The 112,206-nt window shown below is 42.9% G+C and overlaps 9 protein-coding genes and 1 pseudogene across 14 annotated transcripts in view; all 10 read left to right on the top strand.

The window, feature by feature from the left end:
* The first annotated feature begins 31,609 nt into the window (after positions 1–31,609).
* Positions 31,610–32,596, top strand: LOC128405201 (olfactory receptor 10T2-like). The gene has a single exon (XM_053371557.1). It carries the CDS (start codon positions 31,633–31,635, stop codon positions 32,575–32,577), a length of 945 nt encoding a protein of 314 aa, XP_053227532.1. The 5' UTR covers positions 31,610–31,632; the 3' UTR covers positions 32,578–32,596.
* Positions 32,597–36,635: 4,039 nt separating this feature from the next.
* On the top strand, positions 36,636–37,620 carry LOC128405203 (olfactory receptor 10R2-like). Its single transcript, XM_053371558.1, has one exon. The coding sequence runs from the start codon at positions 36,676–36,678 to the stop codon at positions 37,618–37,620; it is 945 nt and encodes a 314-aa protein (XP_053227533.1). The 5' UTR covers positions 36,636–36,675.
* Positions 37,621–41,248: 3,628 nt separating this feature from the next.
* On the top strand, positions 41,249–42,193 carry LOC128405202 (olfactory receptor 10T2-like; annotated as a pseudogene).
* A 10,272-nt stretch (positions 42,194–52,465) lies between these two features.
* Positions 52,466–53,410, top strand: LOC128405204 (olfactory receptor 10T2-like). Its single transcript, XM_053371559.1, has one exon. The coding sequence runs from the start codon at positions 52,466–52,468 to the stop codon at positions 53,408–53,410; it is 945 nt and encodes a 314-aa protein (XP_053227534.1).
* A 9,640-nt stretch (positions 53,411–63,050) lies between these two features.
* On the top strand, positions 63,051–64,044 carry LOC128405199 (olfactory receptor 10T2-like). Its single transcript, XM_053371555.1, has one exon. It carries the CDS (start codon positions 63,100–63,102, stop codon positions 64,042–64,044), a length of 945 nt encoding a protein of 314 aa, XP_053227530.1. The 5' UTR covers positions 63,051–63,099.
* Positions 64,045–68,482: 4,438 nt separating this feature from the next.
* On the top strand, positions 68,483–69,427 carry LOC128405198 (olfactory receptor 10T2-like). Its single transcript, XM_053371554.1, has one exon. The coding sequence runs from the start codon at positions 68,483–68,485 to the stop codon at positions 69,425–69,427; it is 945 nt and encodes a 314-aa protein (XP_053227529.1).
* Positions 69,428–79,642: 10,215 nt separating this feature from the next.
* LOC128405347 (olfactory receptor 10T2-like) lies at positions 79,643–80,587 on the top strand. The gene has a single exon (XM_053371875.1). It carries the CDS (start codon positions 79,643–79,645, stop codon positions 80,585–80,587), a length of 945 nt encoding a protein of 314 aa, XP_053227850.1.
* A 5,199-nt stretch (positions 80,588–85,786) lies between these two features.
* LOC128405200 (olfactory receptor 10T2-like) lies at positions 85,787–86,911 on the top strand. The gene has a single exon (XM_053371556.1). The coding sequence runs from the start codon at positions 85,787–85,789 to the stop codon at positions 86,729–86,731; it is 945 nt and encodes a 314-aa protein (XP_053227531.1). The 3' UTR covers positions 86,732–86,911.
* A 7,735-nt stretch (positions 86,912–94,646) lies between these two features.
* On the top strand, positions 94,647–96,054 carry LOC128405197 (olfactory receptor 10T2-like). Its single transcript, XM_053371552.1, has one exon. It carries the CDS (start codon positions 95,088–95,090, stop codon positions 96,030–96,032), a length of 945 nt encoding a protein of 314 aa, XP_053227527.1. The 5' UTR covers positions 94,647–95,087; the 3' UTR covers positions 96,033–96,054.
* Positions 96,055–103,985: 7,931 nt separating this feature from the next.
* TMEM52B (transmembrane protein 52B) overlaps positions 103,986–112,206 on the top strand; it is a 9,653-nt gene continuing 1,432 nt past the window's right edge. Inside the window, exons 1-5 of one of the 6 annotated variants that reach the window (XM_053371565.1) lie at positions 103,987–104,507; positions 104,859–104,990; positions 105,368–105,411; positions 107,149–107,200; positions 110,386–110,554. In XM_053371565.1, the coding sequence (XP_053227540.1) occupies positions 104,937–104,990; positions 105,368–105,411; positions 107,149–107,200; positions 110,386–110,554 (319 nt within the window). In that variant the 5' untranslated portion in view covers positions 103,987–104,507; positions 104,859–104,936. Of the gene's footprint in view, positions 104,991–105,367; positions 105,412–107,148; positions 107,201–110,385; positions 110,555–112,206 lie in introns of all 6 variants that reach the window. The other 5 variants (XM_053371562.1, XM_053371563.1, XM_053371564.1 and 2 more) reach the window with 5 other exon arrangements.

The following is a 112,206-nucleotide window of genomic DNA, read 5'->3' as shown; positions in this document are numbered from 1 at the left end:
ACCTCGGGTTACATACGCTTCAGGTTACAGACACTGCTAACCCATAAATAGTGCCTCAGGTTAAGAACTTTGCTTCAGGATGAGAACAGAAATGGTGGTCCGGCAGCGCAGCGGCAGCAGGAGGCCCCATTAGCTAAAGTGGTGCTTCAGGTTAAGAACAGTTTCAGGTTAAGTACGGACCTCCGGAACGTATTAAGTACTTAACCGAGGTACCACTGTAAAAGAATAAAAAGAAAAGAAAAAAGATACATTATACCACTATATATGCAAACAACTACAATTTCCTATATGCTTGTCGAGTATATAGGTATATAAATGTTAAAAATAAAGGTAAAGGGACCCTTGACAATTAGGTCCAGTCGCGGACGACTCTGGGGTTGTGGCACTCATCTCACTTTAGTGGCCGAGGGAGCCGGCATACAGCTTCCGGGTCATGTGGCCAGCATGACTAAGCCGCTTCTGGCAAACCAGAGCAGTGCACGGAAACACTGTTTACCTTCCCGCCGGAGCGGTACCTATTAATCTACTTGCACTTTGATGTGCTTTCGAACTGCTAGGTGGGAAGGAGCTGGGACCAAGCAACGGGAGCTCACCCCGTCGCAGAGATTTGAAGTGCTGACCTTCTGATCGGCAAGCCCTAGGCTCTGTAGTTTAGACCACAGCAGAAGCTGTGTCAGACATTTGGCTTCCAGAAAACATTCAAAAACCAGAGCATTTACTTCCAGGTTTTTGGCATTCGGGAGCTGAAACATTCCAAAACGGAGGTGTTCAGGAGCCAAGGTTTGGCTGTAATAAATGCATCTCTGTTCCTAAGTTTTGACTTGGAAGAGATTAAGAAGGCTAAAACTGATGGGAAGGATTATTTCTAAAACCAGACTCCTTTCTAAGCAGATTATTTTCTGCACTGGAGAATGGCTCCTCTGAGTCTGCATCCATGGTGTTTCCTTCCCACCTCTGTAGAGTTTATGAATCACCTGAGTAATTTGCTACAGAAAGCTCCGAGAGCAGTTCTAAATATCACCATCACCAAACCTTTTATTGGCATCACATACAAACATCCTGTCTCCTTTACCGAAGTTATAAGTTTAATTGACCAAATGAAACCAGGAAAGGCTGCCGGCCCTGATGCCGTTCCATCTGAATTGATCAAAGCTAAGTCAGAGTGGCGCTGTGGGTTAAACCACAGAGCCAAGGACTTGCCAATCAGAAGGTCGGCGGTTCGAATCCCCGCGACGGGGTGAGCTCCCGCTGTTCAGTCCCTGCTCCTGCCAACCTAGCAGTTCGAAAGCACATCAAAGTGCAAGTAGATAAATAGGTACCACTCCGACGGGAAGGTAAACGGCGTTTCCGTGTGCTGCTCTGTTTTGCCAGAAGCAGCTTAGTCATGCTGGCCACGTCATGTGGAAGCTGTACGCCGGCTCCCTCGGCCAATAAAGTGAGATGAGCGCCGCAACCCCAGAGTCTGTCACGACTGGACCTAATGTTCAGGGGTCCCTTTACCTTTAAGTCAGAGTGGTGGGCTCCAATACTAGCGGAATTGTTCACTATGATAGATAGATTTGGTATTATGCCTAACTCATGGCAGCAATCTATAATTATTCCAATCTTTAAAAAGGGTGATAAAAAGCTGCCGTCCAACTATCGGCCAATAAGTCTACTGCGTGGCGAGTTCCCGCCTCCCACCAGTAGAAATAAAGACACAGGACACCGATGTTTAGGTTCATGGGCTTAAATTGGCCACAACTTTATTGGTTACAGGTGATGAGCGGTATTGGCTTAGGCACTGGTCCTAATCAACTATCCGGCTCCAGTCTGTCTGCCTGAAGGCCGGGAAGGGTTAACACCAGCAGGGGGAGCCTTCATGTACATAACAATACCCCTACCAATGCCTAACCGCCAAACCGAGGAAGTTGTGACGATTTGCTACGAGGTAGGTGAAAGAACCAAGTGGCTGGTGCCAATTTGCTAAGTGGAAAAATTCCTACCAGGCCCCTTAACGGCGACCAACCGAGGTCCATAACAAGGTCAAAGGAGAAACCTTGAAGGGCGGGTGGGTGGGAAATTCACCCAGCTGAGCAGCGTCCAAAGAGGAAGCTCCTCTGCCGCGCCTGCCTTAAATGCGGCAAGCCACACACCCCGAGCCAGCCAATTGGCTGGCCAGGGGGATGACGCAGCAGAGGATTCCCCTGATCGCGCGGGGCTGGGAGCCAGCCTCCGCGTGGGTGTTGGAGGCGTGAAGTCCACAACACCACCTCCTCCCGAGGTCGGAAGTGGCTTTATCAAACATTGGGAAATTGTAAACATCTGTTAAATAAACTAACTACTTGGCTTATCTCTGGACATCATAGGCCCAGAGTAGGCAGGGTTTAGGCCAGGGAAATCCACTTTACGCAATCCATGGTTGTCAGGGACTCAGGAGCAGAAGCACAGGGGAGAGAGGAAATGGAGAGCGAAGGAGAGGAATCCGAGGGGAGCGTAGGGGAGTATGACAGTGACCCGAGAGATTCCATGAGCTTCTCCAGCGAATCAGAAGATTCCCAGAAGGGGGCGCCGATGGTGAGGGCAAGGGGGGTCCCAGGGGGGACGCACCAGAAACAAGGGGCCAGCGGGGACTCCCAAAGCAGCAGCGGGGGATCAGGACCAGCTTCCCCACCAGAGCGTAGTGGGGGGGAAGAGTCACATGTGTCAGGACCAGCATCTCCTCCAGCGGGGAGAGAAGATGAGTCAGGGCTGACCACGCCTCCATCGGAGAGTGGGGGAATGGAGGGGAGGTCAGTTACAGCTAGCCCCCCCGAAGGGGAAAGCAGTGACAGCAGCAGTGAAACGGTCAGGAGGAAGGTTGCTGGCTGGGCGCACGCGCCAAGTTCAAATGTACAGGCGCGCGGGACAGCAGGAGACCCGGATTGGGAACCAGGTCCTAAAGGCCGCCGGAGGGAGGGGGAAGACTCAGGGGACTCAGCGTCAGAAGAGTCTAGGAAGGGCGAGACCCCGACGGACAGACGGAACCAAAGGAGGAAAGAGCAAAGGAAGAGGTGGAGCAAGGCTAGAGTCTTAAACTGGTGTCTGGGGGGAGGAGATTCAGATGGAGCTTCAGCGGTCTAGAGTTTGAGACGTAGAGCTGCACGCTGCGGCTGTGAAAGTGAAACTGAACTTCAATAAAGACTTTCGTACTTAACAACGAAACGGCGTTGGTCCTTTGTGAGCTGGGACCTCGGGCAGCTCTGACAATGGTGTTATCCCATTTAGCCGCTAAGTACATGCGGCTCCACAAAGAACGTCTCTGTGTGACCTTCCTAGATATTAAGGCTGCTTTTGACACTGTTGACAGGGGGCTGTCATGGACCAAACTGGAGACAATGGGCCTAGAACCCAGATTACTTTACTTGATCAAAAAGCTTTAGTTCTAAATATTCTAGAGGCAGCCTGCGCTACAGATATGGTGTGGAGAGTTCAGAGAGCAAATGCATCATCATTGAGTCTATATCCTCCTACAAGTGTCATGGAGTGAACTATAGAGGATTGCTTAAATCAGTTGTACATGAATAAAGCAAGAACAGGCATGTGAAGAACCTCTGCAGAAATCTGCCTTTAACAAGAACAAATGGATTCTTGCCCAGTGTTGCATCAGAACTGACCCGTGAGTGAGTCACAGACAGACTTTAATAGCCTTCCAGTAATGGCTTATTGACATCTAGATGCGACCAGAGATAAATGAATAGTTGGAGGTACCTTTTCCTATTGACCATGCAAACACTTTTGTTGCAACCATTTCACTTCTGGCAAAATATGTTCTGTTCCTATTGTTCTTGCTATCTGTTTGTCTCAAGAGACAGTTGACTGTGCCTCTGGGGATGAAGTCAAACTGCTGCATTAACAGCACCAAAAGTGACCTCCTGGACAGTGTATATGGAGTTGCTGGGATGCCCAGATGACAAGACCCCTCTCTCAGCCTCACTGATGTGGTCCAAAGGAAAGGAGAGCAATACATTTGGCACCAGCTTGGAGGCAGGAGTTGCCAGAAGTAGGCATACAAGGCGCCTTCCAGTTGTCTTAGGGACTCCACTCTTGACATAGGAGTCAACTCCTAGGGGCCCAGGTCCCTTCACACACACACACACACACACACACACACACACACACACACACTAAAATATTTGATGGGCCCAGGTCCCTCCAAAGCCATTGCCATTCAAATGGTGTGTGTGCACCACACCTGGTGATCGATTATGTGGGAGACGGCTTACCTGCACCCCCCATATTTTATTCAAATTGGCACCCCAACTTTTGATTTGTGTAGAGTTCAGTCCTTAGCCTTTTCCCAAATATCCTGCAAGGTAGCGGAGGTTTAGGATCAGAGCTTTCCTTCTCCGAGATGGGCTACCTTCCCAGGTTGACAAGCCCCATCTGCTTTTCTGATGGCTGGAATCACTAGTGGTCTCATCTGCTCAATCCACAGAATCCTGTCTTCACATGTAGGGAAAGTCTCTAACTCACCAAGACTTTGAGACCCATTGACTACCCTCACCTGGTTTAGCCAGCCAGTCAAATCCATTCCTGGGATGTGGCCCCTGTTGAATGCTGACAGCTTCTAGGATCCACAGGTGAGAGCTGAGTGCAGGATGGGGACAAACGTGGACAGACTATTTCAGAAGGAGCATGACATGCCCCCCACCAGAGGTACTACCTCTCCCCTAGCGACCCATACATCCATTTGTTCTTACAGGAGTTGACATATTAACAGTAACCTTCAACATCAGTAATGATTACAGCATACATGCTGCTGCTGCTATGTAAATGAGCTGTTTTTAAAAATAGAAATACCTAGATTGTGCGTTCAGCAACAACTAGTGGAAATGGGCAGGCTGCATTTTTTCATCTGGACACAATGGATGGAAACAAAATGGAAGCAGGGTTGTGCTGAAGGATAGCACCAAGAAAAAAGTAGCAACATGCACTTAAAAAAACCCCAACAAGCACACAATTTTTATTTATGTATTCATTAAAATGTATATACCACTTTAGCTCTGATCCTAAACCTCCGCTACCTTGCAGGATATTTGGGAAAAGGCTAAGGACTGAACTCTACACAAATCAAAAGTTGGGGTGCCAATTTGAATAAAATATGGGGGATGCAGGTAAGCCGTCTCCCACATAATCGATCACCAGGTGTGGTGCACACACACCATTTGAATGGCAATGGCTTTGGAGGGACTTGGGCCCATCAAATATTTTATTGTGTGTGTGTGTGTGTGTGTGTGTGTGTGTTGGATTTTCTTCCCGTAATGAATTAGCCACAGATTGATAAAATCTACATTTAGCTGGGGTGTGCGAGAGAGCTGCCACTTGGGTGAAGAGGACATCATAAGGACACCACACACACAAATGAAGACACAAGCTTCTTCAAATCTACATTAAACTCCAGTGTGGATGAGCCCTCTGTCATCCCAGGTTTCCTTTTCAGATGCGAGTTGGAGCAAATTGGCGGTTTGTGTTTCAGAAACAATTATTACAACACTCACGATGACTGTTACATTATTCCTGACCACTGTAATTTACATGCATTTGTTAACATCTATTTTGATGAAATACAAGAGGCAGTTAATAAATGTTTTGAAAGGTCATTCAGAGGACTCGCCAAGCAAGTCTTCCTATAAATACTGAAATTACTTCTGAGTTAACATCCAGCGAAATCGTCAAACAGACAAGAAGGCAGAACTCTCCACTGAAGTCATAGGGAATCTGACCAAACCTGAATCAGCACGTGATTGGATTCAGCACGTGATCGGATACAGGCCTCTCCCCACTTATGTGAGGGATATGTTCTGGGCCCAGGCGCACATAAGTGAAATTGTGTAAACTGGGGAGGGGGGCACCCTCTAAACACCTTTAAACACCCCCCTTGCTGCTTTCTCTCCAATCCAGACCAAAAATATAATATCCAAAAGTATCCACAACTAGAATTGAAGTGCTGGGGCCAGCTGGAGACTGGAGGACATGCAGGAAAGTGGCTGCTGCTGCGCTACCTCACACCTCAGCTGTTAGGTGGGGAGGCTGAGCAGCATCTACAAAGCTCTGCTGCATCTCCAGTCTCTTTGGGGCTTCCTTCACCCTCACTGATGTTCTCTTCAGGCTCCAGGGAGGGTCCTCTCATCAGCCACAAGGACTCTCCAGCTCCCTCCTGCCATTTCCGGGTTTGGATGGATGGTTGGATTTCCCAGTGCCACACATATATGTGGCTGCATGTGAGTCGATCGTCTGTATAGATCACTCAGTATTTATATTGCCCTTTGAGCCTGGACTGGGAGAGGGAAATAGCTACTGCACACTACGTATTGCAGAATTAAAATTAAGCACATTGAACACTCTTTGTCTCATGCCCAAATATTTGCTAATTTATCATCAGTGTTGTTGTTGTTGCTGCTGTTGTTGTTGTTGTTGTTGTTGTTTGTATCCCACCCTTTTCGCAAGGCGGCTTTCACAAATTAAAGTAACACAGATAAAATACTAAAAGCTAAAAACTCATAAAATATAACAGTCAAGGAGTATTTGAAGTCCAGTAGAACTAAAGCAATATATATATATATATATACCAGCCAGTTCCAAAAAGCCTGTTGGAACAAGGAAGCCTTCATCTGCTGGTAGGACAACAAGGAGGGAGACACTGTAGCCTAAAAAATAGGGATTTTCCCAGATGTCCGGGGAATTTCCAAAAGGCGGTGCCTTGTCCTGGATCTTAGGCAAGTCAATTGAAAAATTGTGTTTGTTGGCGTTTCTGTTAAAAAAAAAAAAGCTCAATTTTTTGTGTGGCTTCCTTAAAAGCTCACTTTCAGGGAGTCCTGGTTTCTACTTTTTGAAATATGGCAGCCCCAATTGTGCCTGGAAACAGACTGGTAGCCGGTGGAGTTGTTGTAACAAGGTAGTCATGTGCACTCTATAACCAGCTCTGGTCAACAATCTGCCTGCAGCTTTTTGGGCCAGCTGAAGTTTTCAAACACTTTTCAAAGGCAGCTTTATGATTATCATCTGCAGATTTTGCATGCTGAAAGGTACATTTTGTAGCTTCTGTTATTGTGAGGATACCTGCAGTTATGAGCTATTATCTTACAAACTGCAGTTTTTATTCAGACCAGTTGTGCAGATTAAGACAATGGACAAATATCATATGGAATGACTTTTTTATCTGCAAGGAAACTCATAGTTGTGGGTTACAAACAACAACTTTTATTCTAATACATTTTTGCACTGATTATGTTACTAGGTTAATACTCTAAATTGCACATTCCACAAAAGGTGTGTCTGGGAACTGGGTAATTCTTGAATTTCAAAACAATATATACCTGCACGTCATACTGCTGCTTGTGCCCTTCAAACTTGCTCTGCAGGCTACTGAAGGCAAAGATACCTATTGCCTTGTTCATTCTTTTCTGAAATGTCAGCAGTTGCTTTCCTACTTACTTTAGACAGAGTTAAGTGTTCTCAGCAGATTCATTAGGCCAGCTTAGCATGTAATCATTTCCAGGGATGCATAATGGTTTGCCCTTGTCAAGCATTTGCTACATAGAATTAGAGAGCATCAAGGTCCTGTGATAAACTTATTCTTGGACCACAAATAATAAGATTTTTCTTTCTGCCCACAGAAGTAAGTACGGTCAAACCTCGGCTCCTGAACGCCTCTGTTTTGGAACTGTCAGGGAACTGCCATCAGTACTGGAGGGAGAGCGCGGAGCCCAGAGGGGTTCCAGAGGGCGTCCAGGGATCGGGAGAAGCAGCCCATCTTCTGGGGAGGAGAATCAGTGTAGCACCAGTGGAGAAGGGGGGCTGATGGGGGAAGTGGCGAGGCAATCCCATGACTCCTTGCCTGGGACCAGCGGAGAGACTAGAGGTCCTCCGTTGCCCACGCACTCCCTGCACAGGAGGCTTCCGTGCAGAGAGGGTAGGCGGAGACTAGGCGTCAAAGACGCACGCAGTGTCGGCAGAGGAGACAGCCAGGCTGTTTGTGGACCACATTTTTAGGCTGCATGGCACCCCAGTGAGAGTTATCTCAGATCGCGGGAAACAATTTACTTCCAGGTTCTGGCGGAGGCTCATGAGCTTGCTGCAGGTCGAGGTGAGCTTCTCGACAGCGAGGCATCCAGAAACCAACGGACAGGCCAAAAGAGCGAATGCCATACTCCGGCAGTACCTACGCTGCAATGTCAGCAAGAGGCAGAATGATTGGGTAGAGAAATTGGCATTGGCTGAATTTGCGTACAATAATGCTGAACACGTGTCCACGGGAATGAGCCCTTTCATGGCCAATTACGGGTGTCACCCCAGGGCCTTCCCAGGGAGGGGGGAGGAAGGATGGAGTGTACCTGCGGCTGAGCAATTTGCAGAAGAAATGAAGGCCTTACACCAGCAACTCAGGCTGAACTTGGAAAGGGCCAAGGAAGTTTACAAGAGGCAGGCAGACAGGCACCGTCGGGAGGGGGAGGCCATACGGCTGGGGGACCGGGTGTGATTGTCGTCCCAAGGGTTACCCCTAAAGGGAGGGTGCAAGAAGTTGCAGCCTAGGCGACTGGGGCCCTTTGAGGTAATACAGCAGGTCAACCCAGTGGCATTTAAACTCAAGTTGCCCGACAGCATGAAAATACATCCAGTGTTCCATAGGTCCCTACTTTCACATTACAGGGAGGGGCGGGAATTCCCGCGGGTAGAGGAGAGGGAACTCTGTAACGAAGCTACGGAAATACTCGATTCGAGGTGGCGGGGTCACCAGGTAGAGTACTTGGTGGCCTGGGAGGGGGAACCCAGGTTGGAAAACACTTGGGTCCCTGCTGAATCAATCACTGATGGGTATCCGGTAGAAGAGTTTCATGGTTTGTTCCCGGATAGGCCTAAGCCATTAGCTAGATTCTGGGAGGAAGAATTCGGACCCACAGACGACGAAGGGGACTTTGTGGGGTTTCCTGCCTCCAAAGAGGAGGAAGGGGAGGTGTCCGAGGGTGAAGAATCAGACTGGGGGGTTCGACCAGCTGGAAGAGATCTGAGGGAATGGGAGGCCTTTTTTGAATCCTCAGAAGATGATGACAGTTCTTTCCGGGGGTTCCCCGCATCGTCGGTCGAAGAGAGAGAGGAGGAGGTATCGGAAGATCGTGCATTAGTCTGGTCCACCCTGTGCGGGGCCCGGGGGTAACCCGTAAAATGCAGTCCAGGACTGGTCCAGAATCCGAAGGTTCCACTGGGAGTCAGTCCAACAGGGCCAAAGCAGGACACAAGGCAGGAAACCAGGCAAGGACAGGTACAGGATCTAGCATACAGCAATGTTGCTCCCGCAAACTGGGGTGGGTCCGACAGCCTTTTATCTTTGTCGGGGTAGCGGCCGGTCTCACCTCCCTGTTTCACCCAAAGGCGAGCACTCCTCCTGCGAGTACTCAGGTCTCTCCTTCTCTCAGACCTTAGTCTCTGCAGCTCGGGAGATGTCAGTGGGCTACTAGACCCAGGGGCTGCCTCAGCATCCCTTAATCAAACCAGTAGTGGAGCAGCTGTAAGTGATGGCCCAGCTGAAGGCAACGAGGTAATCCCCGCATCTGGAGCCAGGGCAGGCTCAGGCCCCTGACTCGGCCCAGCTGGTGTTTGTTGCAGGGGAACCTGTGCAGACTGGGGCTTTTCAGGATCAGGCCCCAGACTGGGTTCAGATGATGCCTGAGGCAAAGGATCCAGTGCAGACTGAGTCTTCTCGAGTCCAAGCCTGAGTCCCAGGCCATCACACCCACCCACACCTCTTTCAGACACATCCATGGGGTGTAGAAGCTCTGGGCTGGAAGATGAGAAATGAATCTGGGGGAGGAGAGCATTTCTGCACTTCCTGATCACTAAGTAGCATGGAAGTAAGCCAGAGGAGTTGCTCAGGGAAGACAAGAAGATCCTTTGCCTCCACCAAGAGCAGATAGCAGCCTTTCTTCTGCTGCAACACACACAAGCTATCCAGTTTGCTTTTTCTCCTCCTATGGTGTGCAAAAATAAACACAAATAGCTTAAGAGTTGTAAAATAGATGTTTATTATAGAAAGAAATTCACACTATCCCCTGTTCCACGCTCACTCTCTCACTTGGCAAATACAATCTGCTCAAACTAAGAACCACTCCCTTCTCCTGCCTCCTTGTGAAAGATGTGAAGAGAACAGCTCTGAGCATGCGCCAAACAGCCCCCGGACAAACCCAAAAGCCAGTTACAGTGGTACCTCTGGACGCGAATGGGATCCGTTCCGGAGCCCCATTCGCATCCCGAAGCGAACGCACCCTGTGTCCGTGTGTCTGCGCGTGCACAGGTCGTGATTCACCACTTCCACGCATGCATGTGACGTCATTTTGAGCGTCTGCGCATGCGCGAGCGGCAAAACCCGGAAGTAGCGCGCTCCGTTAATTCTGGTTCACCGTGGAGCACAACCTGAAAATGCTCAACCCGAAGCTACTTCAACCCGAGGTATGACTGTAATGTTAGACATGTTAGCTGGGTTGAGATAATGAAAATGAGAGGGAAGCTGCACATCAAGGTAAAATGAAAATTGGCTTTTTTTCTGTCTGGAGACAGATGGGTGGGACCTCCTGGCCATGGATATACTTTTGGATTGAGATTGGCTGAGCGGTGCAGACAATTGATTGGTCAGAGAATAGAAGATTGGCAGGAAAGTATCCAGAACTCTCTCTACATCAAAATGGGTGATGGAAGGATGTGTGAGAATAGGAAAAAAATGTGGCTTTGAGATTTTGCAGGGTACTTATTTTTTAAAAAATGCAGGCCATTTCACTTGGTAGAGCTGAGCACCACTGGATCAGAACAGAAGCCAAGTCTTATAGTAATGGGTCCATGCCCAAGACGACATTTCACAATATTTAAAAGCCGCAAGGAAGTGGAAGCTGAACTCTGAATCAACTCACAGTACTGCAAAACCACAGAAATTTTGAAAAATCGAAGACATATTGTGAGAGAGCAAATTGTGCAATTGTCTCTAGGCCGCAGGCATGTTTGCAATGAGAGATTTCATATTTATATTTTCTGAGTTTTGGGATTGTTACATCCCTAGTACACCTGTGGAGGTGACCTGCCCTTCACCAGCCTGCTGTGACCAGTTTGCAAAGCATTTTGAAGATAAAATCAGTCGCTTCCGATCCAACTTGCACATGGCTGTTGTAGCAGTTCCTGAAGAGCAGGAGTGGGAAATCTTTGGCCTCCAGAGGTTGATGAACTAAAATTCCAACCAACCCTAGACACCATGCCCAATGACCAGGGATGATGGGAGTTGTAGTTCAGCAAGATTTGGAGGGCAAAAGGTTCCCCAAACCTGCTGAAGATGCCCCTGAATCTTCTGCTCATCTGGTTAGTTTGGATTCTTTCCATTAGTACCTCCCAGGGAGGCACCAAACAGACTGGAAACTCAAATCCGTTTGACCCTTACCAAATATTACAGAGGTTTTGTCTGTTGCTTAGAGTAATGATTAACTCTTCTTTTATAGATGTCTTTGACCTTAATTCCAATACCCAAATCAAACAAAAGCAACCGTATAATTGGCCTGGGCTGATGTGATTAAGCACAGGCCAGGTTTGAATGTTTCATTTTGAAGAATAGTGATCAAGTGGACACAGATATTCTAATTTAGCCTTTAATAAGAAATATTAAACAGAGTCATCCCTCTCAAGTTTCAGACGGGGTTTTGGGTTGGAGAATGTTTTTGTGGTCCTGATCAATTTTCTGTATCTAGAGGTTGACAGAAAGTATGTGACCTGTGTTTTTACACCATGAAAGAGTATTTTATGAAGATGATTTATAGGTGGTACCTAATGCCAAGTAAATTAGCAAAAATGTGCAAATCAGATTCAGGTAAATGTTGGAAGTCTCAAGAAATGGAGGGTATGTTTTATTATATGTGGTGTAAATTAGTGAAGGATTTCTGGAAGATGATATATAATGAAATGAAGAAAATGTTTAAAAATATTTTATAAAAAGACCAGAACCCTTCTTATTAGGAATATTAGGTATAGATGTCCCCACAGATCAAAAAATCTATTTCCCTACACAATCACGGCAGCCTGAGTTTTTTATGCTCAGAAATGGAGGGAGAAAATAACACCAACAAATGAGGAGTGGCAGATGAAATTGATGGAATATATGGAATTAGCAAATCTAAATAATAGAATAAGAGACCAGACTTTAAGGAAGAATGGAAAATGTTTGCAGAATATCTGAAGAATTATGTTAAACAAGTTAAAACGTTAGCAGAGTTGGAGTAAATCTAGCCAGTGTGGCTTGAGAGCCAGTGTGGTGTAGTGGTTAAGAGCGGTAGTCTCGTAATCTGGGGAACCGGGTTCGCGTCTCCGCTCCTCCACATGCAGCTGCTGGGTGACCTTGGACCAATCACACTTCTCTGAAGTCTCTCAGCCCCACTCACCTCAGAGTGTTTGTTGTGGGGGAGGAAGGGAAAGGAGAATGTTAGCCGCTTTGAGACTCCTGAAGGGGAGTGAAAGGCGGGATATCAAATCCAAACTCCTCCTCCTCCTCCTCCTCCTCCTCCTCCTCCTCCTCCTCTTCTTCTTCTTCTTCTTCTTCTTCTTCTTCTTCTTCTTCTAGCAGTTTCATGTGCTGAAGAAAATAAAACATATGGAGTACAGTAAATAGAATATGCAGTTGAAATGGAGAAATAAATGGAACCATGGGGGGGGGAGGGAAGTCGATCATTATGAATGTATTGATTGAATATTGATTGAAATGTGAAAATTTGTAATGGAAAAGTATAGTTTTGTTTTATTTTTTAAGAAAGTGTGTGACCTGCTCATGATTCCTTGAACCTCTCAGCAGCTCTTCTTTGCAGCTATTCCATCCCTTGGTAGTATTGAGTAAGTTCTGCTTACTCTGTAGAACCTGACCTGGACGGAGTGCAAGATTTAGTTTTGTTACCCCAAAGCTTAAAATGCAGCCCATTAAGGAAGATCATCTGACATTTGGGTGTGCAGTGTCATCAATATACTGCATCTTTTTCATCTGTTCCAAGTGCTGCAATCGGTTTCTTGTGCCAGTGTTTGGACTCAGCTGTGGGCTAAGTGAGGGAAAATCCAGACAATAGTGAAGTGCACATGAACTCAAGGTGGTGTGTTTGCCTCTTCTAGACGGAGTCATAGTTCTCCTAAAAGAGCTGACTCACAGTTTGGGTGTGTTCCTAGATTGCCTTTTGGCTGAGTCACCGGTAGCAGGAGATTTTGTCATTTGTTACGGGCCATTTGCAACCTATCTTTTCAGAGACGGATGCCGTCTTGTACCTAGTGACTTGCTCATTTTTAATTTCTCAGTAGCAACTTGAATTTGTCTCTTGTCTAGGGTTGGAGGAGAAATTTGATCTTCTTTGCATTTTAACAAGAAGCCACCTAATTCACACTTCTCAGAGGTATCCTTTGAATTTTGCACTTCTCTGAATTTTGTGGTGCAGTTCTCCAGCCAAACAATATGAACAAATACTGCATATGTTCTGGGGACGTGTGATTAAAAATGTATACACTGGTGAAAATAATATACAAAAATGTCTACTAGGGGAAACTGCTTGCAAAAATATGTTAATAGGTACAAAAATGTGTTGACTAGGAGGAATTTGCATTAGAAATCCTGATGAATATTTTATGAGAACAAATTGAAGATTATTTCAGAAGTCCAGAGAACTGAATTTAAGACTTCAGTATTCTAACCTTATTGAACTCAACAGCATTTGCTTCTGAGTAGGCATGTACAGGGGACACGAGTGGCGCTGTGGGTTAAACCACAGAGCCTAGGATTTGCCGATCAGAAGGTCGGCGGTTCGAATCCCCGCAACGGGATGATCTCCCGTTGCTCGGTCCCAGTTCCTGCCTACCTAGCAGTTCGAAAGCACGTCAAAGTGCAAGTAGATAAATAGGTACTGCTCCGGCGGGAAGGTAAACGGCATTTCCGTGTGCTGCTCTGGTTCACCAGAAGTGGCTTAGTCATGCTGGCCACATGACCCGGAAGCTGTATGCTGGCTCCCTCAGCCAATAAAACGAGATGAGCACCGCAACCCCAGAGTTGGTTACGACTAGACGTAATGATCAGGGGCCCCTTTACCTTTACCTAGGCATGTACAGGATTGCATTATTAATTTGCCTACATCTATCTCAATGCAAGGGAGCAATGAGATAATTCCCCCCCCCCAATGGAATGAAGACAATTAAGAGGGAGAGACCTGAAATGCAAAATTTCCACATTTCATTTTCTTCTGACTTAAATGTTTACAATATGCACCTAGTAATAATTCTGGGATAACAATATTTTTAGAGGAAGAAGATGGCGACGTGAACGGCAGCCTTGTTCTATGCTCGGTAAAGCTTTGTTTTTACTATCTGCTTTGGCGGGTTCTAAGGGCCCTAAGATGCCTTAAGGCGTTTATTTTAGAAGTTTTATGGTTTATGGTTCAGATTATTTCTACTTCTCCCATAAATCTGCAAGAAATCGTGGCAGATAAAGATAAACGCGGCAGATAAAGACTGTTAAAGGGAGTAGGGCTCATTAACATCACAACCTGCCCTGACCCTGCAATTTTGAGAAATCCTCTCCCTATTTTTCTTGCCGACATGAGAGGGAAGAAACGCTGCAGGCAGCATTCCAATGAAGCTACGAGCACGGCCAAAAAACAGACAAATATCAGGGATTTCCTGCCTGACAATGACCTAAATGAGATCTGTAGAAACTTCCCTACAGCAAACAGTTATGAGGCCCTAGCTCCCAGTACTGCTCATGAGGAGCCTGCCGGCATTGTGGACGGCCCACAACTAGCCTCGAACCTGCGTATGAAGGAACAGACGGAACAGACTCTTGAGTCCCTGCAAAAAACTTCACCTGAATTATCCCAGCCACCAGTCCAGTTAAACAAGGACCGAGAGGCACTGGAACTGCTAATCTGCCAGACAGAGTTGATAACACATACCATCACCAACTTATATAAAAGGCTGGATGGGATTGAAAAGAAGCTTGAAAAAGTCTTTGGCTTGTTCAGTTGCCCCCCCTCACTTCCTCAGCTTAACAATATTGCAAACCCCGCTCACCTCTGCCCAACTGTGCAGGCTAACCTTGCACAAAAACAAGTGAGATGCCTGCCCAACCAAGTACAAAACTCAAGTTTGCAACTCCAGAACAGCAAACTTGCAGTACTGGTGGGAAACCACCCCTTGAATCACAACAAATGGGCGGATAAACATTCGATTGCAAATTCCCTGACCCAACTGCTGGGGCAGACACTACGCCCCGTAGATATAGTGGACATCTCATGGCTGCCTTCTGGACCTTATATGAGACGTATGGTTATTAACTTTAGATCTGCCCACTGTGCTGCAAAGATTCTAGGACTAAGAAACCGTACAAGAAAATGGCACATCTATTTCACAAGAGTATTCACCAACCTGACCCGCACACCGCTATGCACCAGGATAGGTGCTGTCTGTGCTGATGCTGGGCCTGTGCGCCATAAAGAACAAATAGTCGGGGGAATGGAGCCGGGACACATTACCCCTCAGGGAGTGGCAAGCCTGCCTGCAAATGACCTAATTGATTTTCTACACCCCCCGCTTGGTACCCTGGTCTCTACGTGCAACGAGCCTGGTATTGGACTACCCAAGCCAGACCAGTTTGAAATGCTCTCGTCCTCATATGCCTCGATGCCGGAATTGGAGGCTTCCATTATTTTAAGTCCAATACGTAATCAAGATCCACAGCATTTGTCAAATTTTGACCCGCTAGCAGTACCGACACAAGATTCAGCTGTTGACCTGCTACCTGTACAGCCTATATGGGTCGGCAAAGCCCTCGCTCTGCATAAACCAGCTGAACATCATGATACATCAGCTGATCATCATGATATTTGTAATGGTGTCATCGAAGATCCTCTGGGCCAAATCAACCTATTGGCCCCTCAGTTAAAGCCATCACACCTACCTTGGGACCAGCGACCTCAAACCTGGAACCACCAAGCAGGGCAGAAGGAGGAGGAGCCTAACTCAGGAGCCTCAAACCACCGGAAAAGAGATTGACTGCCACTATTTCCACCATCACCCTATTTCCACATCCTATCTTGGAATGTGGCAGGATGGCTATCTAAGCAGGGTGACGTCGACCTTCTGGATTTCCTCACAAAATTTCAGATTATATGCCTACAGGAGACATGGTGTCTAGATCTCCATGTCCCTTCTCTACAGGGATACGAAGCTTTTGCTACCCCTGCGATAAAACCAAATTTTCGAGGCCGACCTAGTGGTGGCTTAGTCACTTTTGTTTCCACCAAGCTAAAGTGCAAGGTCCGGCAACAGCAGTGGGCGAAGAGTAACAATCTACAAATCCTACTTATTTCTAGCAGTGAAGGAGGAGATTTCCTTTGCTTTAATATATATATCCCTCCTATAGGCACCCCTTCCCAGTCGTCACAAACCTGGGAAGATTTAGAGCTATGTTTGGAAAAGGCTGAACTAGAATTCCCTGGCATGGATATCCTGCTGGCAGGTGATTTCAACGCCAGGATAGGAAACGACATTAATACGTACTGCTCTAAATCTCAGTTACTGCCAGAGGCAGATTGGTTTATTCCCTGGTCCTCTGATGATAAGGTCTTGAATAAGGCAGGCATTACATTAATGGAGACTGCCTTCAAACATAATCTGTATAATTTGCATGGTACCCATATGGACAGGTCAGGGGGTTTCTTTTCTTTCCTTGGGCCTAGAGGTGCGAGCGTTATTGATTATATCCTGGTCTCCCCAAAACTCTTGGAGAGGTCACAGGGCTTTAGGACTTTCAACAGAACTGAGAGTGATCACCTCCCTATATCAATTTCACTAATTCCCCGTGGTTTGGAGGATCCGCAATATCGCAATCACTGTGCAGACCCACCTCCAACTCTGGCCCTTCGCAGGCGTAAATGGAACAGTGACCTGGAATTCAAAATCAAACTACACCTGCATTCATCAGACTTACTGGCCTTGAGAGACCAGTGTATTTTATCTAATTCTGACCCCTTTCTAACATTTCAGCAGGTCTCAGAGTCGCTCTTCCCACTACTCACGAACCCCAACCCTCCCAAACAACAAAATAATTCGAGGGCCTGGTTCGATAAAGACTGTAGGAATCTAAGATCTTTGCTTAGGAAATTACAAAATAAGGTAAAACAGGAAGGGACCCTGTCCTCAGTGGAAAACCTGCACAGGTGGCGCTCTCATCATAAAAATACTCTAAAATTTAAGAAATCCCTCTATAGAAAGGAACAATGGGAGGCACTCGATAAGGCGATCAAATTGCGGGACGACAAAAAGTTCTGGGAAATAATTGCTCAGGGAGTTTCACCCAAAGGGATAACTGTAACCAACAGCATTTCAGCTAACTTATGGTACCAACATTTTTCCCGGCTATATACAGCTCCAAACATTGCTAAACCGAGCCAGTTTCCTCCTCTTAAAAATGATCTATTAATGGTCTGGGATCCTGTTACCGAATTAGAATGTTTACAGCTAATTAAAACACTCAAGAATGGCAAAGCTCCCGGTGAAGATATGATTCCTCCTGAGGTGCTTAAACTAAATGCCCAGTGGTGGGCTGCTTTTTTGGCCCAACTTTTTACGGGAATAAATGATATGCAAAATCCCAGAAAACTGGAAACTGAGCCTGGTAGCCCCCATCTATAAGAAGGGAGACCCCCAAGACCCCTCAAACTATCGCCCCATAAGTCTCCTGGACATTGTGTATAAACTTTATACTCGTCACCTGCTAAATAAATTGGTTGACTGGGCTGACCACTCTAACTTGCTTAATCCGGAACAGGCAGGGTTTAGAAAGGGCCATAGTACAATAGGCCATTGTTTGGTATTACAGACAATGATAGATAAGTATACAAAGACACATAAGAGCAAACTTTTTGTGGCTTTTGTAGATCTCACATCCGCTTTTGACTCAATCTGTAGGGACAAATTATGGCAAAAACTATATGACACAGATATTGATAGACGACTTTTCAAAATACTTAGAGAGTTACATACAGACACCACAGTTAAAATCAGAACTGGGATGTCAGGCAACTATACTGACCCACTGCCACTGGGGAAAGGGGTTAAACAGGGCTGTTTGTTAGCGCCATTCCTCTTTAATTTCTATATAAACGACATTGTTCAACATATGGCAAAGTATAAGTCATCAGCTCCTGCCCTGGAAGGCAAACACCTGAATATACTGCTATATGCTGATGACATGGCGGTCATGGCACTCACTCGAAGGGGCCTACATAGCATGCTGGAGGGGCTCGCAGCTTATTGTTCCCAAAACTCTCTAAAGATAAATTATGATAAAACAAAAATTGTGGTATTTACTAGAGCTCGCCACACATTTAGATGGTCTTTAGATGAACACAAAATTGAACAATGTCTTCTCTTTAAATATCTTGGTATCACTTTCCAAGCTACATCTAGCTGGCTTGCCCACTTCAAGACTGTAGCCCTTCTAACACGTAGGACAATTGGTGCTCTGCTCAGCTTTTTTTATTCGAGGGGAGGGCAACTGGTGACCCCGGCACTGAAACCTTTGGTGGAAAAGTGATTCCCCAGATGTTATACGGAGTAGAACTCTGGGGGTGGAATCAGAAGCTGTTAGAACGGCTTGAAATCTTCCAAAATTTTTATCTCAGAAGAATTCTAGGCCTCCCTCAGAGCACTCCGGCAGCTTTCCTAAGAGTGGAAGTAGGATTACCTTCTGTGTCTGCCAGGGCCCACTTAAGATTCCTGCGTTTTTTCACCAACCTCATAGATGCCCCGAACACCTTATTGGCTAAACAAGCCTTTGTATCATTACAAAATAATACCACTTGGCATAAAAACCTACTAGACATTCTATCTAGATACAACCTACCTGAGTTTAATACTCTCAAATTGTGGAGCCCTGATAAAGTTCGGGAATGGATCTTTGAAAAAGACGCCTTTTTGGACTCCACTAAGATAAAAAACTCTGGGTTTTCCTACTGGTTCCCTCGAGTAAAAGCAGTCAAAATCTGTGCCAACTACTTGGTGGAGATCACTGATCCCACCCTTCGGAGAGCTTTTACTATGGCACGGTTTCAAACATTGCCAACTGCTTATTTGACTGGTAGATACACAAAAACCCCAGTAGAACATCGTTTATGTCCTTGCCTTATGAAAATTAAAGAGGATCTTACACATTACCTCCTCTATTGCCCCATTTACTCGGGCTTTAGAGACGCATTGCTGCAAATTATACCCAACTCTATAACCAGTCCTGAAGATAGAGTAAAATTTTTGTTAGTTGATGCAAACCCACGCATTACCCATGTGGTAGCGGTTTTTGTGATGAAGGCCATGAAAGCCAAGGAAAGATTTATGGACGACAATGTAAAGACCCCTTCATCGTCTGTTTAACTCGTTGCTCGTTTTCCCTCCTTTTCTATTCTGTGGGAAGAAGGTTTTGTTGGCATAGTATGTAATGAATTTTAATATTTTTAACTATTGTAGTGTTGATGTTTGTGCACAGGCATGGTCCTCACAATAAATGGATTTTGAATTTTGAACAATATTTTTAATGGCCACCCAACATTTATAAACCAGGGCTAAGGTGAAGGTAAAGGGACCCCTGACCATTAGGTCCAGGCGTGACCGACTCTGGGGTTGCGGCGCTCATCTCACTTTATTGGCCGAGGGAGCCGGTGTACAGCTTCCGGGTCATGTGGCCAGCATGACTAAGCCGCTTCTGGCAAACCAGAGCAGAGCATGGAAACGCCGTTTACCTTCCCTCCGGAGCGGTACCTATTTATCTACTTGCACTTTGACGTGCTTTCGAACTGCTAGGTTGGCAGGAGCAGGGACCGAGCAATTGATGCCTAAATCAGAAATAAACCTCACTGAGTTCGAAAGGACTTACCCCCAAGTAAATCTTATTGAGGGTCTTATTTTATAGATCATAAGGTACAGAATCACCTCATGATGAGAATTATGAATGAGGGACTTTAAGAAAGAAAGTGATGCCTCTCAGTGCAATGATGAGGAGGCAGCCAAAGGGGGAAAAGTCAGCCCTGGGTATGGGTGGAACAAATGTTTGTGAAATCTCCCTCTCTTTCTGCCCTCTCTCCCCACTCGTAGAACAGGAAGCAGATTAAGACTCTGTACACACTGCAAGCTTTAAATACACAGAGGTTGTTCTTTTTCTCAATTCAGATCGAAGCCAGTTTGAGGACTAATGGGTCCAAGTACAGTATTCCCTAAAAAAACAGCAGTATAGATTTGTATTCTGGTTAACTTCATTTGCACACTATTTCTCAAACCAGCACTGGGACTGCACATGATGCAAAGTAAGCAGGAGTGTGTACACAGCCAAAAGGGACGTTTTAGTTGGTGGCAATGTGCCACGGCAGATGAGTTTTGGACAGCTGTCTTTAAAGAAACAGAAACAATCTGTCATATGACCATAGCTGTCAATTTACAGATTTGAAAATAAGGGACCAACAGCCTCGAAAATAAGGGATTTTGGCTTAGCTTTTACAGAAATCCGCCACTGATGGAGCCATGCTGCTTTTGCTGCGACTGACTGTGTTTTGCAGGGGGTTGGACTAGCAGATCCTAAGGGTCTACAACTCCAACCAAAGAAGAGTGGCAGACAAAACGGATGAACGACGTCGAGATGGCAAAGCTTACAGGCAGAATTAGAAACCAGGAAGAGGACCTCTTTAATAAAGAATGGGGAAAGTTTATAATTTATTTGAAAAGCTATTGTAAAGAGTTACATACATTGGTAGGATTGACAGAAAACTTGTAGTAAAAATTTGAACTATGGATGGACAAATGATTTATAAAAATAGAGTTATGAAAGGGATGCAGAGGGGGAAATCACTACATTAAGATGCTGCACTGGTTGGAGGGTATGCTAAGCAGCACGTTAGGGCTGCCGTCGTCCTGGCGCGAGGAGTTCCATCGGCCCTTTCCTTCCTGAGAGAGAGGGAGGAAGAGAGACTCTCGCCCACGCTGCCCGCGAGCCCGGCATGAGGTCGTTGCAGCGCTGCACCGCCGCCGAAGCACCGCCCTTCTGCGTCCTTCCCCATCCCCTCCGCTTCCTCCTCCCTCAGACCGCCTCCTCAGCCGCCATTGCCGCTGCTGCCGCTGCTGCTGCCTCTGCCGCTTTCGCCGCCTCTGACTTCCCCTGGCAGTGAGGCAGAAGTCTCACAAGAGAGGGGCTGCCTGCCCACCCACTGCCACCTGTCTCATTACGACGCGCTCCTGAGGGGAAAAAAGGAGAGATGGAGACGCTGCAGCTCGTGTGTGCACTCTCTCTCGTGGCGGAGGACCCCGAGCCGCTGCTTCCCTCCAAAGCCAGGCGAGCATGAAACCTGGGAAATTCAAGGGACATCATCAATAAGGGACAGCAGTGGGACATGGTGCTGGGATAAGGGAGTTTCCCGCCAAATAAGGGACGGTTGACAGCTATGCATATGACAGTTGTACATTCTCCTCTCTCAGCCATGTTTGGGATTACAGATGAGTTGAGTGAACAATTGTGTTATAAAGAACTGCTTGTTTGCAAGTCACTTTGGGTTGCCTTGGGCAAGATAAAGCGACTGAGAACTTTAGTAAATAATAGTCAGAATTAATGTTTCTTCTGGTGGCAGCTCACCTAGAAATGGCCAGACATTGGTACTCCGCTACAGGAGTCCTGGTATGCTAAAGTTTGGTCTGTTGCTGTGGCTGAAAAGTCAAGTACAGTGGTACCTCAGGTTAAGTACTTAATTCGTTCTGGGGGTCCATTCTTAACCTGAAACTGTTCTTAACCTGAAGCACCACTTTAGCTAATGGGGCCTCCCTTTGCTGCCACGCCACCGCCACACAATTTCTGTTCTTATCCTGAAGCAAAGTTCTTAACCCAAGGTACTTTTTCTGGGTTAACGGAGTCTGTAACCTGAAGCATACGTGACCTGAAGTGTATGTAACCTGAAGCGTATGTAACCCGAGGTACCACTGTAGAAGCAAATCACATCAGATCCTTTGACTTTCTATGTTGAATGACCTTTATTTTTTTTCATATATGTACTACAAAGACAAAACAAGGAGGCCCCCTTATGGAAACCTGTGGAGAGATCTACTGGATTATGGACAGGAGTTATTACTGTGCCTCTTATATGCCTATGCAAATACCCGGTTGTCCATTGTAATTCTCTAAACAAAGTGACTAATGAGCTGCTTTTGCATTGGTTCATGGTTATTTGTTGTCACATGTTTGTTACAATTTGTGATTCTTTTTTTTAAGGGCTAGTGTTGTACACGTGGATGGTACATTCTTTCACCTTTTTGACTCTGGGTGTGGCTTATCCCAGAGCCATTTGTACTGTACACTTTTTTGATTTATTTAACAAGTTTAAATGCCACTTAATCAGAAAACCTAATTGCAGTTTACAGAAAAGCAATCTCATCGTGACATAATAAAGCCTTAACATTACATGTCTGACTATAAATCACATGTATTGCTAATTATTACTTGTAGATTTTAATAACTCCCATTGATAATAGGATGGCTGATTTATGCTTTGAAACACCACCACTGGGGGAGGGAGTTATAAATTTGTTTACATTGTTTCCTCCTCAATAAAAAAATCATAAAAAGGACCAGGTGAGTGGATCAGAGGGAAGCCTCCAGCAACGCAGTCTGCCCACTGGCCCCGCCCCCCAGGCTACATGGATTGGCCAAAATTCAAAACTGGGTCTGGCTGGAACCCAGCCACTGGCTGGGAGAAAATGGTGGGGCTCCAGGATGGGGGAGCGCCATGCCAGATCACAACCACTGCCCACCCTTGTACCGGGTAAGTGGCCATTTCCTCTTCAATAAAAACATCATAAAAAGGATATTGTGGCAAGTTGCTGTCATTTTTGGAACAGTTCAGAAACAAACCTGCTTCAACTCAGGAAGCCCATGCAGCTGGACAAGAAGAGAAACTTGAGAGTTTTGAGAGTGTGAAGAAAGAGATATATGTTGTTCCTGAGGAAAAGGAAGGAGGAGATGTAATGTTACAGAAAATAAAGGAGGGCCAGAGGCCTGACATGATGGTTACAAAGGAAAATAAGAACTTGATGGTGAAAATTTGGTCTGAATTGGAGACTGAAGAATGGAGAGATCTCCTTATGTGGAGATCGGAAGACCCAAGGATTACAAATTTGATTAAGGTGGAAGTTGGAGCTTTGGGGACATTTGGACTTGAAAGGAGTAAGAAACAAGATTCAGGCTCCACTTTTAAGTATGGAGGTCTGGCTGGAAGAAACATGGACCCTATTGGACTAGTGCTTCTCTGAGATTTGGTGCTTAATACCAAGGACTTTCAAAAAAACCGGCAGAGAGGAACTGAGAGAGAATTAAGAGCCTCGGACGTGAGATCTCCAGGCTGATAGTAGATTGATTGATGGACGTTTGTTGGGGATTGAAACTGGGAAAGGGGGGGGTGGAGTTTGGGAATCCAAAGGGTGTATAATTATAATCTGTTTTGTTTTTACTTTTGTTATCTGTCCGAGAATTGAGGAAATCGTGGAAGGGAATTTAGGCCGACTTTAGAAAAAGGTTTTAAGAATAAGCACTGATGTATCACTATTGATGTTTATAAGGCAAAATTGGTTTTTTTTTAAATGAACTAAATATAAAAAGGTTAAAAATTAGGGATAAGAACTTGTTGAACCAACAATTTGAATTGGAATACAAGAGGGGGAGGTGTGGGGAAGTCAGGGAAATATGTTATTGAAAATAAGGATTGTGAATTCTATGTGTTTTTAAACTTTTTTGTTTTTTCTTTTTTGATTTTTTAATGTATTACAATGGAAAATTTTAATAAATATCTTTTTTAAAAAACCAGAAACAAACCTGCTTCCACGTTGGAATTGATGTATATTTCTTCTTGGTAGAGAACTGGACAACTTTATTTTGGCTTGAGGTTCTGCAGGTTTTAGATGCTCTTTTCTATGCAACTTTTGAGAGTTTCAAAGTACAGCACCTGACTTCTTTTGTGGCTACACATTTCAGACTCAGTGGTAGACACTGCTTTGAAAGCAGCTACAAGTTTGAATAAACACTAACCTCATGACTTTTTTAAAGGCAGGTTAAGACATGATCCTCAAGAAAAGATTCTGGTGATGTTCTTTGACATGCCCTTTTCAATGTGTTTGTGGGAGGCGGGGGTTATTGCTTTGTTTTGCTTTTGCTCTTTTTATGTATTTTGTGTTTGTATTTTGTATTTTTATGCTGTGAACTGCCCTGAGATCTTTGGATGAAGGTAGATGGATGGATGGTTGGGTGAATGGGCCCCACCTCCTAGACATGCTTTAGGAACCAGAGCTTCCAGTAATTCTGAAGCAGAGCTGCTGTCTATGGCCTGGGCAGGCCTATGGCCTGGGGCCGGGTCGTCCTCTTATATACCTGCTGGGATTGACAAAGCTGCCTCTGATTGGTTATCATTTAACTCTCACGGGAAATAATTAGCATCACACGTCATGTGCATGGAAGTTGCCGAACCAATTAACTAACTAGAAGGATTACTGTTAATAGCACCAGTTTTCCTATACTGTAACTTGATATTGCTGAATATGGGCAGGGTCGTCCTCTTATATACCTGCTGGGATTGACAAGGCATCTGACCCTCACCTTAATCTCATAGCTCTCCTGTAGCTGCCTCTGGTTGGTTATCATTTAACTCTCATGGGAAATAATTAGCATCACACATCATGTGCATGGAAGTTGCCAAACCAATTAACCAACTAGAAGGACTACTGTTAATAGCACCAGTTTTCCTATACTGTAACTTGATATTGCTGAATATGGGCAGGCCTATGGCAGCCCACAAGGCAAACACTTATGAAAACCTTCCAAATTTAATTCCTTTGTATTCTGTAGAGAAACCAGTTTTGACATTTAGATACATTTCCAATTTCTTTTAGGTGTGGAGTGGTGAGACTAAAGGGTGCATCTCAAATGTGTGTTGTGGGGCTGGCGGCCTGCTAAGTACCGTTGGTCTGAACATGATGCTTCAAAACCAATTTGGCTCTTTTTGTGTCTTATCCATACTTGCTTCTTTTTGCCCATGAACCTAAACGAAGAAGTCATGATTTCTGCACATGTTGTAATGGACACCATCTCCCATCCTTCAGCTGGCGTGATGCTGAATCCACGTTGGAATGTATTCCCCTCAAAAAAAATTTGCAACGCAGTCAAGTTGTTCTGTCCCTTGATTATGCAGTCTTGCAAGTTCCATAACAAAGAAAGTAAAGGTGTTCAGAACATGGAGCTTGTGCCATGAGGAATCTAGTGATACCTCACTGTCTTATTCTTCTTTGGTGATCACTTGTAGCTGAGTAAGATTGTCTTAAATGAACACGGTCTTAACATTGAGTCAGTAAGCGACTGTGGAGGCCAATTCTGGATCTACATGTCCTTCCACATTGGGGACAAAGGTTTCTGGGCAGGAGTTCATCATGGTGAGGGTTTGTCAAACATGCCTTCCTCTTAGTACATTTCTGCCTTTGTCCTGAGTTTGAGCGTCTTCAAATTCCATGACACCCTTTGGTAAAGGCTATTCTCCAGCTGGAGCACTCACAGGCCAGTGTTTCCCAGTCGTCAGTGTTTATACCACATTTTTAAAGATTTGCCTTGAGAGAGTCTTCAAACTTCTTTTGTTGACCACCAGCATTACACTTTCCATTTTTAAGTTTGGAATAGAGCATAGCTGTCAACGTTTCCCTGTTTTTAAGGGAAATTCCCTTATTCCGAATAGGATTCCTCACAAGAAAAGGGAAAAGTTGACAGCTATGGAATAGAGTAGTTGCTTTTGAAGACGATAATCGGGCATCCGAACAACATGACCAGTCCAACGAAGTTGATGTTGAAGAATCATTGCTTCGACACTGGTGATCTTTGCTTCTTCCAGTACACTGGCATTAGTTTGCCTGTCTTCCCAAGTGTTGTGTAAAAAAATTCAGAGACATTGTTGATGGAATCTTTTGAGGAGTTGGAGATGGTGTTTATAAGTGGTCCATGTTTCACAAGCATATTGTAAGGTTGGTAATACAACAGCAAGCATTTTGGTTTCCCTGTGAATGTCTACCCTGCTGTCCAAGGCACAAAACCCCTGCAGGAATGACTGGGTCTCAACCACACCCTAGTGCCTTTCCCTTTTCGGATCTTTTCCATCCCAAACGTTGTGCAATGGTTTTGGCACAGTGTTGTTCCTTTGTTGCTAGGGAGGGGCAGGCAGGCAAGCAGGCAGGCATCCTTTTCCCACGCCCTAGAATGATCTGGCTTCAGAAGGCCTCAGGATAGGACTGTGAGGCGAAGCTAGCAGGGAAGTTGATGAGCCAGCAGCCTCTGTCCTCTCTTTCCGCTCAGTAAACAGGAAGGCCTCCATCTCAAGGTGCACAAATATAAAGGATACTGCTGCCAAGAGTGTATGAGGTAGTCAGTTGGGGGTGGGCAAAGAGGGGTAGGACCAAAGAGTGTTGTGGAGGGTGGGAGAGAATTGAGCTGCCAGTTGGAGGAGACTGCCCTAAATTGCTGACCTGCCCATGCAGATGTCATGCTACTGGTACTCTTCCTGACTGGTTCAAATCTTTTCTGGTGTTGGAGGTTGAACTCTGAATTTTGTTAAAGGACCACTGCTATAGCTCAAGGAACTCACGATCCTGTGGTGTCTGCTTGTTGGTTAGAGTAAAGCAAGAAACTGCAACCAGGTGTATAAAAAGCAATGCAGCTCGTAAGCCTGATCTTTAGTTTGTTGCAACAAGGTTTCTATGACTAAAATAACATCAGAAGAAGAAGACCCCAAGAAAGGATGCAACTTCTTTAAAAGCTGTCCCCCACTCCCCGATCCCACCTCTAAGAGTGTAATACGAACATCACAACATGTCACAGAAAGAGGTGGTGTTTAATGGAAATGTGAGTCCTTGACAGGTCACCTGATATGTGTGTGTGTGTGTGTGTGTATCTATATCTATATATTTATCTATATATCAGGTTTATACATTTCAATAATTTTAAAGTCATTTTAACATTTCAAAACCTGACTTCCTTCCCCCTCTTTCTGCGGTTCCTTAAATTTATTTTTAATATTTTCAGCATATCCAAATTAACTCAATTTGTTCATTTATTAATCTAAATATATACTGTTACGAAACTGCAGGTTACAGTGGTACCTCGAGTTACATACGCTTCAGGTTACATACGCTTCAGGTTACAGACTCCGCTAACCCAGAAATAGTACCTCGGGTTAAGAACTTTGCTCCAGGATGAGAACAGAAATCGTGCTCCGGTGGCGCGGCAGCAGCAGGAGGCCTCATTAGCTAAAGTGGTGCTTCAGGTTAAGAACAGTTTCAGGTTAAGAACGGACCTCCGGACCGAATTAAGTACTTAACCCGAGGTACCACTGTATTACAATAATCCTGCCAATGTTCTTATCTGTTTACAATTTGTAAATATTCAAAAAACCATTTCCATTCTTATATTAAAAGTTTGTTATCTTGATTTCTTATTTTCCTGGTAAGTTTCGCCATTGATAGGTCACCTGTCAATCAAGATATCTGAAACTTGACAGGCCAGCTGTCAATCAAGATATTTGAATGGCGAGTCTCCACTCATATTTCACCTTTCAGGCGTACATTAACATTTGCTTTCACATTCAATCACAGTCATTGCCATACGCTATTCACCTTATCTGTGTCAAACATTTCTTTATTTGTGCATTGATAGCTGCCCTTTTCTCCTAACACCAGTTCTGATAGCCTGTTTGTCAATTTCCCAAGACCGGATTCTGCCCACGTTATCCTGCGCCTTGGAGATTGTGGCAGTTCGTGGTTTGGTCTGATCCCTGGAACCCCTTTGGTTTAGGTAGTGATCTTCGGCTTGACTTTTATTTACAATTAAACCCATGTTCATACAGTTTCCAGAGTTCCTTCATGTTTTTCCTGAGCTTTCATTCATAAAATTGGCCAAGATTAATAACTAGTACTAAACTTATTTCACGCACACGGTTTGACAGGCAGGTCTCTGCACTGGCGGAGGAAGAGGGGGCACCACAATCCTGGTGGGATGCCATTGTGGCTGCCCCCCAGCGCTGGGGGCCACTCCCCCGCAGGTAACGCACCACACCCCAGGGACACATGCCATGCCCCCTGGGATGCACGCCAGCCACACCCCCGCCTGCTCTCCACCCCCGGTGCCAGAGCATGAAGCTCCGCCACTGGGTCTCTGTTGATTTCATTGATTTCCATTGATTTCAATAATAATAATAATAATAATAATAATAATAATAATAATAATAATAATAATTTATTTATACCCCACCCTCCCCGGCCAGAGCTGGGCTCAGGAATGGGATAAATATATAATGTACTTGAAAGACCACTGTAAATACTTGAAATCTTTGGCAGGCTTTAAATAACTCTTGCAATGACACATAGACTTTGGATACAATGGAGGATGATAAACGAGACAGATTTATAATACGTACTTTAAAAAGTTAGTTAAAGAATCCACAGAGGGGAGGAGGGGAGTCTTGAGATTCAAAATAATATTGAGTAAAGTTTGATATTTGTGATAATACTATTTGTGTGAAGGAATTTGTAAAAATCAAATGACAATTAAAAAAAAATCATAGACACTACAATAAAACCTACTATTCTTCTGGTGGTAATAATTCTTATGCTTAAATAAGGAGGAAGAACCACCAATAAGAGGAAGGGGAAAAGTTAAAGGGAACAATTTAAAGCAAAGTTCAGTCAGGTCTGGGGGAGAAGGTTCTCCCCCTAGCGGATACTCAAGGGAACAGCAACAAAGCGGTGTAATTCTAAGAGAACACGAAAGGGGTCCAAGCACTGTGCCCCATGCCAGGAGCAGGGCCAAAAGTGCAGACACTGAACTCTGGTTTTGTTAGATACCAAGAGAAACAAAGCTGAATATTGCATCATTTCCCCGTCTCAAATCATCCTTCCAATTCCCCAGCACAGCAGAGAAGAGATAAGTCATCGAGGGCATCATTAGGAAATTGGCACTTTTCAAATAAGTGATTTCTGAGGGACACCTGAACTTATAATTGCATTTATCAGTTTTAATTCCCTTCTGTTGTTCTCTTAGACAAACAAGACACTTGGGGGTTGGTTATTTTCTTCTGCTAAAATATGAACTTCAGGGACCGTTAGAGAGCTTGTTGCTATTTGATTCTTTTAAAAATAAACCAGTTTCATAGCAGAAATAAGAAATAAGAGGAGTGGTCCTTTTGTGGATCAGTAACTGGTTAAGTAAGAGGAAGCAGAGGGTAGGAATAAGTGGACAGTAAGCCCAAGTTTAGATTGATTAAGCATAATTTTGAGGTACCAGAGGAGGTTTCCTGCCTGTTGGTCATCACTAATTAGCCAGAATTTGCCATTATCTTGCACTAGCAATTTGAAGGATCCACTGATAAAGGATCCCCATGGTTTTGAAAGCCAGAGTGTATTGACTAAAAGCTTTGTGGCAGGAAAGGATCCCTGGACAGAGAACCTCGAATATTTCTATTATATCCAACCCACATTTCAGTTCATGGAAATGGAGCAATGCTTTGAAAATAGCTTCTTTAGCTTGATATCTCTAGAATCAGATGACTATGTCCCTAGGGCGGTCTGATGTGTGAGGTCCTCATACTCAACCAACTGCAAATCCACCTGACAGATACCTCATCCACCCATGTTTTACCTGCTTCTCCACAAGAATATAAATGGGGGACAGAAGCCTTACTGAAATCAAGACACACTATATCCATAGCATTCTCCTGATCCACCATGCTTGTAACTCTGTCAAAAAATTAAATGGGATTCGTCTGGCATGACTTGTTTTCCAGAAACCCATGCTGGGTCTTAGTAATCACAGAATCTTTTCTATGTGCTCACAGACAAATGGTTTTATTATCTGTTCTAAGACCTTTCCTGGTATCGATGTCAAGCTCACAGGTCAGTAGCTACCTGGGTCTTCTCCACCACCACTTTTGAAGATCAGGACAACATTTGCACGGGGACCTCATCTGTTCTTCAATAATTCTCAAAGATTATAGATTATAGATATATAGAGGCTCTGAAATAAAATCTTTTAGTACCTTCGGGAGGAGCTCATCAGGCCCTGCAATTTTGAATTAGGTTTTCCACCTTTTCACTGTCACTCAATAGCATTTCTCCATCATCTCCATACAGAGGGCGTACTACTTGCTTGTTCTTCCTCATGCTTTGAACATAGCCAAAGAAACCTTTATGATTTTTATATTTAGCCTCTTGCAATCAGGAGTTCATCCAGAGCTTGGGCTACCTGATCTTCTCCCTGCAACTGTTGGCTGTTCATGTACACTTTTTATTCATGATTTCTCCTTCCTTCCATTTCTTACCTATGCTCTTCTTACACCTGGGCTCATCTGTAAGCACCCTGTGCAACCAAATCCGTTTCTTTAGATGAGTTTGATTCTTTACTAGATTTTCAGTTTTACCATACTTCATGGAAATCATTCTGAAATCTCTCATTAATGAACCAGCCCCAAATCTTCACAATGCTTCTGAGGATATTAGAAAGTGCTAACATTGTACTTATGGAGTGAACTTTCCTCACCTTTTAGACTTTGGGTTTTTTATTTATTAAACAATATTCACACTACCTGTGCATTGTAAGAAATCCTATTGGTAGCATGATGGTTGACTTACTTTAAGTTTTTCTGGTGGGATTTAGAAACTTGTTTACATTATTCCATGCTCAGAAAAAACATTGTAAAAAGTATAGTGTGGCAAACTGCTGTCTTTTGGAATACCAAACCTTCTTCCTTGTAAGAATTATTTGGTATATATATATTTCCTGGTTGATAACTGAAGAGGTTTATTGTGTTTTGAGGTTCTGCAGGTTTTATTTGAACTGCAGAATGGTTTAGTCATTCAAATGACACTTTAAAGGGAGATAAGAACAGTTTCAAAGCACCTGACTCTTTTTATCTTGGGCACAAGCTTCATTCTCAAAGGTAGGGTTACTGCTTTGCATGCAGAAGGCTACAGATCCAATATTTTTCTAAAAGTGTATGAGGTAGCTTAGCAGGACTAGTGAAGACATCAACCTGAGACCCTGGAGAGCTGCTACAATTTGGAATAGACACTGACTGCATGAAAAGGCAGCTTAGGGTAGGCATGATCCTAAGGAAAAGATTCTAGTGGTGTTGAGAGTTATGTTTTGTGATGCTGTTAATTTTGCAATTGACAGGAATATGGTGAAGTCTCAAACTCTTCAGCTCACTTGCCTCTGTGCTCCTTCATCAGTTTATGGGCTGTAGCCAGACATCCATTCACAGTGGAATTACATCAATTAAAAGAATACAGAATTTTAATTTACAGTGATAAACTATGCCAAGATGTTGTCTGATTGCTAAAATTTTATTTCTCAAGGAAATGCAGTTTTGTAAACTGGATCTAATACCTCACAAACTTGGAAGCAGACATTTTATGAGTGCATTTCCCCCAAGTATTTTTTTTATATAAAACATCAGGTATGACCACTGTTGCAATCTGTAACACCTTTAAAGTTTATTTTCAGATGCTGCATCAATGGGAAGAGAAAATCAAACAATAGTGACAGAATTTATCCTTGCTGGATTTTCTAATTTCCCAGACCTGAAGATTCCATTGTTTCTGGTGTTCTCTCTCATGTACCTGATAACTTTGATGGGAAATATAATCATCATCACTGCGATACGGCTTAACCGCAGCCTCCACATCCCCATGTACTTCTTCCTCTCCATCCTCTCCTTCTCAGAAATCTGCTACACACTCGTCATTATCCCCAATATGCTTGCAAATCTTCTAAGAGAAAAGAAGACCATTTCCTTCATTGGCTGTGCTACTCAGATGTGCATTTTCCTGGGCTTTGGGTGCACAGATTGTTTTCTTCTAGCAGTGATGGGGTATGACCGATATGTCTCCATATGCAAACCTTTACGTTATCAGATTCTGATGAATCAAAGACTCTGCACCAAGCTGGTGGCTTGTTCAGTATCACTTGCATTTATTTTTTCTACATCAGAGACTATAATCATATTTACCTTGCCTTTCTGTGGGCCAAATGAACTTAAGCACTACTTGTGTGATTTGGCACCATTGCTTGAATTAGCCTGTGGCCGTAACTACATAGGAGAAATTGTTATTTTCATTATTTCATTTTTGGTTGTAATTTGTTCATTCTTGTTCATCCTTCTCTCGTACATTTTAATTGCAAACACTGTCTTGAAAATCCCCACAATGGCTGGGAAACGAAAAGCCTTTTCCACTTGTGCCTCCCATCTTATCGTGGTCATAGTGCACTTTGGGTGTGCTGGCATTATCTATTTAGGGCCCAAATCCAGTTACACGCTAGATGAGACTACTTTTATTTCTGTCTCTTACACAATGGTGACTCCCTTGTTGAACCCCTTAGTGTACAGCCTGAGAAACAAAGATGTCCAAATAGCGCTTAAGAAATCACTGGGCAAAAGCTCCTGCACCCAAAGAATGTGAAAATTAAGCGTTATCCACTTTGAAGAGGAATTATGAAACCCAACAAATATCTGTTGTTTAATGGACAAAGAACGCCTCAAGTAGTATTGAAGCTTTCCCTCATCTTTTGAAAAATTCATCTGTATATGGAATATTCACTTGGAAAAATGTGGCCTTGCTTTAGCATTTACAAACAACTTTGATTTTCTCTTTAGTGCATCACTGGAAAATAAATTGGGTTGTCAGAATTTTCCCATAAATGAACCTGTAATCATTCTGCCCTGCAACAAAGGAAACTTTTCTAAAGATTACTGTTGTTTTCTCCCAAATCCTAGCCCACATTTTCTCTACCAATCATTCACACAGAAATATTTCAAGCTCATAAAATGGTGAGACTGAAGTGTCAAAAATGTTCTTGTTGGGGTCAGTTTGGTGTCCATTTCTGCTTATCTTTGGTACATAATTATTTCTGCCCTTCCTTGTCCCCAGTAATGGCTATTTTTAAAGAGGGGATCATATATGTTGCATTTTCAAAGGTTGGAATTCATGTAACTGCTGGCTATTTGCAGTTTAGTAGCGCTGCAGAGAGCTTGCTGCGGAGACCATTCATTAAAAAGGGACTCAAAAAATAACTTAAACAAGCTTTTAATAACAAAAACAAAAACTCCTTTTACACTAAAGATAACAACAAACATGACCCAACCACCGACCCATCCCCCAGGGTAATGGGAGAGCTAGGTGCTGCTCCTTATATACTATACCCAATTGCTGACACAGCTTGATTAACACAACTCAGCAGCACCTGCTGTGTTTCACAGCTGCAAGACTGTGTCTCGTTATTTGCCCTAGCCCTGGCCCTTAAAGACATACACAACTTGTGAAGCAATAACGAACCTTCACATTTTAAAGTGACCATTCAACAGTAACCAGACATGAATTAGATTGAGCTAATGAGATCAATAGTGGGTCCAAAAGCGAAGAAGGCTGTTTCTGCCAGAGGAGTCTCTTTATCGCTGGAAGTGTGAGGGCCTGGGCCTGGCTCCCTAGTCCAGCTGGTAAAGGCTTTGTAAGGGAGCAGGCCTTGCACTCCTCACCACAGCCGACGGTGACCATTGGGTCCTTTTCAACTCTAAGATTCTATGGTTCCAACAACAACAATGGGAAAAAAGAACCATTCATGCAATGCTGCTCAAAAGGTAGATGCCCAAGACAGTTGTTTACATATAATATCAACTGTGAGTGACAAAACTTCTCCATATGTTTATTTGCGCTATGGGACGGTTGATGCCTGTTTGACTCAGCATTGCCAAAAGATAGAAAGCTCTACCAAAAGGAATAGAATCGGCCTGTTTTCGTCTCCCTGCAGCTAAGCCCTCTCTGACATGTTAGATGTTCAGAGAGCGCAATGTCCCATAACCTTCCTTAACCAATGATCACGGGATGGGGATCTGGATTTCCAGTGACTAGTAATGGAGATTTTAGCTGCTGCTTAGAACATAAATACAAGAGGTTAGTGGTCAATGGTTGGGTTGTATTGTTTTCTAGAGAAAGTAATGCCAAATCTGGATCCATTGCCAAGGGTTGACCCACAATAATAGGAATTAGATTGAACACTTGGGTCCACAGGTCATTGAGAATGCAGACACTGCCATGCAATCATTTAGTATCCTCTGCAAAGGAAAGGGGGTTTAGCTTGGATTGTGGAGCATCAGTAATATATAATCTGTGAAAATATTCAGTTTATGTTCATCTCCTTGAACCCTGATTGAAGGAATGTGTTTCCCAAACCTAAACTTGATTGTGCAGTCAGTCTGCAACAGGCCCCAAAATCCCCATTTTTCCTTCCCCAAGGGTTCATTAGCTAAAATCCATTAACTTGAGGAGTTGAGCTCATGTGTAACAGGAACCCAGCTGTATAAACAAAGCCCTCTCCTTTATCAGTACGTGACACTTAATGGATGGCCTTGTCAGTTCCAAAGTGGAGACGGGACGGGCAGAGCTGGGGCTTATCTTGTGGGTTGTAAATATCCTGACACACTGACGCACAGACCTTGCAAGACACCCCCGCGCTCTGGGATGGTGCCAGGAGTGTTCTTAGAGTTAGTTGACCTTCTTACCCCAAGATAAGGAATACAGGAACAGGAACATCCTTTTATGGTCAAGAGTACAGGAACAGGAACAACTGTTTATGGTCATGGATGTCAACTTACGTGTATAAGCTGACGTGGCTGGATTTCTGGGATGTCAACTTATGTGTATAAGCTGACATGGCTGGATTCCTGGGGAGGGGTCAAGGGGACCAGAAAGGGTATATAAGCTGTGTGTAACCGTTCCTTAAGTGCTCTTGCTGTGAACTGACCATTCAAGTGCCTTTCTGCTGCTCCGGAGAGCAGAAATAAAGAACTCTTCCTCCGAACCAACCTCAATGTCTTTTGACTCTTTCCTCCCTCTCCGGTAAAGTATCCGGTAAAATAAAGACTTCGGTAAAGTCTAATAAGGCTACATTATGTCTTCAGTGCCTTGTGAGATGTTAGGTGTTGTGCTAGCATTGTACTTGTAGATGGAACTTTCCCTGCCTATGTGACGATGGGTGTGACTTACCCCAGAGCCATTTGTCCTGTACGCTATTTTTATTTATTAAACAATATTCACAAACCACTTAATCATAAAGACCTAACTGCGCTTTACACAGAAACAATCTGTAATATTCATCATGATAAAATAAAAAAATGGAAAACAAGTAGATGTAACAAAATGTATCGATATAGAGATGACGTCAACAGCTTTAGAAAAAAAAATACACCCAATAAAATTATATGTATTATTAATTATTACTTGTAGCTTTTAACAACTCCCTTTGATAATAAGATGGTTGATTTATTTTACGTTTTGAAACACCGTGGAGATAATATCTGGTGGGATTCATAAACTTGTTTACATCATTCCATGCTCAATAAAAACATCATAAAAAGGATATTGTGGCAAATTGGTGTCATTTGGAAGAGCTCAATATCCATCGTGCTTCCTTGTAAGTCTATTGTGGTTTGAGGTTCTGCAGCTTTGATTTGAATTCATTCATTCAGCCCTTCAGATGCTTGTGTTTTTGCCACTTTGAAGGGATATAAGAACAATTTCAAAGCACCTGACTCTTTTTTATCTTGGCCACAAGATTCATACTCAATAGCAGAGTTACTGTTTTTCAAACAGAAGGCTCCAGATCCAATATTTTTCCAAAAGGGTATGAGGTAGCTTAGCAGGACTAGTGAAGACATCAACCTGAGACCCTGGAGAGCTGCTACAATTTGGAATAGACACCAATTGTATGACTCTTTAAAAGGCAGGGTAAGATAGGCATGCTCCTCAATAAAATATTCTAGTGGTGTTCAGAGTTATGCCTTGTGATGCTGCTAATTTTTCAATTGACAGGAATATTGTGAAGCCTCAAACTCTTCAGCTCACTTGCCTCTGTGCTCCTTCATCAGTTTGTGGGCTGTAGCCAGACATTCATTCACAGTGGAATTACATCAATTAAAAGAATACAGAATTTTAATCTACAGTGATGAACTATGCCAAGATGTTGTCTGATTGCTAAAATTTTAGTTCTGTGGAAAATGCAGTTTTGTAAACTGGCTCTAACGCCTCGCTAACTTGGGAGCAGACATTCCCAGGATTCCTTGAAAGGGAGATATCAGACTCTGCAGTCTAGACATGTTTGTCAAGTGAATGTAATAATATGGCTATGGGGTGACACAACTATTTTGCTGGTTGCACAATTGTTGTGCCAGGCTCTATCTACTGAGGCCGGCTCTACCATTGGGCAAATGGAGGCGGCCTTTTCTCAGGCAGCTGTATGGAGTGATGTTTAAAGGTCATAAAATCATTTGTTCTTTAATTTGCTACTGTCAAATTATGCATTTTTATGGTCCTGTTATGCATTTTCTGTTTTTATATTGTAAACTGGCCTGTGATATTCAGTTGAAGGACATAAATTTAATAAATAAGAAAAAATAATAATTTTATGAACAAGTAATTCCCCCCGTATTTTTATATGAAAAGTCAGCTGTTGAGCACTGTTGCAATCTGTAACACCTTTAAAGTTTATTTTCAGGTGCTGCATCAATGGGAAGAGAAAATCATACAATGGTGACAGAATTTATCCTTGCTGGATTTTCCAATTTCCCAGACCTGAAGATTCCCTTGTTTCTCGTGTTCTCTCTAATTTACCTGGTAACTTTGATGGCAAATATAATCATCATCACTACGATATGTCTTAACCGCAGCCTCCACATCCCCATGTACTTCTTCCTCTCCATCCTCTCCTTCTCAGAAATCTGCTACTCACTTGTCATTATCCCCAATATGCTTGCAAATCTTCTAAGAGAAAAGAAGACCATTTCCTTCATTAGCTGTGCTACTCAGATGTACATTTTCCTGGGCTTTGCATTCACAAATTGTTTTCTTCTAGCAGTGATGGGGTATGACCGATATGTCTCCATATGTAAACCTTTACGTTATCAGATTTTGATGAATCAAAGTCTCTGCACCAAACTGGTGGCTTGTTCAGCAACAACTGGATTTCTTTTTTCCACCTCAGAGACTATAATCATATTTACCTTGCCTTTCTGTGGGCCAAATAAAGTTAAGCACTTCTTTTGCGAAATAGAACCTTTGCTTGAATTAGCCTGCGGACGAAACTACATAGGTGAAATCGTCATTTTCATTATTTGTGTTTTGGTTATAATTTGTGCATTCCTGTTCATCCTTCTCTCATACATTTTAATTGCAAACACTGTCTTGAAAATCCCCACAACGGCTGGGAAGCATAAAGCCTTTTCCACTTGTGCCTCCCATCTTATTGTGGTCGTGGTGCACTTTGGGTGTGCTGGCATTATCCATTTTGGGCCCAAAAACAGTTACACGCTAGATGAGACTACTTTTATTTCTGTCTCTTACACAATGGTGACTCCCTTGTTGAACCCCTTAGTGTACAGCCTGAGAAACAAAGATGTCCAAATAGCGCTTAAGAAATCGCTTTTCAAAAGCTCCTGCACCCAAAGAATGTGAAAATTAAACGTTATCCACTTTGAAGAGGAATTATGAAACCCAACAAATACTGTATCTGTAGTTTGACGGACAAAGAACACCTCAAATAGTATTGTAGCTTTTTCTCATCTTTTAAAAAAATCATTTGTATATGCAATGTTCACTTGGAAAAATGTGGCCTTGCTTTAGCATTTACAAACAACTTTGATTTTCTCTTTAGTGCATCACTGGAAAATAAATTGGGTTGTGGGAATTTTCTCATAAATGAACATGTAATCATTCAGCCCCGCAACAAAGGAAACTTTTCTAAAGATTACTGTTGTTTACTCCCAAATCCTAGCCCACATTTTCTCTACCAATCATTCAAGCTCATATAGTGCTGAGACTGAAGTGTCAAAATTGTTCCTGTTGAATGGCTGGTACCTGTACATACCCTGGCCAAGGCTCCTCTTGTCTGCCATTTAACCCTCTCTCTTCGTAACTGCTTCCTTCACTGGGAGCTGGCTCATTCATGACACGTCCCTTCCAACTCTAAGATTCTATGATTCCAACAACAGCAATGGAAAAAAGAACCATTCATACAATGCTGCTAAAAACGTAGATGCCCAAGCCAACTGTTTACTATATAATATCAACTATATAATACCATATAATATCAACTAAACATATGGAGAAGTGACATAACTTCTACATATGTTTATTTGGGCTATGGGACGGTTGATGCTTGTTAGGCTCAGCATTGCCAAAAGATAGAAAGAGCTACCAAATGGAATAGAAACACTCTGTTTTTGTCTCCCTGCGGCTAAATCCTCTCTGGCATGTTAGATATTCAGAGAGAGCAATTTCCCATAACCTTCCAAACCAACAATCCCAGGATTGGGATCTCGATTTTCAGTGACTAGCAATGGAGATTTTAGCTGCTGCTAAGAAATTAAATACAAGAGGTTAGTGGTCAATGGTTGGGTTGTATTGCTTTCTAGAGAAAGTAATGCCAAATCTGGATCCACTGCCAAGGTTTAATCCACAATAATAGAAATTAGATTGAACACTTGGGTCCAGAAGTCATTGAAAATGCAGGTACTGCCATGAAATTATTTAGTATCCTCTGCAAAGGAAAAGTGGCTTAGCTTGGATGGTGGAGCATCAGTAATATATAATCTGTGAAAATATTCAGTTTACGTTCATCTCCTTGAACCCTGATGTCTTCAGTACCCTTGTGAGATGTTAGGTTTCGTGAGATGGAACTTTCCCTGCCTTTTTGACAATGGGTGTGGCTTTTCCCAGAGCCATTTGTCCTGTACGCTATTTTTATCTATTAAACAATATTCACACACCACTTAATCAGAAAGACCTATGTGCACCTTACACAGAAACAATCTGTAATAATCATCATGATAAAATAAAAAGTGGAAAACAAGTAGATGTAACAAAATGTATCGATACAGAGATGAAGTCAACAGTTTTAGGAAAAAATGAACCCATTAAAATTACATGTATTGTTAATTATTACTTGTAGCTTTTAACAACTCCCTTTGATAATAAGATGGTTGATTTATTTTACGTTTTGAAATACCGTGGAGATAATATCTGGTGGGATTTATAAACTTGTTTACATTGTTCCATGCTCAATAAAAACATCATAAAAAGGATATTGTGGCAAATTGGTGTCATTTGGAAGAGCTCAACATCCATCGTGCTTCCTTGTAAGTCTATTGTGGTTTGAGGTTCTGCAGCTTTGATTTGAATTCATTCATTCAGCCCTTCAGATGCTCTTGTCTTTGCCACTAAGAACAATTTCAAAGCACCTGACTCTTTTCTATCTTGGCCTCAAGATTCATACTCAATGGCAGAGTTACTGTTTTCCATACAGAAGGCTCCAGATCCAATATTTTTCCAAAAGGGTATGAGGTAGCTTAGCAGGACTAGTGAAGACATCAACCTGAGACCCTGGAGAGCTGCTACAATTTGGAATAGACACCAATTGTATGACTCTTTAAAAGGCAGGGTAAGATAGGCTTGCTCCTCAATAAAATAGTCTAGTGGTGTTCAGAGTTATGCCTTGTGATGCTGCTAATTTTTCAGTTGACAGGAATATTGTGAAGCCTCAAACTCTTCAGCTCACTTGCCTCTGTGCTCCTTCATCAGTTTGTGGGCTGTAGCCAGACATTCATTCACAGTGGAATTACATCAATTAAAGGAATACAGAATTTTAATCTATGGTGATGAACTATGCCAAGATGTTGTCTGATTGCTAAAATTTTAGTTCTATGGAAAATGCAGTTTTGTAAACTGGCTCTTATGCCTCACTAACTTGGGAGCAGACATTCCCAGGATTCCTTGAAAGGGAGATATCAGACATTCAACTCTGCAGTGTAGACGTTGGTAAAGTGAATGTAATAATTGGTCTAAGGGGTGACACAATTAGGTTGCTGGTTGCTCAACTGTTGTGCTGGGCTCTGTCTACTGAGGCCGGCTCTACCATTGGGCAAGTGGAAGCAGGCAGTTCTCAGTCAGCTGTATGGAGTGATGTTTAAGGCACATCAAATGGCTTGTTCTTTAATTTGTTATTATGGCATTTTTACGGTCCTGTTGCATGTGTTTTTATGTTGTAAAGTGGCCTGTGATAGTCAGCTGAAGGGCAGTAGGTAAATTTAAGAAAGAGCAAAAAATAAAAAAATCATTTTATGAACAAGCCTCTCCCCAAGTATTTTTGTATTAAACATCAGCTGACGAGCACTGTTGCAATCTGTAATACGTTTATTTTTATTTTTTTAAGTTCATTAGATATTTGATTTGATTTGATTTTTTTTAAATAGATATTTATTAAGATTTTGCAAAAAAAAACAAAGAATTCATCATTTCAAAACATATCATTACCATACATAAAGTTCATGTAAAAAATAGTAACACAGAAAAACAGAAATATATAACAAAAAAAGAAAGATAATAAAAAAGAGAAAAAATGAAAAACCCTTTTTCTTAAGTTTATAAGGTTCCATACCCCTCTGTCTTGACCTCCTCACGTCCCCCTTTTTTGTGTTCCTCTTTATTCCAATCCAATTCAGCAAATTCAAAACCTTATTTAAACCATACTTAATTTTATATTCTTCTAATTATTATGTCCCAATTTTCCATTATTTATGATCCATCTTATATACTATGACATAATACTGATCTGTTCATGACCCCCTGTCCCTTTGAACATTCTTCTTTTAATTCACATTTAACCAAGTCACACCAACCCTGTTACCTTCACTTCCCACATCATATTAACACTCAGAAATTTTACAATATTTTTGTAGATAGTCCTTAAACTTTTTCCAGTCCTGTTCAATCAGATCTTCTCCCTGGTCACGGATTCTGCCAGTCATTTCAGCCATCTCCATGTAGTCGATTACTTGCGTCTGCCATTCCTCCACGGTGGGTAAATCTTGTGTCTTCCAATACTTAGCAAGCAGTATTCTTGCTGCTGTTGTTGCATACATAAAAAATATTCTATCTTCCTTTGACACCCGTTGGCCAACTATGCCCAAAAGAAAGGCCTCTGGTTTCTTAGGAAAGGTACTTTTAAATACCTTCTTAAGTTCATTATATATCATTTCCCAGCAATCTGTAATACGTTTAAAGTTTATTTTCAGATGCTGCATCAATGGGAAGAGAAAATCAAACAGTGGTGACATAATTTTTCCTTGCTGGGTTTTCCAATTTCCCAGACCTGAAGATTCCCTTGTTTCTGGTGTTCTCTCTAATCTACCTGGTAACTTTGATCGCAAATATAATCATCATCACTACGATACGGCTTAACCACAGCCTCCACATCCCCATGTACTTCTTCCTCTCCATCCTCTCCTTCTCAGAAATCTGCTACACACTCGTCATTATCCCCAATATGCTTGCAAATCTTCTAAGAGAAAAGAAGACCATTTCCTTCATTGGCTGTGCTACTCAGATGTGCATTTTCCTGGGCTTTGGGTGCACAGATTGTATGCTTCTGGCAGTGATGGGGTATGACCGATATGTCTCCATATGCAAGCCTTTACGTTATCAGATTCTGATGAATCAAAGACTCTGCACCAAACTGGTGGCTTGTTCAGTATCACTTGCATTTATTTTTTCTACATCAGAGACCATTATCATATTTACCTTGCCTTTCTGTGGGCCAAATAAAGTTAAGCAATTTTTTTGCGATATGGCACCTTTGCTTGAATTAGCCTGCGGCCGAAACTACATCGGAGAAATTGTCATTTTCATTCTATGTGTTTTGGTTGTATTTTGCTCATTCCTGTTCATCCTTCTCTCTTACTTTTTAATTGTTAACACTGTCTTGAAAATCCCCACAACGGCTGGGAAGCGAAAAGCCTTTTCCACTTGTGCCTCCCATCTTATCGTGGTCGTAGTGCACTTTGGGTGTGCTTCCATTATCTATTTAGGGCCCAAATCCAGTTACACGCTAGATCAGACTATTTTTATTTCTGTCTCTTACACAATGGTGACTCCCTTGTTGAACCCCTTAGTGTACAGCCTGAGAAACAAAGATGTCCAAATAGCGCTTAAGAAATCGCTTGGCAAAAGCTCCTGCACCCAAAGAATGTGAAAATTGTTATCCACTTTGAAGAGGAATTATGAAACCCAACAAATACTGTATCTGTAGTTTAATGGACAAAGAATGCCTCAAATAGTATTGTAGCTTTTTCTCATCTTTTAAAAAATTCATCTGTATATGGAATATTCATTTGGAAAAATGTGGCCTTGCTTTAGCATTTACAAACAACTTTGATTTTCTCTTTAGTGCATCACTGGAAAATAAATTGGGTTTTCGGAATTTTCTCATACATGAACCTGTAATCATTCAGCCCTGCAACAAAGGAAATGTTTCTAAAAATAACTATTGTTTCCTCCCAAATCCTAGCCCTCATTTTCACTACCAAACATTCACGCAGAACTATTTCAAGCTCATATAGTGCTGAGACTGAAGTGTGAAAATTGTTCTTGTTGGGGTCAGGTTGGTGTCCATTTCTGCTTATCTTTGGTACGTAATTATTTCTGCCCTACCTTGTCCCCAGTAATGGCTATTTTAAAAGAGGGGATCATATATGTTGCGTTTTCAAAGGTTGGAATTCAGGTAACCAGACACACTTAATTTCTGATCTTTTGCTTTCATGTGATTTGCTCTGACATTTGCTTTCTGTAACGTGTCGGCAAGGACGTAACAATATATGGTATATAAAACGGAGCATTGCAATTTTTTGATATGCATTTATCTTAGCATTCATATTTATATAATTTAAACCTGACGCTTTAATTACTTTCAGAAACATGCCAAAAGAAAGGCTATAACATTTTATTTGTCCATTACTTAATTAGATGTGTAATTTGATATGTAATTTGCAGTGCTATCATGTCTGAGTGGTCCCCTCACCCCCTGATTTTCCTGCATTGGACCACAGGAGGTTTTTGTCCTTCAACTGGCATTCCAGAATAATGAAGCTGCCAGGCTGATTTTCCTTTTCTCAGAAAATATGCAATATCTGAAACAAGATCCAGCATGATCCAGTAGTGTGGGAGGGGTGCGATTCTACTGTATGGTGTGGTTGGGAGGGAATAATCTGAATGGTGTCCATTTTTCAGCACCTTTTCTGCACAGTCTCAGCAGAGCAAGCAAGCTGTTAATCTGGTGAGAATGGGAATGGCAGGCAGCATTGAAAGAAGTTACCGGATTAATTGGTGTGTGTGTGTGTGTGTGTGTGTGTGTGTGTTTGTGTGTGTAGGAGGAATTTTCCCTTATGCGAAGACAGGCTCTGGCAGATTGAGCTAATGAGACCAATAGTGGGTCCAACAGCGAAGAAGGCTGTTTCTGCCAGAGGAGTCCCTTTATAGCTGGAAGTGTGAGGGCCTGGGCCTCGCCCCCTAGGCCAGCTGGAAAGGCCTTGTAAGGTAGTAGGCCCTGTATTTATTTTATGTATGTATTTATGTATTTTAAGAGAGCCAGTGTGGTGTAGTTGTTAAGAGTGGTGGACTTGTAATCTTGTGAACTGGGTTCGATTCCCCGTTCCTTCACATGCAGCTGCTGGGTGACCTTGGGCTAGTCACATTTCTCTGAAGTCTTTCAGCCCCACTCACCTCACAGAGTGTTTGTTATGAGGGAGGAAGGGAAGGAGATTGTTAGCCACTTTGAGACTCCTTCGGGTAGTGATAAAGTGGGATATCAAATCCAAACTCCTCCTCCTCCTCTTCTTCTTTTTCTTCTTCTTCTTCGTCTTCTATCCTCCCCACAGTCGATGGTGACCCTTGGGTCCCTTACAAATCTTTGATTCTATGATTCCAACAACAGCCATGGGGGAAAAAACCCGTTAATGCAATGCAGCTCAAAATGTAGATTCCCAAGACAGGTGTTTAACATATAATATCAACTGTGACTGACAGAATTTCACCATAGGTTTATTTGGGCTATGGGGCGGGAGGCTTGTTAGGCTCAGCATTGCCAAAAGATGAAAAGACCTACCAAATGGAATAGAAACACTGTTTTTGTCTCTCTGCCGCTAAGCCCTCTCTGGCATATTAGATGTTCAGAGAGCGCAGTTTCCCATAACCTTCCTTAACCAACAATCTTGGGATGGGGATCTGGATTTCCAGTGACTAGCAATGGAGATTTTAACTGCTGCTTAGAACATAAATACAGTGGTACCTCAGGTTAATCATGCGCCGCCGGAGCACAATTTCTGTTCTCATCCTGAAGCAAAGTTCTTAACCTGATACACTACTTCTGGGTTAGCGGACTCTGTAACCTGAAGCGTATGTAACCTGAGGTACCACTGTACAAGAGGATAGTGGTCAATGGTTGGGTTGTATTACTTTCAAGAGAAAGCAATGCCAAGTCTGGATCCATTGCTGAGGTTTGACGCACGATAATAGAAATTAGATTGAACACCTGGGTCCAGAAGTCATTTAGAATGCAGGTACTGCCATGAAATCATTTAGTATCCTCTGCAAAGGAAAAGGGGCTTAGCTTGGATTATGGAGCATCAGTAAGATATAATCTGTGAAAATGTTCAGTTTCATCTCCTTGAACCCTGATGTCTTCAGTGCCTTGTGAGATTTTAGGTGTTGTGCTAGCATTGTACTTGTAGATGGAAATTTCCCTGCCTATATGACGATGGGTGTGGCTTACCCCAGAGCCATTTGTCCTGTACGCTATTTTTATTTATTAAACAATATTCACACACCGGACTTCCGGGTTGGCGCCAGCGGTTCATGGCGGCGTCCCTCTGTTCTTCTGAGGGACGTGCTCCGTGAGTTCGGGTCCTGTCCGCTACAGCGAAAGCGGGGACCATCTTAAAACACAGGCGGGAGAAGCCTGTGACGTGGAGACTCGGCAGGCACCTTTTGCGCCCCATCCTTCTGTAAAGAAACCGCCTTTTTGGGAGGTTTCGGAGCGGTGAGGAGAGAGCGGCGCGGTGCTACGAGGTGATCACTACCTCATGGAGTGAAGCTTCATTGCCGGGACCGGAGAGCGCCAACTTCTTTCCTGAAACTAATTTGGATTATACAACTACCTGTGAGTAGAACAATTTGGAAGACTATTAAGAACAGATTAAAGACTGTTTAAATTTTGGGAAGATATATAAATTTTAACCTTAATTCGGAGCTACAGTGAGAAGGCTTAAACAGGAAGTCTGCCTTCCGTTTTTGTAAATAAAACAAAGCAAAGAGGCTGCAAGCAAAGTTTTTGGAAAGTTATTTATAAACGTCAAAACCCAGTTCTTTGAAGGACTCTCCCCCCCTCTTTTGGCAGGAGAAAGAGGGGGTGCTTTTCTTTTATGGACACTTTGAATACCTGCAGGGGTTTAGTTTTTTAAACAGGAAGAAATCCACCATCCTAAACCTGGACTTGGTCTGCTGAGGGTTTGCTATATTTTGTTACTGTGTTACTTTGGAATGAACTCTCTCTGGGTGAGAAAGTAAGGACTTTGTTTCCAGTGGTTCATAAACTTATAAAAAAGGCACAAAAGCAACAAATTTGGACTATAATTGAAACTTTAAAACTTTTTTTTTTAAAGTATCAAAAACTTTGGGAAGTATCAAAACTTTGAGAATAAATTGCAACTATCTCCCCCAAGAGGTTGGTTTTTGAAATTGTTACAAGGACTGGCATTAGGAAATTTCCATTGCCATAAGAGATCTGTGAGGCTGGGGATTTTCCACTGGTAAAACAGACTGTGAGACTGTGAGACCGTGAGACTCTGGTGTGACCTTGAAATTCCTTTTATTGTTATGGCAAAAGAGCTCCGTGAGGGAACTTTGAGATCTGGGAAACAGTGGCAACATACTCGAAGGCAGTCAATAGCAGGTCTTTCGTCATACTCTAATATACCTCCAGCCCCAACACAATCTAAGGTAATGATTTCAGAAGAGACTTTTGTTAAAGCTTTTGAAAAAATAAATGCATCATTGGAGCAATTAAATAAGGATATGAACAGAAATACACAATCTATTCAGGAATTAATTGAGGAAAATAAAGTAATAAAGCAAACAGCGGAGGAAGCTAAACAAATAGCTGAGACTGCAATTAGTACGGCATCTGCCACTGAATCGAAAGTACAAAAGTTGGAAGTAGAAGAAATTCCAGACCTATGAAAACAATTGGACGACCATAAACTGAAATTGTCTATGTTTGAGCTGAAAGATAAACAAGCTAATTTAAGGGTTAGAGGAATTCCAGAATTGGAACCTGGCAGTTTGGCAAATTTCATTACCAAAGAATTTCAGGACTATTGGAATTTGGAAAAGGAGGAATTTGGAATTGTGACAGCATTTAGATTGGGAAGAGGAGGAAGGAAAGAAAAGAACAGAATAAGAGATTGCCTGATTACATTATGATCCAAAGAGGAGAGAGACAAAATTCTGAGTTGCCACTACGAAAAATCCTTAGAAGTCGCACAGTCAAGAGTGGAAATCTTCAAGGACATACCGAAACTTCTTTTGGAGTTAAGAGGGGACTACTATGATCTAGTAGGCCTCTTGAGGAAGAACAAAATCAACTTTAGGTGGGAATTTCCCCAGGGCCTATCTTTCACATACAAAGGAAGGAAAATTTAAATCAAATCGGTGGAGGACAAAATTAGATTTTTGGAGAAACACGAGGAAGATCTACACAAAGAGACAGGACAACAGCCGGGTGTATCTGCATTGGATGTACTGAACCTATCTTTTGGATTGAACAACAGAGGGAAACCAACAGAGGAACTTCAAGGAGCAGTTAGAGGAAAAGCAGAATAAGTACACCATGTCGCTACAAATATTAAGTTGGAATATTAATGGCTGTAATGTCCCCGAAAGGAGAAGGAAATTTTTTCATATATTACAAAAAGAACAACTGGATGTGATCTGCTTACAAGAAACGCATGTGACTAGAATACACAGGAAACTCCTCATTAATAAAAAAACTAGGACAGGAATTTATCTCATCGGACAAAGTTAAAAAAAGAGGAGTTGTGATTTATGCAAAGGAAAATCTATCACCGAAATTAAAAATTAAAGATGAATATGGAAGAATTTTGGCAATTGAAATTCAGCCGCAAGGAGAGAGATTCTTAATTGTAGGGATTTATGCACCAAATGAAGGAAAATCGGAATTCTTTAAAAAGCTACATGAGATTTTGCTGGACTATTTGGACTACAATTTGATTCTGATGGGAGATATGAATGGAGTGGTTTCAACTAATATGGACAAAGCACAGAAACAGGTAATTACCAATGATGGTAGATTACCAAAAACCTTCTTTGAAATGACAGACATCTTGGATTTAATTGATACTTGGAGATTTAAGAACCCTCTAGAAAAAGAGGGAACTTTTTTCTCTGAGGCAAAAATGACATGGACAAGGATTGATCAAATATGGGCAACTAGAGGACTGGCTCCGAAAATTACGAGAGTGGAAATTTGTCCTAAAACTTGCTCCGACCATAATGCAGTTAAGATGGATTTGAAATTAATGCCAACTGGATCCTTTAGATGGAGAATGAATGACTCTTTATTCAGAAATGAAGATATGATTAAAAAGGCCCAAAAAACCCTGAGAGACTATTTTGAGATAAATTTGAGTACAACGGTCGAGAAAAGAGTAATATGGGACACAAGTAAAGCTGTTATGAGAGGATTTTTGATACAGCAGAACGCAATCAGGAAAAGACTACAAAATGAGAAAAATGATAAAATCTTGGAAAAAATAAAAGAAGGTGAAAAGAAACTGAGATTGAATCCAAAATCACAGGAGATTTTGAAAGAGATAAAGTTATACCAAGTACAGTATACAAAATTGATAAATCAAGAAATAGAGTGGAAAATTAAGCAAATGAGACAAAAAACCTTCGAGTCGGCAAATAAATGCGGGAAACTGTTGGCTTGGCAATTGAAAAAAAGACAAAAATTGAATACCATAACAAACTTGGAAGTGGAAGGAAAGAACATACAGAACCCAGGAGAGATAAGAAAGTGCTTCCAGAGGTATTTTAAACAGGTATATACACAGGAACCGCAGAAAGAAATAGACATTGATTGCTTTTTGAAACTAAATGGTCTACCAACAATTTCACAAGAAAATAAATTAATGCTGAACTATAAAATAACGGATCAGGAAGTAGAATCAGCCATTCAGAATATGCAATTGGGCAAGTCACCAGGTCCGGACGGTTTGTCCACGAAGTACTACAAATCACTGAAGGATTGGATAATACAACCATTAAAGGACGTTTGCAATGAGATACTGGATGGCAAAAGGGCACCCGAGTCGTGGAAGGAAGCCTTTATTACACTTATACCAAAAACAGAATCTGAAAAGACACAGCTTAAAAACTACCGCCCCATATCCCTACTTAATGTGGATTACAAAATATTTGCAGACATTTTGGCTAAAAGAATGAAAAAAGTATTAGCTGAAGTAATTCATAAAGATCAAGCGGGCTTTCTCCCGGGCAGAAATTTGTCTGACAATACAAGGAACATCATAAACATTTTGGAGAAACTACAAGAGGACATTAATATTAAAGCTGTTCTTATATTTGTGGATGCGGAGAAAGCCTTTGACAACATTTCTTGGAGTTTTATGAAGAAAAATCTACAAGGGATGGGGGTTGGTCAGGGGTTTGAAAATGGTATGGGTGCAATCTACTCAGAGCAAAAGGCCAAGCTAATTGTTAATAATGTAGTAACAGAAGAATTTAAAATTGAGAAAGGTACACGACAAGGATGCCCAATCTCCCCATTGCTTTTTATATCTGTTTTGGAGGTCCTGTTAAATATAATAAGAAGGGATCAAATGGTTAAAGGTATTCAGGTGGGAGCAAAACAGTATAAATTGAAAGCATATGCAGATGATTTGGTATTGACACTGCAGGAACCAGAGTCCAGTACAAAAAGAGTACTGGAATTAATTCAAGAGTTTGGAAGAGTAGCTGGTTTTAAACTAAATAAAATGAAAACTAAGGTGTTAGAGAAAAATTTAACAGACGGTGAGAAAGAGAAATTCCAGAGAGAGACAGTATTAACTTTGGTTAAGAAAGTGAAATATCTAGGGGTGAATTTGACAGCAAAGAATGTTAACCTATACAAAGATAATTATGAAAAATGTTGGTCGGAGGTGAAAAGAGATTTAGAGGTTTGGTCGAACTTGAAATTGTCATTGCTGGGCCGAATTGCTGTTATAAAGATGAATGTATTGCCTAGAATGCTATTTCTGTTTCAAGCATTGCAGATTATAGATAAGATGGAGTGTTTCAAGAAGTGGCAGAAAGATATTTCAAGATTTGTCTGGCAGGGCAAGAAACCCCGAATAAAATTTAAGATTTTAACTGATGCTAAAGAAAGGGGTGGGTTTGCCCTGCCAGACTTTAAATTGTACTATGAATCAGCTGCGTTTTGCTGGCTGAGGGAATGGCTACTTCTTGAAAATACGGATGTTTTAGATTTGGAAGGTTTTAATAACGCATTCGGATGGCATGCATATCTGTGGTATGATAAGGTCAAAGTACACAGAGCATTCAAGAATCATATTGTTAGAAAATCCCTCTTCAATGTCTGGATAAGATATAAGGACTTGCTGGAAAACAAAACCCCAAGGTGGCTGTCTCCAATGGAAGCAAAAGCTTTGAAAAAACTCAATATGGAGGCCAATTGGCCGAAGTATTGGGAAATTTTAGAACAGGAAGGAGATAAGTTGAAATTACAGAGTTTTGAAAAGTTAAAGAGTAAGGTGCGTGATTGGGTCCATTATTATCAAATAATGGAGGTTTATAATTTGGATAAAAAAATTGGTTTTCAGATGGAAAAATCAAAATTGGAAACACAGCTATTAGATTCCAAAAGTAAAAATTTGTCAAAAATGTATAACTTGCTGTTGAAATGGAATACTCAAGATGAGACGGTGAAATCAGCCATGATTAAGTGGGCTCAGGATGTTGGACATAATATTATGGCGGCTGACTGGGAACAGTTATGGATCACTGGTATTAAATTTATGGCATTCAATGCCTTAAGAGAGAACATTATGAAAATGGTTTACAGATGGTACATGACACCAGTCAAGCTAGCAAAAATTTACCACTTGTCTGATAATAAATGTTGGAAATGTAAAGAGGCTGAAGGTACATTCTTTCACCTTTGGTGGACATGCCCAAAGATTAAGGCCTTTTGGGAAATAATCTATAATGAAATTAAAAGGGTATTTAAGTATACCTTTCTGAAAAAACCAGAGGCCTTTCTCTTGGGCATGGTCGGCCAATTGGTGCCAAAGAAGGATAGAACTTTCTTTATGTATTCTACGACAGCAGCAAGAATACTTATTGCAAAACATTGGAAGACACAAGATTTACCCACCCGGGAAGATTGGCAGATGAAGATGATTGACTACATGGAAATGGCAGAAATGACCAGCAGAATTCGAGACCAGGGAGAAGAGAAGGTGGAAGAAGAATGGAAGAAATTTAAAGACTATTTACAGAAATACGGCAAAATTAAAGAAATTTAGAAAGAGACTGGTATTAAACAATTTGACTTTTGCAAAAGTTGTTTTTAAGAGTGTGTGTAATATATTATTATGAAAAAGCAGGTAATGTTAAATCAGAAGGATTTGCTAAAATAACAAATTAAAATAGAATGCAAAAAGGGAGGCGAGAGGAAGTCAAAGGAACAAGTTAATGAAAGGACATTTTGGAAAGTTTATTTTTATGTGCTGTTTTTCTTTTTCTTGTACGTGTTTGATTGTTCATTTTTCTTTCTTGTTTCGTATTTTTTCTTCTTGTATTTGTGTAGTGTGTAGTGGTTTTTGTTGTTATTGTTATTGTTAGTGATGAGTTAATTGTTAAAATCTCAATAAATATAAATTAAAAAAACAAACAATATTCACACACCACTTAATCATAAAGATCAAACTGCGCTTTACACAGAAACAATCTGTAATATTCATCATGATAAAATAAAAAATGGAAAACAAGTAGATGTAACAAAATGTATCGATATAGAGATGAAGTCAACAGCTTTAGAAAAAAAAATACACCCAATAAAATTATATGTATTGCTAATTATTACTTGTAGATTCTAACAACTCCCATTGATAATAAGAAGGTTGATTTATTTTATGTTTTGAAACACCGTAGAGATAATATCTGGTGGGATTTATAAACTTGTTTACATCATTCCATGCTCAATAAAAACATCATAAAAAGGATATTGTGGCAAATTGGTGTCATTTGGAAGAGCTCAACATCCATCGTGCTTCCTTGTAAGTCTATTGTGGTTTGAGGTTCTGCAGCTTTGATTTGAATTCATTCATTCAGCCCTTCAGATGCTCTTGTCTTTGCCACTTTGAAGGGATATAAGAACAATTTCAAAGCACCTGACTCCCTTTTGTCTTGGCCACAAGATTCATACTCAATGGCAGAGTTACTGTTTTTCATACAGAAAGCTCCTGATCCAATATTTTTCCAAAAGGGTATGAGGTAGCAGGACTTAGCAGGACTAGTGAAGACTGCAACCTGAGACCCTGGAGAGGTGCTACAATTTGGAATAGACACTGACTGCATGACTCTATAAAGGGCAGCTTAAGAAAGGCATGCTCCTCAGTTTTCTAGTGGTGTTCAGAGTTATACCTTGTGATGCTGTTAATTTTGCATTTGACAGGAATATTGTGAAGCCTCAAGCTCTTCAGCTCACTCACCTCTGTGCTCCTTCATCAGTTTGTGGTTTGTAGCCAGACATTCATTCACAGTGGAATTCCATCAATTAAAAGAATACAGAATTTTAATCTATGGCCATGAACTATGCCAAGATGTTGTCTGATTGCTAAAATTTTAGTTCTATGCAAAATGAAGTTTTGTAAACTGGCCTCACTAACTTGGGAGCAGACATTCCCAGGATTCCTTGAAAGGGAGATATCAGACATTCAACTCTGCAGTGTAGACTTATTGGTCAAGTGAATGTAATAATTGGTCTAAGGGGTGACACAATTAGGTTGCTGGTTGCTCAACTGTTGTGCTAGGCTCTGTCTACTGAGGCCGGCTCTACCATTGGGCAAATGGAGGCGGCCTTTTATCAGGCAGCTGTATGGAGTGATGTTTAAGGCACATCAAATGGCTTGTTCTTTAATTTGTTATTATGGCATTTTTACGATCACGTTATGCATTTTCTGTTTTTATGTTGTAAACTGGCCTATAATAGTCAGCTGAAGGGCAGTACATAAATTTAATAAAGAAGAAAAAACAAAAAAATCATTTTATGAACAAGCATCTCCCCCAGTATTTTTGTATTAAACATCAGCTGACGAGCTGTTGCAAACTGTAACATCTTTAAAGTTCATTTTCAGATTCTACATCAATGGGAAGAGAAAATCATACAATAGTGACAGAATTTATCCTTGTTGGGTTTTCCAGTTTCCCAGACCTGCAGGTTATGTTGTTTCTGGTGTTCTCTCTTATGTTCCTGGTTACTTTGATGGCAAATATAATCATCATCACTGCGATACGGCTTAACCGCAGTCTTCACATCCCCATGTACTTCTTCCTCTCCATCCTCTCCTTCTCAGAAATCTGCTACTCACTTGTCATTATCCCCAATATGCTTGCAAATCTTCTAAGAGAGAAGACGACCATTTCCTTCATTGGCTGTGTTACTCAGATGTTCCTTTTCCTGGGCTTTGCATGCACAAATTGTATGCTTCTAGCAGTGATGGGGTATGACCGATATGTCTCCATATGCAAACCGTTACGTTATCAGATTCTGATGAATCAGAGACTCTGCATCAAACTGGTGGCTTGTTCAGCAACAACTGGATTTCTTTTTTCCACCTCAGAGACTATAATCATATTTACCTTGCCTTTCTGTGGACCAAATAAACTTAAGCACTTCTTTTGCGATTTATCACCTTTGCTTGAATTAGCCTGTGGCCGAAACTACATAGGTGAAATTGTCATTACCATTATTTGTGTTTTGGTTGTAATTTGTTCATTCTTGTTCATCCTTCTCTCGTACATTTTAATTGCAAACACTGTCTTGAAAATCCCCACAATGGCTGGGAAGCGAAAAGCCTTTTCCACTTGTGCCTCCCATCTTATTGTGGTCATAGTGCACTTTGGGTGTGCTTCCATTATCTACTTAAGGCCCAAATCCAGTTACACGCTAGATCAGACTATTTTTATTTCTGTCTCTTACACAATGGTGACTCCCTTGTTGAACCCCTTAGTGTACAGCCTGAGAAACAAAGATGTCCAAATAGCACTTAAGAAATCGCTTGGCAAAAGCTCCTGTACCCTAAGAATGTGAAAATTAAGCGTTAGCCACTTTGAAGAGGAATTATGAAACCCAACAAATATGTGTAGTTTCATGGACAAAGAATGCCTCAAATAGTATTGTAGCTTTTTCTCATCTTTTTAAAAATTCATTTGTATATGGAATATTCACTTGGAAAAACGTGGCCTTGCTTTAGCAGTTACAAACAACTTTGATTTTCTCTTTAGTACATCACTGGAAAATAAATTGGGTTTTCGGAATTTTCTCATAAATGAACCTGTAATCATTCAGCCCTGCAGCAAAGGAAACTTTTCTAAAGATTACTGTTGTTTTCTCCCAAATCCTAGCCCACATTTTCTCTACCAATCATTCACGCCGAACTATTTCAAGCTCATATAGTGCTGAGACTGAAGTGTCAAAATTGTTCTTGTTGAATAGCTGCTACCCGTATATTTTGATTGGGTTCAGTTTGGGGTACATTTCTGTTTATCTTTGTGGAGGTGGCTTTTTCTGCCCCTCCTTGTCCCCAGTAATGGCTATTTTCAAGGAGGGAATCTGTTTTTTCAAAGCTGGAATTCTTGTAACCAAACACACTTAATTTCTGCTCTTTTGCTTTCATGTAGTATGTTCTGATATTTGCTTTCTGTAACATGTTGGCAAGGACGTAACAATATATTGTATACAAAATACAGCATATATATTATACAGCAAATTATATATATAATTTAAAACTGACACTTTAATTACGTTCAAAACCATGCCCAAAGAAAGGCTATATCATATTATATTCCCATTACATAATCAGATATGCATTTGGATCGTTAATTTGCAGTGCTATCATGTCTGAGTGGACCCCTCACCCCCGATTTTCCTGCATTGGACCACATAATGTTTTTGTCCTTCAGTTGGCATTCTAGAATAATGTAGCTGCCAGGCTGATTTTCCTTCTACCATAAAACACACAATATATCCGACTTACGGGTTAGCGCCATTGGCGAATGGCGGAGTTCCTCCGAAAGGAGGAATGGGCTCCGTGGGAATTGGGTCTTCCTGCCGTGGCGAAGGCGGGGGCCCGCTAGAAATCCCAGGCGGAAGAAGCCTGGGAACGTGGGGTTCGGCAGAGCACCAAAAGCGCCTCCCCTACTCACGAGGAAACCCATTTTCGGGCTCCAGAGTGAAGTGGGGTGAGCAGCGCGGTGCTGCGAACTGATTGCTACTTCCATGGAGGGAAGCCGCGCAGCCATCGCCGGAGAGCGCTGACTTTTTCCTGATGACATTTGGACTCTAAATCAAGTACCCGTGAGTAAAAAGGGAGAATTGGATTAAGAAATCTGCAAAATTTATGAATTAGGTAGCGGGAAGGTGTAAACAGGAAGTCCGCCTCCCGTTCTTGTATATAGAATGAAGCAAAGATCCTGCAATCTAATAGCCTGAAAACCTCTTTTAAAGTTGGAAATTTCCTGCATCCATAACCAACAAAACCCCCTTGGAAGCAGGAGAAAGGGGGGGGGGGAATTTGACTGTTTTATTCTGCAGGAGGAGAGTAAAGGAATTTAAGTTTCCACCGTCCCAAACCTGGGGACGGGGTGTCGGGACAGAAATTGGAGACGTCCATTGATTGAAAGTGAAGTATTTTGACAGATAGCCAAAACAAAAAGAGAAACAAATTAACTTCAACGCTACTTTCTGCATTTTTGCTTTTTAAAGAAACAAAGTATTTGAAACCGAAAGGACTTGAAATCGAAAGTAATTTCCTTTGTTGGATACATTTTAAAAATGGATACAAATAGAAATTGTATCCCCTAGAGGGAGCCTGTCAGTTTGCTGTTGCAGCTTACTTGGAGACGCTACGTGAGATTTGGATTGTGGGACCAGCCGTTTGACCTTGTCCTTGAGCAGAAATGTGTTGGCAGGAAGGTTTGGTGTCTGCCCTTGGCATGACTAATGCTTTGCTGGAGCAGCTGCACGAAAAAATGAGTTTGATGAATGAAAAATTGGACTTTATGAATGCTGTGGCCAGTGAATATGATTTAACAGGGAATAAGGACAAAGAAGTTATACAGCGACCAATTCAGGAATCTGGTTTGACAAGGCAAGTCCAAGGGCAGATGGAGAAGGAAGAGGCAGTAGTTATTTCTCAAATAACACAAATGGAAAGATCCAAAGTTTTGCAGGAACAAAAGCTACTGTCTTGGAAGATTGAACTTGGAGAGTGCTGGGAAGTATTTGAAGTCAAGGAAGCTTTTAACTCTAGTGGGACTATGAAACAGGTGAACAACTATCTTCTGGATAAATACTTTTTGGACTACAAAGATGAAGATGGGGAGTGGGACTGGGGGGAAGGGGACAATTTGATGAAGGAAAATGGAAATCATTACTGGATGGAACCCTCCGGAGACCCACTCACCCAGAAACCAACAATAGATAAAGAAGTGCGTAAGCACAAACAAGAACAAAAAAATTTGCAGAAGGGGCCTAGAAGAGATTTAAGGGCCTCGGACATTAGAACACCAGATTGATGGACTAGATGTAATGGACAGTAAGGACTGACATGACCAGAAACCAGGAAGAAGGGATGTTGGATAAAAATTAGAGATATGAAGGGAATTTTTTTTGGTTATTTTTGGAATTTGTGTAATATAGATGAAATTTGAGGGAATATGCTGGAAAGGAATTAAATTGGCTTTAGTAGAAATGATTTTAAGGAGAAATGTATGAATGTGATGTGATTTTGAAATTTTAAGATTTTTAAGATAAGATAAGGTTAAATAGATTAAGGTAAATTGAATAATAGATTATATTAAATGATGGAAAGGTTATGTTGATTAATAAATAAGACAGACTCTGAAGATTAACTATTTAAATTAAAATTGAGAACTATGGGAAGAATTTGCTGAAATAACGAATTGAACTGGAATACAGGGGGGGAGGTGTGAGGAGGTCTAAGAATTAAGCAAATGAAAAGCTGTAATTTGAGATTTGTATTTTATCTTTTTTCTTTTTTTTTCTTTTTTGGGTTAGGGTTGGGTTTTTTTCATGTATTGATGGAACTTTGAATAAATATCATTTCAAAAAACAAACAAACAAACAAAAAACAATATATCAAGAAAGGTCCAGCATAATTCAGTAGTGTGGAAGGGGTTGGGTGCAGTTCTACTGTATGGTGTGGTTGGGATAGAATGGTCTGAATGGTGTCCATTCTTCAGCACCTTTTCCGCACAGAGTCTCAGCAGAGCAAGCAAAGACTCTCCTCCCTTGAAGAGAGGGGAGTGGTTGTGGGCGGGAGCCCGAGCACCGCCCCTAGCAGGGGGCATTAGCCCCCTGCCTCCTCCTCTCACCTGGCTGGCGCCCACGCCCCCTCGGCAGGCATCCAACCAGGTGCCTTCGAGGGGGCGTGTTCAGCAGCCTTTTGCGGCGGTGCCAGCCTCTCCTTGGCCTCATTCTTCTCCGTCCTCTCGTCGCGAGTCACCCACCCTCCACTCCCTTTTAGCTCAGGGTCTTTGTTCTTTGGCCTTGCTATGGACCTTAGGTTGGTCACCCTGATTGTCTAGGGGGCCTGGTAGGAATTTTTCCATTTGGCATTAGGCTTTTCGGTTTTTTCGCCTACCTCGTAGCAATCGTCACAACTTTTTGTGGTATTGGTGGGTAGGTTAGGCATTGGAATAATGTGTTGTGGTGTGTCGAAGGGCTTGGTGTGGCCATCGCCTATGCCTTCAATTTTTGGGTATTCCCAGGATTCCTCGAAAGGGAGATATCAGACATTCAACTCTGCAGTGTAGACTTATTGGTCCAGTGAATGTAATAATATGTCTGTAGGGTGACATGATTAATTTCTTGGTTGCACAACTGTTGTGCTAGGCTCTGTCTACTGAGGCCGGTTCTACCATTGGGCAAATGGAGGCGGCCTTTTCTCAGGCAGCTGCATGGAGTGATGTTTGTTGTTGTTGTTGTTTAGTCGTTTAGTCGTGTCCGACTCTTCGTGACCCCATGGATCAGAGCACGCCAGGCACTCCTGTCTTCCACTGCCTCCCACAGTTTAGTCAAACTCATCCTGGTAGCTTCGAGAACACTGTCCAACCATCTCGTCCTCTGTCGTCCCCTTCTCCTTGTGCCCTCCATCTTTCTCAACATCCGGGTCTTTTCCAAGGAGTCTTCTCTTCTCATGAGGTGGCCAAAGTATTGGAGCCTCAGCTTCAGGATCTTCTTGCAGTCCATGGGACTCTCAAGAGTCTCCTCCAGCACCATAATTCAAAAGCATCAATTCTTCGGCGATCAGCCTTCTCTATGGTCCAGCTCTCACTTCCATACATCACTACTGGGAAAGCCATAGCTTTTGCAATACAGACCTTTGTTGGCAAGGTGATGTCTCTGCTTTTTAAGATGCTGTCTAGGTTTGTCATTGCTTTTCTCCCAAGAAGCAGGCGTCTTTTAATTTCGTGGCTGCTGTCACCATCTGCAGTGATTATGGAGCCCAAGAAAGTAAAATCTCTCACTGCCTCCATTTCTTCTCCTTCTATTTGCCAGGAGGTGATGGGACGAGTGGCCATGATCTTCGTTTTTTTGATGTTGAGCTTCAGACCATATTTTGCGCTCTCCTCTTTCACCCTCATTAAAAGGTTCTTTAATTCCTCCTCACTTTCTGCCACCAAGGTTGTGTCATCTGCATATCTGAGGTTGTTGATATTTCTTCCCGCAATCTTAATTCCAGCCCAGCCTTTTGCATGATGAATTCTGCATATAAGTTAAATAAGCAGGGAGACAATATACAGCCTTGTCGTACTCCTTTCCCAATTTTGAACCAACCAGTTGTTCCATATCCAGTTCTAACTGTAGCTTCTTGTCCCACATAGAGATTTCTCAGGAGACAGATGAGGTGATCAGACACTCCCATTTCTTTAAGAACTTGCCATAGTTTGCTGTGGTCGACACAGTCAAAGGCTTTTGCATAGTCAATGAAACAGAAGTAGATGTCTTTCTGGAACTCTCTAGCTTTCTCCATAATCCAGTGCATGATTGCAATTTGGTCTGTGGTTCCTCTGCCTCTTCTAAAACCACCTTGCACTTCTGGAAGTTCTCGGTCCACATACTGCTTGAGTCTTCCTTGTAGAATTTTAAGCATAACCTTGCTAGCGTGTGAAATGAGTGCAATTGTGCGGTAGTTGGAGCATTCTTTAGCACTGCCCTTCTTTGGGATTGGGATGTAGACTGATCTTCTCCAATCCTCTGGCCACTGCTGAGTTTTCCAAACTTGCTGGCATATTGAGTGTAGCACTTTAACAGCATCATCTTTTAAAATTTTAAATAGTTCAGCTGGAATACCATCACTTCCACTGGCTTTGTTATTAGCAGTGCTTTCCAAGGCCCATTTGACTTCACTCTCCAGGATGTCTGACTCAAGGTCAGCAACCACACTACCTGGGGTGTACGAGCTATCCATATCTTTCTGGTATAATTCCTCCGTGTATTTGCCACCTCTTCTTGATGTCTTCTGCTTCTGTTAGGTCCTTTCCACTTTTGTCCTTTATTATGGTAATCTTTGTACGAAATGTTCCTTTCATATCTCCAATTTTCTTGAACACATTTCTGGTTCTTCCCATTCCGTTGTTTTCCTCTATTTCTTTGCATTGCTCATTTAAGAAGGCCTTCTTGTCTCTCCTTGCTATTTTTTTGAAATCTGCATTCAATTTCCTGTATCTTTCACTATCTCCCTCGCATTTTGCTTGCCTTCTCTCCCCCGCTATTTGTAGGGCCTCATTGGACAGCCACTTTGCTTTCTTGCATTTCCTTTTCATTGGGATGGTTTTCGTTGCTGCCACCTGTATAATGTTGCGAGCCTCCATCCATAGTTCTTCAGGCACTCTGTCCACCAAATCTAAATCCTTAAACCTGTTTAAGTGATGTTTAAGGCACATCAAATGGTTTTTATTGCTATTGCATTTTTACGGTCACATTATGCATTTTGTGTTTTTACGTTGTAAAGTGTCCTGTGATAGTCAGCTGAAGGGCAGTACATAAATTTAATAAAGAACAAAAAATAAATAATCATTTTATGAATAATAATAATAATAATAATATAATTTATTATTTATACCCCGCCCATCTGGCTGGGCCTCCCCAGCCACTCTGGGTGGCTTCCAAAAGAATATTAAAATACTGTGATAAATAAAACATTAAAAGCATCCCTAAACAGGGCTGCCTTCAGATGTCTTCTAAAAGTCTGGTAGTTGTTGTTCTCTTTGACATCTGGTGGGAGGGCGTTCTACAGGGAGGGCGCCACTACCGAGAAGGCCCTCTGCCTGGTTCCCTGTAACTTGGCTTCTCGCAGTGAAGGAACCGCCAGAAGGCCCTCGGTGCTGGACCTCAGTGTCCGGGTAGAACGATGGGGGTGGAGATGCTCCTTCAGGTATACTGGACCGAGGCCGTTTAGGGCTTTAAAGGTCAGCACCAACACTTTGAACAAACCTCTCCCCAAGTATTTTTGTATAAAACATCAGATGATGACCACTGTTGGAATCTGTAATACCTTTAAAGTTTATTTTCAGATTCTACATCAATGGGAAGAGGAAGTCAAACAGTGGTGACAGAATTTATCCTTGCTGGGTTTTCCAATTTCCCAAACCTGAAGATTCCCTTGTTTCTGGCATTGGTCCTAGCCGACTATCCGGCTTCAGCCTGTTTGCTTGAAGACCGGGAAGGGTTAACACCAGCAGGGGGAGCCCTGCTGATGCACATCAACTAGGGACTTGCCCGGGGTCACCGCTCAGGGGGGCGCTTTAGGCCACGCCCCCCGGAATCCTTCACCGGACTACCCTTCGATATTTTGGGGGAGGTGATGGCGCTCCTCCCCCCCAACACATCTACATAACAATACCCCTACCAATGCCTAACCGCCAAAACCAAAGAAGTTGTGACGAGAGGGAGATCCCGGTCCCTGCTTGCCTTAAATGAGGCAAGCCACACCCCCTGAGCCAGCCGATTGGCTGGCCAGGGGATGACGCGGCCCGAGGATTCGCCTGATTGCGCGGGGCTGGAAGCCAGCCTCCGTGCGTGTGTTGGGGGCGTGAAGCGCACCACCACCACCACCACAACAACAACATCAACACCACCACCTCCTCCTGAGGTCGGAAGTGGCTTTGTCCTTCACTTAGTATTCCAGAACAATGTAGCTGCCAGGCTGATTTTCCTTCTCTCAAAAATATGAAATATCTGAAGAAAGGTCCAACCTGATTCAGTATTGTGGAAGGGGTTGGCTGCAACTCTACTGTATGGTGTGGTTGGGAGGGAATGGTCTGAATGGTGCCCATTTCTCAGCACCTTTTCCTCACTTCAGTCTGAGCAGAGCAAGCAAGCTGTTACCTGGAGAGAATGGGAATGGGAGGCAGTATTGAAAGAAGTTACCGGATTAATTGGTGTGTGTGTGTGTCTTTGTGTGTCAAGGAGGACTTCCCCTGTACGCGAAAACAGGCTCTGGTGGATTGAGCTGATGAGACCAATAGTGGCTTCAACAGCCAAGAAGGCAGTTTCTACCAGAGGAGTCTCTTTATAGCTGGAAGTGTGAGGGCCTGGGCCTTGCCCCCTAGGCCAGCTGGTAAAGGCTTTGTAAGGGAGCAGGCCTTGCACTCCTCACCACAGCCGACGGTGACCCTTGGGTCCTTTTCAACTCTAAGATTTTATGGTTCCAACAACAACAATGGGAAAAAAAGAACCATTCATGCAATGCTGCTCAAAACGTAGATGCCCAAGACAGTTGTTTACCTATAATATCAACTGTGAGTGACAAAACTTCTCCATATGTTTATTTGGGCTATGGGACGGTTGATGCCTGTTTGACTCAGCATTGCCAAAAGATAGAAAGAGCTACCAAATGGAATAGAATCAGCCTGTTTTCGTCTCCCTGCAGCTAAGCCCTCTCTGACATGTTAGATGTTCAGAGAGCGCAATGTCCCATAACCTTCCTTAACCAATGATCACGGGATGGGGATCTGGATTTCCAGTGACTAGCAATGGAGATTTTAGCTGCTGCTTAGAACAAAAATACAAGAGGATAGTGGTCAATGGTTGGGTTGTATTGCTTTCTAGAGAAAGTAATGCCAAATCTGGATCCATTGAAAAGGGTTGACCTACAATAATAGGAATTAGATTAAACACCTGGGTCCAGAAGTCATTGAGAATGCAGATACTGCCATGAAGTTATTTAGTATCCTCTGCAAAGGAAAATGAGCTTAGCTTGGATTGTGGAGCATCAGTAATATATTATCTGTGAAAATATTCAGTTTATGCTCATCTCCTTGAACCCTGATGTCTTCAGTACCCTGTGAGATATTAGATTTCATGAGATGGAACTTTCCCTGCCTTTTTGTCGATGGGTGCTCCTTATCCCAGAGCCATTTGTCCTGTACGCTATTTTTATCTATTAAGCAATATTCACAAACCACTTGATCAGAAAGACCCAAACAATCTGTAATATTCATCATGATAAAAGAAAAAATGGAAATCAAGTAGACATAATAAAATGTATCGATATAGAGATGAAGTAAAGAGTTTTAGGAAAAAATGCACCCAATAAAATTACATGTATTGTTAATTATTTCTTGTAGATTTTAACAACTCCCATTGATAATAAGATGGTTGGTTTATTTTATGTTTTGAAATACCGTGGAGATAATATCTGGTGGGATTTATAATCATGTTTACATTGTTCCATGCTCAGTAGAAACATCATAAAAAGGATATTGTGGCAAATTGCTGTCATTTGGAAGAGCTCAACATCCATCGTGCTTCCTTGTAAGTCTATTGGGGTTTGAGGTTCTGAAGCTTTGTTTTGAATTTATTCATTCAGCCCTTCAGATGCTCTTGTCCAGGGATCAGCAATCATTTTCAGCAGGGGGCCAGTCCACTGTCCATCAGACCTTGTGGTGGGCCGGACTATATTTTTTTTGGGGGGGGGAATGAACGAATTCCTATGCCGCACATATAATCCAGAGATGCATTTTAAATAAAAGCACACATTCAGCTACTGTAAAAACATGCTGATTCCCAGTCTGTCCAAGGGCCGGATTTAGAAGGCGATTGGGCTGGATCTGGCCCCTGGGCCTTAGTTTGCCTTACCCATGCTCTTGTCTGCCACTTTAAAGGTAAATACGAACAAAATCATTTTTGTGATGAACTATGCCAAGATGTTGTCTGATTGGTAAAATTTTAGTTCTATGGCAAATGCAGTTTTGTAAACAGGCTCTAATGCCTCACTAACTTGGGAAAAGACATTCCCAGGATTCCTCGAAAGGGAGATATCAGACATTCAACTCTGCAGTGTAGACTTGTTGGTAAAGTGAATGTCATAAAAGGACTAAGGGGTGACACAATTATTTTGCTGGTTGCACAACTGTTGTGCTTGGTTCGGTCTACTGAGGCCGGTTCTACCATTGGGACAATGGAGGCGGCCTTTTCTCAGGCAGCTGTATAGTGTGCTGTTTAAGGCACATCAAATGGTTTGTTATTGTTATTACATTTTTACTGTCACATTATGCATTTTGTGTTTTTAATTTATAAACTGGCCTGTGATAGCCAGCTGAAGGGCAGTACATGCGTAAATTTAATAAAGAACAAAAAAAAAATCATTTTATGAACAAGCATCTCCCCCAGTATTTTTGTATTAAACATCAGCTGACGAGCACTGTTGCAATCTCTAACATCTTTAAAGTTCATTTTCAGATTCTACATCAATGGGAAGAAAAAATCAAACAATAGTGACAGAATTTATCCTTGCTGGGTTTTCCAATTTCCCAGACCTGCAGGTTATGTTGTTTCTGGTGTTCTCTCTTATGTACCTGGTAACTTTGATGGGAAATATAATCATCATCACTACGATACGGCTTAACCGCAGCCTCCACATCCCCATGTACTTCTTCCTCTCCATCCTCTCCTTCTCAGAAATCTGCTACTCACTTGTCATTATCCCCAATATGCTTGCAAATCTTCTAAGAGAGAAGAAGACCATTTCCTTCATTGGCTGTGTTACTCAGATGTTCCTTTTCCTGGGCTTTGGGTGTACAAATTGTATGCTTCTAGCAGTGATGGGGTATGACCGATATGTCTCCATATGCAAACCGTTACGTTATCAGATTCTGATGAATCAAAGACTCTGTACCAAGCTGGTGGCTTGTTCAGCAACAACTGGATTTCTTTTTTCCACCTCAGAGACTATAATCATATTTACCTTGCCTTTCTGTGGACCAAATAAACTTAAGCACTTCTTTTGTGATTTATCACCTTTGCTTGAATTAGCCTGTGGCCGAAACTACATAGGTGAAATTGTCATTACCATTATTTCTTTTTTGGTTGTAATTTGTTCATTCTTGTTCATCCTTCTCTCGTACATTTTAATTGCAAACACTGTCTTGAAAATCCCCACAACGGCTGGGAAGCGTAAAGCCTTTTCCACTTGTGCCTCCCATCTTATTGTGGTCGTGGTGCACTTTGGGTGTGCTTCCATTATCTACTTAAGGCCCAAATCTAGTTACACGCTAGATGAGACTACTTTTATTTCTGTCTCTTACACAATGGTGACTCCCTTGTTGAACCCCTTAGTGTATAGCCTGAGAAACAAAGATGTCCAAATAGCGCTTAAGAAATCGCTTGGCAAAAGCTCCTGCACCCAAAGAATGTGAAAATTGTTATCCACTTTGAAGAGGAATTATGAAACCCAACAAATACTGTATCTGTAGTTTAATGGACAAAGAATACCTCAAATAGTATTGTAGCTTTTTCTCATCTTTTAAAACATTCATCTGTGTATGGAATATTCATTTGGAAAAATGTGGCCTTGCTTTAGCATTTACAAACAACTTTGATTTTCTCTTTAGTGCATCACTGGAAAATAAATTGGGTTTTTGGAATTTTCGCATACATGAACCTGTAATCATTCAGCCCCGCAACAAAGGAAATATTTCTAAAGATTACTATTGTTTTCTCCCAAATCCTAGCCCTCATTTTCACTACCAAACATTCACGCAGAACTATTTCAAGCTCATATAGTGCTGAGACTGAAGTGTGAGAATTGTTCTTGTTGGGGTCAGTTTGGTGTCCATTTCTGCTTATCTTTGGTACGTAATTATTTCTGCCCTTCCTTGTCCCCAGTAATGGCTATTTTAAAAGAGGGGATCATATATGTTGTGTTTTCAAAGGTTGGAATTCATGTAACCAGACACACTTAATTTCTGCTCTTTTGCTTTCATGTGATTTGTTCTGACATTTGCTTTCTGTAACATGTCGGCAAGGACGTAACAATATATTGTCCACAAAATGGAGCATTGCAATTTTTCGATATGCATTTATCTTAGCATTCATATTTATATAATTTAAACCTTACACTTTAATTACTTTCAGAAACATGCCCAAAAAAGGCTATATCATTTTATTTGCCCATTACTTACTTAGATATGTAATTTGATATGTAATTTGCAGTGCTATCATGTCTGAGCGGACCCCTCACCCCCTGATTTTCCTGTATGCCACAGGAGGTTGTTGTCCTTCAGCTGGCATTCCAGAATAAAGTAGCTGCCAGGCTGATTTTCCTTCTCTCAGAAAATATACAATATCTGAAGCAAGATCCAGCATGATCCAGTAGTGTGGAAGGGGTGCGATTCTACTGTATGGTGTGGTTGGGAGGGAATAATCTGAATGGTGTCCTTTTTTCAACATCTTTTCCGCAGTGAGTCTGAGCAGAGCAAGCAAGCTGTTATCTGGGGAGAATGGGAATGGCAGGCAGTATTGAAAGAAGTTACTGGATTAATTGGGTTGTGTGTGTGTATGTGTGTGTGTAGGAGGAATTTTCCCTTATGCAAAGACAGGCTCTGGCAGATTGAGCTAATGAGATCAATAGTGGGTCCAACAGCGAAGAAGGCTGTTTCTGCCAGAGGAGTCCCTTTATAGCTAGAAGTGTGAGGGCCTTGGCCTTGCCCCCTAGGCCAGCTGGAAAGGCCTTATAAGGGAGTAGGCCCTGTATTTATTTTATGTATGTATTTATGTATTTTAAGAGAGCCAGTGTTGTGTAGTGGTTAAGAGTGGTGGACTTGTAATCTTGTGAACTGGGTACGATTCCCCATTCCTCCACATGCAGCTGCTGGGTGACCTTGGGCTAGTCACATTTCTCTGAAGTCTCTCAGCCCCACTCACCTCACAGAGTGTTTGTTATGAGGGAGGAAGGGAAGGAGATTGTTATCCGCTTTGAGACTCCTTTGGGTAGTGATAAAGTGGGATATCAAATCCAAACTCCTCCTCCTCCTCCTCCTCCTCCTCCTCCTCTTCTTCTTCTTCTTCTTCTTCTTCTTCTTCGTCTTCCTCTTCGTCTTCGTCTTCTATCCTCCCCACAGCCAATGGTGACCCTTGGGTCCCTTCCAAATCTTTGATTCTATGATTCCAACAACAACCATGAGGGAAAAAACCCGTTAATGCAATGCAGCTCAAAATGTAGATTCCCAAGACAGCTGTTTACCATATAATATCAACTGTGAATGACAAAACTTCTCCATATGTGTATTTGGGTTATGGGATGGTTGATGCCTGTTAGGCTCAGCATTGCCAAAAGATGGAAAGACCTACCAAATGGAATAGAAACATTCTGTTTTTGTCTCCCTGCCGCTAAGCCCTCTGTTGTGTATTGAGTCAAAGGATTTTATATCTGTATTATTATTGTCTGTATTTGCATTAGGGTAAAGTAACTGCCTTTTGGTTCCAGAGGGTACAGCTACTATTGGTACATTTAAGCTGCTGTATTTGGATCCTCTGTCTTATTGGTTTCCTCCAAAAGGCAGGACTGTGATTGCCTGATATTGTTCCCTCCAAAATGTATCCTTTCTAGCTAGTTCCCTGTCCCTATAAATGTAGCTCTCCCCTCCTCAGTTCTGTCTTGTTTGCTTTAATAAAGAAGTGTTACTACAGAACTGTCTCCAGCATATTATGTCAAGAGAGCTGAAATCACAAACCCCACGTCACAACACCCTCTCTGGCATGTTAGATGTTCAGAGAGCGCAATGTCCCATAACCTTCCTTAACCAACAATCTTGGGATGGGGATCTGGATTTCCACTGACTAGCAATGGAGATTTTAGCTGCTGCTTAGAACATAAATACAGTGGTACCTCAGGTTAATCATGCGCCGCCGGAGCACAATTTCTGTTCTCATCCTGAAGCAAAGTTCTTAACCTGATACACTATTTCTGGGTTAGCGGACTCTGTAACCTGAAGTGTATGTAACCTGAGGTACCACTGTACAAGAGGATAGTGGTCAATGGTTGGGTTGTATTACTTTCAAGAGAAAGTAATGCCAAATCTGGATCCATTGCTGAGGTTTGACGCACGATAATATAAATTAGATCGAACACCTGGGTCTAGAAGTCATTGAAAATGCAGATATTGCCATGAAATCATTTAGTATCCTCTGCAAAGGAAAAGGGGCTTAGCTTGGATTGTGGAGCATTAGTAATATATAATCTGTGAAAATATTCAGTTTATGATCATAACCTTGAACCCTGATGTCTTCAGTACCCTTGTGAGATGTTAGGTTTTGTGAGATGGAACTTTCCCTGCCTTTTTGACAATGGGTGTGGCTTACCCCAGAGCCATTTGTCCTGTACGCTATTTTTATTTATTAAACAATATTCTCACACACCTTAATCAGAGAGATAATAATCTGTATTATTCATCATGATAAAATAAAAAATGGAAAACAAGTAGACATAATAAAATGTATCGATATAGAGATGAAGTAAACAGTTTTAGGAAAAAATATACCCAATAAAATGACATGTATTGTTAATTATTACTTGTAGCTTTTAACAACTCCCTTTGATAATAAGATGGTTGATTTATTTTACGTTTTGAAATACCGTGGAGATAATATCTGGTGGGATTTATAAACTTGTTTACATTGTTCCATGCTCAATAAAAACATCATAAAAAGGATATTGTGGCAAATTGGTGTCATTTGGAAGAGCTCAACATCCATCGTGCTTCCTTGTAAGTCTATTGTGGTTTGAGGTTCTGCAGCTTTGATTTGAATTCATTCATTCAGCCCTTCTGATGCTCTTGTTTTTGCCAATTTAAAGGGAAATAAGAACAATTTAAAGCCCCTGACTCCTTTTTGTCTTGGGCACAAGATTCATACCCAATGGCAGAGTTACTGTTTTTCATACAGAAGGCTCCAGATCCAATATTTTTCCAAAAGGGTATGAGGTAGCTTAGCAGGACTAGTGAAGACATCAACCTGAGACCCTGGAGAGGTGCTACAATTTGGAATAGACACTGACTGCATGACACTTTAAAATGCAGCTTAAGATAGGCTTGCTCCGCAATAAAATATTCTAGTGGTGTTCAGAGTTATGTCTTGTGATACTGCTAATTTTGCAATTGACAGGAATATTGTGAAGCCTCAAACTCTTCAGCTCACTTGCCTCTGTGCTCCTTCATCAGTTTGTGGTCTGTAGCCAGACATTCATTCACATTGGAATTACATCAATTAGAAGAATACAGAATTTTAATCTATGGTGATGAACTATGCCAAGATGTTGTCTGATTGCTAACCTTTTAGTTCTATGGAAAATGCAGTTTTGTAAACTGGCTCTAATGACTCACTAACTTGGGAGCAGACATTCCCAGGATTCCTCAAAAGTGAGATATCAGACATTCAACTCTGCAGTGTAGACTTATTGGTCAAGTGAATGTAATAATTGGTCTAAGGGGTGACACAATTAGGTTGCTGGTTGCTCAACTCTTGTGCTAGGCTCTGTCGACTGAGGCCGGTTCTACCATTGGGCAAATGGAGACGGCCTTTTCTCAGGCAGCTGTATGGAATGATTTTTAAGGCACATCAAATGGCTTGTTCTTTAATTTGTTATTATTGCATTTTTATGGTCACGTTATGCATTTTGTGTTTTTATGTTGTGGCCTGTGATAGTCAGCTGAAGGTACATAAATTTAATAAAGAACAAAAAATAAATAATCATTTTATGAACAAGCCTCTCCCAAAGTATTTTTGTATAAAGCATGAGTGGACGAGCACTGTTGAAATTGGTAACATCTTTAATGTTTATTTTCAGATGCTGCATCAATGGGAAGAGAAAATCAAACAGCAGTGACAGAATTTATCTTCGTTGGATTTTCCAATTTCCCAGACCTGCAGATTCCCTTGTTTCTGGTGTTCTCTCTAATTTACCTGGTTACTTTGATGGCAAATATAATCATCATCACTGCGATAAGGCTTGACCGCAGCCTCCACATCCCCATGTACTTCTTCCTCTCCATCCTCTCCTTCTCAGAAATCTGCTACTCACTCGTAATTATTCCCAATATGCTTGCAAATTTTCTGAGAGAGAAGAAGACCATTTCCTTCATTGGCTGTGCTACTCAGATGTGCATTTTCCTGGGCTTTGCATGCACAAATTGTATGCTTCTAGCAGTGATGGGGTATGACCGATATGTCTCCATATGCAAACCTTTACGTTATCAGATTTTGATGAATCAAAGTCTCTGCACCAAACTGGTGGCTTGTTCAGCAACAACTGGATTTCTTTTTTCCACCTCAGAGACTATAATCATATTTACCTTGCCTTTCTGTGGGCCAAATGAAGTTAAGCACTTTTTGTGTGATTTAGCACCTTTGCTTGAATTAGCCTGTGGCCGAAACTACATAGGAGAAATTGTCATTACCATTATTTCTTTTTTGGTTGTAATTTGTGCATTCCTGTTCATCCTTCTCTCGTACATTTTAATTGCAAACACTGTCTTGAAAATTCCCACAACGGCTGGGAAGCGTAAAGCCTTTTCCACTTGTGCCTCCCATCTTATCGTGGTCGTAGTGCACTTTGGGTGTGCTGGCATTATCTATTTAGGGCCCAAATCCAGTTACACGCTAGATCAGACTACTTTTATTACTGTCTCTTACACAATGGTGACTCCATTGTTGAACCCTTTAGTCTACAGCCTGAGAAACAAAGATGTCCAGATAGCGCTTAAGAAATCGCTTGGCAAAAGCTCCTGCACCCAAAGAATGTGAAAATTAAGCGTAATCCAGTTTGAAGAGGAATTATGAAAGCCAACAAATACTGTATCTGTTGTTTAATGTACAAAGAACGCCTCAAATAGTATTGTAGCTTTTTCTCATCTTTTAAAAAATTCAGTTGTATATGAAATATTCACTTGGAAAAATGTGGCCTTGCTTTAGCATTTACAGGCAACTTTGATTTTCTCTTTAGTACATCACTGGAAAATAAATCTGGTTGTGGGAATTTTCTCATAAATGAACCTGTAATCATTCAGCCCTGCAACAAAGGAAACTTTTCTAAAGATTACTGTTGTTTTCCTAAACAGTATAAATTGAGAGCATTTGCAGATGATCTAGTTTTGACACTACAGGAGCCAGAATCTAGTACTAAAAGAGTTTTAGAATTAATTCAAGAATTTGGTCAGGTGGCAGGGTTCAAATTGAACAAGCTAAAAACCAAGGTTCTTGAGAAAAACTTAACACCGATTGAAAGAGAGAAGTTTCAGAATGAAACAGGTCTGACTGTGGTTAAGAAAGTGAAATACCTGGGGATTAATATGACAACTAAAAATGGGAATTTGTTTAAAGATAATTATGGAAAATGTTGGGCTGAAGTGAAAAAAGATTTAGAAATTTGGTCAAATTTGAAGCTTTCCTTGTTGGGTCGAATTGCAGCTATAAAGATGAATGTATTGCCTAGAATGTTGTTTTTGTTTCAAACACTGCAAATTTTGGACAAAATGGAATGTTTCAAGAAGTGGCAGAAAGACATTTCTAAATTTGTCTGGCAGGGCAAGAAGCCTAGAATAAAATTTAAGATATTAACTGATGTAAAGGAAAGAGGTGGATTTGCCCTGCCAGACTTCAAACTTTATTATGAATCAGCAGCATTCTGCTGGTTGAAAGACTGGCTGCTTCTTGAGAATACAGACATTTTGGATCTAGAAGGTTTTAACAATGTATTTGGGTGGCATGCATATTTGTGGTACGACAAGGTTAAAGCACATAAAGCTTTCAAAAACCATATTGTCAGGAGAGCATTGTTTAATGTTTGGATTAGATATAAGGATCTATTGGAAAATAAAACCCCAAGGTGGTTGTCACCAATGGAGGCTAAGGCTCAGAAAAAACTTAATATGGAGGCCAAATGGCCAAAATATTGGGAAATTTTGGAGCAAGAAGGGGACAGACTGAAATTGCAGAGTTTTGAGAAATTAAAAGATAAGAGTGCGAGATTGACTTCATTATTATCAGATAATGGAGGTTTACAATTTGGATAAGAAAGTTGGTTTCCAGGTGGAAAAATCTAAATTGGAAACAGAATTGTTAGAACCCAAAACTAAGACTTTGTCAAAAATGTATAACTTGCTGCTGAAATGGAATACTCAGGATGAGACGGTTAAATCTGTAATGATTAAATGGGCACAAGACGTTGGACATAATATTATGTTTGCTGACTGGGAACAGTTGTGGACCACCGGGATTAAATTTACGGCATGTAATGCCTTAAGAGAGAATATTATGAAAATGATGTATAGGTGGTACATGACCCCAGTCAAGCTTGTAAAAATCTATCATTTGCCCGATAACAAATGTTGGAAATGTAAAGAAAATGAAGGTACATTCTTTCACCTCTGGTGGACGTGCCCTAGGATTAAGGCTTTCTGGGAAATGATATACAATGAGTTGAAAAAGGTATTTAAATATACCTTCTTGAAGAAACCAGAGGCCTTTCTCCTGGGCATGGTCGGCCAATTGGTGTCAAAGAAGGATAGAACGTTTTTTATGTATGCCACAACAGCAGCAAGAATACTCATCGCAAAGTATTGGAAGACGCAAGATTTACCCACTCTGGAAGAATGGCAGATGAGACTGATTGACTGTATGGGATTGGCAGAAATGACTGGCAGAATCTGTGACCAGGGAGAAGAGTCGGCAGAAGAAGATTGGAAAAAATTTAAGGACTACTTACAGAAATATTGTAAAATTAAGGAATGTTGAATGATGCTGGATTGAAATTGAGTGGTTTCTAGCTGTAATGGTATAAAGGAATATGAAAAAAATGATTGGATAGAAAACAAGGTGTTATTATAAGCTGTAATGCTTTAAGTTAAGGATTTGCTGAACAAATAATGTGAAATGGAATACAAGAAGGGGAGGTATGAGGAGGTCAGAGAAATATGTTATTGAAAATTATGTATTATGAACTATATGTCTTTTTAATTTTTTTGTTTGTTTTTTGTTTGCATAAAAATTGAAAACTTTAATAAATATCTTTAAAAAAAAAAAAAAGATTACTGTTGTTTTCTCCCAAATCCTAGCTCACATTTTCTCTGCCAATCATTCATGCAGAACTATTTCATTTTTTTATTTTTTTTATAAATATTTATTGAAATTTTCAAAAAATAAAGAAAAAACAAAAAAAATTAAAAACACATAAAATTTACATTTCTTACTATCAATAACCAATTTCCTTGACTTCCCCACACCTCCCCTTCTTGTATTCCAGTTCCAATTTTTAGCTCAGCAAGTTCTTGTCCCCAAACTTTACCTTATTTTTTTTAATTCATTTTAATTAACCAATTTTAACTTATAAACCTCAATCTTTATACATCAGTACTTATTCTTAAAAATCTTTTTCTAAGGTCGACCCCAATTCACTTCCACAAATTCCCCATTTTTATGTTAGTAGCAAAACAAAATTAGATGAAACAGAATATAATTGTACACCCTTTGGATTCCCAAAGCCCCACCCCCCCTTTCCCGGTTTCGAACCCCAACAAAAGTCCATCAGTCCATCTGCTGTCAGCCTGGCGACCTCACGTCCGAGGCTCTTAATTCTCTCTCAATTCCTCTCTGCCGGTTTTTTTGATAGTCCTTTATATTAAACACCAAATCTCGAAGAAGCTCTGTCCCAATAAGGTCCATATTTCTTCCAGCCAGGCCTCCATATTTAAAAGTGGAGCCAAAATCTTGTTTCTTGCTTCTCTTAAGTCCAAATGTCCCAAAAGCTCCAGTTTCCACTTTAGCCAGGTTTGTATTCCATAGGTCTTCAGATCTCCACATAAGGAGATCTCTCCATTCTCCATTCTTCAATTCAAACCAGATTTTCATCATCCTGATCTTATTTTCCTTTGTATCCATCTTAACCGGCCTCTGGCTCTCCTCAATCATCTGTGGCATTATAGCTCCTCCTTCCTTTTCCTTCAAATCATCATGTTTCTCTTTCATCACATTCTCAAATTTCTCAGATTTCTTTCCTTGTTCAGCTGCAGAAATTTTTAGTTCAACTGCAAAACTTTTTTGAGCTGCAAAGACTTGAGTCAAGTCCCTCCCAGGCTCAGTAACTTTATTTACTGTTCCATTCAATATTGTAACATTTGTAGCCAAAACATCGCTCTGTTCCTGCAACTTTCCCAAGAGAAAAAAAGTCCTCTCCAGTTCAGCCAGTGTTTTTCCACTTACAGCCATTTTTGTAATGTCCTGAACCCCCTCTAGAGGGATTCTGGTTTCTTAGTATCTTCCAGTTCCAACCCAAAAGTCAAGTTAGCCTTTTCTTCTTTATTTTTAACAATTTGTTACCAAATTGTAACAAATATAACCAGCAAAGACAACAGGAACAAAGTTCTCCTTTTTCCCCAACTTTGACAGCTAGTTTGACAGCTGTCAAAGTCTTCTATATCTCTTCCGCAGGCTCTCTCACCGATCGCTCCCGGGTCTGGGGGGAGGGGTGACAATTCCGCTCTCAATATTAGCTCTTATCCTCCAGCACAATCACTTATATTGCCAAAACGTGGAATTAATTGCTTTTATCCACAAAAGAGAAAGGTGTTCTCTCAACCTTAGTTATAAAATCCTTGCTTTAAGATGCTTACAAGGCGGGTAGGCGGACTTCCTCTTTGCACCTTACCCGGTCGTACCTAATTCCCCCCAAAAAATTTCTCTTTTTAAGTCCAATTTCCGTATTACTCACGGGTTGTTACTTTTAGTCCAAATGTTCAGAGAAAGAAGTCAGCGCTCTCCATCCATGGCATGCGGCTTCACTCAGTAGGGGAAGCAGTCGACTCACAGCACCGCACCGCTCTCCGTCCCCCGTTCCGGAGCCTTTAAAAAGGCTCCTTCGCGGGTCGGGGGGGCGCAAATGGTGCCCGCCGAGTCACCAGGTCCACAGGCTTCAGCGCCTGTGGTTTCTGAGGGTCCCCGCGTCGCCGCCGCGGCAGGACCCGACCCCTACTAAGCCGATTCCCTCCGGAGCTCGGAGGGAATCCACCATTAGGCGATGGCGCTAACCCGGAAGTCCCATGCAGAACTATTTCAAGCTCATATAGTGCTGAGACTGAAGTGTCAAAATTGTTCTTGTTGAATAGCTGCCACCCGTATATTTTGGTTGGGTTCAGTTTGGAGTACATTTCTGATTATCTTTGTGGAGGTAGCTTTTTCTACCCCTCCTTGTCCCCAGTAATAGCTATTTTTAAGGAGGGAATCTTTTTTCAAAGTTGGAATTCTTGTAACCAAACACACTTAATTTCTGCTCTTTTGCTTTCATGTAGTATGTTGTGACATTTGCTTTTTATAAAGTGTTCGCAAGAAAGTAATAATATATTGTACACAAAATGGAGTATTGCTATTTTTCAATATGCATTTATTTTAGCATTCATATATATATATATATATATAATTTAAACCTGACACTTTAATTACTTTCAAAGCCATGCCCAAAGAAAGGCTATATCATATTATATTCCCATTACATAATCAGATATGCAATTGGATCGTTAATTTGCAGTGCTATAATGTCTGTGGGAGGTAGTGGAGGACAGAGGTGCCTGGCGTGCTCTGGTCCATGGGGTCACGAAGAGTCGGACACGACTAAACGACTAAACAACAACAACAACAACAACGTCTTTGTGGACCCCTCACCCCCCGATTTTCCTGCATTGGACCACATAATGTTTTTGTCCTTCAGTTGGCATTCTAGAATAATGTAGCTGCCAGGCTGATTTTCCTTCTACCTTAAAACACACAATGTATCAAGAAAGGTCCAGCATAATTCAGTAGTGTGGAAGGGGTTGGGTGCAGTTCTACTGTATGGTGTGGTTGGGATAGAATGGTCTGAATGGTGTCCATTCTTCAGCACCTTTTCCGCACAGAGTCTCAGCAGAGCAAGCAAGCTGTTACCTGGGGAGAATGGGAATGGCAGGCAGTACTGAAAGAAGTTACTGGATTAGCTATAGTGCCTGTGTGTGTCTGTGTGTCAAGGAGGAATTCTCCCGTATGCGAAGACAGGCTCTGGTGGATTGAGCTGATGAGACCAATAGTGGGTTCAGCAGCCAAGAAGGCAGTTTCTGCCACAGGAGTCCCTTTATAGCTGGAAGTGTGAGGGCCTGGTCCTTGCTCCCTAGGTCAGCTGGAAAGGCCTTTAAGGGAGCAGGCCCTGCAGTCCTCACCACGGCTGATGGTGGCCCTTGGGTCCTGTCAGGAGTCCCAGTTTCTGACTTGATAACGCAGCCAGCGTGGTTAATTAAAAAAGAAGATTTATAGCAATAACAGTGTTCTCCAGATGACTCTACAGTGTCGCCATTCTCCACTAATCATGATGACCCTTCCGACTCCTTTCTGTGATGACGGAAGATATTGAACTTACTAACCCTGTTGTTGTTTTTTCTTTCTTAACAACCCGTCCCTTCACCTATTCTCCACACTTATTGGTTTAGCTCAGTCTCTTCCTTTTCTGATGAACTACCCATGTTTCTGTTCGCTCCTGTTTGAAAGTCCTGACAGCTTTGGCTAGGTTCCTGCCCGCATGCAACACTATCAGTTGTCATTCCAACGGGCAGAGGAGTTGACCCTGGCCGAGGCTTCTTTTGTCTGTCATTTAACCCTGTCTCTTCGTAACTGATTCCTTCACTGGGAGCTGGCTCATTCATGACATGTCCCTTCCAACTCTAAGATTCTATTATTTCAACAACAACAATGGAAAAAAGAACCATTCATGCAATGCTGCTAAAAACGAAAATGCCCAAGACATTTTTACCATATAATATCAACTATATAATACCATATAATATCAACTAAACATACGGAGAACTTCTCCATAGGTTTATTTGGGCTATGGGACAGTTGATGCTTGTTTGGCTCAGCATTGCCAAAGGATAGAAAGAGCTACCAAATGGAATAGAAACAGTCTGTTTTTAATCTCCCCGCCACTAAGCCCTCTCTGGCATGTTAGATGTTCAGAGAGAGCAATTTCCCATAACCTTCCAAACCAACAATCCCGGGATGGAAATCTGGATTTCCAGTGACTAGCAATGGAGATTTTAGCTGCTGCTTAGAACATAAATACAAGACGATAGCGGTCAATGGTTGGGTTGTATTGTTTTCTAGAGAAAGTAATGTCAAATCTGGATCCATTGCCAAGGTTTGATCCACGATAATAGAAATTAGATCGAACACCTGGGTCCAGAAGTCACTGAGAATGCAGATACTGCCATGAAATTATTTAGTATCCTCTGCAAAGGAAAAGGGGTTTAGCTTGGATTGTGGAGCATCAGTAATATATAATCTGTGAAAATATTCAGTTTATGCTCATCTCCTTGAACCCTGAAGTCTTCAGCACCTTTGTGAGATGTTAGGTTTTGTGAGATGGAACTTTCCATGCCTTTTTGACAATGGGCGTGGCTTTTCCCAGAGCCATTTGTCCTGTACGCTATTTTTATTTATTAAACAATATTCACACCACTTAATCAGAAAGACCTTACTGTACTTTACACCGAAACAATATGTAATATTTATCATGATAAAATAAAAATTGAAAATCAAGTAGACATAATAAAATGTATCGATACAGAGATGAAGTCAACAGTTTTAAGAAAAAAAATAGACCCTATAAAATTACATGTATTGTTAATTATTACTTGTAGATTCTAACAATTCCCGTTGATAATAAGATGGTTGATTTATTTTACGTTTTGAAACACCATGGAGATGATATCTAGTGGGATTTATAAACTTGTTTACATCATTCCATGCTCAATAAAAACATCATAAAAAGGATATTGTGGCAAATTGCTGTCATTTGGAAGAGCTCAACATCCATCGTGCTTCCTTGTAAGTCTATTGTGGTTTGAGGTTCTGCAGCTTTGGTTTGAATTCATTCATTCAGCCCTTCAGATGCTCTTGTCTTTGCTACTATAAAGAGAAATAACAATTTCAAAGCCCCTGACTCTTTTTTATCTTGGGAACAAGATTCATACTCAATGGCAGATTTACTACTTTTCATGCAGAAGGCCCCAGATCCACTATTTTTCCAAAAGGGTATGAGGTAGCTTAGCAGGACTAGTGAAGACATCAACCTGAGACCCTGGAGAGCTGCTAAAATTTGGAATAGACACCAATTGTATGACTCTTTAAAAGGCAGGGTAAGATAGGCATGCTCCTCAATAAAATATTCTAGTGGTGTTCAGAGTTATGCCTTCTGATGCTGTTAATTTTTCAACTGACAGGAACATTGTGAAGCCTCAAACTCTTCAGCTCACTTGCCTCTGTGCTCCTTCATCAGTTTGTGTGATGTAGCCAGACATTCATTCACAGTGGAATTACATCAATTAAAGGAATACAGAATTTTAATCTATGGTGATGAACTATGCCAAGATGTTGTCTGATTGCTAACCTTTTAGTTCTATGGAAAATGCAGTTTTGTAAACTGGCTCTAATGACTCACTAACTTGGGAGCAGACATTCCCAGGATTCCTCAAAAGTGAGATAGCAGACATTCAACTCTGCAGTGTAGACTTATTGGTCAAGTGAATTTAATAATATTTCTGTAGGGTGACACGATTATTTTCTTGGTTGCACAACTGTTGTGCTAGGCTCTGTCTACTGAGGCCGGTTCTACCGTTGGGCAAATGGAGGCGGCTTTTTCTCAGGCAGCTGCATGGAGTGATGTTTGTTGTTGTTGTTGTTTAGTCGTTTAGTCGTGTCCGACTCTTCGTGACCCCATGGACCAGAGCATGCCAGACACTCCTGTCTTCCACTGCCTCCTGCAGTTTAGTCAAACTCATCCTGGTAGCTTAGAGAACACTGTCCAACCATCTCGTCCTCTGTTGTCCCCTTCTCCTTGTGCCCTCCATCTTTCTCAACATCAGGGTCTTTTCCAGGGAGTCTTCTCTTCTCATGAGGTGGCCAAAGTATTGGAGCCTCGGCTTCAGGATCTGTCCTTCCAGTGAGCACTCAGGGGTGATTTCCTTCAGAATGGATAGGTTTGATCTTCTTGCAGTCCATGGGACTCTCAAGAGTCTCCTCCAGCACCATAATTCAAAAGCATCAATTCTTCGGCGATCAGCCTTCTTTATGGTCCAGCTCTCACTTCTATACATCACTACTGGGAAAACCATAGCTTTTGCAATACGGACCTTTATTGGCAAGGTGATGCCTCTGTTTTTTAAGATGCTGTCTAGGTTTGTCATTGCTTTTCTCCCAAGAAGCAGGCGTCTTTTAATTTCGTGGCTGCTGTCACCATCTGCAGTGATTATGGAGCCCAAGAAAGTAAAATCTCTCACTGCCTGCATTTCTTCCCCTTCTATTTGCCAGGAGGTGATGGGACGAGTGGCCATGATCTTCGTTTTTTTGATGTTGAGCTTCAGACCATATTTTGTGCTCCCCTCTTTCACCCTCATTAAAAGGTTCTTTAATTCCTCCTCACCTTCTGCCACCAAGGTTGTGTCATGTGCATATCTGAGGTTGTTCATATTTCTTCCGGCAATCTTAATTCCGGCTAGGGATTCATCCAGCCCAGCCTTTTGCATGATGAATTCTGCATATAAGTTAAATAAGCAGGGAGACAATATACAGCCTTGTCGTACTCCTTTCCCAATTTTGAACCAACCAGTTGTTCCATATCCAGTTCTAACTATAGCTTCTTGTCCCACATAGAGATTTCTCAGGAGACAGATGAGGTGATCAGGCACTCCCATTTCTTTAAGAACTTGCCATAGTTTGCTGTGGTTGACACAGTCAAAGGCTTTTGCATAGTCAATGAAACAGAAGTAGATGTCTTTCTGGAACTCTCTAGCTTTCTCCATAATCCAGTGCATGTTTGCAATTTGGTCTCTGGTTCCTCTGCCTCTTCTAAATCCATCTTGCACTTCTGGAAGTTCTCGGTCCACATACTGCTTGAGTCTTCCTTGTAGAATTTTAAGCATAACCTTGCTAGCGTGTGAAATGAGTGCAATTGTGCGGTAGTTGGAGCATTCTTTGGCACTGCCCTTCTTTGGGATTGGGATGTAGACTGATCTTCTCCAATCCTCTGGCCACTGCTGAGTTTTCCAAACTTGCTGGCATATTGAGTGTAGCACTTTAACAGCATCATCTTTTAAAATTTTAAATAGTTCAGCTGGAATACCATCACTTCCACTGGCCTTGTTATTAGCAGTGCTTTCTAAGGCCCATTTGGCTTCACTCTCCAGGATGTCTGACTCAAGGTCAGCAACCACACTACCTGGGGTGTACGAACCATCCATATCTTTCTGGTATAATTCCTCCGTGTATTTGCCACCTCTTCTTGATGTCTTCTGCTTCTGTTAGGTCCTTTCCACTTTTGGCCTTTATTATGGTAATCTTTATACGAAATGTTCCTTTCATATCTCCAATTTTCTTGAACACATTTCTGGTTCTTCCCATTCTGTTGTTTTCCTCTATTTCTTTGCACTGCTTGTTTAAGAAGGCCTTCTTGTCTCTCCTTGCTATTTTTTGGAAATCTGCATTCAATTTCCAGTATCTTTCACTATCTCCCTCGCATTTTGCTTGCCTTCTCCCCCCCGCTATTTGTAAGGCCTCATTGGACAGCCACTTTGCTTTCTTGCATTTCCTTTTCATTGGGATGGTTTTCGTTGCTGCCACCTGTATAATGTTGCGAGCCTCCATCCATAGTTCTTCAGGCACTCTGTTCACCAAATCTAAATCCTTAAACCTGTTTAAGTGATGTTTAAGGCACATCAAATGGTTTTTATTGCTATTGCATTTTTACGGTCACATTATGCATTTTGTGTTTTTATGTTGTAAAGTGGCCTGTGATAGTCAGCTGAAGGGCGGTACATAAATTTAATAAAGAACAAAAAAAAATCATTTTATGAACAAGCCTCTCCCCAAGTATTTTTGTATAAAACATCAGCTGATGAGCACTGTTGCAATCTGTAACACCTCTAAAGTTTATTTTCAGATGCAGCAACAATGGGAAGAGAAAATCAAACAGTGCTGACAGAATTTATCCTTGTTGGGTTTTCCAATTTCCCAGACCTGAAGATTCCGTTGTTTCTGGTGTTCTCTCTAATTTACCTGGTTACTTTGATGGCAAATATAATCATCATCACTACGATACGGCTTAACTGCAGTCTCCACATCCCCATGTACTTCTTCCTCTCCATCCTCTCCTTCTCAGAAATCTGCTACTCACTGGTCATTATCCCCAATATGCTTGCAAATCTTCTAAGAGAGAAGAAGACCATTTCCTTCATTGGCTGTGTTACTCAGATGTTCCTTTTCCTGGGCTTGGCAGGCACAAATTGTATGCTTCTAGCAGTGATGGGGTATGACCGATATGTCTCTATATGCAAACCGTTACGTTATCAGATTCTGATGAATCAAAGACTCTGCACCAAGCTGGTGGCTTGTTCAATATCACTTGCATTTATTTTTTCTATATCAGAGACCATTATCATATTTACCTTGCCTTTCTGTGGACCAAATAAAGTTAAGCACTTCTTTTGCGATTTAGCACCTTTGCTTGAATTAGCCTGCGGCCGAAACTACATCGGAGAAATTGTCATTTTCATTATTTGTGTTTTGGTTGTGATTTCTTCATTCTTGTTCATCCTTCTCTCATACATTTTAATTGCAAACACTGTCTTGAAAATCCCCACAACGGCTGGGAAGCGTAAAGCCTTTTCCACTTGTGCCTCCCATCTTATCGTGGTCATAGTGCACTTTGGGTGTGCTGGCATTATCTATTTAGGGCCCAAATCCAGTTACACGCTAGATCAGACTACTTTTATTTCTGTCTCTTACACAATGGTGACTCCATTGTTGAACCCCTTAGTGTACAGCCTGAGAAACAAAGATGTCCAAATAGCGCTTAAGAAATCACTTGGCAAAAGCTCCTGCACCCAAAGAAAGTGAAAATTAAGCGTTATCCACTTTGAAGAGGAATTATGAAACCCAACAAATACTGTATCTGTTGTTTAATGGACAAAGAACGCCTCAAATAGTATTGTAGCTTTTTCTCATCTTTTTAAAAATTCATTTGTATGTGGAATATTCATTTGGAAAAATGTGGCCTTGCTTTAGCATTTACAAACAACTTTGATTTTCTCTTTAGTACATCACTGGAAAATAAATTGGGTTGTGGGAATTTTCTCATAAATGAACCTGTAATCATTCAGCCCTGCAACAAAGGAAACTTTTCTAAAGATTACTGTTGTTTTCTCCCAAATCCTAGCCCTCATTTTCACTACCAAACATTCAGGCAGAACTATTTCAAGTTCATATAGTGCTGAGACTGAAGTGTCAAAATTGTTCTTGTTGAATGGCTGGTACCCGTATGCAGTGGTACCTCAGGTTACATACGCTTCAGGTTACAGACGCTTCAGGTTACAGACTCCGCTGACCCAGAAATAGTACGCCGGGTTAAGAACTTTGCTTCAGGATGAGAACTGAAATCGTGCTCCGGCGACGCAGCAGCAGCAGGAGGCCCCATTAGCTAAAGTGGTGCTTCAGGTTAAGAACAGTTTCAGGTTAATGTTCCATTTAACATTTATTTAAAAAACCCGAGGCATTTTTGTTGGGGATTGTAGGGAAAGACCTGCCAAAAAAGTTGAAAAACATCTTCATGTATGCGACAATGGCCGCGAGAGTTCTGGTAGCACAAGGATGGAAGACTGAAGAAATCCCAACTAAAGAATCATGGCAAGAAAAATTGATGGACTATGCAGAACTGGCAAAATTGACATATAAACTACGAAATAAGGATAACTGTGACTTTAAGGATGAATGGGAACCTTTCACAAAGTATTTGAAGATGCAACAAAGCGAACTGGACTCCTTGGCAGGTTTTGAATAAACATTCACAATTTTTTTACTGATAATAATTAGCTAAACAGTTGGAGGAGCTATACAACTCTGTAACATGCAGAAAATAGCATTATTGGAGAAATCAAAGACTGGAACTGGGGGAAGTCGGGGGGTGGGGGGATGGGTTTTATGGGGGGAGGGGGAGGGAGGAAAAATGGGGGGGAAATGGATATGTTTTTGGAAAATATGTTTTGTTATAACTTTGAATAAAAAAATTATTAAAAAAAAGAGAACAGTTTCAGGTTAAGAACCGACCTCCGGAACGAATTAAGCACCGTATTTTTCGCTCTATAAGACACACCAGACCATAAGACGCACCTAGTTTTTGGAGGAGGAAAACAAGAAAAAAAATATTCTGAATCCCAGAAGCCAGGACAGCAAGCGGGATCGCAGCTTGCTGTCCTGGCTTATGGGATCGCAGCACGCAGCCTCTCCCAGGCAGCGGCATGAATTCTCCCCCTGCCCAGGTACCTGGCTGGTACCTGTATATTTCTTTTGGGGTCAGTTTGAGGTACGTATCTGTTTATCTTTGTGGATGTGGCTTTTTCTGCCCTTCCTTGTCCCCAGTGATGGTATTTTTTAAGGAGGGAATCTGCTTTGTCATCATCATCAAACCTTTTACTGGCATCACATACAAACATTCATAGCTAATCAATACAGAATTCCTGCCTTCCAAGTGACACAAAACATTTGGAGTCTGCTTTTTCAATGTTGGAATTCTTGTAACCAAACACACTTAATTTCTGCTCTTTTGCTTTCAAGTTATTTGTTCTGACATTTGCTTTCTGTAAAGTGTTGGCAAGAACGTAATAATACATTGTACACAAAATGGAGTATTGCTATTTTTCAATATGCATTTATTTTAGCATTCATATATATATATAATTTAAACCTGACACTTTAATTACTTTCAAAACCATGCCCAAAGAAAGGCTATATCATATTCTATGTCCATTACATAATTAGATATGCAATTGGATAAGTAATTTGCAGTGCTATCATGTCTGAGTGGTCCCCTCACCCCATGATTTTCTTGCACTGGACCACATGAGGTTGTTGCGTGGCGAGCTCCCGCCTCCCACCAGTAAGAATAATGACACGTGACACAAATATTTAGGTTAATGGGCTAAAATAGGCCACAACTTTATTGGTTACAGGTAAAGAGCAGTATTGGCTTAGGCATTGGTCCTAGCCGACTATCCGGCTTCAGCCTGTTTGCTTGAAGACCGGGAAGGGTTAACACCAGCAGGGGGAGCCCTGCTGATGCACATCAACTAGGGACTCCCCCGGGGTCACCGCTCGGGGGGGCACTTTAGGCGAATCCTTCACCGGACTACCCTTCGATATTTTGGGGGAGGTGATGGCGCTCCACCCCCCCAACACATCTACATAACAATACCCCTACCAATGCCTAACCGCCAAAACCAAAGAAGTTGTGACGAGAGAGAGATCCCGGGCCGTGCTTGCCTTAAATGAGGCAAGCCACACCCCCTGAGCCAGCCGATTGGCTGGCCAGGGGATGACGCGGCCCGAGGATTCCCCTGATTGTGCGGGGCTGGAAGCCAGCCTCCGTGCGTGTGTTGGGGGCGTGAAGCGCACCACCACCACCACAACAACAACATCAACACCACCACCTCCTCCTGAGGTCGGAAGTGGCTTTGTCCTTCACTTAGTATTCCAGAACAATGTAGCTGCCAGGCTGATTTTCCTTCTCTCAAAAATATGAAATATCTGAAGAAAGGTCCAACCTGATTCAGTACTGTGGAAGGGGTTGGCTGCAACTCTACTGTATGGTGTGGTTGGGAGGGAATGGTCTGAATGGTGCCCATTTTTCAGCACCTTTTCCTCACTTCAGTCTGAGCAGAGCAAGCAAGCTGTTACCTGGAGAGAATGGGAATGGGAGGCAGTACTGAAAGAAGTTACTGGATTAATTGGTCTCTGTGTGTGTCTTTGTGTGTCAAGGAGGACTTCCCCTGTACGCGAAAACAGGCTCCGGTGGATTGAGCTGATGAGACCAATAGTGGCTTCAACAGCCAAGAAGGCAGTTTCTACCAGAGGAATCTCTTTATAGCTGGAAGTGTGAGGGCCTGGGCCTTGCCCCCTAGGCCAGCTGGTAAAGGCTTTGTAAGGGAGCAGGCATTGCACTCCTCACCACAGGCGACGGTGACCCTTGGGTCCTTTTCAACTCTAAGATTTTATGGTTCCAACAACAACAATGGGAAAAAAGAACCATTCATGCAATGCTGCTCAAAACGTAGATGCCCAAGACAGTTGTTTACGTATAATATCAACTGTGAGTGACAAAACTTCTCCATATGTTTATTTGGGCTATGGGACGGTTGATGCCTGTTTGACTCAGCATTGCCAAAAGATAGAAAGAGCTACCAAATGGAATAGAATCAGCCTGTTTTCGTCTCCCTGCAGCTAAGCCCTCTCTAACATGTTAGATGTTCAGAGAGCGCAATGTCCCATAACCTTCCTTAACCAATGATCACGGGATGGGGATCTGGATTTCCAGTGACTAGCAATGGAGATTTTAGCTGCTGCTTAGAACATAAATACAAGAGGATAGTGGTCAATGGTTGGGTTGTATTGCTTTCTAGAGAAAGCAATGCCAAATCTGGATCCATTGAAAAGGGTTGACCTACAATAATAGGAATTAGATTAAACACCTGGGTCCAGAAGTCATTGAGAATGCAGATACTGCCATGAAGTTATTTAGTATCCTCTGCAAAGGAAAATGAGCTTAGCTTGGATTGTGGAGCATCAGTAATATATAATTGTGAAAATATTCAGTTTATGCTCATCTCCTTGAACCCTGATGTCTTCAGTACCCTTGTGAGATATTAGATTTCATGAGATGGAACTTTCCCTGCCTTTTTGTCGATGGGTGCTCCTTATCCCAGAGCCATTTGTCCTGTACGCTATTTTTATCTATTAAGCAATATTCACAAACCACTTGATCAGAAAGACCGAAACAATCTGTAATATTCATCATGATAAAAGAAAAAATGGAAATCAAGTAGACATAATAAAATGTATCGATATAGCGATGAAGTAAAGAGTTTTAGGAAAAAATGCACCCAATAAAATTACATGTATTGTTAATTATTGCTTGTAGATTTTAACAACTCCCATTGATAATAAGATGGTTGGTTTATTTTATGTTTTGAAATACCGTGGAGATAATATCTGGTGGGATTTATAATCATGTTTACATTGTTCCATGCTCAGTAGAAACATCATAAAAAGGATATTGTGGCAAATTGCTGTCATTTGGAAGAGCTCAACATCCATTGTGCTTCCTTGTAAGTCTATTGGGGTTTGAGGTTCTGAAGCTTTGTTTTGAATTTATTCATTCAGCCCTTCAGATGCTCTTGTCCAGGAATCAGCAATCATTTTCAGCAGGGGGCCAGTCCACTGTCCATCAGACCTTGTGGTGGGCCGGACTATATTTTTTTTTTGGGGGGGGGGATGAACGAATTCATATGCCGCACATATAATCCAGAGATGCATTTTAAATAAAAGCACACATTCTGCTCCTGTAAAAACATGCTGATTCCCAGACTGTCCAAGGGCCGGATTTAGAAGGCGATTGGGCTGGATCTGGCCCCTGGGCCTTAGTTTGCCTTACCCATGCTCTTGTCTGCCACTTTAAAGGTAAATACGAACAAAATCATTTTTGTGATGAACTATGCCAAGATGTTGTCTGATTGGTAAAATTTTAGTTCTATGGCAAATGCAGTTTTGTAAACAGGCTCTAATGCCTCACTAACTTGGGAAAAGACATTCCCAGGATTCCTCGAAAGGGAGATATCAGACATTCAACTCTGCAGTGTAGACTTGTTGGTAAAGTGAATGTCATAAAAGGACTAAGGGGTGACACAATTATTTTGCTGGTTGCACAACTGTTGTGCTTGGTTCGGTCTACTGAGGCCGGTTCTACCATTGGGACAATGGAGGCGGCCTTTTCTCAGGCAGCTGTATAGTGTGCTGTTTAAGGCACATCAAATGGTTTGTTATTGTTATTACATTTTTACTGTCACATTATGCATTTTGTGTTTTTAATTTATAAACTGGCCTGTGATAGCCAGCTGAAGGGCAGTACATGCGTAAATTTAATAAAGAACAAAAAAAAAATCATTTTATGAACAAGCATCTCCCCCAGTATTTTTGTATTAAACATCAGCTGACGAGCACTGTTGCAATCTCTAACATCTTTAAAGTTCATTTTCAGATTCTACATCAATGGGAAGAAAAAATCAAACAATAGTGACAGAATTTATCCTTGCTGGATTTTCTAATTTCCCAGACCTGAAGATTCCATTGTTTCTGGTGTTCTCTCTCATGTACCTGATAACTTTGATGGGAAATATAATCATCATCACTGCGATACGGCTTAACCGCAGCCTCCACATCCCCATGTACTTCTTCCTCTCCATCCTCTCCTTCTCAGAAATCTGCTACACACTCGTCATTATCCCCAATATGCTTGCAAATCTTCTAAGAGAAAAGAAGACCATTTCCTTCATTGGCTGTGCTACTCAGATGTGCATTTTCCTGGGCTTTGGGTGCACAGATTGTTTTCTTCTAGCAGTGATGGGGTATGACCGATATGTCTCCATATGCAAGCCTTTACGTTATCAGATTCTGATGAATCAAAGACTCTGTACCAAGCTGGTGGCTTGTTCAGTATCACTTGCATTTATTTTTTCTACATCAGAGACTATAATCATATTTACCTTGCCTTTCTGTGGGCCAAATGAACTTAAGCACTACTTGTGTGATTTAGCACCATTGCTTGAATTAGCCTGTGGCCGTAACTACATAGGAGAAATTGTCATTACCATTATTTGTGTTTTGGTTGTAATTTGTTCATTCTTGTTCATCCTTCTCTCGTACATTTTAATTGCAAACACTGTCTTGAAAATCCCCACAATGGCTGGGAAGCGTAAAGCCTTTTCCACTTGTGCCTCCCATCTTATTGTGGTCGTAGTGCACTTTGGGTGTGCTGGCATTATCTATTTAGGGCCCAAATCTAGTTACACACTAGATGAGACGACTTTTATTTCTGTCTCTTACACAATGGTGACTCCCTTGTTGAACCCCTTGGTGTACAGCCTGAGAAACAAAGATGTTCAAATAGCGCTTAAGAAATCGCTTGGCAAAAGCTCCTGCACCCAAAGAATGTGACAATTAAGTGTTAGCCACTTTGAAGAGGAATTATGAAATCCAACAAATATGTATAGTATAATGGTCAAAGAACGCCTCAAATAATATTGTAGCTTTTTCTCATCTTTTTAAAAATTGAAGATGAATTATGAAACCCAACAAATACTGTATCTGCTGTTTAATGGACAAAGAACGCCTCAAATAGTATTGTAGCTTTTTCTCATCTTTTTCAAAATTCATTTGTATGTGGAATATTCATTTGGAAAAATGTGGCCTTGCTTTAGCATTTACAAACAACTTTGATTTTCTCTTTAGTAAATCACTGGAAAATAAATTGAGTTGTGGGAATTTTCTCATAAATAAACCTATAATCATTCAGCCCTGCAACAAAGGAAACATTTCTAAAGATTGCTGTTGTTTTCTCCCAAATCCTAGCCCTCATTTTTACTACCAAACATTCATGCAGAACTATTTCAAATTCATATAGTGCTGACACTGAAGTGTCAAAATTGTTCTTATTTTAACTTGAACACCCCACCCTTCCTCCAAGGAAGTCAAGGTGGTATACATGCTGTGCTATCCCTGTCCAAATTATCCTCGCAATAACCCTTTGAGGTAAGCTAGGCTGCCTCCAATACTGGAAGGAATATGAGGCTATGGTGGCTTTGAAGGATGCCCCCCGCACCCTGGGGTGGGGAATGAGAGCTGGGGATTTCACCCTGAGGGAGCCCCAACCCTGCCATTCAAAATGGTATCACAGAACTTTAAATGTGTAGCATGGATACGGCCAAAGTTTAACAATACAAAAGTAAGACAAGCAGAAACAGAAGTTACCTCAGACCCAGATAAACGACATCACAAACCAACTTATGATGCTGAATCCCCCTTGAAAAGGAAATATAGCCCCTTATTTAACTAATATTAAACTGAAATGTTAAAAAAAGCAATGATCTAAAACAAAAAATGGATAAAAGCACAAGAGGAACTTAAGATTCTCAATCTCCCTGGCAAGATGCAGAACTCTTTCACAGACAAATTTACCACGCATAGAATAGGCTTCACAGTTGTATAGTTGCACTGGGACTACCATCATATATTTTTAGGCACCAGGCAAAAAGGTTTCTTCTATAGCCAGGCCTTTGGCCTTTAACTCCCTCTGCCCCCTGCCTGCCCCCCAACACACATACAGACTGAGAGAGATTCAGAGCAGAAGACATTACCCTCTCTCCCTCTTTCTTGCAGTGCCCTGCCTGCATTTCCAAGAAAAATGCTGAAGGAAGAGGTGACATGTTTCTGGGCCCACAAGCGGGCACCAAGAACGAGGAGGAATTTTTTATAAAAGGGGCTTTATTCTCCCAAGTAAGACTCGCCTGGTGCCTTCATTATACTACCTATAGGTACCAAGCAAAAGCGTTCCTTGTCAACTGAGGCCTTGGGCTGAAGTAACATCTTATATTCTTTTAAATGTGTTTGTGGGAGAGGGGTGTGTTTTTTGTTTGTTTATGTTTTTGTTCTGTATTTTGTGTTTCTATCTTGTATTTTTATGCCCTGAGATTTTCAAATGAGGGGGAAATCAATCAATTAAATTTCAGAGGAGCCTCTGAGATCCTTCACGTGAAATGAAAACGACAGCCCCAAGGAACTGTGCAGGTCCCTCAACTTCCCATTATTGTTCCACCTCCGCTGAAAAAAAGTTATCAAATGCGGATAAATATGAGATAATTAAAATAAAACACATAATATTTGTTATGTACTGAAGTTCTCACCCTGGGCCAGCAGGGGGATACTGTAGATAGTTCAGGTCCACATATGCAAATAAGGGATCAAAAGTGACGCTCAGTGATTGGATAGTTACAGAAAATGGTTACTGTGGAGCTTTATATAAGCAGGCTGGTTGAACCCTTCAGTTCAGTTCTGTTCCAGCTTACAAATAAAGAGCTGCTTTGGAGAAATTGCTGCGTCGTCTGCTATGTCTACCCACTATTCAACACTGTTCATAGCTGAAGCAGATAGACTCTCACATCTTACAGAGAGCACAAAAGATAAACTGGCTACTAAGTCACATGTCAGGGTGACTCAACAGTTGGCAGTTAGGCCTGAATAACTTTAGTAGGCCCAAATGACTGTGCAGTCCCAGCACTTCCCAGCCTCCTTTGCTGCTTCTGCTCTCATGTGTCTTTGTCACATGGCATGTACCTCCATACAAACTGCCCACACTTGTATCCTGAGGTGGTCACTTCGGTGCAGCTAACCCTGCTGTTTTATTTATTAAACAATATTCACAAACCACTTAATCAGAAAGACCGAAACAATCTGTAATATTCATCATGATAAAATAAAAATTGAAAATCAAGTAGACATACTAAAATAGATGAAGTAGACATACTATATAGATGAAGTCAACAGTTTTAGGGGAAAAAACACCTGTCAGGGAACTGCCATCTGAGACGCAGGAGGTGAAAGGGCTCACGGAGGGTGAGAGAGACCATTCAGCTGAGGAGGGGACCAGCAGGGGGAGAAGTGGAGTTCCAAGGGAAAGTGAGTCGGAGGGAGGGCTCAGAGAAACTTCAAGCGAGAACAGTGGGGAGGTTTCAGGACCTCCTGTAGGGACACCCACTCCTCGCCGGAAACTGTCACGCCGAGAGTCCAGAAGACGCGTTTCCGTTAAGGAGCTTTTATGCTGGAAGAAGTTCCGTAAACGCCCACTGTCCGATTCAACGAGTGACTGATGGAGCCATGCTTAAGGAGCTCCGTCACAGACAGAGGTTTGTGGACTTAGCCAAACTCTGAGGGACTAGGATTTTACGCACAAGCAGCTCACCATCCCATCACAGCAATCGGACAGTCCCCGAAAGCAGCTTGTGCAGAGAGGCATCATGAGCAACCCAGCCGGAGCCGGGGGAGCAGGAGGAGCTGGAGAGGGTCCAAGCCTGGAAGAAAGGTACAGGGTGTTGGAAGTCCAGCTAGCACTGCAAACGGCGAGGCTAGAAGAAAGGAGGGCGCAGGATGCAGAAAAGGCAAAAGGCGCTACACTAGCAAGAAAGATGCCAGGATTGGTGCAGAAGTTTGGGGGGGGACCCCAGGAACTACCAAGCCTTTAGGACAGAGATGCAGTATGCTCTCGAACTGCAGTTTAACGACTTTCCCGACGAGGCATCGCGAGTGGCGTTTGTGATTGGCCATCTCGAAGGGGGGGCGAGAGACTGGGTTAGACCCCTGATGGCAGGGAATAGTGAAATGCTGAAGGACACGAGGAAGTTTTTTCGCGCCATGGATTTGATGTTTTCCAGCGAGATTGAACAGGGACTGGTGCGCAGACAATTGATGGCTTGCAAACAGGGGAGCCGATCGGTTCGTGAGTACTGGACTGAGTTTACAATGTTGATACATAAATTGGGATGGGACCTATCGGCGGAACCCATTCAAATGCTCTTTGAAGAGGGGCTTTCTTCGGCGGTGAAAGACGAACTTTCCCGGGCGCCTAGGGGCGGAGTCTATGGACCAGCTGACCAAATCAGCGCTGACCATTGGAGCGCACCAGGAGGCAAAAGCCTTGGAGAAGCGGGAGGGGAAAGGAGAGCGTTGGAGGGATTTCCGCATTCCAGAGATTCCAGAGCCAAGTTTCCCGCCAGGAGAGCCGATGGAAGTTGGAACAGCGCGCGCGCGCGCAGTTTCAAATCCCAGTGAAGGGAGGAAGAAGGAGGGAAAGAGCGCCAAGAAATGTTATCTCTGCCAGCAGCCAGGTCACTTTGCCAGAGTCTGCCCGCAAAGAAAGGAATGGCAAGGGATGGCGGGAGCTGTTGGGGGGAAGGAGGAGGGAGTCCAGGAGCCAGTAAAAGCCAACGCCTGGCTGCCACCGTCAGGGCACTGCAGCCAGGCCAAGGAGCAGTAAAAGTGCCCACTCCGGAACCTCCAAGACCAGCCCTAGTAATAGAGGTGTTGCTAGAGCTGGCAAACGGATACCCACTAAAGACAAAGGCGCTGTTGGACTCAGGCAGCTCCTGTAAGTTTATGAGTAAGGAGTTTGCAGCTGAACACCAGATACAGATACTCCCTTTAAGCAACCCCCTGCAGGTGACCACGATCGATGGGAGGGAGCTGTTGGGAGGAGAAGTTAGCCTACAGACCGTCCCAATGGTTATGAGGGTGGCCAGGCACACCGAAAGGATAGCGTTCAATGTGGCCACCCTGGGAGGGGCTCCCGTCATTTTGGGAATAAGCTGGCTAGCGTTGCATGACCCGCTAGTGGGCTGGCATCAGAGAGTGGTCTCCTTTGGGTCAGCACATTGCCTGGAACACTGCAGAGAGGGAAAGGTGCCAGAAGGGGCAAAAGCCTTTCTAGCAGGGACGGAAGTGGCGGACAAAGGGAAGGTGCCCAAACAATACGCTGACCTGAGCAAGGTCTTCAGCGAAAGGGAAGCAGATAAACTACCACCGCATAGAGACTTTGACTGCCAAATTAACCTGGTCCCTGGGGCCCAGCTCCCCGTGGGCAAGCTGTACGCCATGTCAGACAGGGAAATGCAGGAGTTAAGGGAGTTTATTGATAAAAACCTGAAGAGGGGCTTCATCAGAGAGTCCAGAGCGGTGGGGGGGAGCCCAGTGTTTTTTGTGGACAAAAAAAACACGGATAAACCCAGGCTTGTAGTGGACTACCGGCGGCTAAATGCCGTGTCAGAACCAGTGACTTTCCCCATGCCCAGGATTGATGACATTTTGACCAGGGTGAGGAAGGGAAAGATATTCACGAAACTGGACCTGAGAGGGGCATACAACCTGATACGAATAAAGAAAGGGGATGAATGGAAAACCACCATGTTCACCCCTTTGGGGGCTTTTGAATATCTCGTTATGCCATTCGGATTGCAATCAGGCTCCGCCTGTTTTCAGTCGCTCATGAACCATGTCCTGGGACCTTTGCTCTACAAGAATTGCGTGGCCTTCCTCGATGACGTGCTGATATATTCAGAGAATGAGGAGCAGCATGTAAAGGATGTCAGGGAAGTGCTGAGCCAGCTGCAAGCAAACCAGCTGTGGGTGAAATTGGAGAAGTGTCAGTTTCACACCAAGGAGGTGGAATTCCTGGGGTACCGCTTATCAGACAAGGGATTAGCCATGGATCCAGGCAAGGTCCAGGCGGTGCTGGAATGGAAGACACCGAAAACGAAAAAGGATGTGCAAAGGTTCTTAGGGTTTGGGAACTTTTACCGTAAATTCATCAAGAACTTTGCCCACTTAACGGCTCCCATCACGGACTGTCTAAGCAGCAAGAAGAAATTCGTTTGGACGGCGGAGGCGGAGCAAGCATTTGAGGAATTGAAAAGGGCATTCGCTTCGGAAGAACAGCTCCTGCATGTGGATTTACAAAAACCCATGAGAGTGGAAACTGATGCCTCAGACCGGGCGGTGGGGGCGGTGCTGCTTCAGCCAGGGAGCAATAAGTTGGAATGGAGACCGTGTGCCTTCTTTTCGCGTAAGCTGAACAAATCCGAGAGGAACTACACCGTATATGACCGAGAACTACTCGCCATTCACGAAGTGTTCCGGAGATGGAGACACTTACTAATTGGCGCACAGCATAAGGTGCAAGTGTGTACGGACCACAAGAATTTGGAGTATTGGAGAACGGCACGAGTGCTCAACCAACGACAAGTGAGATGGGCCCAGGAGTTCTCCAAATTCCATTTTGAAATCTGCTATGTGCCAGGTCCAGAAAACATCAGAGCGGACGCTCTCTCTCGCAAACCTGAATATTTGGAGGGGGAGGGAGCGCCTGAAGAGAGACATATTATCCCAGAGGACCACTGGGTGTGTGGGGCGGCCTGGGTGGGGCAAAGAGAACTGGTAGAGGGAACGGTAAATGATGAATACGCCCAGGATAAGCTCAGAGGTTTAAGGAGAGAGGGAGAAGACCCCGGAGGTTTCGAAGAAAGAAACGGGGCATTGTATTACAAAGGGGCACTATATATACCCGAAGGGGAATTGAGGGGGAGAGTACTCAAACAGCTGCACGACAATCCCACAGCGGGGCATTTTGGGCAACACAAGACCATGTGGTTGGTGACCAGGGAGTTTTGGTGGCCCAAGGTGAGGGAGGATGTACGGGAGTATGTGAGAAGGTGTGACCAATGCCAGAGAGCCAAAGGAGAAAGGCGGGCACCAGCGGGGTTATTAGAACCGTTACCCACACCAGAACGACCGTGGGAGGCGGTATCGATAGATTTTATGACTGATCTGCCTAAATCCCAGGGGAAAACCGCCATACTAGTCGTAGTAGACCTGTTAACTAAGATGGGTCACTTTGTAGCTTGCTCACATGCAGTCACGGCGGAAGAGACAGCGAAATTGTTTGTAGAACATATTTTTAGGCTGCATGGCGCCCCCTTGAGGGTGGTCTCCGACAGAGGGAAACAGTTCACGTCCAGATTCTGGAGGAAACTTATGAGCTTGTTGCACGTAGAGGTCAACTTTTCGACTGCCAGGCACCCTGAGACCAATGGGCAGGCGGAGAGGGCAAACGGTATCCTCCAACAATACCTGAGGTGTTATGTCAATGACAGAGAGAACGATTGGGTCGAAAAGTTGGCGCTAGCGGAATTTGCTTACAATAATGCAGAGAATGTGTCCACCGGGATGAGCCCCTTTTTGGCTAATTATGGGTGCCACCCCAGGGCGTTTCCAGGGGGAGGAGGGGAGAGATGGAGTGTCCCGGCCGCTGAACATTTTGTAGAAGAAATGGAAGCGATCCATCGTCAACTCCAACTCAACTTAGAAAGGGCCAAAGAAGAATATAAGAGGCAGGCAGACAAGAGCAGAAGGGAAGGTGAAACCATTAGGGTGGGGAGTCAGGTCTGGCTATCAACCCAAGGGTTGCCGTTCAAGGGGGGTTGCAAGAAATTGAGACCCAAAAGATTGGGACCATTTGAGGTCATCCAACAGGTCAACCCAGTGGCTTTCAGACTCCGGTTACCGAACCGCATGAAACTGCACCCAGTATTCCACAGGTCATTACTGTCACCATATAGGGGGGAAGGTGAAGGGGTATCCACACGGGGGCCAGCCATAGAAGAAAGGGAAAGCAGCAACCATGTGGCGGAAATCATCGACTCCAGGTGGAAGGGTAATCAGGTGGAGTATTTGGTCGCGTGGGAAGGGGAACCGGAGTCGGAAAACACCTGGGTGACGGCAGAGGAGGTCCGTGACGAGATCTTGATCGAAACGTTCCACCAAAGGTTCCCCAGGAAACCTCAGCCAGTAGCGAGGTTCCGGAGGGAGTACTTTGGCACCACCGACGATGAGGAGGAACTGGAAGGATTCAGGGAATCGGAGTTGGAAGGAGGAACAGACTCCGATGAGGAGGAGTACTTGGAAACCGGAAACAGCAAGAGGTGGAGGGAAGTGTTCGAAACTTCGGAAGATGAGGGAGGTTCCTTCAGGGGTTTTGCTCCCTCGCCTCCCGCAGAGGAGGGGAGGGAAGGGGGTGAAGGGGGCCCTGGAGGGGAGGTGGATGTCAGGGAACTGCCATCTGAGACGCAGGAGGTGAAAGGGCTCACGGAGGGTGAGAGAGACCATTCAGCTGAGGAGGGGACCAGCAGGGGGAGAAGTGGAGTTCCAAGGGAAAGTGAGTCGGAGGGAGGGCTCAGAGACACTTCAAGCGAGAACAGTGGGGAGGTTTCAGGACCTCCTGTAGGGACACCCACTCCTCGCCGGAAACTGTCACGCCGAGAGTCCAGAAGACGCGTTTCCGTTAAGGAGCTTTTATGCTGGAAGAAGTTCCGTAAACGCCCACTGTCCGATTCAACGAGCGACTGATGGAGCCATGCTTAAGGAGCTCCGTCACAGACAGAGGTTTGTGGACTTAGCCAAACTCTGAGGGACTAGGATTTTACGCACAAGCAGCTCACCATCCCATCACAACACCCAATAAAATTACATGTATTTTTACATTACTTGTAGATTTTAACAACTCCCACTGATAATAAGATAGTTGATTATTTTACGTTTTGAAACACCATGGAGATAATATCAGGTGGGATTTCTAAGTGTTTACATCGTTCCATGCTAAATAAAAACATCATAAAAAAGGATATTGTGGCAAATTCCTGTCACTTGGAAGAGCTCAACATCCAACCTGCTTCCTCGTAAGTTATTATTGTTCTTGCATTTTTACAGTCACATTATGTATTTTTTGTTTTTATGTTGTAAACGGGCTTGTGATATTCAGTTGAAGGGCAGTAGGTAAATTTAATAAATAACAAAAAATAAAAAATAATTTTATGAGCAAGCATTTCCCCCAGTATTTTTGTATAAAACATCAGCTGACGAGCACTGTTGCAATCCGTAACGCTTTTAAAGTTTATTTTCAGATGCTGCATCAATGGGAAGAGGAAATCAAACAGTGGTGACAGAATTTATCCTTGCTGGATTTTCCAGTTTCCCAGACCTGCAGATTCCCTTGTTTCTGGTGTTCTCTCTAATCTACCTGGTAACTTTGATCGCGAATATAATCATCATCACTGCAATACGGCTTGACCGCAGCCTTCACATCCCCATGTACTTCTTCCTCTCCATCCTCTCCTTCTCAGAAATCTGCTACTCACTTGTCATTATTCCCAATATGCTTGCAAATCTTCTAAGAGAAAAGAAGACCATTTCCTTCATTGGCTGTGCTACTCAGATGTGCATTTTCCTGGGCTTTGGGTGCACAAATTGTATGCTTCTAGCAGTGATGGGGTATGACCGATATGTCTCCATATGCAAACCTTTACGTTATCAGATTTTGATGAATCAAAGTCTCTGCACCAAACTGGTGGCTTGTTCAGCAACAACTGGATTTCTTTTTTCCACCTCAGAGACCATTATCATATTTACCTTGCCTTTCTGTGGACCAAATAAACTTAAGCACTTCTTTTGCGATTTAGCACCTTTGCTTGAATTAGCCTGTGGCCGAAACTACATAGGAGAAATTGTCATTTTTGTTATTTGTGTTTTGGTTGTATTTTGTTCATTTCTGTTCATCCTTCTCTCATACTTTTTAATTGTTAACACTGTCTTGAAAATCCCCACAACGGCTGGGAAGCGAAAAGCCTTTTCTACTTGTGCCTCCCATCTTATCGTGGTCGTAGTGCACTTTGGTTGTGCTTCCATTATCTATTTAAGGCCCAAATCCAGATACACACTAGATGAGGACACTTTTATTTCTGTCTCTTACACAATGGTGACTCCCTTGTTGAACCCCTTAGTGTACAGCCTGAGAAACAAAGATGTTCAAATAGCGCTTAAGAAATCGCTTGGCAAAACCTCCTGCACTCAAAGAATCTGAAAATCCAGAGGGAAATAGTTGTCACCTTATGAAGGAAGGTGAAGACAGGTGACCCCACCTTGGCCTGAAGTCACCCCCCCCAACCAGGCCTCAAAACTGTCCAAAATTCCTTTTGTCTTCTAAAAATCCAAAACAGCTTTTCTGTGGATTCTCACAAGATGCTGTGGCAAGGGCAAACCGTTACTTTTAAAGGCTAATGAATAGGCTCTGTCATCGCCAAGAATACTCAGGCCTGAGAACTGAATCTTATTTCATTCTAACTGCAACATCTTGGACATGCAAGGCTTCTCACACACACATCCCTTTCCCAAGACAGCTTTCTGTTCATGCTCAGAGGAACTCATGGGCAGGACTCTGGAAGAAGGAGGAGAGAGGGGGGAGGGAACTGGAAAGGGGTATATATGCTTGTGCACATGACTGTGAACTCGTGCATGCTTTTTGTGAGTTATCACACTTGCTCCTTCTACCAGTTCATGGATGGTAGAAATAAAAGCTTTGTCTCTGAAACTATTCCTTGAGTGTCTGTTGACTCCCACTTCCCTTTCCCGGGCACAATATTTTTCCCACCCAAGGGCAAAGCCTCATAAGGCTACATTTCTTGGTGCGCTGGCTGGGAAAAACAGAATTCCCTGAGGATAAGGGATGTGGGTTCAAGGCGTCCCTGCGGTGAACACCTCGGATTCGGCGTCAGCAGTTCCAGTGCACATCCTGCCAAGTTCGTGGGAGGAATTGCCACCCGTTCCTGAGTGGAGACACTGCAAGGACCAGAGAAAAAGCAAAGGCCGTGCAGAAAGAAGGTACCTCGAGGAAAAAGGTAAGGCTCCACAGGGATAGGTGGGAGCAAAGAGAGTTTGATCAGCTCCACCAGTAGGGCAGTAAAAAGTGCCACTGGTTTTGGTTTTGCCCAGAAAAGCAGCAAAAAGGGTGCTGCTGGGCCCCGGTAGAAGTCTAAGCGCTGCCAGTTGGTTGTTGGTTTTGTGCCCAGAAGAAGCAGAAAAAGGTGCTCTTGGGCCCTGGTCGAAGTCGTGAAGCACTGCCGGTTGTGGTTGGTTTTGGTAAAAAGGGGATTGGGGTAGGTGCATGGGTTTCTGAATGTGGGGGGGGGGACACTTCAGTGAATGTTTTGAGTGTGTGAGACGTTGGAAGCAACGTGTGGTCTGTGACTGAGTGAGAGAAATGACGTTAGGAGGACGGGGTGTCCCAGTATCCCAGTATCCAAGTATCCCAGTGTCCCAGTATCCCAGTGTTCCAGGGTCCCAGGGTCATGGAGAAAAAGCAGTAAAACAACTCCCACGACCCCCCCCTGCAATGTTTCCTGAACAAATTGGAAAGATGCCACGAAAGTAGATGACTGGGGATTTTAAAAACTGAAGAAAAATAGACTCCAAATACTTATGTGAAGTTCCTGACCGTCCCCCATGGCTTAAGAAAAGTAGAACTGTGATTACCCATGCCATGCCAAAACTGTGCCCAGTATGGCAGCAAGTACAAGTTAAAAAAAAAAGAACCAGCAGTCTTTCCAGACCCAGAAGAGGAAGGAGGAATAATTAGCCCCCCTCCACCCTATGCAGCAACTGCACCAGGGCTAAATGAGGTTCCCCCTACCCAACCCCCAAGCAAAGAGACTGAGGAAGAAAGAGAAGAGGAAGTTGAGAATGGTGAAATTCAGAAGGAATCAGGTGAAATGGACAAGCAGACAGTCCAAAAGAGTATTTCAGTATGTGAACTGGCACAAAGAAAAGAGCAGAAGATTTTAAAGAGCCGCGTGAGATAGAGCCAGTAAGCAGTCCAAAAGAGTGAGCTGGATGTGGCTTCTTGGTTCTAGAAGCAGCACAATGCAAGGATGTGAATTGACAGAAAGAAACAGAAGGTAAGGCTTTGAGAGTCGCATGGGACAGAACTGTTAAAAAAAGAGACAATTAAACCCGAGGGATTAAAAGCCCTAGGATTACAATACTGACCTGTCAGGGCTGCCCTAGGTCCCAGCTCACAAAGGACCAACGCTGCTTCGTTGTTAAGTATAAAAGTCTTTATTGAAGTTCAGTTTCACTTCCAGAGCCGCAGCGCGCAGCCCCACGTCTAAAGTGTCAGACCACTGATGCTCCGTCTGAGTCTCCTCCCCCCTGACACCAATTTAAGATCCTAGCCTTGCTCCACCTTCTCCGCTGCTCCTTCCTCCTCTGGGTCCGCCTGCCCGCCGGGGTTCCGCCCTTTCTAGCCTCTTCTCCCGCTGATTCCCCTGAGCCTTCTCCCTCCCTCCGGCGGGCTTTAGGAGCTGGTTCCCCATCCGGGTCTCCTGCTGTTCCGCGCGCCTGCACATTTGAACTTGGCGCGCGCGCCCAGCCAGCAGCTTTCCTCCTGACCGTTTCACTGCTGCTGCCACTGCTTCCCCCTTCGGGGGGGCTAGCTGCAACTGACCTCCCTTCCGTTCCCCCACTCTCCGATGGAGGCGTGGTCAGCCCTGACTCCCTCTCTGGAGGAGACGCTGGCCCTGACACATGTGACTCCTCCCCCCCACTATGCTCTGGTGGGGAAACTGGTCCCGATCCTCCACTGCTGCTTTGGGGTTCCCCTCTAGCTCCTTGTTTCTGGTGCGTCCCCCCTGGGACCCCCCTTGCCCTGACCATAGGCGCCCCCTTCTGGGAATCTTCTGATTCGCTGGAGAAGCTCATGGAATCTCTCGGGCCACTGTCATACTCCCCTACGCTGCCCTCAGATTCTTCCCCTTCGCTCTCCCAATCCTCTCTCCCCAGTGCTCCTGCTCCTGATTCCCTAACATGACCATTGAGGAAATCCGCAAGATACATGCCCTCAGGGCAGCGGACAATACTGATGTTGCAATTGAGGCAGCTAAAACTCCACTTTGATGGCCCCGTCCCACCGAGTGTACGATCCCCTGGAGCCATCCGACGTCCAGGACCACAGACCTCCAAGCACCTTAATCAGAATCCTTCTTTCGAAGAGGACCCAGCCAAAATAATTAGGGGTTTGTCTTCAAACAGCCAGAAGGCCAGAGGCAAAGACTTAATCCCGGAGGGTGTCCACGGGAGGGGCAGAGGACGCCTAGGGAAGAAACCAGTGCGCCATCTGCAGGCAAGAGGGTCACTGGGAAATGGAATGCCCACAGGCCCCTCGCCCGAGAAAATCCCCGCTCCCCACAGGCTGAGAACAGTAACCACGTACCCAGCCATGCTGCCTGGCCTTGATCCAACAATGGTTGTTCAGCGCACAGAGTGAGGTTTCTGAAAATGATTCCCCCCCCCTCATCTTTCTTGCTCAAAAACTGTTGCAGAAAGCATGTGAACAGACTGTTTCTCATTCACGCAAGTAACAGGACATCAGCTTTCCCCCCCCCCCCCTTGTGCCAGGCGCTTGGAGTAGCTTATCTCTTGGCAGCTACCTCAGAAGGACACTGCTGCATTCAGCCAGCTACTCTGACCTGCTACTGCCTGGAGCCAATTAGGATTTACAGTCAAGCGACAAAAACCCCCAGAAGGCCAAGGGTTACCCACCCCCCTGCCCCAAGTACTAACCTGAAGAGTGATTTCTTAAAAGCAAGTGAATGCTTTCTGTGAACTTTGTCAAGTTTTTCTTTTTAAGGTGCAATTTTACTCTGAAAGGAGCTGCGGCATAGGAATTTTGAAACTTTAAAACTTTGCCAGTACACGGGAACACCGTGCCCCTCCTGCTTAACACTAACAATCTTTGGCAGATGAAAACTGAAATTTGCAACATGGCTTACAGGCCGCAAGAGCTCTGAAAAAAATAGAGCACAGGAAAAAGACTTTTAAAAATCTCAGCTGGCAAACAACCCATGAAGCAGGACTGTCAAACTGGGCTGCCATGTACCCCTTGCGAAGTTTCCTGCCAAGCATACCCTTTTGAGTTAATATACCTTATGTGCAAATGCTATCTGTCAATGTACAGTCGCTGCCGTGTTTGTTTTTTCTCTTCTCTTGACAGGTAAACCGGCCAGAGGCTGTCCTGTTTCTCTACAGCTGTTAAAGTCACCGGCATCTGTAACACCTGATCTACCTGATCTACACCGGCCCCTTTGACTCACCCCAGACGCTCCAGCCTTGTTGGAAGAGACCCAAGACGTCCAACGCCCACCAGACGCCCCGACGCCCGTGAGATAGCCCTGCCTTCCTGCATCACCCCTGGACGCTTTGCACGGCTCAAGAATCCAGCATGGATTGAAAGAGGACATTTTCTCATTTTCTTTTCTTTCCCTTTGCATATACAGTTTTTATAGAAGGTTGCTGGGCCCCTGGATAGCTTTACACCACACCTGCAGAGAAGGGTATTTGTATGGGATGTTCAATCAGGGAAATTACGCCCCTGCCCGCTTCCACCTGGCAGAGCTCCACCCAGAGCCTCCAGAACTTAACTGAAGCCCCCTTTGAACCACAGCACCAACTTGGTAATAACCCTGTGCACGAATCGCACAGATAAGGCTAGGTTCACCGAATTACTGGCTGGCTTTGTGTCAATAAATCAAAGAGCGCCAGTGACAATCTGCAATCGCACCTTCCCAGCCCAAATTGTTACACCTGAGTCCACGCCAGGAACTTTTTCTGGCTTGGTGTGGCCTTCAGAAGGGGAAGGTAGTGTCTCTGCTCACAGACGTGTGTCTGCACCCCGTCAAAGGAGGCGTTCAGCTGACCTAGCAACAATTGCGGGAGGCAGCTCCCAAAAATTGGGGCATGCATCAGTGGCCTCAAGAAAGGATAGTGGCCCATTTTGGGACGCGCCTTGAAGAAGGCTGTCCAAAGATTAAGAGGGAGGAATGAAGGAAGGTGAAGACAGGTGACCCCACCTAGGCCTGAAGTCACCCCCCCCCAACCAGGCCTCAAAACTGTCCAAAATTCCTTTTGTCTTCTAAAAATCCAAAACAGCTTTTCTGTGGATTCTCACAAGATGCTGTGGCAAGGGCAAACCGTTACTTTTAAAGGCTAATGAATAGGCTCTGTCATTGCCAAGAATACTCAGGCCTGAGAACTGAATCTTATCTCATTCTAACTGCAACATCTTGGACATGCAAGGCTTCTCACACACACATCCCTTTCCCAAGACAGCTTTCTGTTCATGCTCAGAGGAACTCATGGGCAGGACTCTGGAAGAAGGAGGAGAGAGGGGGAGGGAACTGGAAAGGGGTATATATGCTTGTGCACATGACTGTGAACTCATGCATGCTTTTTGTGAGTTATCACACTTGCTCCTTCTACCAGTTCATGGATGGTAGAAATAAAAGCTTTGCCTCTGAAACTATTCCTTGAGTGTCTGTTGACTCCCACTTCCCTTTCCCGGGCGCAATATTTTTCCCACCCAAGGGCAAAGCCTCATAAGGCTATACTTGGAATCATGAAACACAACAAATTTTGTATAACTCTCTGGACGAAGAATATCTCTGATAGTTCTGCAGCTGTTCCTTATCTTTCTACTCATCTGGATATAGAATATTCATTTGGAAAATGGTGGGCTTGATTTAGTAGTTACAACTTTGATTTTCTGTTTAGTAAAATGCTGGAAAAGCTCCTGCTTCACCCAACAAATCTGAGAATCGAGAAGGAAATACAAGTTTTCACCTTGAAGAGGAATCATTAAACACAACAAATTTTGTATAACATTCTGGACAAAGCAGATCTCTGATAGTACTGCAGCATTATCTTTCCACTCATCTAGATATAGAATATTCATTTGGAAAATGGTGGGCCTGATTTAGTAGTTACAACTTTGATTATCTGTTTAGTAAAATGCTGGAAAGGCGCGGGTGGCGCTATGATCCTTTTGAGTGAATCTGCGCAGTCCCTTGCTCAGTCCCAGCTCCTGCCAACCTAGCAGTTCGAAAGCATGTCAAAGTGCAAGTAGATTAATAGGTACCGCTCCGGCGGAAAGGTAAACGGCGTTTCTGTGTGCTGCTCTGCTTCGCCAGAAGCGGCTTAGTCATGCTGCCCACATGACCCGGAAGCTGTACACCGGCTCCCTCAGCCAGTAAAGCGAGAAGAGCACCGCAACCCCAGAGTCGTCCGCGACTGGACCTAACTGTCAGGGGTGCCTTTACCTTTACCTTTTTAAATGCTTGGAAATATATTGGTTTGAAAGGGGATTGTCTCATAAAGGAAGCTCTAGAACAAAAGACACGTTTCAAAAGATTAGTCTTGTTTCTTCCCAAATCTTAACCCCAATTTCATGACCAAACATTCCTGCAGAGTCATTAAGTGTTGAAACTTAACCAAGGCATCAAGATTGTTCTTCGTGTTGAAAAATCTTCTTGATGTCAGTGAGATAAGTCACTATGCAACGTTTAGAATACATCTGAAGGCAGTCCTGTTTCAGGAAGTTTTTTAATGTTTAATGATTTATTCTGTTTTATATAATGTTTTAATGTTTTATTTTATGCTGGAAGCCGCCAAGAGTGGCTGGGGCAACCCAGCCAGATAGACAGGGTACAAATAATAAAATCAGCAGCATCATTATCATCATCATCATCATGTACTGTATATTTGGGCTGGGGGCAGTTGGGTATGCTGGAAAAACTCAACATTTCTGCTTATCTTTGTGGAGGTGGCTTCTTCTGCTCTTGCTTCACCCCAGTAAAGACTATTTTTAAACAGGGAATCATGTGAAAGTATGTCTGTTGTTTTTCAGAAATTTGAATTGATTTGGAATGGACCTAATTTCTGCTCTTTTGCTTTCTCAAAAAACAATTAGTATGGCATACGTTCCTTTTCCTTAGTTCTCCTGTTATGTACTGAAGTTCTCACCCTGGGCCAGCAGGGGGATACTGTAGATAGTTCAGGTCCACATATGCAAATAAGGGATCAAAAGTGATGTTCAGTGATTGGATAGTTACAGAAAGTTGTTACAGTTGCGTTGTACTGCAGCTCTATATAAGCAGGCTGGCTGAACCCTTCAGTTCAGTTCTGTTCTGGCCTGTGAATAAACAAGAGCTGTTTGAAGAATCACTGTGTTGTTCACCCACAACTTAACATCTCCCATCTCATTAGTTTGAATTCAGTGAGGAGACCTTCAGAGCAAACAAATACAGTGGTACCTCAGGTTACAAGTGCTTCAGGTTACAGACGCTTCAGGTTACAGACTCCACTAACCCAGAAATAGTACCTCGGGTTAAGAACTTTGCTTCAGGATGAGAGCAGATATCGCGTGGCTGCGGTGCAGCGGCAGCGGGAGGCCCCATTAACTAAAGTGGTACCTCAGGTTAAGAACAATTCCAGGTTAAGAACGGACCTCCAGAACGAATTAAGTTCTTAACCCGAGGTACCACTGCACAGAATTAGTTTGCCTGTTCTGACAATTGCTTTTTGAAAATTGTTGGCTGACACATATACAGCATACGCAAAACGGAGCTTTGCCATTTTTACAGCATAAATTTATCTTAGCATTAATATTTATATAATTTAAGCCTGCAGAGCAACATATGGGGAAAAAAGCTTATAATTTTTTATTTGCCCATTAGATAATTAGATATAGGGCCCTTCCAGATGGGGTTTTTGCCAAATTCCCTTCTGCATTTATGTGCTTTTTGTTTTGCAGCGAAGAAGTGGTGGTGCTTGAAAAATGAATGGAAAAGTATTTCTCAGTATTCCACTCAGGACCTTGACCTTGAAGGGCAAAATATTCAAGGGAAAATATTCAGTTCTGTTTGGGGGTCAGGTGGTCCTGAACCAGCACCAACAGAGTCAGTTTCTGGATCCAGCATCCGTGTCAACATGCTGCTGTCTGTATTTCTGCACTTTTATATGCATGCTGTTCTCCTTGGAGCATATACACCTGACATGCCTGTTTAAATTCTAGTTTCGTGACTGCTATTTAAAAAAAAAATAAATCCATCGGTTCTGCTCACTGGCTCTGAAAATTATGCCAGAGTAATGATTCACCAGCTTAATTGTTGTCACGGTTGTAGCAGAGGGTAAAACACCTGCCAGACTTTTTCAGATGCAATACAGCCCCAGAGCAGAAGGATTATTAAGCGCAAAAACCAATTGTGTTATGACCGACTGAAATTTGAATTATGGATTCTTCGGAAATGTTTACCATTTCTCCCCTACTGCTATATCCAAATCTGCATGCTCAGCTCATGTATTTATATGCGGAACATGCAGGAATGTAATAGTGGTTATTATACAAGGGGGAAACAGGCCGTTAAGAGACTGTTTAATGTAACCGCTTGAGGGAGAATTGAGAAGAAAGCCAAACGGCACTAAAGTAAAAAGCGTGGAAAGCATGTGGGTCTAAACAGGGAAGTGGCAATCATTTGCTACAGATTAATGTTTATACCTTTGGTGCTTTATTGAAACTTTGGAGCAAGGGAGGCCATGGGGGATTAGTGGAACGCATGGGTGGAATACTGGGAAATGCTTTTTCCGTCGTTTTTCAAGTATCCCCTCTTGTTCATTGCAAAGCGATAAGGACATAGTTGCAGGAGGCAGAGGAACAGACTTCTCAACCTAGGTAAAGCAGAAGGTCAGTGGCTTCATCCTGAACTTTGTTCTGGGGGTTGGAGTGGTGAAGGCAAGGGGACAGGTAGCACTACAGAGTGATACAGGAGCACCTTTCACAGGGCAACAGGACAAGACACTCCTCAGCTTTCTTTGACTTTCTAAGGTATATGCTACTGAGATTATGCATGTACAATTTGCCTATATTTCTGTGTGTGTCCATATAGAAGATCGATCAGAGCTAAAAGAGAGGAAGTGTGAATTTCTAAGAAAGGCTACGTGATGGGGGCAAAAGTATAAAGAATAAAAGCTGTGAGATGTGGCGCCCCCAGGCAATTTCAATGTCTCTTATGCCGGCTTGAAGATGGCGCATGATGAACGTGAGGTTGCAAGGAGGTCCCTGCTTTGGATGACAGAAGACTGAGCAACAGAAGATTCACTGATGGGGAAGACGAGCCGAGTTGTGACCATCTCTGCTCTGACATGTCTGTCTCAGGTAAGGCGCCTTGGATTTCAGTTTGGCCAGAAAGGAAAGCCAGCAGGGAATTAGAATTCAAATAGGGATCTGTATTGTAAAATGTAGAAAGCATCTCTCAGTCATGCAGTGGAGAGAGAGAGGAGAATGAAATATCTGGCTGGGGTGTAGAACAAAAATTAATATTATATCCCTTGAGGAAGAAGGCAAAGATAGCTCAGTTGGTTAGAATGCAGTGCTGATAACACCAGGGTTGCAGGTTTGATCCCTGTATGGCCCGACTGCATATTCAGGTTGGATTAGATGACCCTTAGAGTCCCTTCCGATTCTATGATTTAAAAATGGAGTGGATGTAGAGGAAAGAATAAAAGCCACTTTGACTTTTTCATCTCTTGAAGATTCCTCAGGTGACACTGCAGGAGACCTGTTCAGGCACTGACCAGTGAGTATGTTCATGGAATTAACTGCTTCTTGCAGTTGATTGAAATTTTGAGTGAAATTAAGTGAAATTTTGCCTCAGTTTTCAGGTGGAAGATTGAGGGAGGGGGAGACACACACTCTTTGGCAATGGTCTCAATCATGGGTAGGCAAACTAAGGTCCGGGGGCCGGATCCAGCCCAATCGCCTTCTCAATCTGGCCTGCGGACGGTCTGGGAATCAGAGTGTTTTTACATGAGTAGAATGTTTCCTTTTATTTAAAATGCAGCTCTGGGTTATTTGTGGGGCATAGGAATTTGTTTATCACACACCCCCAATATAGTCCGGGCCCCCACAAGGTCTGAGGGACAGTGGACCGGCCCCCTGTTGGAAAAGTTTGCTGACCCCTGTAAGGAAAGCTTGGGTCCTCGAGAAAGTGTATTTAGTGGTGATACAAACACCATCATTTCCTAACTGGTTTCATTGTACAGGGGGCTGCAACAGCCATTTTAAAGAGTCTGACCAGAAGTTACAGACTCGCAAGAAATTTTGGGGAATTTGGCATCCAACTTCCAACATCCAAAATAAGAGGGGGACTTGGGGGCCACCTATCTGAATCCCCTTCAGTAACAAGGCCATAGCTGTCAACTTTTCCCTTTTCTTGCGAGGAATCCTATTCGGAATAAGGGAATTTCCCTTAAAAAAAGGAAAACAGCTATGAACAAGGCAGGGAAACGGATATTGTATTGGGTCACTTTGAACTTGTTGGTGTGGGTTTCCCTATGTTCTTGTGTCAATTTCTCCTAAAGGCCCAGTTGCCATAGCCCAGTTTAACAATTTTTCATGGAAATGTGTTCAGATGTTCTCCAATTTTTGAAAAATTTGAGTCACTCTGCCACTAAGTTTTGTCATTGTGGATTTGTAATGTCTGGGAATTGTCATTCTTCCCCAGAAAATGGAGATGTATGCCAATGCTGGCTCTGGGGTGATCTTAGGCTTGTTTACTTGCCCAGTTTGCAAATATTTTAAACCAGAACCCCTGCACTTTCTCAAAATCTCACCATAGGTGTGGGATTATTGGGGGGGGGTGTCACACCCTCTCCAGCAAAGCAAGCTTTCCAGAATTAGTCTTAAGGTGAGTCCTGGACCACATGCTTCAAACGTGAATCCATGCTTGATGCATAGAGTCACAACTTTTGAAGGCCACTAGACTTCTTTGCCTCTTGGGGCCAGGTTTAGAGAGATCCTTAAATAATGTCAGTGAGCGCTGTGGAAATTGTGTGTGCAGAAGAGGAGTTCTGAGCTACTTGGAACCAACTGAACATAGTTTTGAAAGGAAAAGTATCACTTTAAAAGCTTATATTGCCAGCCGTCTTTCAAACAAGCATCTCATTGTCAGCCCTCCGTTATCACCCAGTAAATTTCCTGTGTTTATCTGCACTTGGGATGTTCAAAGAAAAGAAGTATTAGAGATGGCTGAGGCTTAAGATGTTTGAAGTAACTGTGCAGATTACAAAACCAAATCATTTATTGATTTAATCTAATATATTCATATCCTGCCTTTCTCCCAAGGTGGTCTTCAGCTAAATACCATAAATCAGATGAATGTTAAGCATTGATTAAACAGTCCTGTCTCCTCTGATCACTTTTAATGTTCTACTTAACAAATCTTGAGTAACCAAGCAAAGGGAAATAGGGGCATTCATGGATGTGCAAACCTGGCTTTTATTTCTATGATATTAACATTTTCTTGAATCGCCAGTTCTCCCCAAAGCTGCTCAAGCCAAAACTGGGTCCATCTCTGGTACATCTGGTAAGTTTCTTTTTGGAAAAAAACATGTTGTAACTGTGTCAGTTGTGTGATGTTTGTGTTGATGAATGATGCCACCAGCTGCATGCTGTCCTGGAATGTGCATTGTGACAGCCTGGGGTTTCTGTGCAGTACTGAGTTCTGTTTCCATTGAAGCCTAATTTTCACTGAAGACCCAAACCTGTGCTAGGGCTGGGCCATATCAATTTGCAGGTTGGGGCTTGTATCCAACTGATTTCCACTCAGAGTAGAGCCATTGAAATTAATGGGCCTAAAAGACCATTAATTTCAAAAAGATCCACTTTGAATAGGGCTAGAACACCTCTGTTTAAAATATTAACATACCCCAGCATAGAAAACTACCATTACAGAGAGAGGACTAGCCATAATATTATCGTTGTACTAGTTTTCTACATAGATGGATTGTTCATGCAGAGGATGTGTGATTCCTGTAAAGCCTGCAGATTAAAATGCTATGGTGCACATTCAGGTCTCCTACCTCAGCCAGCAGCCCTAATATTATATCCCCCTGGATTCAGGGACTGGGTGAGGAGGAAGTGTCCTCTCGCATCCAGTGTCCTTCCAAAATGATACAGTCGTACCTTGGTTCTTGAATTTAATCCGTTCCGGGAATCCATTTGAATCCCAAAATGGTTCAAAAACCAAGGTGCAGATTCTGATTGGCTGCAGGAACTTCCTGCAGCCAATCAGAAGCTGCAGAAGCACCATCAGGCGTTCAGCTTCCAAAAAACGTTCACAAACCGGAACACTCACTTCCGGGTTTGCGACATTCGGGAGTTGATTTGTTCGACAACTAAGGCATTTGACTACCAAAATACCACTGTATTGGTAAATTAGAAATTCTTCATTGTTTGATGTCCTGCTTCTAAATTTTGCAAGACCAACGTGCACATGTGGTTTACAGTAGGTTCCAACAGTAGTTCATATATTTTTTTCTTTTCAGTTACCAGATCTGCACATGTGCATTGATAAAACACCACACAGAAACTAAGTTCAAGAGTGCCTTTGGGTAGTGTTTTGTCATTCTAGATGTGGGGCGGGGGAAGTGGGGCAGGGAAGGCAAATACAGTCGTACCTTGGATCTCAAACGCCCTGGCTTCCAAACAAATCGGCTCCCAAATGATCAAAACCCAGAAGTGAGTGTTCCAGTTTTCAAACGTTCTTTAGGAAGCCGAACGTTTGATGGGGCTTCTGTGGTTTCCGATTGGCTGCAGGGGCTTCCTGCAGCCAATCGGAAGCTGTGCTTTGGTTTCCAAATGTTTTGGAAGTTGAGCGGACTTCCGGAACGGATTCCGTTTGACTTCCAAGGTACGACTGTAGACTGAAGGAACAAATTGAATTGCTCTGCTTCTGGAACAAACTGCAGACATAGGAACCAACTCCTATGTACTCCAAAGTATTTGAGGGGGCCAAGCCCCTCAGAAGTTGATGGGCATTGCCATTCAAATGGGGTGTGTGCACCATCGCAGCGATAGAGACGCCAAAATGCCCAGCAGGCCAGGAATTTATCCTTGCTCTGGGCATGGGGCCAAGCCTCGCTATTGTCTAGTTGTTCCCGCGCCCAGGAGAACGCCCTCTAATTCTTTCCACCATTGGCCAATTTGGCGGCAGGAGGATGATAGGCCAATTCACAGAGGAGGCCCAGGGGGCCACCGACATATCTTCCAGCCCGAGAAGGGGCAAACGGACTTATTTTGGAACAAAAGGATGGAGTGCTGGGAAATCTTCTCATCGCTTGATTCATGATGTTTGGGTTACTACACATGGGCTTAACGGGGGGGCAGGGAGCAGCTCCCCCCCCAAATCAAGTAAATCAATGAAAATACTTAACTAAATGAATTTCTGCCCCCCCTAACATGAAGCCTGCCCCCCCCAACATAAAGCCTGGCTATGCTAAGGTTACCAGATTTTTTCAAAGAATCTGGGGACACTTTTTATAAAAAAAAAGAGGGGGAAAATATATTTTTAAAAAGTTATTTGAAAAAATTAAGAAGTAATATCTTCTCTTCTGTGGTCTTCTCTGTCACGTGGCCTTCCTCTGGGCCCCGGCCTGCTGTCTTGGATTTTAAAAATATATTAATTAAAATTTTCAAAAAATATAAAAGAAAAACAGAAAAGAAAAAAGAGAGAAGAAAAAAAAGAAAAAGCAACAGTTAAAAAAGTTTACATTACTTACTTTCCATACCCAATTTCCTTGACTTCCCCACACCTGCCCTTCTTGTATTCCAATTCCAATTTTTAGCTCAGCAAATTTTTGTCCCCACACTTTACCTTATTTCCTCTGATTCATTTTAATTACCCAATTTTAACTTATAAACCTCCATCTTTATATTTCAAAACTTATTCTTCAAATACTTTTCCGGCCTGCTGTCTTGGAGCGCTAGCCACTGTGGAGTAAGCTCGGGTCAGGCCTGGGCCTGGCCATGTGTCCTTGCCCTCCCGGTGCTCTGCTACCTCTTCTACTGAGTGGTGGCAGCGGTGCGGCAAGGTCAGGGCTCCCCTCTTTTTTCTCCTTCCTCTTTCTCTCTCTGCCTTCTCCTTCTCCTCTCCTCCTTCTCCCTGCGTTGGCTCCAGGGTTTTCCTGGCCCTGGAGCGCTGCTGGGCAGTTGGCCGGGCACTCTTGCGCCTGGCTCGATTTGGGTTGTGTGTGTGTGTGTGTGTCAGCGGTTCCCCCAGTTGATGTGATGGGTGTCCTCGGTTCCCCCTAGGCAGTGGTGGCGGCAGCAGCAGCAGTCTCAGCAGCCCAGAGCCAGCCTGGTAGCGCAGTTGGCTCTGGCTGCCTTCAGGAGCTGCTCGCTGCCGTGGCGCCCGCCATTTTGCGTCGCTGGAAGTCCCCATATGATGTGTCTTGTGCCATTGAACCAATCACGCAACTTTCATTCCCTACTAATAAATCTACAACACTTAAAATTGAAATCCGGGGACATTAAATGAAATCCGGGGACATTAAATGAAATCTGGGGACATTAAATGAAATCCGGGGACATTAAATGAAATCCGGGGACATTCCGGGGACGGATTTTGTCCAGGGACAGATTTGTCAATCCTGGGACTGTCCCCGGGAAACAGGGATGTCTGGTAACCATAGGCTATGCCCATGTTCCTACTTAGTATGAACAATAAACGGCAGTGGTTCTGACTCTCCCCTTCTTTCCCCCCACTTCTGGGCTTGTGGTTGTGATGGTTGGGCTGCTCCTCCTCTGCGGCCTCGTCTCTGTCTGTGTGAGGTACTGCTGCCTTCACTGCCACCCAGCCGGGGAAGACGACAACTCCCAGCCCTATGAAGTCACAGTCATCGCATTTGATCACGACAGCACTCTTCAAAGCACCATCACTTGTGAGTTGAGCAACCATACTAGTCCCATGCTAGCTGCTTAAAATCTATAGAAAGGTTCCTACTAGAGAAGAATGGCAGATCAAGTTAACGGACTACAGTGGTAGCTCGGGTTACAGACGCTTCAGGCTACAGACTCCTCTACCCCAGAAATAGTACCTCAGGTTAAGAACTTTCCTTCAGGATGAGAACAGAAATCGTGCAGCGGCGGCGGGAGGCCCCATTGGCTAAAGTGGTACCTCAGGTTGAGAACAGTTTCAGATTAAGAACGGACCTCCAGAACAAATTAAGTTCTTAACCCGAGGTACCACTGTATGCTGAAATGGCTAAAATGACCAGAAAAGTCAGGAATCAGGAAGACCACAATTTTAATGAGGAATGGGGCAAATTTATAACTTATGTTAAAGACCATTGTAAACAGTTAAAATCGTTAGTAGGATTGGAATATCACTTGTTGTTGAAGGTTGATTCTGGACATAATGGAAGAGGTAAAAGGTTTGGAGTACAGTGGTACCTCGGGTTAAGTACTTAATTCGTTCCGGAGGTCTGTTCTTAACCTGAAACTGTTCTTAACCTGAGGTACCACTTTAGCTAATGCGGCCTCCCGCTGCCGCTGCGCCATCGGAGCACGATTTCTGTTCTCATCCTGAAGCAAAGTTCTTAACCCGAGGTAATATTTCTGGGTTAACGGAGTCTGTAACCTGAAGCATATGTAACCTGAAGCATATGTAACCTGAAGCATATGTAACCCGAGACACCACTGTATTATAAAAGATCCGGGAGGAAATGATTAATAATAGGACCTACATAGGGGAGGATGGAAGTCCAGGAGATTCCTTGGAATCTTGTTTTAATGATTTATGTGTGATATATCTCTGTAAAAGTTGAAAAATCCAATAAATAAAAATTAAAAAAAAACTTTTGAAAAAATCAATAGAAAGGACCCTACTCCAATCTCCATCTGCCTTTGAGGCAAAACCAGTAAACCAGCGCAGAGCAGTCTTGGACATTTCATCCAAGAAAGAAGCAGATCGTTTTGCATTTCCATTATCCCAGTCTTGCTTCCTTCCCATGAAGAGATGCTACAGTTTTTTTAATGTATTCAGCGGTGGAGTGCATGGAAACACTGCCCAGGGCAGGTGTGCAGAGAGGTCCCCCAAGGAGGGGTGGAGAATGCAGGGAGCTCGCAAAGCGGCGCAGAGGGTACACTCGGGTGCCACAGTCCAGGAGAGTGAGTGGCAGCATTGGCGCCCACCCTCCTCTTTCCACTGGAACCGCCGGACCAGGCACAAGGAAACTGCAGCCGCAGCCTCTCTCTGCCCCTAGGTAGGTGTCGATATCCAGAGCTGTAGAAGCAGCTACAGTGGCATAGCGTGGGTTGCTGGCACACAGGGCAGGGCAAGTTTTGTGCCCTCCTGGTGGACTTTGCAGCTGCAATGGGGAGGGGAGCGCCAGGAGGTCATGTGTGGAGCCCACATGGAGGTGAATGGAGCCCGCCTCCAACAGGCTCCTCACCGACTGCCTGCACCTAAGGTAAAGGTAAAGGGACCCCTGACCATTAGGTCCAGTCGTGGCTGACTCTGGGGTTGCGGCGCTCATCTCGCTTTAATGGCCGAGGGAGCCGGCGTATAGCTTCCGGGTCATGTGGCCAGCAT

The sequence above is a fragment of the Podarcis raffonei genome, chromosome 17 (assembly GCF_027172205.1).
Source record: "Podarcis raffonei isolate rPodRaf1 chromosome 17, rPodRaf1.pri, whole genome shotgun sequence".
Classification (NCBI taxonomy): domain Eukaryota; kingdom Metazoa; phylum Chordata; class Lepidosauria; order Squamata; family Lacertidae; genus Podarcis; species Podarcis raffonei.
The sequence above is the reverse complement of the archived record's forward strand: the minus strand, read 5'-3'. Positions and strand labels throughout refer to the sequence as shown.

Coding starts and splice junctions, on each gene's coding strand:
- LOC128405201 (XM_053371557.1), top strand. CDS start 31,633: ATGGGAAGAGAAAATCAAACAATAGTGACAGAATTTATCCTTGCTGGA.
- LOC128405203 (XM_053371558.1), top strand. CDS start 36,676: ATGGGAAGAGAAAATCATACAATGGTGACAGAATTTATCCTTGCTGGA.
- LOC128405204 (XM_053371559.1), top strand. CDS start 52,466: ATGGGAAGAGAAAATCATACAATAGTGACAGAATTTATCCTTGTTGGG.
- LOC128405199 (XM_053371555.1), top strand. CDS start 63,100: ATGGGAAGAAAAAATCAAACAATAGTGACAGAATTTATCCTTGCTGGG.
- LOC128405198 (XM_053371554.1), top strand. CDS start 68,483: ATGGGAAGAGAAAATCAAACAGCAGTGACAGAATTTATCTTCGTTGGA.
- LOC128405347 (XM_053371875.1), top strand. CDS start 79,643: ATGGGAAGAGAAAATCAAACAGTGCTGACAGAATTTATCCTTGTTGGG.
- LOC128405200 (XM_053371556.1), top strand. CDS start 85,787: ATGGGAAGAAAAAATCAAACAATAGTGACAGAATTTATCCTTGCTGGA.
- LOC128405197 (XM_053371552.1), top strand. CDS start 95,088: ATGGGAAGAGGAAATCAAACAGTGGTGACAGAATTTATCCTTGCTGGA.